This window comes from Martes martes (genome assembly GCF_963455335.1).
Source record: "Martes martes genome assembly, chromosome: 18".
Lineage (NCBI taxonomy): Eukaryota > Metazoa > Chordata > Mammalia > Carnivora > Mustelidae > Martes > Martes martes.
This window is the reverse complement of record NC_137906.1, coordinates 40342957-40464852: the sequence shown is the minus strand read 5'-3', so window position 1 is coordinate 40464852 and position 121896 is coordinate 40342957. Positions and strand designations below refer to the sequence as shown.

The 121896-nt window shown below is 62.2% G+C and overlaps 2 protein-coding genes across 3 annotated transcripts; one reads left to right on the top strand and one right to left on the bottom strand.

The window, feature by feature from the left end:
* Nucleotides 1–230: 230 nt before the first annotated feature.
* LMF1 (lipase maturation factor 1) lies at nt 231–84672 on the bottom strand. 2 transcript variants are annotated; one of them, XM_080831084.1, is made up of 10 exons: nt 84432–84672; nt 70868–71191; nt 37213–37361; nt 21146–21211; nt 12859–13026; nt 2173–2356; nt 1902–2055; nt 1604–1787; nt 848–960; nt 232–547 (listed from the first exon to the last, which is right to left on the bottom strand). In XM_080831084.1, the coding sequence occupies exons 3-10, from the start codon at nt 37222–37224 to the stop codon at nt 373–375; spliced, it is 1056 nt and encodes a 351-aa protein (XP_080687210.1). In that variant the 5' UTR covers nt 37225–37361; nt 70868–71191; nt 84432–84672; the 3' UTR covers nt 232–372. The 2 variants fall into 2 exon arrangements, with proteins under 2 accessions (XP_080687211.1, XP_080687210.1); XM_080831085.1 differs by lacking the exon at nt 21146–21211 and having other exon boundaries at nt 231–547; nt 84432–84641.
* A 10369-nt stretch (nt 84673–95041) lies between these two features.
* On the top strand, nt 95042–98529 carry SOX8 (SRY-box transcription factor 8; the record flags this gene model as incomplete). Its single annotated transcript, XM_080830661.1, has 3 exons — nt 95042–95463; nt 96837–97066; nt 97793–98529. 3 exons carry the CDS (start codon nt 95042–95044, stop codon nt 98527–98529), a joined length of 1389 nt encoding a protein of 462 aa, XP_080686787.1.
* Nucleotides 98530–121896: the final 23367 nt, after the last annotated feature.

The window sequence follows — 121896 nt, the reverse complement described above, 5'->3', positions numbered from 1 at the left end:
TCCCTTTCCCAGGCCTATCCTGGATGTGGGGGGACAGCCACGGGGGCTGAGAGCACAGGGAGTGGCAGCTTCCTTGGGGCCACACCAGGCCGCAAATGGGGCTCAGCTGTCTGGGCGGAAGGACCTGACTGGGGACCAGCCGTCCCTCGTGCGGCGGGTGCTGGTGGACACCACAGGGTCAGGGGCTTTACGGGGCCTCCGTGTAACGAACTCAGGAGGAAAGGAGGGGACACGCTGGCCCGGGGAGCCCCTCGTCTCTGAGCCTGCTTTCCAAGAGGTCAGGACGCAGGGCAGCGGGGCCCGGGCACACGAGCCTTCACTCCAGCAGCCAGGCTCCCGCTTTATTGGTCCGCGCGCAGGCCGGGGCCGCTCCTACGGCAGTTCGGGGTACGGCCACTCCCGCGCCTGGAAGTAGTCCTTCAGGTCTCGGAGGCTCACCGGGGGGAAGTAGGGCCCGAGCCTCCTGCGGACCCACCACTTGCCTGCGGCGGCGTGCCGGCCCCCGGGGCGGCTGAACTTGTACCTGTAGTGCTCTCCCCGGACCCACCTGCAAGGGGAGACCCCGCGTCAGGCGGCCCGTCCCCCTGCCTGCAGAGCTGCCACTCCTCGGAGTGGCACATGGACCCGGCCCAGGGACCGTGGGGGCCCAGGTGACAGCTGCTAAAGGGCGCTCAGCCCCAGAGCCCGCGGGCACCGAGGACCGGCCGCGGCTGCTGGAGGTCCCGGCGTGGGGGCCCTGCGCCCGTGGGCGCGCTTGCGGGGGTTCCGAGCTGGCTGCGGGCGCCTCTGGAGGAGGGGCCCCGAGAGGCTGCAGCGGACAAGGTCCCGTGCGGGAGGGGGGTCCTACCTGGGGGGCGCCCTGTTCTCGAAAGGGTTGAGGGCCAGTAGGGACAGAGCCGTGGCGTCGTTGGCCAGGAGCTTGCCTGCCAGGTGCAGGATCCACTCGTGGTGCTCGTAGGTCTGGGGCGAGAAGGGGAGAGGGTGCTGGCTCCAGGCAGAGCCGGGGACGCAGGGAGCCCTCTGGGGGGAGGCAACCCAGCTGTGGGCCCAGGGCCCTCAGCCCCCCGCCTGCTCCCCCTCAGGTGTGGCGGCGGGTAGCCCTCCTGGCTGGCGGGCCCACGCTCGCGCCCTGCTCTGGCTCACTGGGCAGCTGTCAGCAGATGGCTCCTCTCGGCGGGACGGGGGCTCCTGCAGCGGCCCCCTTCTCGGGGGGAGAGGTGGTGGCCTCTCAGTGTTGCCGCCTGCCGGCCCTGGGGGTCTCACGTGAGCGACAGTCTGCACAGGCAGACGGGACCGGGACAGCCCTGCCAGGCTTGTCCCACCATCGCTGAGAGCGACGCCGTGGCCCTCCGCATCCTAGACCCTCGTGCCAGGGGGTCCGGGCGGTGCGGAGACCCCCACCTGGGGAGGGCACTGCTGCGCAGAGGCAGGACCTGTGCTTGCAGAGAACACCAAGGGAAAGACCCAGAAGGAAGATGCGGGCTGGGGGGTGGTCACACGAGGGAGTGACCGCACCGCCCCCGGCCACACTTGGGGCGTCCCCACCGTGGGGGCTGCAGCCTCGGGAACACAGCCGGTAGGGGAGGACAGCAGAGGCCCTTACCTGGAAGGCCGCGAACCACATGAGCCAGTCCAGGCGGTGGTGGTAGGGGGAGATGAGGCACGGCCGCCGCCCTGGGTCACCGGGCTTGCACTTGAACTCATAGTCCTCCCACACGGCGTCCGGCGTGCTGGCGTTGAGGCTGGCCGTGCCCTGCAGGATGACCTCTGTGCGCTCCTTGGTGATGCTGTGGGGAGACCGAGGAGGGGGTCTGGCACACGGAGGGTCGGGGGGCTCCCTCAGGGCCCCGGGTCCCGCGTGTGCGCGCAGGGGACGGGGCAAGGAGCTGCCGCGCCTGTACCTTCCGAAGGCGCCGTACGTGTTGACGATCCTGAGGGGGTTGAAGGACGTGTTCATGACCTGCGTGGGACTCAGCAGGTTGATGACCACGGGGACACTGAGCCAGGCCACCAGGACGCCCAGGGCCACATGCACCGCCCGCCGCACCATGCAGCCTGGTCGGGGGCAGAGGGGGACGGTGGGTTGAGCTCTGCTCCGCGGCTCGGACCCTCGGTGGCCCCTCACTCCCAAGCCGGGACTCTCGCTCGCTTGTGGCTCGGCTGTCCACTCACCGTAGCTCCGGGGGGGCCGGAGCCCTCGGGCGGCCTCCTCCTGCAGCTTCAGGACTCGGTCCTTGAGGCCGCCGGGCCCGGAGGGAAACAGGAACCCCAAGGTGGCGTCATCGAAGCAGGCCACGCTGGGCACCATGGTCAGCCAGTTCAGGAAGCTCAGGTTCCCGCTGATGACGAGGACCACCTGGAGGGGACGGGGCGGTGCCTGAGCCCAGGCCCACGGCGGACTCTGTGGAGGACGTGGCGGCTGCCGTGCGGGTGTGGTGGGGGGGGGCTGGAGGGCCGGGCCCCGCGCGTGTCCACACCGCTGCTGATCGGAGGCGGTTCTCACTAGAGCCCCGGGGGGCCCCAACCTGTGGACACCTCTGTTCCGGCCTCTGGGGCTGCCCGACGCCTACCCACAGACCTGGGAGCAGGCGGCTTTGTGCGGCCTGGTGCTGGAGTTGGTGTGTGGGGCCATCGCGATGGTGACCTTGCGTGGCCATCGCGTGGGTGTCCTCAGTCCTGCGGGAGGTGGACGGGGCTCTCTCTGTGCACCCGGAAGTCAGGGGTGAGGGGGCCCCTGTCTGGCCGCCCCGTCTTCCACATCTAGCAGCCCCCCAGCCATGTCCCCAGTGACCGTGCGTGAGGCCAGCCTGGACCTGGGCACGTGCTGGGACAGGCGTGGCTGACCTTCCCTTCTGTGCGGCTTCGTGGAGCCTGATGATCTCCACTTTCTGGGCACCGTGAGCTGGGGCAGGCCACCGTCCCCTCAGAGGCCTGGAGCAGCCCCGGCTGGTGCCGCCGCAGCGTCTGGGGTGACACGGGGTCTAGACGTCCAGCGGGCCTCCCTGTGTCCCAGTCCCGCTGGGCTCTTACTTGGTACTAACTGCGGACTTGGTACTAACCGGGTGGTGGCAGTGTCCCCGTGGGGCTCACCCTAGAGACGACTAGCCTTTTGGTCTTAAGAACCAAGGTCGCAAAGTCTCTGGTCGGAGCGCGACGGCCGGGGCCATCCTGCGCGCTCAGCCCACTGCCCGGTGAGCTGCTGGCCGGCGGGGGGCTGCGCCTGAAGCCGCCTCGCAGCCGGGACTTCTGGAGCGTCCTCCTAGCAGCTGCGCACGTTACAGGTGGTTTAGTGACTTAAAAATAACATTTTCGGCCTGATCATGACACTGTCGTTGGGTACTGGAGGGCGACGAGGGGAGGCTGCCGCGCCCATGCCCTGCCCGCGGGCACCAGGCTCTACGAGCCCAGGCAGCCCTCAGAGGCCACGGCTGCCGAGGGGGGCCCCTGGGAAGGAGGCGTCTGGGTGGGAACAGGCGGCCCCGCAGCGGCACGGGCTCGGGAGCCCGTCGGGAGCCGCGCGTCCCCGGCCACTTGGCGCTCTTCCCTCCTGGTCTCCCGGACACGCGTGGGAGGTCATGTGCCTCTGAAGCACCCAGTGCGAAGGCTTTTCCCAGATGCTGACTCTTGTGCAAACCACCGTAAAATCCAGAATGTTCCATCCCAGACAGCCCCCAACCCGCACCCTACGACCTGTGAACTGACCGCCGCCGCCTGTCACTCTGCTTGTTCCCGAACTTGCTGGGCTCCAGGCTCTGCGGCCCCGCCTCGGGGACCCCGCGTAGCCGGCCGGGGGCCCCGTGCACCTGCTGGCCCGGCCGTGGCCCGTGTGAGGCGCGTAGGTGGCCAGTGACAGCATCTCTAGAAGGGGAGGAGTTTGCTTTTCACGAGGTTCCGAGTTACCCGTCTCGGACCCGGGCTGTGCCCGCGTCCCGGGCAGCGCTGGCTTCCTCCGGGCTTCCAAGGACGACGAGGGACTCTGGCTGGGACGTGCCGCTGCGAATCCGCTTTCTGCGCGCTGCGAGGCCGAGGGCTCTTCCTCACGTGGACTTGGTTGTAGGGCTGCAGCGGGGCCTCTGCGCGTTCCAGAACCGTCCCAGGGGGAGTCCCGGGAAGGGTGGAGGCGGCCCCAGGACGGGGCAGGAGAGGAAGCCCTTAACAGCGCTCACCAGCCACCGCCTGCGGCCCCAGGAGCAGCAAAGACGCGAGCTGGGCAGTGGCCGGACGTGCTTCCACGGCGACTTCGAAAAACGGCGAGACCAGAACACCTCACAGTTGCCCCAGAGGCTGGAGGAGAAGGGCCAGAGCTGACCCGCACGCGTGACCAAACAGACGTATTTCTGCGACAAGCGTGACCTTCAGAAGCCCACGGCCGTCCACCGAGCAGAGCAGGCTGTCCCCTCGCACGGGTGACCGGACAGGCAAGGCCCGGCGTGGGCGGGGGTGTCGAGGAGCCGGGCTCCCACTCGTCCTCCCCGGCGGGCCTGTCAGCGCCGGGCGCCGGTCTGCCTCAGCTGTCCCCTGCAGGAGGCGACCTACGGCTGACAGCCGGCCCTGCGTCTCGGCCGGGTCCTGATCTCGGCCATTGGGGACGAATGGGAGGTCACAGACGCCAGCCTAATGAGGGTCTGGCAGGAGGAGCCGTGCTTTCGATGGGTCGTGTCAGTTTTATGGATGACGACGGCGTTTTACGAGGTGTGACCTGAGATGTGTGGATTCACGGCTCTCCCAGGATTAATTTGGAAACCCAGTGTTCTTGGTTCTGAGCCCCCAAATCAATGATTTCTCATTCTTCACTGTCTGCAACGCTAACAGCCTCTGGGCCACAGTCTCTCCCCCAGGCGGGGCCCCAGGGCTCCTGCCCGAGCCGCCTGCGTGCCACATCCCTGTGCCTCCTCCCCGGGGGCCTGACTTCCCAACTCGTCTCCCCGGGCCAGCGGGCCCCTCACACTCCTCTCAGCTCCCCAGTCTCTCCTTGCTGCACGAGCAGGTGACCGGGCGGGCAGGTGTCTCCGAAGCTCGGCTCTGCCTCCTCCTCTCAGGAGTCCGGGCCGCTCTCTGGCCGCGTCTGGCAGCTCCCCGCGCGCTCACGGAAACGTCCTGTTTGTCGGGATCCCCGTCAAGACGCCGACGGCTGGCGGTCTCGGTGCAGCTCTCTGGGGCCACGGGGGAAGGTGGCGGCGGTAGCTCCCTCCACTGCTCTGTACGGCCCGATGGCTGCTGAGACGGTGACCTTTCCTCCGTCCCCCACAGCCCGAAGCCCGTGCTTGTGCCGGGTGGGGCGCCAGGCAGGCGGGGAGCCCTCACGCCTGCCCCTCAGAGCCCCTCTTGCGCTGCTGGCCACCAGCACCCACCTCTAGCCACGAAGGGCCCATCTGGGCAAACCCTCACGGCGACCGTCAGACCGCCCGGACACAACGGCCACTGTCACCACCAGAAAGCCCAGCAGCGGCGTGGCCAGGGGCCAACCTCTCCAGGCGCGACGAGCCCAGCGGGCAGCCGCGCTGAGACACGGTCTCACCCCCCCCCCGGCCCCTCGCGGCCATGCTGAGAGCCCACAGCAACCCAGGCCCAAAGCCGCCGGTCTGAGCGGACGCTCCTGCGGAGTGTGCTCGCTGCCCGCGCTCCCGTGTGTCGCAGCTGAGCCCCGGAAGGACCTGGCGCGGGGCGGATGGGACCGCCGTGCCGGAAGGTGCGTCTGAGAAACCCTGAGGGAGGGCAGACCCGCCGACCAGCCCCAGGGGCTTCCCGACAGCCCTTACGCAGGAGGCCCCAGTGGAGTGACCTGCCCACTCACAGGGTCCCTCGTGTCCTGGGATGAAGTAGACGTTAAGACCGTGTAAGCATTTAGACTGAAAGACGGAAGGCGCGGGGTGAGTCGCCCGTGGACGCCAGGCCTCGGACGTGAGGGCATTTCCACCACGTTGCGGGGCTGCCCTTGCGCGGGGTCGCCTGCTCATCCTTCTGGAACAAAGCCCGGCTTGGGCGCAGACGGTCACGTGGTGTGGGCACGGCAGGTGTCGTCCGGAGAGAGCAGCGCGCAGCCGCGGGGTCTGGTTCCCCCGAGAACGGGGCAGAGCCCCGGAGCCCTGTCTGCCCAGGTGCCGGGCCTCCCTGAGTTCCGTGTGCAACCCCCCAGCAGTGAGGACGGGGACAGAGGAGAGCCCAGGGAGCCTGTATGAGGCGCCCCGTTTCGTCTAGCATCTCCGCCCTGTCTGTGTCCCTGGAACGATCCGATCCCACACTCAGGCACACCCTTCCTGCCACTTCCGCCGAGGAGAGCCCAGCAGGCATGAACTTGGGAGTTTCTCAAGACTCCCGCAGAGCCATCGGTCGCTGGCGGGCCACCACTGACCAGGCCCTTTCGTCCTCGAGAAGTGGAGTGAGCCCCTGCGGCCCAAAGCCATGACCCTTGGGCGCCATCACTCAGTGGCCCCAGGAACACTCTGACTTTGCATCCAGGGCAACTGGCTTCTCAAGGCTCGAGGGCCTGGAAGGAGGGAGCAGTGCTGGAGCCGGACGGGGGACAGGGCCGGTGACGCTTGAGCCCAGGCAGCCACACAGACCCACGCCAGTCTCTGCTCTCCCTGGAGGCATTTAGCGGGCCTCGGCCCAGGGAAGGAACCCTCGAAGGGCAGAGTTCGATGCCGGGGAGGTCAAGGCGGCGGGCCGGCACTGTGCTGGAAGGAGGACGCAGGCTAGTAGGCGCAGGGACGGCCGGGTGCCCTCGCGCCTGCCAGCCACGGTGTCCCAGGCACGTGGAATCTCCCCGAGGACGTGGGTGGAGACCTAGGGGAAAGCCAGGCACACAGCAGAGACCCCGCGAGGCCCAGCCCCAAGGAAGGCTAAGCCAGCCCTGCCTCGGAGGCTCCGTCAGACCCACCAGGTACGGTGAGACGGACCCGCGAGCAGGAGAGGTGCTCAGCAGGGCGGGATTCGGCACCGAGAAGGACACGGCGTCCCCACCCTCACCCACGGTGGCCGGCGTCCCGTCGGGGCCTGAAGACCCGCGAGCCGAGGAGAAAAGCTCAGGAGAACAGAATCGGAGGCGGGAGGAAACCCGGAACCGGTGCATAAGCGTGTCCGAGCGGCCTCTGCGAAGGAGAGGAGGGACTCACGAGACGCTGTCGCAAGCGGGAGAAATGCAGAAGGTGTGAAAAGAACCACACGCACTGGGCGGGCGGCAAAGGGCCCGTGAGCTACGGAGCGGCTCCTGCCCGGACGTGAGGCGAGCGGACGCGGGGACGGCAGGGTCCGGAGGCGAGGCACCCTCTGAGCCACAGTACAGACCGCGGCCGGACGGGAGGCCCGGCAGACACACCGGGCGCCACGTCCCGGAAAGGGAGGGTGGCAGAGAAAGTACCCAGAGATCGGGTCGCAGAGTTCTGATTTGATGACGGTGACGAACAGATCGGAGACGCCTACGAAGCCATCGGCGGGGTAGGGGCAGAGTCACACGGTGAGCGCAGGGGAGCGTGGCGGGGCCCCGCGCAGACGGCACAGCCGTGCTTCGAGGGCGCCGTCCGACTCCGAGCCACGGGGGTAAAAGTGTCGGGAGGGCGGGGACTGGAGGACGCCTGCCAGCGGCCTCTCCCCATGAGCAGCCGCCGCACGGTCCCCCGGGGCGACTCTGGGCTGTGCGCAGGGGCGCCGAGTCGGGAACGGCACATCTGCGTGTGAATAAGTTCCGAACGTCTTATCAGTTCCCTGACAGCGTAGGCGTCCCAGGGGACGCACGTGCTCACGGGCAACTTTCTGTGTCCTGGGACCCCAGCTCTGGGCATGTGGCTCAGGAGCCAGGGGAGGTAGCGCTCTCTGCCTGTCGCCCTGGTGACGGCCCTCACCGTGACCCGATCCTGACTCCGGCCAAAGTCAGAGAGGGTGGACGGAGCAGGACGTGGTGGGAGGCGGGTCTCTGCCCCAACCAGGAGCCACCTGCCTCTGAGCACCTGGTCCCACTAGGGGGGCGCCCGCTCCTGTCCCTTACAGAGGCTGCTCCTGCCAGGGTCCCTCCCTCAGACTGGAGGCTTAACGTCACAAGGCGGGGGGCGTCTGGGACCGGGCAGTTCAGCTCTCCATCGAGTCTCACGTGCACCTCTCCAAGCAGACAGCAGCCCCGTGGCCTCGCAGAACCCTCCGGAACAGCTGTGTAAACCGAGCGTAGGAGGAGAGGAGCATGTCCGCATCCTCAGCCCTCCCCCAGGGGAATGAGCGGAAACAACAGATCCGGAGGTGTCCCTCGGGCTGTCGGGTGCAGGAGCAGAAGCGCGGCCCCCACGCCGTGCACTGCTCCCCACAGTGACCGGCCCCTGGCACAGCGCGGGGATCCCTGAGAGCTAAGCTCCGGCCGTGAGGCTGTGCCCTGCAGCCCCCATGCTGGAGCCCCAGACTGCCTGGGACGGCGGCGGACCAGCTCTCCGGCCGTCCTCTCTGCCCTGGAGAGCCGGGCAGCGCACTGGACCCCAGAGAGCCGCAGTGCTACCGTGGCTCTGGTGAGGACTCCTGGGACGTGCCTGGACCAGGGGCTCCCCAGGTCTCTGGGGGACGGAAGGCAAATGCGTGGGCTGGTCTTCTGGAATAACGTCCGGAGCTGCGGGTCCGCAAGGTCCAGCTCGGGCCCCGCCCTGCGCTCCTGTGGCGCCCGCTGTCCACCGTTACCGTTACCCACGCGGGCAGCAGACCCCAGAGCTGGGTCAGGGCCCAACCCCGAGGCTGCTCCTGGCCGAGCCATCCACGCTTGAGCCCTGAGCCCCTCCACGTGCTGTGGGGACACTGGTGGCCTGGGCTGGGGTTCGGACTTGCCGCCGAGCTGGGTCCAGCGAGCCAGTTGCCGGCCTGGAACAGGACTCCCGCCACGTGCTCTGTGGACAAGGGCGTCCCAGGTCGGAGGCTGGAGTCTGCCCCGGGGTTGCAAACCTCCTTCACTTACTTTTTTTTTTTTTTTTAAGATTTTATTTATTTATTTGACAGACAAAGATCATGTGTAGGCAGAGAGGCAGCCAGAGAGAGAGGGGAAGCAGGCTCCCCGCTGAGCAGAGAGCCCGATGCGGGACTCGATCCCAGGACCCTGAGATCATGATCTGAGCCGAAGGCAAAGGCTTAACACACTGAGCCACCCAGGCACCCCTGCTTACTCTTTCAAGTGACAGGCCAACTGGCTTCTCCTTGGTACTCGTCAAAGCCGGCCGTCAGGTTTTGGGGAGAGAAAGCGGGAGGTGAACACTGCTTCCCCCAGGCCCAGGCAGGTTTCGAGCCTGGAGAGGGTCTCCAGCAGTCCGCAGCCTGGAAAAGCAGCCAAGGTGGGCAGGGGGCTGACAAGTGCCCCACAGTCCCCTCCCCAGGCAGTTGTCTCTGGCCATGGCGACCACAAAGCCACGCAGAGCCCCACTCCCGGCACGGCTGTGCCGGGCCGGATCGTCTGAGTCACCTTGCAGTTGGGACAGCAGGAGAGGGTCTGGCACGAGGTGGTGCCCACACGGGCGGACCCTGTCAGGGGCGCTCGAGCCGGCCCGGAGTCACCTTCTGCTGGCTTGGGACCGTGGGAGCACGGGGCGCAGGACGGGCGCAGCAGCATGCGGCCCCTGCCTACCGGGGGGGGGGCTTATCTGGGGGGGGGCGGGGTGCTGCCCTCAAGCCAAGTCTGGTTGGCTGATGTGTGAACTGTGGCGCGCCCAGACCGCAGAGGGTTACTCCGCGGTGAAAGTGAGCGCTTCAGCCGGGAAAACGAGGACCCCCGAGCGTGCGCTGCTAAGTGAGGGGACGTCTGGAGAGCGAGTCTCCCGGACGCCCACAGCCACGGGACGCCCCGGAGAAGGCTGAGCTACGGCGACAGCCAAGTGTCAGGGGCTGCCCTGGGCTGGAGGCGGGGAGGGGTCCGGGAGCACAGAAGGCTCTCAGGGCGGTGGGGGGACTCTGTGACCGACAGTTCGACGGACGCCTGTCACTAGACGTGTCCGAACCCAGAGGATGCACAGCGCCGGTGACCCTGCAGCTAAGTCTCGTAATCCCGCTGGTGATCAGGTGTCCATCTGGGCTCCTAAGTTGACGTGTCACATGACACGGATATGGGGATCCTCTACCAACGTGTCACTTGACACACCGACGTGCGGACCCTCTACCGCCGTGTCACGTGACAGTGACATCGGGACCGTCCACGCTCTGCGCTGCGTCTTTCTGCAGATCCGTGACCGTCCACAACAGGGGCATTACTCCAACAGCGGCTGAAGCACTGGGGGGGGCGACAGCAGGTGGCAGGCCTGGGCCTGAGCTCTCGGGGGGCCGCGGGCCGCACGGGGGTGAAATTTGGGCGTGGAGTCTGTGCGGGGAGCACTCGTTCACCCGCAGGAAGCCACGTGTGTGACCGATGAGTCAGAAAAGACGCTGAGAATGACGAAAGGAACATGAGGGAACGCAGAGATGTGAAAGTCCGAAGATGCCGGCTGAGACAGCTGCTCTGTTAAGGAAGCTGCCCTGCTGTGCCACGCGGCCCCGTTCCCAGGGCGACATCTGCCGCGCCCGCCTTCAGAAGAAACGGGGGCGCGGCCCGACCACCAGCCCCAGGGGCCAAGTCCTCGTCCCCTGGCAGCCCCGCCTCTGTCCTGCTTGCCGGGAGCACAGCCGGGCAGGTCACCGCCACCACCGCACGGCCTGCAGCGACGGCCACGCCTGGTGCACGCCCACGCCAGCCAGGCAGACCCCCAGGACGCATCACAGTAAGCAGGGTGACCGAAGAAGCGTTTGTCCTGGGAGGTGAACCGTGATGGATTGCGTTGGCCACTCAGGAGCGTGAAGTGACCTTCTCACAGCGGGTGCAGAGAGAACCATGTGTTTAATTCGGTGACTAAAAATAGCCCAAGGAAACCAGAAACAGACGGGACTTGGGGAAGGTGGCCCATGCCGGCATTCCCCGCTGGGGCCCTCGAGAGCACGCGGGAACCCGGCGCTGGCTGCCCGAGCACCGGGACGGGGGGGCAGGGCCCGGACCGCCTGAGCCCCAGGGAGCAGATGCGCGGAGCTCGACTTGCCGGCGCGGGGCGAGCACACGGCCGACCGGGACTGACCGGCGCAGAGGCCGGCGCACGCGACGGCAGTGTCCATGGCATGGGCACACTCGGGCAGCACGGAGGAAGACGTCTCAGTTAAAGACTGCGTTTACAGCGTCAAAAAAACGAGGTGCCTCGTACGAACGCACCCCAGTGCGGACGAGAGCTCCTGCGCCCATCACACAGCCACCACGGGGACCAGCCTTGTGGTCGAGGACAGGAAGTCAGTCCCGTGACACCGCCGGGGCTTCCCGCCGGATCCCGCGTGCCACCGCCCGCCGTCAGGCCCTTGGCCACACGACAGCCGACAGGACCAAAGGACAAAGGTGGACACGCAGCACAGTCGGGGAGGAGGTGAAGCGAGTGGGGGTCGGGGGCTGGAGGGCAGGGGACGGTGAGACCCCTAGGAAACGCACTAAGTGTACGTCACGGCGCGTTTACAAGTCATGGGCATTTCGTAACACATCGCGTCCCTACGCCCGTGTCATTGCAACCTTAAGAAACTGCAAGATGCCGCAGACCTAGTGATTTCGGGGAAGGCACCCCCGCCCTGAATGCCTGCTTAACCCCGCGCGTTTGCGTCTGTATTGCAGTGGGCCGTTTCTAGAAACTGGCAACAGGACGTGGTTAATGATTTCATACGTCTACCCCTAAGCGTATTCGGGGCTGCGAGATTTTAGAGCGCATAAGCCCCCTCGCAGCCGCCGACTCCCCCCCCGCCCCGCCGACTTTTTAATAAATTTGGCCTCCTGAATGTGCTGTCCGTCTGCACAACTCGCTGCTCTAGATAGGACAGCGGTACCACGGCAGTCATGCCCGCCTGGACACAAGCCTCCCTTCACACACATGCCCCCCCCCCCCCCCCGCAGCCTTATCTGTTACCACAAAGACTTGGAAACACCCGGAAATTCCACCGATGGAACAACAGATCAGCCGACTCCGGGACCCAGGGAGGGGGCACAGCCCGAGGCGGAGGCCCCTCCCCGGCCCACGGCCCGCAGCTCTCCCCGTGGGCAGGCGAGGCAGGGCACGCGCTTCCCAGAACACGCACGCTCTGTGCCCTTCTCTGCGAGCTGTCCCCCAAGGACAGCAGCTGCGACAGAGCAATCAGAATCCGTGAGTTTTGGACACTACGTCTCCAAAGCTAATGATGACCTCCAGGCCGGCCGCCTGAATTTAAATTACAAGGAAACAGGACGCCTGGGTGGCTCAGTTGTTAGGTGTCTGCCTTCAGCTCGGGTCCTGATCCCGGGGTTCTGGGATCGAGTCCCACGTCAGGCTCCCTGCTCAGTGGGGAGCCTGCTTCTGCCTCTTTCACTCCCCCGTTTGTTTTCCGTCTCACTGTCTCTGTCAAATACAATCTTAAAAAATAAATAAATAAATTACAAGGAATTCACAAGTCCCGATAGAGTTGTTCTTGGGAATCAACAAGCAGATGCCCCCCCCCCAGTTGAGGGGAAGGAGAGGCCCAGAAAGTGGAGGCCCCAGATGGCGGCTGTGGAGGCGCTGCTCACGGGGGAGTGTGCTTGGTGCCACTGACGGCCGGTGGGGCAGGGAACGGGCAGGGCGGCGGGCTGAGGGCTCAGGACCATTGTCCACGTGAACATAAAGCAGCACCAGCCTCTGCCTCAGAGCCCGACTGACGAGGGCTGGACGGCTAACCCAGGAGAGGGATGACCCCGTGGGAGGACACCCCTAGAACCCACCACGGACGGCTTCCTGGACGCAAGGGAGGAGCACGTCCCGGGCCATCTGCCTGTCCTCCCGGTGGAGACTCCTCTCGGGATGCAGTTACAGGATGACGCAGGTGTGGGCTCACCTGGAACAGGATCTGTAAGGCCCCGTGGAGGGTGCACATCCGCCGTCCGAAGAAGAGGAAGAAAGGCACCACGAGCTCGAGGAAGTGGTTGCTGAGTGTCTCGAAGCGGTGGACCCACCATGGGGACTGGTGCAGGAAGTAGGCCACAGGGTTGGGCACTGGCTGCGTCTGGGGGACAGAAGGAGGCCCGTGAGCCAAGCCTGGAGCTCCACCCCGCAGGGGACCTCTGCCCGCCCCCTCCCCCCGGCCCTGCCCACCCTGTGCCCACTGGCTGTCCCAGGAGAGTGTCCCGGCTGGGAAAGGCTCAGGGGAGGCCGGTCCCGTGGACCTTGCTCCGGCGGCTCTGATGCCCGTGGCCGAGATGCCAGACCTGGAACCGAGTGTGTCAGCCTCAGGGTGTGAATCACGGGCGCCCTCCCCCTGTCTGGTCTCCTTTAATTCTGATGCTGACCCCCGGGGGCACCCCGAGTGTCCTGGGGACCCAGGAGCAAAGGGATGGGCACTAGGGGAACCCAGGTCTCAGGTCAGCGCTCGCGCGCGGGGTTTCCGCTTGGAGGCCGGTGGAAGCTGGGGGTTCCGGCCTCGCGTGTGTTCCCGGGAACAGCCCCCGGGCATGTGTGAGGGGGCGGGGTGGAGCGTCCCGGGGGGCCTGCGTGTTGACTCAGCCGTGGTGCCGGCCGCCCCAGGACCCAGCCGACAGGCCCTGTGCCTCTGACCGCAGTGGCCCTGTCTTCCCCCAGACCCCCGGCGGCAGCCGAGGCTGGGAGCCTCCCACCCAAGCCGGATGCCCGGGTGGGGACACGCGGCCATCAGCGAGAAGACCACCACCCAGAGCGCTCCGATTCCAGGACCCACGTGCGGCCCGGCTCACCCACCACCCCACCCGGGTCTGGGACCCAGGGCATCCAAAAGCAGGTGTGGGGGGGCCCAGCCCAGGGGCGTGGTCTCGTTCCTCTCCTCGCCACTGTGGGTTCTGAACACAAGCCCCTCGTGTGCCCCATTCTCCCCCCCGGTGACTTCTCTCCACGCCCCCCCAGCGTGGCCATGACGTCGCCATCTGAGTGAGGGGAGTGCTGGGGCCACAGGGACAACGGGCAATAGTGGTTGGGCTGACCTGGTTCCAGTTTTGAAACTCAAACGTGTTTCTGGTACAAAATGGCTTCTACTTGTCACGGGTGGTTCAGCCCCTGCCCCTGCAGCCCCGCGCCGGCCGCACCCGGCTCCCCAGCTCGGCCGGCTGCGGGCTCTGCTACCCCTACCCTGGGCGTGCTCCCCCCCCACCCCGGACACAAGGAGGTGCCTGTGCCGCGGGTCCATGTGCGCCGGCCCTGTGCTGCCCCCGGGGCACGGAGCCTCCTGCCCGCACACGCGGGCGGCGGGATCGGGTAAGAGGCCGCGGGAGGAAGTCGCGCGCACGGCAGCCCTCGGCTGACCGCCCCCGCCCGCCACTCAGGGCCGGAGATGGCCCCAGGAAGGACGGCCGCCAAGGGCCACTGTCCCGTCCAGTTCCTTCCCTTGCTAACTTTTCATTCGGACACAATTTCTGACTCAGAGGAAAGTCAGAACAGGAAAGAAAACCCCCGAATGGCACACTCCGCGTCCACGCTCTCCCACTCGCCACCGCAGGAGCGGGCGGCTCAGCCCCGCGGCACCTGAGCGTGAAGGGCGAGCGCTCCCGCGGGCCTGACCGGTGTAAGAGCGGCCCCAGGCCATGTCGCCTGCAGTCCCGCAGCTCGCCAGCCTCTCATCTGAACGTCAGGACACAGCCAAGCTCACGTGCCCCGTGTCCCTCAGGGCGGGTCTGGGGCACATGCTCTTGGCAGGAGGCCCGCAGGGGTGACGGGGCTGTCCCGGGGACCCAGGGTGGCATGGTGGTCTGCGCCTAGACTTCTCGGTTGGGGGGTGTCCGTCGGGCCCCACCCGGCACTGTGACGTGGACAGAAGCAGCCTCCCGTGTTCCAGCATCCGGTGACGGTTCTCACCAGAATCTGGGGTTCCCTTGGCCACTGAGTGGTGACTTCGGGTCCACTGTTCCTTCTGCCTTCGTTAGCTGGCTTTCCACCGCAAGGTCAAGTGTGCCTCCGGCCCGTTTATCAGCGCTCAGGGGGCCACGTGGGCTTTCTTCACGGCCACTTCTGACGTGTCCATGGCCCTTACAGAGACTCCCCACTTTCTGGCCCTAAAGATGTTCCAGGGTCACCAGAACCCCTTGCTGCCACCGCCCCTTGGTGCCTCTCTTTCCCCGAGGAGCCCTGGTCTCTGCAAGGGGAGGCCGGGAGCAGGCGCTCAGCCTGGCCGTGAGGGTCACTGTCTCTGGGCTCCTCCGTGGGCGGAAGTAGAGAGAAAGGGGAGTGGCCGCGCCCCCCACTGCCGCGCCCGCGCTGTCTCGCTCACGGGGCTGAGCGCCCCCCGCGCTCTGAGCGGATTTCTGCAGCACAGGGAGGCAGACACGTCTCTCCCCGTCTACCCCAGGGGCTCTCGGCCACCGACACCTGTTCCCACCCGTGAGCACGAAGGGCCCCCCTGCCATGCGGCCTCTGAGCCCTCTTTGCTCCCTCCTGAGGCTTCTGCCACACCAAGTCCCCAGCTGAGCAACCCAGGAACGACGTGCAGCTGACACTTGGTGGACGGGACACGTGGCGGCCACTGCCCCTGGGCGGGTAAGTGCAGCGCGTGTCCCTGTGATGCGGCCTTCCCGTTCACTGGCCCACAGGGTCTCCAGACAGGCAGCCGCGTGTGCTCTGCCCTCCAGCGCGGACGGCCCACAAATAGCCGAAAAGGACAAAGGTCTTGGTGCCAGTTCTGCGAAGTCTTTGGCGGGCTCGCTTCTGTAAAGCCACTTGAGGCACATGACTGTCGAGGCCACCGTGGTGACAGGATGCACACGTGAGGGGAACGAGCACAGATGCAGGGAGAGGACGTGTTTCCCTTTGCCTTCGGAGCAGTCACCCCCCTAGAAGTCCCCGCACCGCTGGGTCACATCTGCGTCTCTGGAGGTGTGGGGCCGTCCCGCACCCAGGAAGGGCCCTAGCGACGGCCGTTCACCTTCTAGGACTCCTCAGGGACGGCAGGCCTGGCTGAGGGCAGGATGCGTGTATAAAGAGAAAGAAACAGAACTCGCCGCGCTTGCTTGGAGCCTGGGGAGGGAAGCCACACTTCGCTGGATCCGGGAGAAGCTGCCGCCGGGCCTCCTCCTGCGACCGTTCCTCCCCACGGAGGGCGCCCGGCCAGGGTGCGGGCGGCGACGAGGCAGAGTGCACGACTTGCTTCAGCATCTGCCGGAAGAAACACACTGTCTGGGTCAGGGAGTGCGGCAGAGCGGCCCCTGAGGCCTCTGGGCACCGGCCCCACCTTTGGGCAGCAAGGCTCCGTCCACCAGGGCGGGCTCACGGCGTCCTCTGCAGGCTGGCCGCTGGGATCAGGGATGAGGAGGGGACCCGGCTGGTGGGGCACCTGCCGTAGCCTCCAGGTCATGGCTGCAGCGGCGGGAGCCCAGACGGAGAGCACTGCGGGGGCAGGTCAGGGTTCGGAGAAGGGCTCCAGCCCAAGCGTATCCCCTCTGTGGGGCAGCGGCTGCCAGTTCTGCTCCGCGCACGCCTGGGGAGTGCCGAGAAGCCATGCTCGGCGGAAGTGTCCCCACCAGCACAGCCAGGGAGCAGCTGCACGGCTGGGGTCGGCAGGTGTGAGCCCAGAGCGGCCGGGCCCCCCTGTGCTGCGGAAATGCCAGCCGATGCCTGGGGATGGACGCTAGCCGCGGCGTGGAATTCCTTCCAGGGACGGCTCTGTCTTCCAGCGCCTGCACTGCCTGGGACTGGGCTCCTCCTGTGGGTTTACGACCTGCTGGGCGGGGGCGTGTCGGCTCTACCTGCCCTCGCGGCACGGCCGGGGAGGGTCTCGAGGCCTCCCTGCTCCTGCAAGCTTGGGACAGTTTTATTTTTGTTTGCACCGTAGCTGGGAAAAACCCCGCTGTTGTAGAATCTGGCTGTAAACCCTGGAAACGGCGTCTGGAACGTCGCACCCCATAAAGCGGGGGAAGGGGTGCCCGGTGCTGCCTCTGGCGGGAAGCGCGGCCACGCTCACCCCTGCGGCCACATGGCCCGAGTGCCGTGCAGCCTGGATGCTGGCGGCCGGCCAGCCCTGACCCCGGGAACACTTCACAGCTGGTTCCCTCAAGAAGAGACACTTTCAAAAAAGAAAAACACCAAGGGTGATAAAAACAGTTGTAGGGTTTGGGGAAAGCGACGTTCCTTCATGCGTGTTCCCACACCTTCCTTTCCAGGCCCTCAGGGGTGAGTCCGAGACACAGAAATGGCTTTTTCAGCCATTTTGCCATTTCGAAGGCTGTGAATGACGTGTTTGAGGCTTTAGTCAGGAAGGGTGTACGTGTAATTCTTGTCTGAAGAACAAACTTCTGAAAATCCTCAAGCCGCCTGCGTTCTGTTCCATCAGGAGACTCTGAGTCGCGAGCCCTCCGCCTGCCCAGGCCCCCTGCCCCTCGCGGAGCCCGGGGCCGAGGTATCCACAGAAAGGCCGCTGGGAAGTCTGAGTCCCCGTATGTTTGTGGGGTGGGGGGCCTCCCCCGTCCACTAGAGGCGTCCGCCTGCTGGTGGCCCCCAGACGGCAGGAGGGGAGACTGCTGGCACCTGGCCGGTGAGGGTCTCAAGATAAAACCCAGAGATGGACGGTGTCTGCGCAGGGCTGCCGGCTGGCTCCCCACGGGCCTTGGGACGGGTGGGGCCCCAGATGTCAGGGCTGAAGGCTCCGTCCCGAGTGAGGCCAAGGCAGAGCCAGCGGTGGCCGCGTGGGTGCTCATCTCGGGGGCTCGGGCCACCAGATGGCTGCCGCCCCCGCCCACCCAGATGATGGGCGATGCAGGAGGAACGAGCTATGAACGTGACGGGGTGCCCCAGGGCCCACGGGACAGGAGCAGTCACAGCGCCGTGGGGCAGGACTGGACACCGGGATGAGCTGCGGTGAGCTTGGCACCCCCAAGAGCTGCCGCCCACCACCCCTCTTTGCGGGGGCTCTTCCTGCCCAACTGTGGGGAGAGGCTGGGTCCCAGCCTTGTTTTCGAGGGACAGGTGGCAGTCTGCCCCCGCACGCTGTACCTGTCGCACACCGCCCAGGCAGGCGGGAGAGAGGCCTTCAGAGCGGAGCCCGCCTGCAGCGATCCCGCACGCAAAGTGAGGGGCGTCCGGCAGGCGGGGTGGGGACGGCGGGCCGGGTCCGATCGGCACAGAGTGGGCAGCCCTGGAAGTGGCAAGTACGTGGACGAACACAGGAGCACCGTGGCACGCGGTTTCTGGGACAGGGACTGTGTGACCACAGCCATGGGGGGCCAGGAGGGAGAGTGAAAGGGCATCGCGGCCACAGCTCTGCCAGTCCCCACGGCTCACGGGAGCAGCGCGTCACTCAGAGGCTTGCGGTGACGCACCCGAGATGCGCCGTGAACCCTGACATCCGCGCTCGCGAGCCAAAAGCCAAGGATCCATGGCGAGAACGGAGCGACCCAAGAGAAGCCGCAGGCGATGCGGAAGGACGGACGGGAGAAGGAGCCAGCGACGGTGTCGGAAACCAGGTCGAAGCGCAGCTTGGTGCGGCCGGCCCAAATGCACCGCGAGGCAGAAGCTGGGGCTGCCCGGGCGGTTCGTCGTGACCTCAGAGACCTGGGTTCGGGCCCTGCGGCCGGCTCCCCGCTCCGCTGCCCCTCCCCCCTCTTGCTCACGCTCTAATAAAATCTTTTTTTTTTTTTTTGTTAAAGATTTTATTTATTCGACAGACAGAGATCACAAGTATGCAGGGGGGCAGGCAGAGAGAGGGGGGAAGCAGGCTCCCCGCTGAGCAGAGAGCCTGATGCGGGGCTCGATCCCAGGACCCTGGGATCAGGACCTGAGCCGGAGGCAGAGGCTTGACCCACTGAGCCACCCAGGTGCCCCGCATTAATAAAATTAAAAAAAAAAAAAAAAAAGGCTGAATTTGTCAGACCCCCTTAGACAAGACCCGGCACAGCAGCCTGTGAGAGGCGAGGGTGCTCGGGGGCGGCCGTCAGAAGCACAGAGACCAGGGACGGAAGGTGGTTTCTTAAGGCCACTGAGGATCACCAGGAGGCCACAGGGCGCCGATACTTAGGCGCCTTGTACCAGAGCTTCTAGGCCCACCGCGCAGGCGGCAGACACCACAGCTGGGGCCCACGCGCCCACAGTCACTGCTGCACGTTTCGGGCCCTTCTCTGAAGCGTACTAGGATGAGCGGACGGCGGGGCGGGAGACCGGGGGCGCGGAGCCCGCGGCCCGACTTCGTGAGCACTCGTGCAGCGCCGGACGTTCCTGCGGTTTGCTCAGAGGCAGCGCTCACTGAGGCCACGCTCTGGGCCACGACACAGGTCTGAAATCGACTGTGACACACACCATCTCTGAAAATGGTCAACTAAATCAGAAAGGAGTAACCGAAAACCACATGCAAAGCCCCCACCCGTTTGGGAACTCGGTCGCGCCGACGGACCAGCTTCCCCGAGCGCACGCTCTAGTACATGGGCCACGAATCTGACCACAACCTCGGGGCTGTTACTCACGTGGGGGAAACGGAGTCAAGCTGTGAGGTCGCTTCCTTAGGAGCATGTGAGCCAGTGTGGCCGCGGGAGGACGGGCAGCAAGGGTCTGTATGAAGAGCAGGGAGTGGCACGGACCGGGCTCAAATATGAGAACTTGCAGCGGTGACCGTCACTGACCCTGACGCCCTGTCCCTGCATCTCATAGACTTGGCCTTGGTCTGGCGGGGCTTGCCCTTCCCGGTGACCCCAGGGCGTGGGCTGCACCAGGAGCACACGCCAGACTGCGTTCCCCTCCGGGCCCCAGCGCCGACTCACCCAGTCCCCAGGACACACACAAAAACATACTCTTCCTATAACATCAGTAAAACCACCGGGGCACAGAGCCCAGAGGCCCCTAGCCCCGCTCCCCCGCCCCGCTGGAGGTAACCGAGTCACGGCTTCTGCCAAGTGAACATCCATAGCTTTCACGATAACGTCAACCTTGATTCAAATTACTTCCAGGTTACCAGACCCTCCCCCAGTTACGGGACAAAACAGCTGGTAACCGTGTCCCAGGGGTGCGGTTAAAGGTCGGACCCACCAGCCGGAGAGACAATAGAAGCCTCCGGTGCTGGGGCTGGTGTGGGAACGCGAGAGGAAGGTTCCGCTGTGCTTGGTGGGGGCCGTGGCTCAGCAGCCCCAGCTGTGCCCTCGGTTGCACCCAAGGCCACGGGCATAGCACACAGGGGAGGGACTCACGGGCCCTTGGGCAGGAGGGGAGGGGAGTCTGGTGGGAGGGGGAGAGATCTCCAGTCGGATCTCCCCAGTCTGATCTCCCTGCCAAACACACCCCTGTGGGACGTCCCTGCTGCCAGGCTGGGTAACAGGTGACAGCCACAGACGCACCCAGGACTCGGGAGGCAGCAGCTCTGACACACGGAGGACTGAAGAGCCGCAGGAGGCGTGGGGCGGTCCCAGCAGCGTTTACAGGACAGCCGCTGCGTCACCGTGAGGAGACAGGGAGCAAGTGTCCCATCTGAAGGTGGCGCTCCAGGCGCCAGTGTTTTTGTGGCCGACAAGGGGCAGAGGACACCGTGACAGGCATTTGCTGTGTCCACGGACAAGTGGATGAGGTCGCTCTGACCCAAGCGCCCTCGGGTTAATTCATTCATGGGGAGACACGGTCCCAGCCCCCCACAGACATGTGAGCGGGCAGCAGGGACAGGAACGTCTGGAGGGGCTTGGACCTGGGTGGGGTCCCAGGGAGTGGGGGGCGGGGAAGACGACTGCCTAAAACTGGGGGTCGAGGTGGGGGAGGGGGCCATGGGCCTCTGAGGACAGCAGGACTTGCACCTCCCCCCCGCGTCCGTGTGCCCTGATGTGGGGAGCAGGGCGTGTGGCAGAGCAGCTCCCCACTGTGTACTCCTGCTGGAGGCGTGTGTGGCAGCCCCGATGGCAGGAGCGGGGGGTACCTGGGCAGGACCATGCGCAGCGGTGGAGGGACCAGTGCCCACAGCCAGAAAGGACCCCTGGACCACAGCCGCGGGGGCCAGGAACCCCCCCGCCAGCCCAGCACATGGGACGTCCTGCAGGCCCCCGGGTGACCTGCCTGTGCCCTGACGAGGGAGCAAGCAGGAGGGGCCTCCGGGAACTGAGCTGGGGCCTCCGAGAGGCTTGTGCCTGTGGTATGGGGGCCGGTGCCCCTGGATGGGGCGGGCGGGGACAGGAAGCTGGATCGGTGGCCGCCGTGCAGCTTACCTCATAGTGGAAGTCCATGCAGGTGAGGTCCCGCCAGCACCGGTCCCCCCGGATCTTGATCAGGCCCTGCCAAGGCAAGACAGACAGAAGGGTGAGCCGCTCCCGAGGCTGCCAGTGGTCCCGGGGACGTGCAAACTGGCCACAGGTGCAGCCCAAGAGGCTTCAGGGCAGCGGCGGGAGGGCGTCTCCTGCCTGAGATGCGCAACAGGAGAGACGTAAGCGGCCACAGCAACGGCACGGCCAGGCCCTCGACGGCCAAGTCCAACGTGCGCGTGATGCGTCCAGCTACCGGCTTTCTCGGGTAAACGCGGTACCCTCTGTGCCTCCCTGAAACTCCGGTTCTCTGAGTGTCATCGCAGGAACGCACTTCGGAGGCTCTGAAGCGGACAGTCAGGCAAAGCTACGGCTGGACGGACGCCGGAGGCCGAGGGAGCCAGGAACGGGGCTGCGTGTCTCAGGAGGGCGGCGAGCGACTCGGAAGCTCAGAACCTGCAGATCCTCTCCCGGCGGCCCGAGCGCTCACTTCCCTGCAGCGCGTGGGGAAAGCGGGTGCCCGCGCCCCCGAGCGTCCAGGGAACGGGAGGGTCCTGAATGATCCGCGGCCGAGCTCCCCGGCACCGTGCCTGCTCCCCACTTCCTCTCGGGAACTCACGGCTCCCTTCCTGAGTCGGAGGCTGTCCCCGCCAGCACCGGAAGCTCCGCTGGGGCCCAGACGTGGACTCGTGGTTCCGAGAAGGCGAGGAGGCACGCGGCCGGTGAAGCCAGCATGGGACGGGGCCGGGCTCGCCCGTGATGCCGGTTTTTACAGCCGCCGCTGCTCCGGCCGAGGCCCACCAGCTTTGCCCGCCCGCCCCGTCGGCAGACTCCGCCGCAGAGGCCCAGCCCGGCACGGGAGCGGGCCTGCCTTGGTCGGGCCAGCGTGGGCAGAGGAGAGGCGCCGGGCTCCTCGGCAGGAGGGCGGGCAGCCACGGAGGAGCGGGACGAGCTGGAGGAGGAGTGCGGAGCACTGCATGGACGCGCCAGGCAGCGGGGGTGAGGGATGCCGAGGACTGGCGTGTCCGGAGCGGAGAAGACCAGGAAAGGCTGTGGTGGACGATGCCCATGGTCACTGGGGCCACCATGTCAGTGTGGTTTGGGGAGGGATGGAGCTGGCCAGGGCTGAGGTCAGGGCTGAGGCCGAGAGGGTGGCCGCCAGAGCCTCAGCTCTGCTTTCTCAGGGACACCCCGTGACGGTGGGCTGTAGTCCCGTGGGCTCACGGCAATGCCGAGCTGAGTGGATGCAGACCTGGGTGGTGGCCCCGCCGCCGACACGTAAAATGGGACTTCGACGCAGGGAAGGACCCTGGGGTGGTGAGGGCTCTGAGCAGGGACAGGACGGTCCTGTGTCAGCTCTGTGGCTGTCCAGGCAGAACCCAGGAGTTGGGACGCAGAGCCCACAGGATGTGCTGGGGGGCAACACGGGTGCTGAGTGGGGAGCGGCATGGACACAGCAACACTCAAAGTGGCAGGGACAAGATGTGACAAGAAGTCCCAGGGACATGTGGCAGGCCCTGGGGCCTCCAAAGCCCGAGAAATGACGCTCCGGCCACGCACAGGGGCTCGGCAGGAGCTCAACATGCAGCCAAAGGCCGGATCACAAACCTACGTCCCAGAGCTCCGAGAACCCCGGTGTCCCGAGCCCTGACCATCGGCTGCTCGGACCAGGTCGTGTACTCGCTGTGCTCGGCCGCCCCCGCCAGCCGGCCCCTCGGGGGGCCCGTGCGCCCCCAGAGAGAGCTGCAGCCGCCAGGCACCTGGGTGGCCCTCTGTGGGCCACGCAGGAAGACCTGCGCGCCTGTGGTCCAGACCCGAGTGCGTCCTTCCTCCCGGGGCGGGAGAGCAGCTGCTGTCACGCGACAGCCCCGTGAGCGAGGCTCTGCTCCCCGCACCCCTCGGAATCCAAGAGTGGGTTTCTTTAGAGACTCAAACCAGGCAGAGAAGAAAAAAACAAAATAATTAAAACGTCATTCAAGTTCTAAGCTGATGCGAGACACTTAAAGATCTGAGACATTCTTCCGGGAGCGGAGAGTAATTATATTCCTCCCCATCCGCTGACTTCTCCCTGTAGTGCACATGTCAGATTTTCCACGGATTTTTCCTTCCTGAGTGAGCGTCAAAGGAACAAAGACTTCTGTCAGCCTTTTTCAGCCCAAAATTAGTTCTGAAAAAATGGCTCAGACGAGCCAGTACCAGGCCAGACCCAGAGAGAGCCACGTGACCACAGCTGTCCATGCCTGCTCTCTGGGGAAGGGAGGGTGCGAGGTCCTGGAACATTCCAGGCTTGCCGGGGCAGCCTCAGGCCTGGGAGCAGTGAGGGGGAGGCAGGAGCACGAAGGCAGCCGCCCAGGGACGTGGACGGGCCTCTCCAGATGCTCACGGGTCCGAGGACATGCTTCTGACACCCCCATTTGGACACAGGCAGCCCAAGGCCCTGGCGCAGGAAGGGCCTCTGTTTCTCTGTGCTGCCGGGCCTGGGGGGGCACCAGACGCGGGAGCCGTCTGCAGCAGCCCCATCCTGAGTGCACACGGCATCCCGCTGTCCCACGGGCAGCCCTGCCTCCTCCCTCTGCAAACACGGGGGCTGGGCCACGCTGGGGCTTCTCCCCTCCGAGTTCCAGAAGGCTCGATGACCCTGGGCTGCGCACACTAACGGGGTCGTGGGCTGAGAAGGGTATGCCACTCTTCCCGTAGGCAGGCCTGGCAGTCTGGGACGCCACTCGGGCTTCCCGCCATCTCTCTTCTCTGGGGGCTGAGCAGGCGAGTGGGGGGACCTCTACGTCTTGGGTGCATGTGAGGGTCAGGGTCACGGGCTATTGTTTGGCACTGGGGTCACAGGACCGCTTGGGCTCCTCTCCGGACCGAGCTGTCCCGCCGCACCCCGCCCCTCCAGACTCCCGCCGTGGCAGGTGCTGGCAGCACTCTCCCGGCCCAGGGACAGCGGTGCAGAAGCCACCCCGGGGTCCAGCGCGCAGGGCGCACAGTCAGCACTGCCGGCAGGTGCCGGGAACACGGCGTCGTGTGTGTGTGGGGGTGACTGACGGTGCCGTGTCGTCTCCTCCTGCCCCGGCCCGTGAGGGGCTGCCAGCAGCTGGGGGGAGCACCGCACGCGCTCACGAGCCACGAGGCCTCGCTGCCCATTTAGGCCCACGCTGTTCTGAGGAAGAGAGGAGCCGAGGGACCGAGCGTGGGGCCGTGGGCAGGGGCTGAAGCTGAGGCCAGAGGTCACAGCACCACCAACTGTTCTTTCCAGAACCACCCCCCCCCCGAGCACCCCCAACCTGGAGTGTGGTCCGGCCTCCCGCGCGCTCTCGTGGGAAAGCCCCTCGCTTTGCTGTCCGCGTGAACGCGACGAAGCAGGTCGGAGGACGCGCGCTCCTCTCAGAGTGGGGATCCCGGGACGGCAAGGACCCGGTGACAGCCACACGGGGCTGGCCTTCATGGGGGCATGCGACACTTACTTCATTACGTTTGACGCAGTTTTATGGAGGAGTGTGAGTCCGAGGAAGGGTCCTGACTTCTCCCCCTGGTCAGAAGCTCGAGGAGGCTGGCAGCACCTCTCTTGTCCCCTCAGTGCCGGCCGGGACCCAGACCCTCAGGAGGGGGGCACCCAGACACGGAACTGCTTCCCAGAGAGCTCCGGTTACTCACCCGAGGCAGCCACTGCGCCTCCCAAGGAAAGAGCCGACCCAGGTGCAGCTGGGGGCCTTCGCCGCCACAGCCCCTTCTCCCTCTCACGGAAGTGGGGCGAGTCCCCCAAGGGGTACGGCTTGGACACTGAGGGAGCAGACCGCTTCAGTGAGGAGCAGACGTGGGGGCCCACATTCCACGTGTGCCCGGAAACACTCTGTCCCGCTGCCAGCCAGCATCAGAGCCTCGAGGGGCCCCGGCCCAAATGCATGGGTCAGGCTAAAGAGAGAAGCGCGCCGCCTGCCCCGGAGCCCGCGCCCCACACGCGGCGTCTGCCGGGCGTCGGTGGTCTCCGGGCCGGGGTCCCCCAGGGCTGGGGCTGCCTTTGCCAGCAAGTCCTGTGTGGGAGAAGAAAACCCACGACACGCTCTGAATGACAGGCTCAAGGACCACGTGAAACAGAACATCCATCGTGAGTGTCCCGTGGGTCCCGACAACCGCATACAGTCAGGTGTCCGTCGCCCATGCAGGATGCAGCCACTCCTCCCGCAGAACGTTCTCGGGGACCCCTTCCCAGGTGTGCCCAGGCCCTGCTGGGCGGGAGGCAGCTGCAGCCGGCACCAGCTCTGCCTGTCCCCGGACGTCCACACACAGCCTCTTATGAACGCGCCCCCGGTACCACCATTTACGCCGTGTCGCCGGACCCATGGTTGTCCCGAGGTCTGCCTGTTGTGAACAGACGTGCGGGAGCGTGCCAGCCCTCGTGCGGACGCAGGCTCTCCTTTCTGCCGGCAAACCCGCAGGAGTGCAAGGCCAGCTCACAGGGGGGCTGGCCGACCGCCCTTCCTGGGGCTGCATCCCGTCCCCGAGCCAGCGTCGTGCCCCCCGAGGCGCCCACCCATGGGACGTGCTGGTCGCAGCCCGGACTCCTCAGGTGTCCGTCCTCCACGTGTGCTTGAGCCCGGCGCCCGCCCTCCTCCCGCGGTGTGCTCCGGACGCCAGTCTTTGGTTGGGTCTGGGCCCTGTTTGTCTCTCTTCTCAGTGCTGTGTTTCGATCGGAGAAACGTTAGTATCAATGCAGTATGGGCGGCAACGCTTTTTTCCTAACAGTTACTGCTCCTTGTGTTCTGTCGGAGAGTCTCTGCCTACCCCAAGGTAAGTGCAAGTGCGTTCTCTTCGGGAACCTTTATTTCCTGGCGTTTGTGTGTGTCCGCCAAACCCCAGCGTGTGACCTCACGCCTCGGCTGGACACGGACGGACTCGCTGTGAGGGGCGCTTCCGCGAGGCGCTCTCCCGAGCCTTCTAGAGGTGGAGTGGCTTCTGCGCTTCCGTCCAGTCCATCTCGTACGAGAGTTGGTGTGGATGGAACCGCGCCCGAGCATCCTTGCTTGCAGACTCCCCATCACCTCGGCTCCGTCGCGAAGACGGGCTTTCCTCTTTCCGCTGACTTGACTTGGGACCCTTGGCTGAGTGTCCGCTGGCAGGAGAGATGGGATCCACTTCTCTAGCTGAGGTCAATGCCACACAAGTTTTCAGTGAAGCTGTAAAACCAGGAGGTATGTCTCCCAGCTTCGTTCTTTTCCAAAATTCTGTTTCCCCGTGTACACTTGACAGTCAGCATGTTGACTTCTCCAGAAAGCCCGCTGGTACTGTGACAGGAACGGCCTCAAATCTGCACGCGCGTGCGGACACAACACATGGCAGCGACAGCGTCTTCCTGCCTGTGAGGCCAGGCGTGCGTCCCGGTGTCGGCCGCCCATGCGCCCCGGACAGCCGCGGACAGGCGCCCTCGCGGCCTCGGTGGCCCTCGTGGCGGCTGGAGGCGGTACTTCCTAGATCTTCTCTTGGAATGACCCCTTCACGGCACACCAAGTACAGCTTGGCTTCAAGCTGACCTTGTGTCCTGCAGCCTTGCCAAGTTCACACACTCGTTTCACGGCCTGGTTTTCAGAGGCCACCGGGTTTTCTGCTTCTCTGATCACACGTGTGAACAACAGTGTCATTATTTTTCTTCCAAGCTTTACGCGTTGTCTGTCTTTCTCCTGGTTCCCTGCACCACGACTTCTAACAGCGCTGACTGCGGGCAAGGACAGACAGTGGCCCAGTCTGCTGGCTGTGAGCGCTCCTATCCCCAGCGGCCAGGACGGGCCGGCCGGGCTTTCAGATGTGTCTGGAGGACATCCCCCGCCATCACGGTGGGGTGTCGAACTGTATCGCGCGCTTGTCTTGGACTTCTGTTACCGGAGTGAGCTGCACTCACTGATTTTCAAACGTTAAACCAGCCTTGCATTCCCGAGATAGACCGCGCCTTTCTTTGGTGCTAGGTTTGATTTGCTGGTGTTTTACTAAGGGTTTCTGTGCTTTGCTCCTGGGGGAGGGGGATGCTGGTCTCTTTCTGCTCTGTAATGACTGCCGCGAGTCTGGTTTCACAGTCATGGAACGATGACCTGGCAAGTGTTCCAGCACAGTCTGGGTAGGAGTACGACCGTTCCCTCCTCCAGCGTCTGGTAGATTCTGCTTGAGAAGCCGTCTGGCCCACACTTCTCTCTCTGGAAGGGGTTCTGATTACAGATTCAATGTATTTAACAGACACGGAGCGGTTTAGGTTTCCTGTTTCCTCCTCGGTTTTGGGAAGTGCATGTGTGACGGAACGTGTCCGTTTCCTCTAGGCTGTCGGGCTGCAGACAGCGGCCTCTCGCAGCAAGGGCCTCAGACGCACCCGCCTGTGGGCTGAGGACAGCACCTTCTCCTGGGGCTGTGGCCACAGCCCAGCCGGGGCTCCTGCCTCTGCCAAATACCGACCTGAAAAATGTAGGTGCGGAGGCCTCGCTCTTTTCCTCCTCTCGTGGTTGCAGGACAGTCTGCACACACGGAGCAGTGGGAGGGCCCCACGGTGGGCGCTGCAACTGGCGCGAGCACACAGCCGTGAGCACGAGCGGCACGGGCGCTCAGCGGTCACCCCGTGACGGAGCCGCGTGGAGAACACACCGGCATCTCTTCCCTGCAGGCCACCTGGGGCCTGTATGGGACAGGGAGGCTCACGCCTTGTCAGCTTCCGGCAGGCGTCTGGGAGCTCTGGCACCTGCCCCCCACCCCCCGCCATCGCACTCTCCATTCACCGTATATGCAGGCGACCTGCTCCGGCCACCGCAGAATGCGCAGCTCCTGAAGCAAATGGCTTATTTCAGCAGTGACCTGGTCATTAAGAATTCAGGATATTAATTTTTTTGGAGGGGTGGAGGGGCAAAGAGCGAGGGAGAGCGGGAGAGAGAATCTCCAGCAGACTCCCTGCAGAGCGTGAGCCTGACGCGGGGCTCGAGCTCACGACCGAGACCTCCATGAGCTGAGCCGCAACCAAGAGCCGGACACTAAACTGATGGCGCCCCCCCAGGGGCCCCGAGGGTTTCATTTCTTGGCTAATGTAAAGCAAGAGTAAAAATAATGCACAGTCAGGAGAAGCGCTGCGTGCCGTGTCGGAAGAACTGCAGAGCAGAAACACGGAAGCCGCACGGACCAACGGAGCCCGAGCCCAGACGCGGCTGCACCCCCAGAAGGGCGATCTCGCCCCCACAAGGGTGATCTCACGGTGCCCTGACTGCCCTTATCGGCCCGCGCTGGGGCGTGTTGCAGCGCTCCTCCCCTGCCCCGGCCTGGTCTGCACACGCTCCTCGTGGGCCAGCGAGCCCGCCGCAGGGTTCTCACGGGAGGAACCCCTGAGCGCCCGCCTGTGGCCTGCAAACCGAGGCCATGTGCACAGCCAGATGGGCGCTGAGCGGAAGGCGGGCCACGAAGAAGATGGTCTTGGCTGTCCAAACAGAAACCAAGTCCTGCCTCCCCTCGCTGCCGTCCCGCTCACTTGCCAGGACTCCAGCAACTGAGGGCTCAGCCCTCGCCACAGCACAGGGCCAGGACAGCGGTGACTCTGAAGCCACGTGAGAAGCCCGCGGCCTGGTCTGACTCGGGGCACGAAGGCACCATATGCAAAGTGCTCGGGCTTTGGACGCCGGCTGCACACATGACCGCCTGCCCCGGCTGAAACCGGCCAGTCCCAACAGAGCTACAAACACGGACGCATTTCTGTCTTGACAAAAGCAGAGATTTGAGAACAAAGTGAAAACCTTTTTAAGGCATAATTAAGGGCAAACTATTACCTTAAATACGGTGAGTCAGACACCCACGCTCTTTGCCATTTTCTGCAAGTGAAAAAGATTCTTCACGCTAATATGGTTGAAATCTATGCATCTAAAAGAGAAAATTGAGCTGAAACGGGCAAGAAAGGTTCCAGAGCTTTTCCAGAGACGCACCTGGGACGCGTCTGCCCCATTCCAGCGGGAGGGCACAGGGGAGCACGTGGAGTGCACCTGCGCCGTGGCTCCGAGGGAGGGGGCCCGGGGGTCGCCTGCACCACACGGCCGCCCTCCAGCTCGGCAGTGCGAAGGAGCCCCGCTCCCCGGAGAAGCCCCCAGCAGGCCGGCTCGCAGCCACATGGAGGGAGCTGCCGGAGTCTAGCTCGTCAACAGGAGGGGAGGGTTTGGGGCGTCACGGAACCTCTCTGTCGGCAGCGCCAAGGGCAGGAGACGAACGAAGCGAGGCATCCCACCCCATACCGCCCGTGCCTGCAGTCGTGCCCAGAGTTGGCCAGGAAGCCGGTCCTGTGGTCCTATCTCGAGCTGAAGTTTCCAGCTGGGCTGGTGGTCCTTCAGGGGTGGAGGACACACGTTTCTCTCTGGCACTCAGCGGAGGCACGCCAAGGAGAACCTGCCGCTTTGTCTCCAGCCCTGCCCTCAAAGACAGAGGTCTCTGCTCGACATGGGGGCCCACCGGCCGTCTACCCCGAGGCTGCCCCCCAGCTGTTCACCTCCTTAGGTTTCAAAAAATGATTTCTGTCCCACCAGGAAGCCTGTGGCTCCCCCACCCCATCAGCAGAGGAGACTCTGAGTGCCCCCCCCAGCAGTCCCCACCCCAAACCCTGGAGAAGTGTAACATCTTCTAACATAATAGAAACATTTCCCAGAACACTGGCCGTGGCCACGGGCTGGCCCTGCCGTTCTGGAAGGCCCTGCACAAGGGCCTGGATGGTGCGTCTGGCTTCTCTGCCCTAGCATGCCACCTGTGAGATGGCTCGGTCCTCTGCGTTCCGTTCTGGGGAGCCAGCGAGGTCGGTCCCCATCCTTCCGCTCATGGGCCAAGCTTGGTTTCCGGCTCCTGGTGCCGGGGGAGGCTATAGGGAGCGTGTTTCCGGCTCCCCTGGCTCCGTCCCCTGGGGCGGGAACACCAACAGCGAAGAGGAGGCCAACTTTGTAGGTAACGGCTCAGCTGCTCCCACCCACTCGGGTCGCCCCTCACGCCTGCAGGAGAGCAGCGCGGGGCGCGTCCTGCTGCTCCCTGCCCTGCCGCTAAGGGCCTGCCGTCCGCGCCCTCCCCAGTCTGCAGGCTGAAGCCCTGGCCCCCGCGCGGCCATACTTGGACTGAAGAAACAGCTAAGTGTCAACGAGGCCAGAGGCTGCGATCCTGGCCTAACGGGACCGGCGCACACAGAGACACGGGGGCCTGCCTCTTGGCCAGCGGAAGACACGGCGGAGAGCCGCCGTCCACGAGCCAGGAAGCGTCCCCATGGGGGACGGAAGGCCCCAGAACATCGGTCTTTGGCTGCCAGCCTCCAGAGGCCCGAGAAACCCGTGCTGTTGAAGCCACTCAGCCGGTGGTGGTTGCGGTGGCCCGAGCGGGGACGCTTGCCGTCTGTCCGTCCAGGTCTTCCCGCGGCGGCCGGTGAGGCTGAGCGGGGTTTCAGGTGCCGGCAGCGACCATCTATGGGTCTTGGTAAACTACCCGCTAAAACCGTCCCCTTTTCCTGCCGAGTCGTCCTTTTCACTGGGTTTTATGTGCTCTTCACCGACCCGCCACACACTCTCCTGGTCTGCCACTGGCATCTGCCGGGAGCAGAGGGTTTTCATCCTAACGGAGTCCCACTTACCCGTTTTTGTCTTTTATGCGAACGTCCTCCGTGTTCTAAGAAACCCGGGCCCATCGCAAACTGCAGACACACCCTGTTACCTTCAGGACGTGTGACTTCAGGGTACCGTTCGCAGGGCCTCTCCGACGCGTGCCTGTGCGCAGCTCGCTCGCCCTCTGCAGGGAGCCACACGCCCCGGCACCTCGGTGAAGACGCCGGTCTTTCTCGGTCCGGGGGACTCGGTCCTTTGTCAAAAAGTATGTGCCGGTGATTTCCGTGTGGGACTATTTTCAGACACATGGACTGTCCCCAGTTCAGCTGTCTGTCCTCATGCCCTCACCGCCCCTGGTCAGTCTCGCGGACCATGACCTCTGGAAAGTCCTGGAACCAGGGACAAGTCTCCTACAACTTATTCAAGATTTTCTGGCTCTTCTTGGCCTGTGGCATTTCCGTCCAAATCTGAGTCAGTTCACCAACTTTTTTTTTTTTTTTAATTTTTTTAAAAAGATTTTATTTACTTGTTTGACAGAGATCACAAGTAGAGAGAGAGATGGGGCAGAGAGAGAGAGGGGGAAGCAGGCTCCCTGCGGAGCAGAGAGCCCGATGCGGGGCTCGATCCCAGGACCCTGAGATCATGACCAGAGCTGAAGGCAGAGGCTCAACCCACTGAGCCACCCAGGTGCCCCTGTTCACTAACTTCTAAAACAAAGATCCTTCTAGGGTTACGTCTGGGCTGCAGGAAATCTATGGATGGGTTTGGGGACAGCTGTGGGGGGCTGTGACGATTCTGGGATCTCTTTTTTTTTAAGTTTGTATTTATTTGAGGGGGAGAGAGTAAGAGAGAGCCGAGAGGGGAGGTCAGAGGGGAAGCAGATTCCCCGCGGAGCAGGGAGCCCCATGCAGAATTCGATCCCGAGACTCCAGGATCACGACCTGAGCCGAAGGCAGACGCTTTACCGACGGAGCCCACCGGGCACCCAGTTCTGGGACTCTGACCCACACGTGTGTATCTGTCTGTTGAAGCCTGTCATTTCTCTGAGCAACGTCTAGTAGCTTTCAGGGTACAGAGCATCAGACTTGTTAAAATTTCCTGATTTTGGATGTTATTAATGATGTAGTTAAAATTTTGTTTAAAAGAACACTCAATATGCTTATTTAATACATTCATCACAAGGGCTCAACCATAGACTCAATTTAGGAACCAGGAACAAAACAGAAGTGACATCACAGATCACAGATCGTAGACAGAAACGAAAGAAGGGACAGATCACTGCAGGAGAGAGTAAGAAGCACCGGGAGAGAGGCTTCAAGGTTAGGGGGCCGGCCGGGGGCCTGCTTTCAGCGCCTTCTTTGCAAAGTCTTCTTGAAGGCCCCAGAGCTCAGCAGCGCATGTCTTCAAAGGGCCTTCAATGCTGCCTTCTCCTTGCGGGCCTGGACAGACAGCGCGGTGGTCCCGACGGCACCGAGGGCAGACCCCTTGTCCGTCAGGATGTCCAGGCAGATGTGACCCCGAGTGTCAGCGCTGGGGTGCTGGCAGGGTGCGCTGCAGGGGGACGGCTGGGGAGCTCCGGGGAGCACTGACACCTCAGATCTTCATCTACTTTGCAGGCTGCAGGGTGGTCCCCCTGTTTGAAAAGGTCTGATTCAGGAAAGGCAGAAATTCCCTCATCGCCAGACACCATGGGGGCCACTGCTCCTTCTGTAGCCTCTTGTGCCCGGGGCAGCATTCCCGCTGGGCCCGGATCCTCTGCGGCAGCAGTGGCACTGGCAGCAGCCGGGTCGCAGCTCCGGGAGCCGCCCGGGTGGTGTGGGCAGGGAGACAGGACCTTGGGCGAGCACGACTGCACCTGCCTAACGTTTCATTTCCTGAGAGCTTCTGCCCGCGTGGGGAGATAGCACTGACGTCTGCGCAGGGTCTGTGGTTTGTGCCCTGGGTGACCGCGTGCGTCCCCCCCGAGGAGCTCGTGACCGTCCACATGCGTGGTCTCCTTCCCCGCGAAGACAGGTGCTGCTTCCCCTATTCGGGGCTTTCGTTGTGTTCTCTGGCTTTTCTGCAGAAGCCACGCTCTCCAGCCTGATGCCCAGCAGGTGTGACGACGGTGCGTGCTCTGCGCCGCGTGGCAGGAGAGTGCAAGCCCCCGGGCAGGAACGGGGTCGCCATTGTGTTGTGTCAGCCGGAAGAAACCTCCTGTTCCTCGTGAGCCGGAGGTGGTTTCGTTACCTCCGGGGTTAACAAACGCTCTCCCTCCGTTGGCTGAGATGACCTCCCCGCACCCGGTCACTGGCTGAACCGCAGCGGTGCGTTCCCGCCCGCCCAGCCCCGTGTCCCGGGAAAAGGCCGCTCAGCGTCCGCGCCTCACGCCACTCAGGCGCTGCGGGCTCCATTTGCTAACGGGTCAAAACGTTGGTGCTCCTGAAGATTAGTGCTCTGGAACCTTCTTTTCTTGAAACATCCTTGTCCTCTGCGTCTCACAAACCTGAGGGGAAGGCTTTCCTCTCCGCTCTCTGGACGCACGGCACTGAGTTCGCAGGCTTCCTGCTGTAAATGCTTAGAGAACGCATCAGCGACGGCTTCTGGGCCTGGAGTTACACAGTTGGAAAGGTGCTCGGTTCCTGACACTTCGCCGAGTTTTTGTTTCTTCTGTCCATGTTGGTAAGTCATGTCTGAAAGAGCGGAGCATCTCCTCAGACTGTCTTCTCCGTACAGGACCAGTACGTAAGCTGTTTACATTTTACTTCGAGAACACCCAGCGCCCGGGAAAGCTGCGCACACGGCATGGAGGCCCTGCGCACCTGTCACGTTCAGTCCACGCCAGAACCTCCCCACGCTGCCTGATGCTACCAGCTCCCCCCGAAGTCGTCCCCGTGCCAGGACCATCCAGGACGCTGGCTGAGTGGCTGTGCTCCCCGGGCGGAGCCATGCCCTGCACTCCATGACCTCAGCCCTGCAGAGTGCTGGGGAGTGACTCTGAAGACTGTCCTCGGGTCAGGGTTTGTACAGCCTTGGGTTCTCCCGGTCAAATCAGAGCTGGGCACTGTCGCAGGTCTCCAACAGCAACGGGCCGTGTTCTCCTTGGGGCTCCTTCTGTGCCCAGCGCCCTCCTTCCGGTACCTTGCCCCCAAAGTCCAGCAGGATGTGAGGTGGAGTGGAGCCAGCGCCGGCCGTGTTACCCCAGGCCCCACTGTCTGCTGTCCGGTTTGACGAGGGCCACACAATGCCCTGGGTCGTTTCCAGCTGTGCAGGGAAAGCCGGGCAGCCCGCTGCCGCCGCTCCTCCACGGCCCCACGCAGCATGAACACGTGGGAGCCCTGAGGACGGGAGGCCGTGCCGCCCCACCGCGGGAGGCCCGAGCTCTCGGCACAGCAGAGGCGCCACAGATGACAGCACCACCGCGGCCTCCGTGTCTGAGGCTCCAGGTCGGAGCCGGTTAGGGCCCGGGGCTCCCAGCTGCAGGCAGCCCCATCCTCGGCGGCCTCCACAGCCCCGTCACCTCGTAAGCGGCAGGCGCTGTGCCGGCTGCTGCTCTCCCTTCCCGCACGCTCTCTACGTCCGTGCTCCAGCGAAGGAGGACGAGAACCAGCGCGCCGACAGACGCACGTAATGGGCACCTCTTCCTGGTAACTCCTGCACAGCTGGGGCGAGCCATCGGTCACGATGCCACTGAAGGCGCTTGGGGGCGCCGGCAGGCCCCGTAGGGGCCGCTCCCCTCCCAGCATCACGAGCCCTGCACCCAGCACCCTGACAGCTCTGCTGCCCCGTGCCCCAACCCTGGCTGTGCTCCCATGGGGCCCTCGGCTTCCTGCCCCCACCTGATGAAACTGCTGCCCCAGGCGGGTCCCCTGCGGCGACGGAAACTCTGCGCATGCTGTCACCTTTTTTTTTTTTTTTTTTAAGATTTTTTATTTATTTATTTGACAGAGATCACAAGTAGGCAGAGAGAGAGAGGAGGAAGCAGGCTCCCCGCTGAGCAGAGAGCCCGATGTGGGGCTCGATCCCAGGACCCTGGGATCATGACCTGAGCCGAAGGCAGAGGCTTTAACCCACTGAGCCACCCAGGCACCCCCCACGCTATCATCTTTAAAGGCAGCCGAGCAGAAAATCAAAATGAGGTGGGAGATGGACACGGAGCCTCAGGCCACTACTAACTGTGTCCTACGAGATACAGCTGGGAACTTCCACGGTGGTGGAAAAGGAACGGTGAAGAGGAGGCTGGCCGTCCTGGTAACGACGCGGACGCGGAGTCTGGAGAACGCACCCTTCGTGGCTGGCTCCACACAGCTGCTGCCGCGCATGCCTGCCCACGGTCAGGCACCTCCCGGCCACACCGTAGCCGGACACGTGCTCCTGCGGCTTCCCGCACGGGCACCCACGTCCCAGGCGGAGTGCCCCCCTTCTGTACTCTGGCCGCTTCGGGAGAGCCCCGGGTGCAGCATCAGCAGACCGCAGGCGGCCACCACACCAGCACGAAGCTGCTTCAGCATCCAGGAGGATGTCCGAAACACGTAAACACGGGCTCCTGGCGGTCCCACAAGCGGCCGGGGCCCTCTGTGCCCACAGACACCCGTGCTGCTCAGGAACCACCCATCACCAGCCAAGAGTGGGCCCTGCTCAGTATTTAAGGGCAATGCGGCAGTAAGACAGGCTCCTGCTGGCCACGCAGACCTGGGGAGCGAGGGCATCCAATGACTGGCAGTCGAAGAGGGGTGTACGGGCACTGGGCGGAGAGCAGAGGGGAGGCGGACACACTCCCACATACAGAGCGTCTGTCGAGGGCAGCCACAGAATCCCACGGGAGTCCACCACACCACACTCACCAAGTACACAGTGGGGGAGAAGGCAGCTTCTTGGAGAACTGGCTGGGCCTGCCTGAGTCAGAGACGGGATGCACAGACCCTGCCCCGGACTGACAGTGAGAGGCCGCCTACTGGGGACGCAGGGCACACAGCCAGCCAGCGTCAGTTGTGGGGGACAAGGGAGACTGTGGGCCATCTGGACTGCAGGGGACACGGGCGGGGGAGCTGCCGTTTTGGGCACAGCAGAAGCAAGCTGTCTGTGAGCACGTGCTGACCCCTGGTCCCGGCCCCTAGGGAGACTTCAAGCAAACAGGTACGTCCCAGACCTGAACGACAAGGTGTCCGGTATGAAAGACGTTAGTGTTACAGGATAAAAACCCAGACCTCGTTACCAAAGGAGAGAACCGCTAGAACGAGTGAACACACTGCCTGGTCAGTTGGGAGCCAGAAGGAAGCAGGTCGCTCCTGATTCCACAGTTCAGAGAGCGCTTCCGAAAATGGGAAAAGTGACGGGAGGCGGACACGCGCAGCTGCAAGGGCTCCGAGAAGGTGGGTGGCGGGGGTGTCCGGGTCCGGGGCCCGGTGAGGGCGGGAGTCGAGAATCCGCGGTGGGCAGCACGCGCGCCATGCGCCGAGCAGCCACGGCGGGTGGACAGCGTTGCCCGCTCGCCTGGCCTTTGGGACATGCTCCCCGAAGAGCGGTGCGTCCGCGGAGCGCGCGGCAGGCGGGGACGGAAGGAAGCCGGCATGGCTGCTCGGGGGTGACGGGCACTGTGAACCCTGTTGTTGGGAGCTCATCGGACACGTACGTCGTCAGGACCAGAGGCCCCAACGTGAAGCCAAGGAGCCCGGCCGGCTGAGACGAAAGCGCACTAGCATCCGTTTGATCGCTTACATGAGACACAAAAGCATGCTGTCTATAGCCTCTGCAGGGGGGGCTTTCGCAGGACGTCCCGAACAAAGCAGTGACCCATAAAACACTGGCCACTATCACTTAGCCTCCAAATGTCCGGTCCTAAGAGCACCACCACGTGAACAGTAACAGACAGGCAGACGAGTACGTGATCAGAGCCCCGACCGACACACCTTAGTGGCCAACCCACGGGTCCAGTCTCAGGAGGCTTATGAGAGCTCCTCGAGAGAGTTTATAAAACCCCCACGTCGGAAGCTCACAGAGCACCCCTCTCAGGCCCGGCCCCTGCCCTCTCTAGGAGCTTTACACTCTTGCTCAAGAATGTGGCTTTGCTACCCACCACTCTGGGTCTGGTCGACCTCTTTGTTCCCTGAGGCGATGGGACCAAGAACCACGCCCCGACGGACACGAATCCTCTAGCACGTTCGCCTTGTCGCTGTCCTTACTGGCTTAAACCAGTCCCAGGAACCAGCAGGAGGGCTGGTGGGGAGAGGGGCGGCTGCCGGGGGACTCTTCCTGGGAGTCTCCTTGTGTAGCAGGCTCAGCGTGGGGACGCGTTCACAGAGAGTGCTCATGCAAAGGGCCGGCGGCCGGGGGCATCTCAAGGGCTCACGGATAGGCCGGAGAGCACGGAGAGCAGCAGGAGGGGCCCAGCAGGCGCAGCCCAGCCAAGAGGGCAGCGAGGGACGGCTCCTTTGCGACGCATTCCTCCGAAACATAGTAAATAAGAGTTCTACTTACTGCGCCAAGCATGATTCTGAAAATCAGCCACCGAAAGCCCCACAGCACAATCTGGGATGGGGGAGTCCCCGTGGGCAGTCGAGACAGACTCCAAAGAGGGCACAGGAAGATCCCCAGGAATCCTGTTTCCAGAAGCTGGGACTCCCATCCTGCGACAAGGACAGAAAGAACACCAGGGGCCACGTTAGCACCAGCCATTCTCCAAAGCAGCAAGTCATCAAGCTCCGTTCAACTCACACGGTCCCTACACCACACAGGTGGCGTGACGACGTGTAGGGCCAGACGACCTGACGGGAGGGTCTGCCCGGTTTACGCTAGGGGAGGGGGAAGCCAGAGGGAGACACGGGTCCGGCGTCAGGGGCCCCAGCTCCACCTCGGGAAGCGAGGGTGCAAGCCGGAAGCCCTGCCAAGAAACGCAGCGACCGGTGTGCACACGGTGGTGGCGGCGGCTCCATGTTCTCACGGGCACGCCTGGAGCTGGGACCTGAAGCAGATCTCTGGCTGCCATCCCTTGGCCTTTCTGCACGCTGCCCATGTCCCTTTGGAGCTCATTTTGCTCAAAAACCTCATGCAGCATGAAAGCTACTTTACACAAGGGTCCATGCACTACGGTCCCATTCATAGAATGCTCTAGAATGAGCAAAACTGATACAGGAGAAACGGAAACCTAGCCTCCAGGGTGACACGCGGCGGGGGTGCCTGGGCCAAGACTCATCAGAGACCGCTGAAGGTCTGTGCATTTCACTGTAAATTTCTTCCTAAAACAAAACAAAACCGCCAACAGACAAACTTAACTGAGTTCTGAACCTGAGTTTTATGGCTGGATGAACAGCTCTTGGGGTCTGCATCTTGGGTTGACACACACGGAAGGTTAGGGCGAGGGACAGGGTGACATCTGCAGAGCGGATGCCCAGTGCGGCCCTGGTGGTGGGTTTACAGGTCTCACTGTGCCCCTCTTTGAAACGCTGTAGTTTGACACTTTTCATAATAAAGTAGGGGGGAACCCATTTACTCTCATGTCTCTGGGGATTTCTGAAGTCCCAGTTCCAAACCCGCTCCTCTACGGGAGAGGTCGGCTTGCTGTGAGGCAGTGCCCCGGGACCTGTGCTGGGGACGCTGGGGCCGCCAGCACGCACCCTGCCTCCATCCAGAGGGGCTTCCAGAAGCAGGCAGAAGCCTGGGCAGTGCTGGGGGGGTGCCCTCAGGAGCGGGGATGTGAGATGGGGACTGCAGCCAGGAAGGGGGCACTCATGCCCCGCTCCGTGGAGACCCAGTGAGTGGCGTCCACCTGCCCTGACGGAGCACCGGGAGGCCTGACTCCTGTCCGAGCTCCGAGAGGGAAAAAGCAGGAAGCCCCAGCACTTAGTCTGTTTTGGGGATTCCGCACGCAGAGCACCCGCGGTCAAGGTTCTGTTCTTCACGTCGCTGGAAGACCTTGCTTTACAACTTGCTTCAAACTCCCTTTCTTGTCTCAAGCAGGAAGAAACGGACTTTGTTCCTTGTGATGGTTTCTCCAGTCTCGTCTTGAGAGAGGGCTGTCGTCAACTTTGGGCTCGCTTCACGCGGACTGTGTTTCCCAAGCCGTGTGCCCTCCTGCCCCGGGGACGCCACAGAAGGCAGAAGTGACCGGGCGCCGCGGCGTGCTTCCCCGGGGGCGCCTCTGCTCGCTGAGACACCTCTCGGGCCCGCCGCCGAGAGCGCGAGGGAGCCGAGAGGCCACGCAGCACGGGGCAGCGGCGCGGCGAGCAGGCAGGCGCGGGGCCTTCTGGGCACAACCTGGCAAACCACAGAGATAGGCAGGTGGGTGTCCGCCCGGGGGCGCGCTTGCTCGGCCCCCCAGTGCAAGGCTGGTCCTGCCCGCGCTCACGGGAAAGCCCTCGTAGACTCGGAGCCGCTCGCGCGCGTGCGGAGCATTCCCCAGAGCACAGGCCCGCCTTCTCTAATTGCCGCCGCACTTCACGCTGATGTGCTGAGCAGAATTTTAACACGCTGTTTGAGTGACACCAGTCAAAGTGATGTGCAAATGGCGGAGCCCAGAGACTCACTAAAGTGCTGGTAAGCGGGTGACGGGGCGGGCGAGGGACACACGGCCACCTCAGGGACTCACGTGGACTGGCAGGGGTCAGCCGCCCTCCTGCTTCCTGTGAACCTGCTGGAACCTTCCTCACCCTGCTGGCGTGTTCAGGGACAGCGGAGACACCTAAGCCCCTCGCCACCCCCTCCCATCTGGCTGGAGCCACCAGGTCACTGGCCGCCAGCCCCTGGGCCATGAGCGCTCGCTGACACCGCTGGGGTGGAAAATGTCGCTGGCAGAGCCCCCTGCTTCTGTGGATCCTGTCAAGTCCGAGCAGACTGGGCTGCGGCACAAGGAGCAGCACTGTTCTCGCCCAGGGCAGTGGGCAGGCATCCCCAGAAGCCAGATGCCCAGACGGCTGGCTTCCCGCAGCCCCGTGGCTGGGTGCAGATGATGGCCTGGCCCATGCTTGCTGGGGCCCCACGACGTGGTGCTCCCTGCCGCAAGCGCTGAATGCCACCCGCAGACCCCACGGCGGCCTCGCTGCAGCTCCAAGCCCCCCGGGAGGGCGCCTGAGCCTCCTCCACCTGTACTCACACCCTTTTCCGGACGGGAGACCGCAGACCGGCTCCTGCACTGCTGTGCCAACGCCCGCTTACGGGGCTCAGTCGGCCGGGCGTCTGACTCGACTTCCGCTCACGTTACAAGCTCAGGGTCGTGGGATGGAGCCGGCACCGAGTCCGTCTGGGATTCTGTCTTCCTCTGCACCCCCCCAACTCTCTCTTTCTCTCTCTCACAAATAAATAAAATCTTTAAGAAAAACATTTTGCTTCCACGGTGACCCTAGAAGGCTGCGACCCCTTGGGTGTCTGTCAGGGATGCTGCCGACGTGCGGTCCCGCACGGCTCTGGGGGCATGGCTGGCTGATGTCCTCTAGGAAGCCACAAAGCCTGAGGTCCAGGCAGCTGCCTGTTTCTGGAACGGCCACTTCCAGAAACCTACTGGCTTATTTGCAATAGTGTAGCCAAGCGGCGACCAGGCCACACTTGGGAGGTTTCCACGTGAACTGAGGGGAAGTCCTCCAGGTCAGAGATGCGGGGTCGGCACTCTGGACCCTGACACTTGGACAGCGGCCGCCGGAGCAGCTGTCAGCCAGCGGGCAGCTCCCAAGCTATGTTAGCCCTTCAGCCATGTCCCCAGATAGGCAGTGGGACCAGGGCTGGGCCACACTCAGAGAGGCTGCAGGGCCAAGCCCCCAGTGCTGCTGCTGGGACCGTGAACCCCGATGCAGCTCTGCCCAGAGCTCGGGGCCGACCACCACTGTTCACGTCCTCCGGGTCAGAGGGCGGCCACAGCCCAGAGCCCTGCAGTCTGTGGGCGGCTTGTGGGGCCGGGCCTGGGTGGGGCGGCACTCCTGGCTGGGGCCGCCTAGCTAGCATTCCACACTGTGGGGCACACGGCCCTTGTCTGCTAGGCCGCTGCGGGGAGCCTGAGGAAAGACCCCACGGAACGTGCTGAATGCGGACCCTCAGCAGACTTAGAGGCACGGGGCCTCGCTCTGTGGGCCCCGCGTCTTACGCCTCTGGCTCAGCTCAGGGACCTGCTCTCGAATTAAACCAGCATACCAGTGGTGCTGAGCTTTCTGCCCTACGTGGGGACGCGAGAGTGACGGCGCTCTTCTGTTAAACACCCAGACAGCCCAGCGCCCACAGGCCCGACCCGTGCCTGCTGACCGGGGAGCAGCCAAGGGCACGGCGCCTTGAGGCCAACGGCACGGGGGTGGGGGGCCCTGGCCGCCTCTCCAGGGTCTGCCCGCTCGCGGCGGGAAGCAGACAGGCTCTGGCCGGCGAGGGGCCCGCGGGGCCAGGGCAGCTCGGAGGCCTGCACTGGGCCTCTGAGGAGGTCGCCCAGAGTCGAGGTCCCACATGGCACAAGCGCAGCCGCTTCTGAGCCCGGAGAAAGACCTGGTCAGGGCGCAAGCTGCAGGCGGCCGCTCGGGAGAGCTGGTACTGAGCGAGGGCTCGTCACCTTCCCGAAAATTATTACAGTTACTTAGAATACTGAAGTGTGGCACCTACGGATCCTTCCAGAGTGACAGCCGCCATCCACAGGAGGGGCAGGAAACCCATTAGCTTCGGGTTAGAAACCGGGAAGAGGCAGAGAGATGCCTCCCCTCTGACGGGCTGTCACTCCAGCACGGCCCCCCCCCCCCCCCGCCACGGCCGCCCGGGGCTCCCAGCGGCACCTGGAGAGCACGCGCAGCTCTTGCACGCCGCTTTCTCCACCTTCTAGGTCCTCCGCCAGGGTGGGGAGTGATGAAGCAGCCCTCCAGTCTGCTGTGCACGGTCTGGCTGTGGCACCAGAGGGCTGCAGGCCACAGCGACGCAAGGGGCCCTTGCCATGGTGTGGGGGTGACAGAGTGCCCCACACGGTTCTGGGGTTACCGTGCCCCTCACGGGTACCAACGCCTTTCACCCCCCACAAACCTTACCACCCCTGCAAACATCCCCCTGCCTCGGCAACCAGCCACAGCCAGCATGTGTCACATGTGTCTGCCGGAAAGGACACCGTTTGAGGGGCCTGGCCTCGGCGACCCCTTTAGGCCAATGGAATGGCTTGTAGACCTGACCGACCTTGCCCTAAGGGCACAGACAGGGGACAGTCCTCCGTCCTCAGGCTGGGTGGTACTGATGCCAGCCTCACCCCAGAGATAGGCCCACACTCTTGCCTGCCCCCAGCCCTGGCCCGGTTGGAGCTGGGTCTCCCCAAGAATCCCCCAGAACCAGCATGAACCGAATAGAGGAATGTGGCCTGAGAGGCTCTGCTCCGGCTGTTAGTCCAGGAGACAAAGCCTGGTTTCTGAAAGGAGAGGCAAGCCAGGGACTCCACATTTCGGAGGCAAGATTTAAGTCCAGTCATGAACAGATCGCGAACAGGAGTGAATTTTCTAGCAAGTGGATACTTTTGGAAGAATCAGTTAAAGGCTTCATGCTTTAAATAAAATCATTTTAAACTGCATGCTCCCAATTATGAATCGTTTAGAAAATTGTTAATCTGTGTTGTGAGGATGTCCTTGGGCGCTGCAGGGAACAGGAAGTGGCCTCTAACCTGCTCACCTGCTCACCCACACAGCGACCCTCCGTCCGCTGCACTTTGTCACGGTGCTGGTTAACACTCAGTTACCACGGCAACCAGACTTCCTAGCCCCAGGTGTCCCCTGGCGCTCAGGTCTGTGCAGGTGTCACCAGCTAGCCCGAAAACAAAACTCAGTAATGACCTTGACTAGCTTTACTGGTTTTGGATAAATATGAAAATGCTTCCTGTCCACGGAAATTAGATCTAGCAACAGAGACTTCTCAGGATTAATATATTCCAAATAGCTAACGTACATCAGGCTGGAGGGCGCGATGCATTTCCATTTCTTTGTCTTTTGTTTCCTTCCTGTGCTGGGAAACTAGCCGGAGCCTGTCTCAGAGCAGCCTGTCAGGATCCTGAAGACGCACGGGTCACGCCATCCGGGGCTGCCGCCGCAGGGATGCTCCGGGTCTCCTGTGCCCCAGGAGGTGCGTCCGCGGGGAGACACCCCGTGTCCACAGGTCCCACACGGCACGGCCTCGTGCAGCGGAAGGAGTGCCCGCCGGCACGCACACCGGGCCCCCGCGCCCCCGGAGGCGGGCCACTCGTCCCACACCCTCTGCGGCATGACCCACTCCACCCCTCGCTGTTCCCGATCTTCCACGTGCTCAGTGCATATGGTTTCTGGGCGTCCCCGAAGCCGCCGAGGGGCGCGCCCTCGTCACCGAAGGAGGGCAGGCCTGGCGGGTGCGCGCGGCTGGCATGTCCAGTTACTGTATGAACACGTGAACTTGTCGGGAGCCACGCGAGGGTCAGCTCTTCTGAACAGCAGAAAGACGTACGCACGTCTCCAGCCGGTGCGTGCCCAGGTCCAAGGTCGGGCGGCACTGCAGCCTCAGCACCCCAGACACAGTCTCCCCTGGGGTCACTGCACTGGGCACAGCGGCGCTCCCCCTTCCCACACGCAGCAGGACCGGCCTCACTCCCCTTTGAGAGGGAGAGGTTTCCGGCAGCTCCGGGTCTGGAAGCCGGGACGGCCACCGAGGCTCGGCCCACCCCACAGACCCCACTCTGGGCAGCGTGTACGTTCCACGGGGCCACGGAGAGGAAAAGCGGGCGTCAGGCACAGAACGAGGACCCCCGCGGGCACTGCCGGCAGCCAGTGTTGCTCCTAGGTTGTGCGCAGAGAAGCCTGGGGGCGGTCTGGTGAGGGGAAGGGCCAGTGATGTCCTCGGGCACCACGTCCCCGAGGCAGTCAGGGCAGGTTTCCAGAAATGCTTTTTGTTTTTGGAAGGGTCAGTGTACAACGGAGGAGGGGCTTCAGCTAAGTCAGCTGACGTGAATCACCGGAGGAAAACAGCACACGAGTGACCCAAAGGCCCCGGCAGGGAGAGGGCGAAGCTCACCGGCGCCCCACGGACGGCCCCCCCACCCCTCCGCTCCAGCCCGGCTCTCCTCCCTCGCTGGAGGCCAGGCCCACCTTAGGTCTCTGCCCCCAGTGCCCATGCCTGGCCCCTCTGGTCAAGTCTCTGCTGAGATGCTGCCTTCTCAGGACGTAAAATTACGGGCCTCAGCGTGTCCCAGCATGGCCTCCTGACCGACGCGTTCACCGTGCCCCGACGGCACGTCACGCACCTCCCGTCTCCACTCACCCCACGCCCCGCAAGCAAGCTCCGCAAGACGCGGCGGGCACGAGGCTAAGAGTCTTCCGGGCGCGAAGGGAAACACGCCCGTGAGGCATGGACAGACGTGGAAACTGCACAGGAACAGAACTACAAGATAACAACCCGACGAATTCTAGAACTGGAAAAGAAAATATCTGAAATTAAAATTTTACTAGATGAATGCAGTCAACAGCCGAGAGGCCAGGGAGCAAAAAGGTACTGACCATGAAAATAGCACAACTGAAGTTATTCAACTTGAATAACAGATCTTTTTTTTCTTTCCTAAGATTTATTTTAGCACACGAGCAGGGAGGGGCAGGCTCCCCACTGAGCAGGGAGCCCTACACGGGGCTCGATCCTTGGACCCTGAGATCACGACCTGAGCTGAAGCCAAGAGTAGGACGCTGAACCGACTGACCACCCAGGCGCCCCTAGATTTTTTTTTTAAAAGATTGAGTAACAAAAGAACAGACCTTCAGGAAGTGGGGGAACACCATCAAACGGTCCTACCTACACATAATTGGAACCTTGGAGAGAAAAGGGCAGAAAAAACCCTGAAAATATGTTGGCAAAAGTTACTCAAATTTGGTAAAAGACATAAAAGTTTCAGTTTCAGGAGCCTCAGAGAATCACAAGACAGTGTCCACAAAATGCCACACAGAGTCTGACCGCCGTCAACCAGAGACAAACCCTCCCCCGCAGTCGCAGAAAAACACGGCGCTATATCTGGAGGAGGGACCCGGTGAGTGACAGCGGCCTTCTTGTCAGACAATGGAGGCGAGCCGACCGCGGACCGAATGCAGACCCTTCTACCTCCTGCAACTGTGTTCCAAGACCAGAACCGAGAACCCGCACGCTTTCACACGGCAAGGACCCAAACCGTCTGCAGAGACAGAATGCTGAGACAGTCAAGGATTTTCGGAGGACAGGAAGCACTCGAGCAGCCCAGCACAAGTAAGAGAAGGCACTCGAGTCCCTCGGAGGACAGATCAGCTGCCTGGGAGCACAGGACACAATCTTACAAAAACGTCACTACGAAGAACACCGCAGCCTACAAGAAAGCAGGAGACGGTTCCCCACTGTCAGCATTTGGGTCTTTTTTATTTCATTTCTCAGACATTCCCTGTTAACGATGGCCCTTCCCCACAGGCCACCAAAATCAAGGATCCCAGTGGGGCACGGATAGGCACACTGTCTGCAGAGAGGTACCGGCTGAGCAGGAGCTCTGGAAAGCAGGCCGAGAACCCAGGCACAAAGCAGACCTTCGCTCCTCGTGGAGAGCAAGGGCGCAGACAGACCCACCTCACGACAGACAGGGTCCTCCCTCCACATATGCAGGAGTGACGGGAATTTTCTACATGCTGACGGCAAGTTACACAGGTGTATGCATTTGCCAAACTCTAAAACTGTGTACTTAGGATCTGCGCGTCTCACGGCGTGTGAACTCTTTGTCGGGGACAACGCTCCGGTCTAGCTGACGACCAGCGTGCTGAAGTTAATCATCAGGGCAAGTGCGTGGATCGTATGACACGGACTTTGAAACATATTGAAACAGATTGTGGATTGACAGATGGACAGAGAGATGAAGAGACCAGCCAAATAAAGGAAAAAAGCTAGTAAAATGTAAACTATAGAAGCTAGATGGGCCATATATGGGTTTTTACCACACAATCCTTTAAGCTCTTTTGGCGTGTATGAAACTTTTCATGACATGATTTAAAACGTCCTATGTAACACTTATTCTTAGCCACTGTAAAAATAAGAAAAAAGTTCTAAGACTTGACATAGAAAAAAATATGATTGCCTACACAGAAAGTTAAAAAAAATCTACAGAAAATGAGCTCAACTATCAAGAGGCACTGGCAGCGACCGCAGATGACATGAAAAGGAACCCTATAGGGCACTTAGGGACCAGCGATTCTCCTGAAAGTTGACAAGGGAAGATGAAGTGTTCTATCTTGAGTTTTCCAGAGAAGCTGGGTTTCAAGCGACCAAGGAGTTGAAGAAGGAAAGTTGATTCAATTAAAAAAAAAAAACGCAGAGAAATGCAAGCAGAATGACAGAATGAGAGCGTGTGCCCCGGGCAGGCCCTGGGGGGGCCGAGTCCAGACACTCGGCACCACCTTGGCTGGGCCTTCCAGTGCTGCTGATGGAGAACTTTCTGGGAATGGGTCGGGTTGGTAACAGCTGGCCCCTCGCTGATCTCACCATCGCAGAGAGTGAGGGAAGGTAGCCTGTGCTTTCTGACCGACAGCAAGAGAAGTCCCCGCACCCGCGAGGCACCCGCTCTGATGCCGCCTGGAGCCAGTGGCTAGCCCACCAGCGACGGGCAGGGGATGGCAGGGCTGGAGGCAGTCATCTGCTCACGGAATCCTGTCTGAGTGCCTGGAGGCCGCGGGGGAGGCCTCGACGGCTATGGGAACACACCGCGGCCTCCTCCTGACACAGTAACCGCACACAAAGCATTTATTCACGAGGCGGCCGGCAATGCTGGAACCCGCTGGAACCCCCGCGACATTTCCGAGGTGCTGCTGTAGGGGGCTGCGCTGGGGGTGCGTCCCTGAGCAGCGCGGCCTGCGGTCCGCTCCAGCCGGTGCGGCAGACCCTTGCTACACACTCCCGGAGTCATGTAACCCTAAGTTCAGTGAGCAGGGCCTTCTCCCAGCTGCCGGGACATCTAGAACTGACTGCCAGCATGTCCACAAATCCTACCAGCCTGTGAAATGCAGGGTTTTAAAATGCCGTTTGTTCTAGAAGCCAAGCTTACAGTGAGTATGGGAATAAGTCTTTTAAAAAGATATTCAGAAGGAAAGCCATTAAACTTTATAGAGACACACAAGATTTTTAAAAATGCCAGCAGAGCGTGCGTGCGTTTTCCAGAAGAGGACAGCAGCAGAGCAGCTGAAAGCCAGGGCTCCGGGAGCGTGGCGAGGCTAGCCGAATGCGTCAGGCGAAGCTCTAACAGCGCTTTCGTCTCCCCATCCTCTGTCCGGTGGCCGGCTTCCCGAAGGAGGTGAGGAGCTGGAGGCGGACGGGGGCCGGAGGGCCGGCGGCCACGGCGTGCTGACGGGGAGAGCGCCGCCTGCGGAAGCCCACGGACTGCGGCCACGACGCCCGCACACGCCAGCGTACAGGGCCCGAGGGAAGGGGAGGGACGATCCAGGGTCCTGGCGTCCGGCAGCCACGTTCGCTAAGACTGAGGGTTCTGTTCCCCTTTGGTGACCGTGTAAGAGGGGGCGTCCTGCTCCCAAACCATCAAGCTCGTATGGGCACAGAAGCCCCCTGCCGCTCATACCCACTCCAGGCCGTGCCCCCGTCACTATTTTCCTTGGGGATTAGGACTATACTTGCTGATTTGGGCACCATCAAAAGGGAAAAAAGGAAGAGAACTGTCCATTTATGGACGCTTAGCTGACGGTCTCAATCCGGGTCTTGAAGCCAAATGACTGAATGGCGGGCGCGAGGGCTGCATGAGGGTATCTGTTCTAAGTGGCGGGTGCTGACCTTGCCACGCTGTGGGAACGGGTACTGTGCCCAGGCAGGCTGGGCCCAGACACCAAGTGAGAGCCTGAGTCAACACAACCACATACATGCTTAGAATTCAGGAAGGGGCCGAGCTGTGAGGAGTCCAGAAGCTTCTGAGGCCCGGAGAGCCACTCGGCGTGGTGAGAATCACAGCTTCCTGCCTCCCGAGTCACAGCTTTCATCCCCAAGCCCTGGGCGGTTCTTGAGGCAGATCACACAGCTCTACTCAGATGGAAGGGGGTTTCTTGCCATCAAAACCCACAAAATCAGAAACACAGCACAGACGGAGCGGACAGGAGAGCCGTAAAGTCACCAGGCCCGACGAAGCACCAAGGGCCACACTGAGCACGGCCCCTGTTCCGTGGACTGCCCTTGCAGATCCCAGGCACCAAATCCTTTCCTCAGGCTCACGCCCACTGCTGGGCTCCCTCAGTGGCTCCAGCAGACCATCTCCCTGTCTTACCAGCCCCTCCCACGCTAACCTAGATTCCGCTTCCTAGATGACCACTCTTTGGACCCTCAGCTCTCTCCACGCACAACCCGGAGAGGGAGCGCTCCCACACACCACCTGCAGGGCACCTGGGGGGTTCTCTCCACACACCACCTGCGGGGGACCTCTGGGCTCTCTCCACGCACCACCTGGGGGGGCTCTCTCCATGGACCCCTGAGGGACCCTTCTACGTCCCACCTGCAGGGCACCTGTGGGCTGTCTCCATGTACAGGGTGGGTGTGTCTCTCTACACACCACCTGGGGGCGTTCTCTCCATGCACCACCTGTGGGGCACCTGCGGGCTCTCTCCACACACCCTCTGGGGGGACCCGATCCACATACCACCTGTGGGGCTCCTGTGGGCTCTCTCCACACACCCTCTGGGGGGACCCTCTCCACATACCACCTGCAGGGCACCTGTGGGGCTCTCTTCACGCACCACCTCACGAGGGGCTCTCTCCACATACCGCCTGAGGAGCACCTGGGGGCTCTCTCCATGCCTCTCCTGGGGGGACCCTCTCTACACACCACCGGGGGGATGTCTCCACACACCACCTGCGGGCCACCTGGGGTGGTCTCCCCACATACCACCTGCGGGGGTACCTGGGGAGCTCTCTCCACGCACCTCCTTGGGGGGGCTCTCTCCATGCACCACCGGGAGGGGGAGGTCTCCACGCACCACCTGGGGGGTTCTCTCCATGCACCGCCTGGGGGCAGCTCCCTCAATGCATCACCTTGGGGGGGGGCGCGCTCCACACACCAACTTGGGGGGGCTCTCTCCATGCACCACCTGTAGGACACCTGCGAGGCTCTCTCCACGCACTGTCTGCGGGGCACCTGCGGGGCTCTGTCCACGCACCACCTGGGGGGCTCCCTAAACGCATGACCTGGCGGGGGGTTCTCTCCATGCACCACCTGCGGGGCACCTGGGGGGGCCCTCTCCATGCACCACCTGGGGGGGTTCTCTCCACGTACCTCCTGGGGGCGACTCCCTAAATGCACCACTTGGTGGGGGCTCTCTCCACACACCACCTGGGGGCACCTGGGTGGCTTTCTTCATGCACCGCTTCTGGGGGGGCCCCTCTCCACACACCACCTGGGGGGCACCTGGGTAGTTCTCTTCATGTACCGCTTCTGGGGGGGAAGCTCCTCTCCACGCACCACCTGGGGGGGGGGCTTTCTCCATGCACCACCGGGGCAGGGGACGTCTTCACGCACCACCTGGGAGAGCCTCTCTCCATGCGCCACAGAGGGGGGGGGATGTCTCCTCACACCACCTGTGGGGCACCTAGAGGGGCTCTTTCCATACGACACCTGTGAGGGCTCTCTCCATGCACCACCAAGAGGGCCTAGACAGACTGTGTCCAATCCTGCCAGGAGCAACACGGAGCAGGGGCCAACCTCGGACTGGCCAACAGGAGAGAGAAATCAGAGTCTGTTCCTAGTCTGAACGCCCCGCCATCCTCTGAAGGCCTCCACTCCTCCCAAACCCCCAGGAGGGGCAGGCCCCCATCGCCCCCACACTCAGAACAGGCCCCTGAACCTGTCCATATCTCGCCTCTAGCCATAAACACCATGAAGCCCCCAGTCCCAGAAAAGGAAGGGACTTTCCACCAAGCCAAAGGCCCCTAGCTGGGAGTGGGCCTCCCTGCAGCCCTCGGCTGAGGGTCGGCGGCTCCCCTCCCTTGCCCTTCCTGTGCCAAGCCGGACCCCTCGCGGCCTTCTGGGAGCGCTCACCCCTCTGCTGTGCGCGTTCCCATTGTTCACCTCCGTCCGACGCTGATCACGTTTTACTACAACCAACTTATTAAAACTAATGCTACCAAGTTTACTAATTCCTAATGGAAAGCAAACGTGCTCTGTTAAAGTGGAACTAAGAAGAAAAGTGACCTGATCACCTAGAGATAAGTCTAATTCCCTGACCATGTACCTCAAAATCATTTTAAAGGATCTCTCAGAAGCAGCGAGGGAACAGAGGACGTGTAGTTTAAAACTCACTTTCATATATTTTAAGTATATTTTTGCATCATTAAATCTTATCATTTAGTAATCCACAGAGATGTCATTTTAACTCATTCTCCGTGGCTGAACCTTTCGGGCTGTTTCCATTTCCTCCTGCCGCACACACAGTGGCGAAGCCCTCGCAGTCTTTCCGCACACCCCCAGCCCTGCCGGAGAAAACCGTCACGCGGGGCGCGTGACCCAGAGGCTCACACACTCGGAAGAGGCCAAGCCATACCCGCGTGGCCACGCTGTCCTCGAGAGGTGGCGCGGAGTCGTGGGCTCGCGCTGGGACCCGGCTGCCCGGCCACCCCGGGGCTGCCGCAGACAGTCCTCCCCGGCGCCCGGCACCCCCGCTCGTTGCTGGTTTAACGACCGCCTCCCGCAACTCCCCGCCGAATCGCTCACGGGCTCTCAGGCCCGAAAACCGCTCAGCGAAGGGCTCGCTGTTCCGGCGCGTTTGCAGCTTGTCTCGTAAACGCCTCCGCAGAGGACAGCGTCCTGGGACACCGAGGTCCCCTGGCGCGGGCGCACAGTGGAAACGCCGTCCGCGAGCCCGCGGCGCGCTGCGAGCAGACACGTGGGCGGCCCGGGGAACGCGCCCCGAGCTCCGGACCGCACCGCAGGAGCGCACAGGCGCTCGCCGACGGCTTCTGCTTGCCTTGCCTGCACACCCTGCTTGCTTTTCCCGAGACTGACAGATGCTGCGATGGCCTCTTCGGCCGTACTGCTCCGTGTTCAGCGTTTGGAGCAGTCGCCGGCTCACAGCGCGCCGAGGAGCAGTGCGGAGCCCCACGGGACCCCCCGCCCGGGTTCCGCGACGCAGGCACAGGTGTGGACTTGAGAAGCCCCGTCGGCGCCCACACAGCCGGCTCCCCGGCATCACGGCGCGGGCGCCAGCACAGTGGGCAGCTCTCCCGCAGCCCGGGGCCTCGGAGGGGCATCCGGGTCCGAGGGGCCGCTCCCAGCCTGTGGGTGCTGGGCTCTAAGTGCTCGTACACTTCCTGGCTCCGTCCACCGTGGGGTGGAGCGGCCGTGCCACCCCGCGGGCGACGAGCACACCCGGCACCCAGGCTGTGGCACCTAACGCTGTTCTCTGTGATAGGGAACCGGGCCCTGGGGAGAAAGAGCTGACGGGACGCTGCACAAGGGGCGTCATGACTGTGTGACTGTAATGCATAGCCACACATTGTTTGACACCCGTCTTCTGGAACAGTGTGGGACATAACCCGGAGCCCCACTCGACCTGAGCCCTGGTGAAGACGTGGGGAGCAGACACGAGCCTTCCTCACGAGCGATTCCCAGTGACGCGGGGAGATGCCCTCCGGGGCTGGAGCGGAGTCCTCCCCACCCTGGGGCGCGGGCCGGGCCCAGTGAGCGGCTTCCAGGGGACGGGGAACCGGCGGGAGGAGACACCTGGAAACACACCTTCACCAGGTGATCCAGGCCCGCGGCGAGTCCTGTGGACTCGGGCACCCGATCGGTGACAAGGGCACCTCGCCTCTGTGACCCGTCTCGTCCCAGAAACACCAGACAAACCCAGTGTGGGGGCATCGGAGCAAATACGGGACCAGAACTGCCCAGAATGACCAAGCTCACGAAGAGCCAAGGAGGTCCTGCAGACTGCCACAGACCAGAGGGGCCCAAGGAGACGCGGCGACAGAGTGCAGTGTGGCCCCGGGAGGGGCCCCGGGGCGGGAAGGGGCACCGGTGGGGAAGGTGGAGAAGCCCAACCATGGTCTGGTTCAGTCGACAGACCTGCCAGCACCGATGTCTCAGTCTGACCACAGTTACGTGCCACCTGCAGGGACGCACGGTTAAGGCTGATGCGGCCTCTGCACGTCTCTCTGCAACATTTCTGTGAGTCAGAAACTAGGTCCAGATCATCGTTTACAAATGCTGCTGACACCGTTCCTCCAGGTACAAGCTACAGCCTCAGGTCGGCAGTGGGCTCGCGAGGCCTTGCCCCTGGACAGGATACCGGAGGCTCTGCCCCGGACAAGAGCCACGTCTCGCCTTGCAACCTGGGAACAAAGCGTGGCTGTGTCACTGTTAACCCTGAATTCACCCCGGCTGGTGCTGAGGAGCACAGACCTCACACGGGACCTCACGTGGTGCCTCCTGCTCTGTGGCTGGTTTTCCATTTTGCGCTTTGCCTCTGGTCGGGTCTAATCGGTGCACCGTGGACATCTTGCTCAGTGCATCTCTTGTGTGCAGCTCACAGCACCGAGGAGGAAGAGGTGTCGCATTCCCACCCGAGGCTGTCACGCCACGGAGGCCGGTGGAGTCCCCAGGAACGGCTGTGTGCGCGTCAACGCAGCCATGTCCCACACACCAGAACGCGTGGTGCAGCTGTGCCCGTGGTCTGAGTTCAAGAGCCACGGCACTGGGGACATCAAACGCCCTGATCAGTTTTCTCCGTGAACACGTCAGGCACCACCCAAGCAGGGCTCCCGAGCCGCCGGTGGTCCAGAGAATGATACTGTAAGAATGTGTAGCCACGTCTACTGACCCAGACCACTGCCTCCTTGTGGCATCTGAGCGCGGCCCCATGTGCAGGCTCACCGTGGCCAGCCGCGCTGTGATCCGGCTCCCCCGTCCTGTGTGCCAAGGTGATGCTGGGGGACCCGTGAAGCCCCAGCCCTCATGGGCTGACTCTCTCGGGGAGGAGGACAGGCAGATAAATAATCAACCGACATACACATACAAACCCACGTCGGGGCGGGGGGAGTTGGAGACAAACAGAGGTGGGCTTGGGGCCAGGGAGCACCTGCTGTCCTGGGGGCCGTGTCCCACGGCGGGAGCAGCCAGTCTGGAGGCCAAGTCAGTGTGAATGGATGTGGCACAGAAGCGTATCACAGTCCTGTCTGCAGGTAAGTCTCCTGAATGCTCAAAAGCTGCTCGCCGAGGCTAAAGCCAAGTGGAAAACCAGCGGCGCTCCACCCTATCCCAGAAATTTAGATCTGAGACCCGCCAGCACGCCCACAGTAAGCACAGGGACCTCCTCTGAAAGAGCTGTGAAGTCCCCCGCAGGAAAAGGACACCAGCCGCCGAGAAGAGATGTGTTCTGCACACTTAGGAACTATTAAGGGCACCGAAACAGCCCCGGTATCAGGACCTCCATTCAACGAGTCCACGCACACAAGGGCTGCTATTGTAACAGCAACAAAGCACGGCCTCCTTGCTTAAAATTTCTGTTTTAAAATATCAAAGCATTTGCAAAAGAAACGGGCACACAGCTGCTACTCCGGGCTAACCTAACAATGCCTCTCCCTGTTACTGGTGCTGGCAAAGGTCAGGCTCGCCGACGCTGGGTTCCTCTTGCATCCAACAATGGGGCCTTGGAGCCAGGAAGCTTCAGGGACACACACCAGATTCTGGGGGTTCCAGGCCGGCCAGTGGCTGCAGCGGAGTCTGAAGACCGAAGCCCGTGTCTGGCCTCTCAGCTGCCCACGGTGGTTCAGGACGCGTTAGTGTTTACCCGGCAGGGAAAGAGCGTGGGGGCGATGGTTCCTCTCGCCTCAGAAAGGCAACTGCTAGTGCTGGAGAAGGAGAGGGAAGGACTTGTCTCCCCCGCTGCTTGTAGCGGTCTTTCTACAACGTGATCAAGACGAGCGCTTCAAAAGGACCCTTCCTAAGAACGACGCTCTAGAAGATACACGGGGAAGAAGGCCGTGGCGTGGCTGTGTCTCTGAGCCTTTCCCCTAGCACCACTGGGACCGCTCTCTTTGAACCATAAGGGTCTCTAGGATGGGAGGAAGGACAGATAAGTCAGCGGTCTCCAATCTCACAAGGAGTGAACCTGCCTCACAACCTCCAAATCCGGAGGCCTAGAAAGCATCCACTCCAGGGGGCTACAGTTCCCGAGCAGAAATCTCTATGAAGGGGAAAGGAAGTGATAGATTATTTAACATGTGTGAGTCAGTAAAAACAGTACTGGGAGAGGTCAAGCGGTCGTGTTGGTGAATTTGGAATGGAATGGTGAAGCATGATCAGAGATGGAAAAGCAAACCAAAAAAGAGGAGGCAACTATTAACTCCAGGAAAAACAAAGAGTTATTAGAAACAATGGAGCACAATTCACTGCCGGCTCAGCAGCTGATGTTGACACAATATAAAGAGTGAACGTGAGTTTCATAAATTATATTTGTGACATAGCCCTACTGAGATGGTAAGGGAAAGAGAATGAGAGATAGGAGAAAGTAATCCTTATCATTCATAATAAGAAGGATATCAAGTCTAGAAGCATACACCAAGATAACCTACAAACCGTATTATTCAGAAATATGGAGGCAAATACCGGCAGCGGTAGGAGGAGTAAAGGAGTCGCTCTGGGGAGCAGAAGGGGCTGAGCAGAGGTAAAAGAAGGTACTTTCCGATGTTGTCGTTAGAAGCTGCGTGATACAATTTCTTTCTAACCCATACACATCTATTTTTTTTTTAATAATTGAAAGAACAACCTTTAGGCCCACTTATCTGCTCACTATGTACTAAAATCAGAAATTGATCAACAAAAGATCGCCTATAACACTCTGAAGGGCTTGGGATTTTTGAAGCTCTTCTCTGAACAGCACTTGGACCAAATAAGTATCAGCACTGATGATTATAAAACTACAGTATGTGGGATGCCCAGGCGGCTGAGTTGGTTAAGTGTCTGCCTTCGGCTCAGGTCATGATCCCAGGATCCTGGGATGGAGCCCGGCATTGGGCTCCCCGCTCAGGGGGAAGCCTGCTTCTCCTCCCCCTACTTGTGCTCCCTCTCTCAAATAAATACAAGCTTAAAAAAAACCCCAAAACCTACACTATGTGCCACTGTCAGGAAGACACTAGAATGTCACCTGACAGGGTGGGTGGGCCAGGGACACAGTCAGAAGAGAGCGGCGACCTGTCCGCGCGCTTTCATTAGCAGCCAAGAAAAGATGGAAAATTAATGAGTAAAACAATCAACTCGAAATCTTAGAAAATAATAAACCCCTTCCTCCCAGAAAGAGGAAACACATAAAAACTACAAATTAATGAACTGGAACACAATTTTTAAAAAATCAGATAAAACCACTTATGTGAAAAGACCCATGATAGTTTTAACCACAGGAACAAGGAGGGAACGGACGAGCACTCAGCACTGCCCAGCTGAGCTAGAACTACGACTGGGCGTGGGGTTGGGAGGGCCACTCCTAGCGGCACGAAGCCATGACAGCAACAGTGGGACAGCGGAAAGGAGAGCGTGTACCAGTCAGACAGACCTGGCCACAGGGACTTGCACCAAGTCTCCAGAAAATGGGGTGGGACAAAACCATGTTTTTCAACCCCGAGGGCGCCAGCACCCAGGAGGCAACGTTCATCAACCGTGTTGTGACTGTGGTTACTGCGACTGACAAGAAATGCTGTATTAACTCCAAAGCACATTCTTTGCCATACTTAGTCTGTAGTGACTTTCCTGTTTGAAAGTCTTGTTAATGCGGCGCCTGGGTGGCTCAGTGGGTTGGGCCTCTGCCTTGGGCTCAGGTCATGTTCTCAGGGTCCTGGGATCGAGCCCCAGCATCGGACTCTCTGCTCCGCGGGGAGCCTGCTCCCCCCTCCCCCGCCTGCCTCTCACTCTCTGTCAAATAAATAGATAAAATCTTTAAAAAAAAGTTGTATTAAGTTGGATACAAATCATTTTTCACATTTATGTTTCAAGTTATTGGAAATAAATCCAAAAGCCAAAAAAGCAAGTGTTAGTCAAGCATCCACACCTGTACAATTTAGCAAAAGGTAATTTAGAAGTATCTCAGACAAAAGCTGCCCAAATCGATTCAGAACGAGAAGTATGAATTAAAGCAACAAAGTGCTTCTTCACTATTCTAGAATCATGCATATTAAAGAGATAAGCAAGTTTTAGAACTGGAAATGGGTAGCTAAATGTGATGGGAAAAATTGAGAAAAAATGTTACTGATCGTGTAAGGAAAAAAGATCTTTAAAATATATTTTCTTGGGACGCCTGAGTGGCTCAGGTCGCGATCCCAGGCTCCTGGGCTCAAGCCCCGCATCGGGCTCCTTGCTCAGCAGGGAGCCTGCTTCTCTGCCTCTGCCTGCCGCTTTGCCTGCTTGTGCGTGCTCTCTCTCTGACAAATAAATAAATCTTAAAAAAAAAGATTTTAAATTAAAAAAATATACGTATATATATTTTCTCGTAGGTCCAACCAAAGAACTTTCACCAGACAGTCCTGAGTGAAAACAGAATGGCAGACACGCACGTAGCACAGCCCTACTCGGGGGTACAGTGGTCTTACCCTGAGTGCGTGTGCGCCCACGTGTGCACACAGCTCTGAGGAGGCATGAGGGTCAAAGAGGGTATAAGGCAGGGGGTTGACACGAGAGGGAGGAGCAAACATTACATGAGAAAGGCAAGACTGAAAATCAGGCAGCATGTTCAGTGCTCACACGCGCGAGGACGGAGAACCCAGTACTGTGCGAGACGTCCCCTAAGGGCCCTAGCACCCCAGACCTGACTTTGCCCCTTCCGCATGCTAGTCCCCTGGGGACGACTGTGCCAAGTGGGACACAGCCAGGAGCGCCGGCTGCTCCTCGTGGGGAGCGTGCCTTGGGTGACCCCCAGGCCCCAGCCCCTCACTGCTCGCTCCTTCTCTCCGGCAGCAGGAAGTCTCCGTGCGCTGGTGTTCTGGGGAGCAGAGGAGGGAACTATGGTGTGCAGACAGAGACGGCTGGGCAAAGAGAGGACGGCGACAGGGGCGGGGAGGGGGGGATGGAGGCAAGAATACTCCCCCCGGATTGGGACCAACCCCAAGACCCTGGTTGAGAAAACACCTGAAATTTCAGACACGACAGGCGGATGGCAGCCGGGCTCCGGGCCCCTCTCAGGCTGTCCCGGCCAACCAGGGCGGCTCCCGCCCGGCGCACACACGCTTCAGGACCGTTTCCTCCCTTTGGACTGCGCAGCTCTGCTGGCGGTGCCCGGTCACAGCCCACACGGGTCACGTGGTGGCTCTGGGAATCACTGGACAGCTTCTCTGTCCTTTCAGGACACGAGCGGATGAGAGACCAGACGTCAACGGTGCCGAGAGGCCCCTCTCATCCCCACGTGGCGGGGAGGAAGGGCGCGCTGAGACCTGCAGGGCTGTGCTAGGAGAGTGGCCGCGTCGAGCCCGAGCACCCAGGAAACAGCGGGGAGCCTCCCCTGAAAGGGTGCACCGCCAGGAAAGCTCACGAGACGGCAGGCCGGGCTGCCTCTGATTACCGCAATAATGTGATTAAAAGAAACTGCTTGCTTGGACGTGGGGGCTGGGAAGGGAATTAGACGAACCATACATTAAAGCAGAGGATATGAGAACCAGGCAAAGCGCAGTGCGGGGGCCACGAGGGTCTGGAAACGGTTTGCTGGACCTGCTGCAGCCGCGTCGGCCTGGAACTCCGGGGCCGGCTAATCGCTTCCTGTAGGCAGGCTCCGCTCCAGCACTAATAGGTTTTAATAAAAAATTCCAATTGGACCAGTAAACCCCTCATTAAGCTGTTTTTAAAGCATGAATTTAAGAGCAGCAAAGGTAAGGGGTCACAGGGAATGCTTAATTCACAGCGGCTGGCGGGAGGCGCTGCTGGGACTGACCCGGAGCTCAAGAGTCCAGGCCACGTTACCATCGACGCCGGCACTGGACCTGCGTGAAAATCAGACTTCATAAGGCACCAGCCGAAGCCTCGCTCTGGACAGGAGGCACGGCCCAGCACCCAAAGGGGCTGCTTCTCCCCTGCATCTCCAAGCACAGACACAGCAGGCCTGGACGAGGCCCTGCAGCGAGGCACCTGCCCTAAGTGCCCGGCCCAGCGGGTGTGGGCGCCCCCCTGCAACCCCGCTCCCGCCAGACACCGACCACGCAGGAGCAGCACCAGCACGCCCAGCCCCTCAGCTCTCCCCTCTGCTGCTATCCTGCCCTCCACGCCCCCGTGAGAGCACGGTCAGCCCCCATCTCCTCCAGCGTCCTGCTCCCCGACTCAGCGGTTTGAGGCCGGGCCTCCGGACACCGCCGGCCTGAGGAACAGCGGACACCCGGCCTTGAGCACATCAGCATAAAACAGTAGTTCACGGAGCTTCTTACTGAAACCAACGGTCCCTAGAGCAGCGGTACCCCGCCAGATGGGCCTGCGGTGAAAACAGAATGCTCTTTTCCCACAGAGGAATGTCCCCCGGCACGGAGCCCCCCAGAATCCATCAGATGCTTCACGCCCCAGGGACCAGGAAGGGGTGCCCAGGCTCCCTGTCTAACCAAGGAGGACCTGTGTTTCGTCACTTCCCATGTTCAGGAGCCGCGTGACGGTTCAATCTGTCGGCCCTGTTAGAGAAAAACCAAAGCAGACATGGCCCCGAGGCTCCCTCCGGCCCTGCCAACGCGAACGTCCCAGGCACACGCGGGGAGCACACCTCGGTCGGTGCTTGCCTGCCGTTCCCCCCACTCAGCAGGGCGGCCAGGCCTCAGAAGGGGCCGGATTTAATGACCTCCCGGCAAAGGACCTTCAGAACCACGATGGCACGACCAACGAAGCCCACGCAGCGGCGGCGGTGGTGATGAAACCGATGGAGACACCAGTTCACGAAGGAGCACTCCTGAGCTCGAGCCGGACGCACTCACGAGGCACCCTGAGCCCTCCTGAACAGCAAAGTTCCAGAGACTCCTGACAGAAGATCGGGGTTGGGAAGACCGACCTGGGACCTGCCTAGGAGAGCACCTGGGGGCAACACCTGCACGCACTCGAGCTAAAATCACAGTCGCAGTTACGGGATCCTTTTAGGACTGGAAACACTCCAGAAGCCTCAGGGGCCTTGAACGCCACAGGAGGCCTCAGCCAAGCACCCATCCTCCTCGTATGTGGGAAGGGGCACAAGGGCCCCTGTGATGGCTTGGCTCCTCGGCGTGGGGACCGTCCCCACTGCGGCCGCCGGCCAGCCTCGCCTCGAGGTCTCAACCACGCCAGGCCTCGGGGCCTGCCTCTGTAGAAGCAGCTGGGGCTAAGTTGCCGGACTCAGCCCCAAGAAAGGACTGCGGGGCCCTCTGTGGGTCCCAACCTTGCCAAACAGCACTTGAGCAACGGCGGGCAGCCTCGGGCTAAGAGCAGCCCCTTCTGGGCACAAGGGACGAGAAGCAGCAGCTGGGCGGGGCCTGTTGGTTCCTGGGCTGCCTTCAAGGACAGAGCGATGTCGGACAAGTCCCCCGCCCTGAGCACACATTCCCAGGGGAGCAGGAAACAGCACTTAGACCCATCTTTGCAGTAAAAGTTCCCAAACCAGGGCCTTCCAGGCGCGGCCGCACGAAAGCTTCCGCACAGACGCGGCTGGCAAACAACTTCCTAACACGCCGGGCGCTTCCCCGTGACCCGGAGCAAACAGCCCCATTCCCGTGCCCGGCCCCTCCCGCAGGCCCACCGGCGGCAAACGGGCACTCACGACCCCGGGTCCCAGAGCCACTCACACTGCAGAGGGGACCCTTACGACAGCAGAAACGGTCCCAGAAACCCAGACACCCCGAGAAACGCGACGTCCTTCTGAACAAGGGAACGGTGCCTGGAAAGAGGCCTGGTGGCGCAGCCCTCGTCCCAAACTGGAGGAGGCGACACTTCACCCACCGCGTTCTTCAAGGTCAGGGAAGGCAGCTGCTTGCGTCCGTGCCCCTGGAGTGCCCGCCAGCGAGTCCACAGGACATCCCGAGGCAGCGGGCTGTGACATGCGGGCCGACGTGGCTATTGAGCACCGGCCACGGCGCAGGTGTGGCTAAGGGGCCGCACCTGCTCCCACCTGGACCTCGTTGACCCGCGCCCCCGTGGCCGCCGATGCCAGTGCGGGGGGGGGAGCGGCTCCAGCGGCCCGCTAGGGGGGCCGGGCAGCCTGGCCATCAGCAGGGGATCCACCGGGCGGCTCCCCTTCATCCGAGCCCACGGTGCGAAACGAAGACACCACCCACAGACGAACACGCAAGAGCAGGTGCGCGTGGGCCCAGACGACCTGCTCGTGGCAGGAAACGGGCTGTCCCAGGCGGTCCCAGAGGGGAAACGGCCCCATGGCCTCTGTCCTCCTCGTGTGCTGGTTGGGGGCCCGGCACGCAGGTCACACCTCAGCCGCTGGCGTGGCCTCTGCGACGAGTGAAGGGGAAAGCGTCCGGAGCCGGCGGCGGCAGTCAACAGCGCTCTGATGCGGGTGGGCGGGCGGCCCGCAGGAGGCCACCCCCACCCCCGGCGTCTCGGGCTCCTCGAGACACAGCTGAGGCTCGTGAATGCCAGGACGACGCCCACAATGCACAGATGGCGCGCGGCCTGCCTGAACGCCGAGCAAAACAGTGGCTGTTCGCCGGCTCTTCCGACAGCAACGCTCCCGCCCTGGATGCCGCCCTGGTCTCGCAGCCACGCACAAAGTCCATGTGCTGCCGACTGCGGGGCCCCGAGGGGCCGGGCCCTGGACTCGGCCTCGCATGTCCTGATCTGACGCCCATTCATCGTCACTGCCCCGAATGCACGGCTCTGGACACGGGGCCTCGGCCACCCTGAAATGGGGTGAGGGTCTGATGGTTGCTCGGTCATGACACTGTTACAGATTCACATAAAGCCCCAGATTTTAGCAAGATTTTAGCAAGACAGGGAGAAGGCAGGTTTCTTGGAGAAGGATCTTGAGGTCACATGAACTGAAGCATGGGAGCGGCATGCTCTCGCTCAGCACGAACGTCCGTCCCGACCCCAAGGCCGGTCCTTCCCTTGTCGCAGGCGCACGGAGCACGGCCTAGACCGTGCCACCGCACTGGCGAGCGGGACGCGAGAGCGGATCCTGAGATCTGTGCATCGCCTGCCTCTTGCTTCAGACAAAAGCACAAACCCCAGCAGGAAGACCACCTGTGGGCAGGGCTGGCGGGGGAAGGCGCCGGCAGCGCTGGACGCCGAGGGGGCCCCCTGCTCCGGGGCGGCTGTGTCCAGCCGGCTAAGAAGTCCGTGAGGGACACAGGCTCACATGAATGAATAGCTTCACTTGCAACTTCAAACTTAGATGCTCGCTTGCTCTCCTATCTCTGCAGGTGGCCAGAGGCTCCCCTCCTCCGCACGGACTGCCATCCTCCTCCTCTCGCTGAGTTGATGCAACTTCCGCAGACATCGGGCCCCCCTTGCCGGAAGGCCCCGTCAGCTCTGCGGGCGGGCCACGGAGGGGAGGCGGGCGCGCCTTCTCGGGGAAGGCCTCGTGCGGGCCGGCGGAGGGGTCTTCCCTCCGCTCTGGCGCCGAGGCCAGATTTTATCATCCCGCTGGTCTTTACCCTTGCACGTGCGCAGGGGGGGTGTGGGGTAGTATCCGGAAGTCCTGGACCTGTGACCTGTGCCTTTCATTCATCCTCACAAAGTTCTTGGCTTTTACCCTTTAAACCTTCCTCCACCTCTTGTCTCTCCACCAGCCTCCAACGCTCCGCGCTTTCCTCCCCCCAGCAAGGAGGCCCTGGCCCCGGCACCTCCTTCTGGCCATCCTCCTCGCTCCTCTGGGGCTGGGGCTGCACACAGATGCCTCCCTGGATTTCAGAGCCCACACCTGGCAGTTCCAACAGGAGTTGGAACCTCGTGACAACCCACTGTCAGCAAGTACTTTTTTTCCACGGGTGTATGTCTGGGAGTTGTTCTGTCAAATGTTGTGTAAGAAACGGTAGCTCTTGGGGCGCCTGGGTGGCTCAGTGGGTTAAAGCCTCTGCCTTGGGCTCAGGTCATGATCCCAGGGTCCTGGGATTGAGCCCCGCATCGGGCTCTCTGCTCGGCGGGGAGCCTGCTTCCTCCTCTCTCTGCCTGGCTCTCTGCCTACTTGTGATCTCTCTCTCTGTCAAATAAATAAATAAAATATTTAAAAAAAAAAAAAAAGAGGAAACCGTAGCTCCTGAAGGGAACATAACCCCCCCCAGACAAGCACTTGCAGAGAGGCTGCAGTCAGGTGGGGCGGGGACCTGGGGATAGGGCCGCAAGCTGAGAAACAGGCTGTGCTTGGGTCTGTGGCTGCCATCAGTGCCCGCCATGACCGTGACCATGACCATGACTGCACGCTGCTGTGTTAGCACGCTGGTTGGAAACAGGTTCGCACCGGCACACCCTGCCTCTCCTTGCCCTCTTGGCCCCGGGGCTTAGCCCAGGGTGAAAGGTGGAACCAGTCATGGCCCCGCCCTTCGGAGCCAGCACCGGGGATGCAGACCCTGCGGCTGCCCCATGGAGTCGCTTGCCGGCAAGCTGCCCTGCTCCGTCAGGCGGGAGAGAGGGCTTGCGGGGAATGGAACCCCACATGATGGGGTCCCTTCTCAGTGTCATGCCTGTTAATGGTCAGGACATGGCTGCTGTGCCTTGGGGTGTCCCCACACCTGGGATAAGACGGTCACCCCTCACCGGCTCCTGAGCCAGGGCCCGGGCAGCGCCGCGCAGACGATCCTCGCCTGTCCCCCTTCTCCGTCCCACTGCTGTACCCCCAGGGGTCAGTGTTTCCCTGTGATCCCATCATGCTCTCCCATCTCCGCTCTCAGCTCGGAGTGCCTTCCCAACTGCTCCGACACGACCCAGTGCAGCTGGGGCATCACCTGTCTCCTGGCACACCCTCCGCACCCCCGTGACTCTCCTTCACCGTGTGCGGCTTTGCGGGCAGCCTGGGTGGCCTGTTTCAGCTCAGGCCCCCATCTTAGGGTCCTGGGGTCGAGGCCTGTGTCAGGCTATGTGCTGCGGGGGACCTGCTTCAGGATTCCCTCTCTCCCTCCGCCCCTCCCCGCCCTGCATGCGTCCACACACACACTCCCTCTCTCTCATATAAATAATGTATTTTTGTAAAAGTTGTGCAGCTTCCCATAACGCATGGAAACCCGAGACCATGTGGGCCCTCCACCGCGTGCCCTCAGCCTGTCGCGTGTGTCTGCTCTGGGGGGCACTGTCCATCTCAGGGCAAACAATGTACTCTGCTTTAAATGATCAGGTGTGTGTAAAGAAAGAGAGGGAGCGGAGGCGTTCACGCTGCCCGGCAGAGTCCCGCTCTCCGTGCTCGGCACTCCTCCCGGACGCCCAGCTTACCCTTCCATCCCTCCTGTCCCTCCCGCGTGACCTGGAACCCCACACTGGCACCCCAAGTCTGCCCCTGGACCCTGAGTTTTCTCACTCCCCGGATCTGAAGCCTCCGTCCCCAGACAGGGTCCCGGTTCCCATGTCAGCACCAAAGTGCAGGGCCCACTGCTCCCGAGCTCTCAGGGCCGTGTCCCCTTTCTCCTACCGCTTTCAACACGCTCCCTTTCCCTGGTTTTCAGCAGCGTGTGGATGACCTGGAGGCAGAGCCTCCTCCCGTTCATGCCGTGCGGGATTCACGGGGCTCTCTGGGCTGGGCATCTGTGTGTTGTTCCACATCTGGAAACTTCGGCCACCTAGCCCGGCGCCCCAGGGCTCCATACACACGCCACCAACCTCTGAGCTCTCCCCATGGCGCCTGAGCTCTGCTGGGCCTGGTGGCCTCTGGGACCCCTCCGTCCCCTGCTGTCACCCACACCCTGCCAGCCAGCCCGTCCAGGGAGTCTTTCGTTTCAAATACTGTATTTTCCACCTGGTTCTTTTCTCATCTAATCAGTTCCTCTCCTGAGAGCTCTTGTTTTCGTGCATTAGGGCCTCGCACCCAGTCACGACAGTGGCACTAGACCCTGGGGATTCTTCATGTGGTCAGGGATTCTGCCTGGGCGCCAGGGGTGCTGTGTGGTGGGGCGCGTGGGCTGGCACGGCGCTGGAGCGAGCGGACGTCTCTGTGATGCCGGCACGCGACGTGGCCCGGCCCGGAGGGAAGCAGGGGCCTGTCCTCTGCTCACCCCACCAGCAGCCTCGTGCCCACTGCCCCTCATTTCTGAACAAATCCTACGCCACAGGCTCGCTCTGGGCGCAGCACTCCCCACACAGCACGGGCTGCGGGATCCGGAAGTCCTCCCCTCAGCAAAGCAAACAGGTACTTGACCACTTCTGGGGGCCCGCCAGTGTTAGCCCCGAGTCGACCCCTCCACAAGCGTGTGTCCTCTAGGAACTTGGCATAGCCTAGAGTGGGGAGGGGCTGGCCTGCAGGATGGCACGACCTCCACCCGTGACTGGAACTGACCCCATGACAGCGCCGCGTGGTCACTGCCGTGGGACAGCTCATCCCAGCTGGGTGGTGATGGAGACCACCATCGACACCAAGACGCCTGAACATCCCTGCCTCCCTGCTTGCCCTGGTCCACCGCTGTGGGCACGGAGGCCAGTGTGGGCCACGATTGCAGACTAGACGGCGGACCTCAGACAACACAGACACCTGCCAAGCCGGCGACAGCGGCTCAGGCAAGGAGACGAGCGGGAAGAGCGCGGGCATACATACCCCACCACCGACGCTAAACTCCCACGGAGGACTTTCTGACTTCACTTACCAAATGAATACCTAAAAAACAAAAGGAGAGAAAGGTATTAAAATTCTGCCTTGCTGGGCACCTGGGTGGCTCAGTCGGTTATACATCTGCCTTCAGCTCAGGTCACAATCCCGGGGTCCTGGGATCGAGTCTCGCGTCGGGCTCCCTGCTCGGCGGGAAGCCTGCTCTTCCCTCTCCCTCTGCCCCCCCACCCCAATCGTGCTGGCTTTCTGCCTCTCTCTCAAATAAATAAAATCTCAAAAAATTTGTTTTGCCTTGCTTTGTCAAAAAATTTGGTTTCATGCTACCCAACTAGGTAAAGCCCAACTCAGTGACCCCAGGACACAGTGGGTCAGGTCACAGACCCCATGGACGTTAAATGTGGTGGGAGAAGGTGGGGGAGGAGAGACCTGCCCTCAGGTGTTCTGTGCGGGGCCCACCCGCTGCCCAGGCCCCTACCCCACCTAGGGGTCTAAGGCCATGCCCACCCAGGCCAATCAAGAAGTCTTTTCAGAAAAAGCAAACCTAACAGTGGAAATCTGGCAGTAAATAATTTCTGTAAGTAATCAAACTTCAGGAAAATGTCCTACCCTAGAACTTGAAAGTTTCAAGGTTGCCCAGAACCCCGAGCACAGATGATCGCAAAGGGGACCCTAAATGAAAGGCGTCTGGTCTCCACGCCTGGGGCTGAGGAAGGGCTGTCCCAGAGTGGGGTGCGATGCAAACACAGGGTCCTCGGCAGCACGCAGGCACTGAGTGCGTGAGGCCAGTGCTCCCACAGAGGCGGAAACGGCCCCACTCTGCTCCCCGAACCTCGCGGAACTGAAGCGGGAGTTCACGTCTATGCATCAACTCCGTCTGCAGTCCGTACTCAGTGGACACAACATCTGGGCTCCGGGAAAGGTCCACGGCAGAGCTGTGGGCAGCGGGCCGGGGCCGGGCAGTGGCGCGGGGCCTCGGAGCGCTAGTGTGTTTCAGACAAAACGAGGTTCTTACTGTCGACAGTCAGAAGGGAGCAGCCCGGCAGCGCACCCCATGGCACTGACCCTGACCCCTGCAGCCCCCCGCGGCCCTCTGGCATCTGCTCTCGGCGCTCTTTGAAGTGCGAGCTCTGTCCGCTCTCTCAGAGGGACGTGGCAAAGGCGGCTTCCTCCACAGGAAGGGACCCCCTGAGCCTCCCCGACCTCCGTCCAAGTTTCTGGAGATAATCCTTTCTTCTTTTGGGGGGCCAGGAAGGTGGGGAAGAGAAAAGGCAGCCACACAGCCGTCCTCGCTAGCAACAAAGGAGCCCTTTAGGAGCACTGCCAAAGTAAAGCACAGATAAAAGGATCAGAAACCAGCATTCTGGAAAACTGATGCTAAGTGGGGCAGCCAGAGCAAAGGCACAGTTCTAGGGCCTCCGGTGTTCTTCCACGTTCCCCCATCGGAGGACAGGACTGGTGCGGCGAGACTCTTCTGTAAACTCACTTAAACTCCCTGCGGTCACGGCTACTGAACTTTCGTTCTCTCTTCCAATGTCACCGGTCCCCAAGACAGTTAAGGCCCTAGAGCAAGAGGACAGACGCCCGAAGCCTCACAATGACTTGATGTGACTGACACAGGGCCAGGAAACCCGACTCCCCTGCAGAAGCGTCCCAGTCCCCAGCGCCCCGCCCTGACACAGGGCAGATGGGACCTCGGCCGGCAGCGGAGGGGCAGCAGCGGCGCAGGCGAGTCACGTCGGCGTCACCCACCCTGACAAGCCACGCTGTGACGAGGAGGGTGCGTGGGCTCAGTGGCCTTCTCCCCAAACCCACGGCCCAGTCCAGTCATGAGAAGAGCATCAACCAAGTCCCCGCGCAGGGACGTTCCACGCATCCCTGACCGGTCCTCCTCAAAGCCAGAGAGTCAGAGACGCTGTCCCAGCCCAGAGGAGCCTGAGGGGACGTGACGCCCAAACGTCCCGGAGAGGAGCCAGGGACGGAAGAGGTCAGCGTTAGCTCTTTAAATCGGACGAGGAGGAGGCAGACGATACAAGAAGCGGGGTGTGGGTACACAGCAGTTCTCTGTACTGTCTCTGCAATGAACCTCTAAGCCCACAACTATTCCAAAAAGGAGGTTTATTCAATTAAAAGGAGGGGGAGGTAGCTAGGCAGCAACAGAATCTCTGCCTGGGGGGAGAAGCGCTCCGGCCTGCGGGGTCCCCGCCAGCCACCCGACCTGCCTGTGGCGCCCGCGCAGGCCAGGCCCAAGCTTCCTTCCACAGAACGAAACCTCTGGGGCTCTGGGCAACGTGCAAGGCAGACAAAGTCAAGTCCTCACCAAGAACAGCACCCGTGCACAGTGCGCGCAGACGTGTGCGCGCTGCCCACTGCGTCTGAAGACGAGGACGCGTGGGCTCAGCCACGGGGGGCCGCCTGCCAGCCGTGCGCCCCGAGCCCCTTCTTGCTCGACCCAGTCCCTGGTCGCCTCCTCCCCGTGTGCGACCGGCAGACGGTGCCGCACCCCTTCTAACAAGGCTTCCTTTGCTAAGCAAGAGGAACCACTGGCGGTCATCTCTCTGCCCCAACCGCACGGCCTCGGGGATGGACACCCTTGTGATGCTCCTGCCCCGTAGACCAGGCAACGAAAACCCAACCCATTCCAACCACACTAGAGAGCTGATGATGGAAAGGGGGCGACTGCAAAAGCAGCTGGGTGAAAGCCACTCAGCACCCCTGCACGGGCGCCCCCTGCATCGGGGCCCCAACTGCTGGCTCGCAGCGGCCTCCAGGAAGAAGCCCTGTAGGACGTGGGGCGCCCGGTGCCAAGCCCCGTCCGTACTTCCTGCCCGCTCACTTCTCTTGCATGAGCAAGGCCCGCGTGGCATCTCCTGCGTCCCTCCCTCTACTCAGCCGAGACAGAGGAAAGCCCGAGTCTACGGCGACACCGCAGGGGAAAGGACCCCGCTCCTCCCCCACCCTCCTGCACACAGCACAGCCCCCGGCGGTCCCGGGACGCGCGCCCCTGCCCCAGCTACTTCCTGCAGCAGACGGGCCCCTCCCCTGGGGTGTGGGGCTCCCATTCCCCGACAGGGGCCACAAGTCCCAGCGGTCAGGGCCCAAGAAACCAACACCGTGTCTGCCCTGGTCTTTAGCACGAGGCTGGCGGGGAGGGCGGCGGCCGGAGTACCTGGAGAAATCGTGATTCTTCACCTTAGAACTGCCCAACGTATGGAAACAGTGTGTCTTCACTGCCCGTAACTAGAATGACAGAAACCCAGAATGAAGCTGGCCCGTGCCCGTGACAAAACAACGCCGTGTGGGAAGCAGAGCTGAAAGCTGTCATGAATGTGGGGCCACACCGGGTGCTGACAGCAGAGGAAGGTTCTGGAACCACTTGCTGGGTAAAATCAGGAGGATGTGGAGTCTGGGGAAACACGGGGGACGCGGGGAGAGTCAGCGTCCCGGCTTCCCCTGGCTCCCACTGATGACTATGGAACTGCAGGCACGGGGGCTTGCGGGACAGACAGGGTGGCCCCGCAGGGGGCTGAGCGCCCAGCCTGGCAGCGCTCCCTCACAGTCCGCGGTCGCCCCACGCCCGACCACAGGCCACCCACACTGCTGCCGGCCCTGCAGCTCTGGGACAGGGCCTGCCGGGGTGCAGCTGCCCGGGGCACCGTCCCCAGCCCGCCCCGGGCCTCAGTCCCTCATGCTGGCCCCCGTGTCCCCAGGCTCCCTCCGGCTGTGCCTCCTGCAGCCCCAGCAAGGACTTCAGAGCATCAGCGCCCCGTCCCCCGATTCCAAGGGCCACCACAGGCCGTCACGGTGCAGAGCGCTCACTGCCTGGGCGGGAGCCGCTCTTCCCACGATGAGATCCCTGGTCCCTGCCGTCACGAAGTGGCTTTGTGAGTTCCCACCCGCCATGCAGCGTCAGGAACGAGTCAGGAGAGTGGGCGAAGGGTGGTCGTGGTTCTGGAAGGGGCAGGGTGCTGTGTAAGGCCACCTGCCTGCGCCCCACGGCATCTGCCTCGGACACTCACGGTGCCCCCGAGCGCGAGGTTCACCTGCCCCCTGGGGCAGCCGCGCAGGCTTCTCACTGCCCTGGAACACGTGTGTGAGATGCCGGGTCCTGGGCAGGGGCACTAGTCTGAGCCGGGAAGAAGCTCAGCGGACGCCCCCAGACGGACAGGAGACGCGGAGGGCCTAGCGAAGCAACGGCCACCGCACACACGCAGCGACGGCGGGCGGACGCAGGGTCATCCCCACAGGACCCCAGACCGAGGCGGCAGTGCCCTCAGAGAAGCGCCCTGTGCCCCGGCCCGGCAGCTGGACAACACCTGAAAGACGTCTGTCAACAGTGCCCATTATTTGACATCTCACCCCATTCTTTTTTTTCAACTTTAAATAAATGGGACAGGTGAGGAACAGTCTGTGCCTCTCACTTTGGGGTGCCAGGAAAAAGCAAGCCTGCTCTCCACAGGAGTGTCCTCACTTGTAAGTGTTCGATGTCACTCTGACCCTGAAGCTGCCGTCCGTCCGGGAAACCCGCGTCAAGGGCAGGGCTGGACAGACGATGGAGGCAGAGGCTCGGAGCCCGACCCCGCGGCCCCACCTCAGCACGAGACCAGCGGCGAGCAGCTCGGCTGGGAATGAGCGCGTCCGCAGCACGGGCGCGATGAAGAGACCGCTGGTCTCCATGACAGGTTTTGTTTTCTTTCTTATTTTCCGATAGTTTCTGAGAAGATGTACCTTTATTCTGTTTTGCTTTAGTGAGCTTAACCTAATTTGAATCACATTTTTCTTTTTTACGTATCCAAGGGAGGGGAGCGGAGTATCTTTTCCAGTGGAAACAATACAAGACTATCTTGGCCATGCGCACCCAAACTGGTTTTCAGAAATTTAAACATGGGGTTACTCTTTCCTGACCATACCCTACACGTGACTAGAAAATACTCCTTACAGTCAAGTCAGAATGATCTCTCTGGCTGCTAGACACAGTAAGGCGTGACCCAAGCCACGTGCCATGCAGGAAGCAAGCCACCCTGGCCATCCACAGAGTCGGGTGAACTCGCCGCGTGTGCCCAGAGCTCTCCCTGGTCCGGCGTGGACTAAAACCACGTGTCTCAAAACCCAGCAACCTCTTTAGCACCACAGAAATACCCAGTCAGAGTCTCTTTATGGGACCAAGAGCCTAGGGGCAGAAGGGACAGCACCTCGGGCGTCTGACCTCCAGGAATTCCACGAGGGAAGGAGCAGGTGGGGGTCAAGGGGGCATCAGACCTCACAGCCGCTTGATGAGGAGGCACACGGGACTGTCACCCAGACCCCACCCGAGGTGCCCTAGCCCATTTGCACCCCCATGGCCAACAGTAACACACTGACAGGAGGGCCCCAGGCGTGGGCACAGCAAGGGGCTCCCACGGTGTCCGGGATACCCAGCCTTCCTGGCCACAGACCAGATCTGCAGGACGGGCCTCCTGCATGGGAGTGTCCTCCACACCCGGCCTCCCCAGTGTGGCACGAACCGGGGCTTCCCACGGCCAGGAAGAGGCCAGAGCCCAGCCCCGACGCCTCTCCGAGTGGCGCACACCTGCCCGCAGGGACCAGGGCGCAGCTGCCGGGCCGCAGCCCCGACGGACCACGCAAAACAGACCTGCCAGATGGGACTGCAGCTCAGCTCCACAGGCCCAGGTGGAGATGGTCCGGTTCAGAGCCCACATTCTGGGAAGACTGCACAGGCCTCCCCACCCCGGGCCAGCGCTGGAGGAGCCGTCGGGACACCGGACTTACACCCGTCCTCCGGAAAACAGATGACCCCGCAGTCAGCGCCCACCCCCTCCGCACGTGCACAGCTGCAGATGCCCACATCTGCTTCCTCCGCATCTTCACAGACACCAACCCCCATCCCAGAGCTTCTCCCCAAACCGTGCCTTTTCTTAGAGTCCTCCGTGCTTCCTCTGGAGCCCGTGACAGGAAGGAGCGCCAGCCCTCGGCTCAGGCACACCGTAGCACCCCGGGGCTGCTGGGCTTTCGTCGGGGCCCCTGGAGGGTGGGCCACCCTGGCACACTCCCCTGGCTCCCCGTAGGACTCCTCCAGCTGCCCTGGCTCTGTGGAGCCCCAAGCGGGCCCAACCTGATCTGTGACCCCTGGCCTTGCTGGTAGCGGTTCCTCCTGAACGAGGAAGGAGCCTGAGCGGGGACGAGCAGAAGAAACAGGCCTCCAAATCCAGCCCCCACCCCCAGAGCACTCCCAGAAGCCCATGGAGGGACCCTACGTCCACCTCATAGATTCCAGCCCCAGGAGGCTGACTGCAGACTCTCAGGGGTGGCCACGCCACACTGAACAGAATCGTGGTTCTTCCCAAGGAACAAAGTCCCTTGGATTTTGGTCGACTGGCAACCAGCAGACTCTCCTACCGCCCGAGCGACATGGCGGTACCCCTCGGGCTAGCGTAAGCAGAGAGCTTGCTCCGTACCCCCAGCTGCCAGGAGGCTACCAGGCCACGGAGCACCAGCCTGCCTGGACCCCAGCACTCCACGTCCTTCTGCTTACCAGATCTGTCCCACGTTGACCAGGGACATGTAGAGAACCCAGAGAGTGGCCATGAGCACCATGTTGGCACAGCCGGTGAGCAGGACGAAAGACGAGACGCCCAGCCCGAGCAGCGCGAGGGCGTCCAGGTTGGAGTCCATGTGTGACCAGTCCAGCAGCCAGAGCACGGTGGGCGCGTAGCTCACGGCGTCCCAGCCGACCGGGCCCCGGAAATACTGCTGTACACTCTTCAGGTACGTGCGGCACGGCAGCAGGCCGCGGTCTCCGATCAGCTGCTTGTTCTGGTGGAAAGCCACCAGGAACGCCACGGCTGGAAGAAACAGACAGGAGGACCGTGAGCAGAAGCACAGCCGTCTGTGGACACCTACAGGAGGGGGCACGGTGGGGTGAGGAGATGAGGGGGTGTCTGAGCCGTGGTTTGGAATCAAAGCAGGGATCCAAGAGGTCCAAGTTCCAAAATCCTGGGGAAAATACTGGAAGACCCAATCGGGGGAGGTTAGGCTGTGTTGCACACATACACCAACTGACACCGGTCGTGTCCAATTACGTGTGTCATGTATGTGTATGTGACACAGATGCAGGCGTCCCACGTGACCACAAGGGAAGGGCACTCAGCATCTGTCATGACAACACACGTCTGCACGGCCCATGGGCCAGGTCCACAGTGGCCCTCCCGGACGGGCTACAGCTCACGTATCAGTCACGATCACCCGCATTCAGGCCGAGGGCTTCCCTCAAGCCCCGCCCCTGCAACAGCGCGCCAGCATGGTCTAGGGTTGGGTATGCACACAGACGTGTCTGCACAGGGATGCCGCAGCTGGGGAGCGAGGGCACACGCTCTCCTCCACGAATGTGAAGGGCAGGGCGACTCCACGCCCACCAAGGGGAAAGAGGAAGGCAAGAGGCCATCTCGGGCAGCGCCGCACGCGCGGCAGGGAGGCCCGCCCCGGGGACACAGCCGCACGCTGGAGGGCCGGGCAGCTGCACCACGGGGCGGGATGGGGTACAGGGAGAGAAGGGAGCATGGCTGTAGCTCAGATTCTAGTTCCACAAACACTGGTCTGGGCTCGCAGAGTGATGCTGACTGGCGGAAACGTGTGCCACCCCTCGTCTAAAGCAAAACCGATCATAGTCGCCTAAAGCATACGAAGGGCCCAATACGAAAAAACACCACCAAGGCCAGAGGGAGACGCTGGAAGCCACACTTCGAAGGACCTGACGCCACACAGGAAGTCGCAGGCTCAGATTAATTTAAGATGTTTACCGGAAGTCCTATGGGAGAGCAAATAAAAATTTAAGTGACTCTAAATAATTAATACAGGTACAAAAAGGGAATCACAGAAAATCCTAAACTAACCAAAGAGAAGGTAGGAAAAGAAAAAAAAAAGGAACAGAAGAAACAAAAAGAAAACAACTAGCAATATGACAGATTTTAATCTGATGCTTTATATGAGGATGTTCTAAACCCACCAGTAAAGACAGAAATTGTCAGAATGGGGGGCGCCTGGGTGGCTCAGTGGGTTAAAGCCTCTGCTTTCAGCTCAGGTCATGATCCCAGGGTCCTGGGATCGAGCCCCGCATCGGGCTCTCTGCTCAGCGGGGAGCCTGCTTCCTCCTCTCCCTCTGCCCCTGCTCATGCTCTCTCTTGCTCACACTCAAATTAAAAAAAAAAAAAAAAAAAGGACTCAAATCTGTGGTGTTTACAAGAAATTCATTCAAAATATAAACACACAGGTAGATTAAAAGCAAAAGCACAGAAAAACACATATCATACAAACCTTAACCAAAAGAAAGCTGATGACTATATGAATATCAGACAAAAGAAATAAAAACAAGGAACAACATGAGGGATAAAAAAGGACATTGCATAATGATAAGGAATCAACAAATAGACATGAGAACATTAAATGCATGAGTCTAGCAAAAAAACTTACGTATATTAAATCACCTCAGCTAATACACATGTATATGCTATGCGTACGTTAACTGACTTGACCTGACAGTTAGTGACTGTCATACGGTATAAAAGAGCAAGACATGGCACTGTGACATCCGTAGAACACCCTACCCAACAGCTAAACAGATACGATTTTCAACTATGCGAACGTCCGCCAGGACACTCCACGCTGTGACTGTACGGCAAATACCAACATACAGAAAAGAACTGGAATCGAAAAAAATGTGTGTCCTGAACAAAGAGAATTAACCTAGCAGTCAGCCACAGGACGTTATCTGGAAACATACCCAAGTCTTTGGAAATTACACCCACTCTTCTAAATAAACCATATATATGTGATGAATACTTGTGTTAAATGTGATGAATATGAATTGAAAAAATACACGCACAAACACACACATATATACATATATTTTAAACCACAACAAGGGGCACCTGGGCAGCTCAGTCGGTGAAGCATCTGCCTTCAGCTCAGGTCATGATCTCAGGGTCCTGGGATCGAGTCCCACATCGGGCTCCCTGCTCAACGGGAAGCCTGCTTCTTCCTCTGTTCCTCCTCCCTGTTTATGCTCTTTCTCAAATAAACAAAATCTTAAAAAATAAAGCACAAGCAAAATTATAAGGTATTTTTCAACTGAATGAAAACTAGAAACACAATATATCAAAAAAATGCAGGATGCTGTTGAAGCAGCACTTAAAGGGAAATTTACAGTAAAGTGCTCACGTTAGAAAGATAGGGCTCAAGTCTAAACTTCTACTTTAAGAAATCAGAAAAAAACAGCAATGATACACAAAACAAGCAGGAGGAGAGAAACCTTTAAAAACTTAAGAGTGGAGATGAATGAAATTGAAAACAAGAAAAAAAATGGAGAAAATCAAGAAAATCAAAAGTTGGTTCTTCCAAAAGATAACCAACAGACCTCTAGCCAGAGTAATCAAGAAAAAGAGAGAGCAGTCTCAAGAACAGAGAAGGGAGCGTTGCTACTGGCCCCACAGACATTAAAAAGATCGAAAAGGATACCCCAGATCTCTCAGCAGCTCAGATGAAACAAATTCCTTGAAAGACACAAACTACCAAAACTCACGAAACAAGAAATACAGGGGACAAATCACAACCCACTGCAGGCCAGGGGCGCAAGGCTGGTTCAATCCTCACAAATCACAGTGATTTACCAACGACCAGACTGAGAAAGGAAACCAATACTATCAGACCAGCAGACGCATGACAGAGCGGTGACAGCATTCAGCAGCTGCTCAGGGTAAAAACTTCCAGCACGCTGGGAACAGAAGGGAATTTCCATCAGCCCACAAGGGCGGCTATGCACAACCGACAGCCAACACCAGACCTCAGTCCTTTCCCGAGATCTGGGACAAAGCAAGGACATCTCACCAGCCTACTGAGCGGTGTATGGAAGTCCTGACTCACACGGTGAGGCCGGCAAGAGAAGTAAAAGACACATGGACTGGAAAGAAAGAAATCAAACTGTCTTTATTAATAGATGATATGAGGGTCTGAGTAGAAGATCTCAAAAAAATACCAAAAAAACCCCTCTTGGACCAAATAAATGAGTTGATCAAAGGCAGAGAATACAAGATCAATACTTAAAAGTTAATTGTATTCATATGTATCAGCAGTGAACTGTAATCTGATTTTTTAAAAAAATTTTTATTTATTTATTTGACAGACAAAAATCACAAGTAGGCAGAGAGGCAGGCAGAGAGAGAGAGAGGAGGAAACAGGCTCCCTGCTCAGCGGGAGGGAGCAGGGAGCTCCCAATGTGGAGCTCGATCCCAGGACCCTGAGATCATGACCTGAGCCGAAGGCAGAGGCTTTAACCCACGGAGCCACCCAGGTGCCCCTGTAATCTGAAATTTTTAATTACAATAAATAGCAACCCCCAAAATACATTAGTAAAACTCTTACAAAATACCCACAGAGTCTGTATGTGGAAAACAGAAAAGCGCTGACAAAGGAAGACCTAAATAAGCGGGGGGTACCTGACGTTTGTGGACCGGGGGATTCAGCGTCACGAGGACGTCCGTTCTCCCCAGTCTGACCTATAGACTCAGTCTCCATCTGAGCACCCAGAAAGCTCCACCATTGGTATGGAAAAGCTGGTTCTAAAACAGATGCGGAAAAGCAAAGGAACTAGAGCCGCGAGAGTGACCCTGAGAAAGAACGATGCCAGAGGAGCCGTATTACCTAACGTCAAGAGTTACTACAAAGCACGGCGATCGAGGCAGCGTGGCACTGGCAGAAGGAGGGACCCGGACAGCGCGGCACAGGGCACGGAGCCCAGGAACAAAGGTACACGAGTACGGCCAACTGATTTCTGACAAAGGGGCACAGACGGGTCAACGGAGAAAGGTGATCCCGAACAATGGGCGACCAGAAGCAGACGGACGGGCCCACATGCGTCTCACACCTTACCCCAAAATTTACTCAAAAAGGACCGCAGATCTCCACGTGAAGTGTAAAAGTAGGGAGCTTCTACAAGAAAATCTGTGGCTTGGGTGTGGCAACAGCAGAAGTGTGACACAAGACAGAGAAAGGCCGACAGACGGCGCTTCATCAGACAAAAACCTCCTGCTCTGTAAGCGAGGCTGAAAAGACAAAGCACGGACTGGGGGAAAACACTCACAGACCACATCAATGACCTGATCGGGCACTTGCGTCCAGAATATTTAAGTGCCAGAATCCTGTGTTCGCAGGATACTAAGTGCCTTCCAGAAAGTCAGGAACAAGGAACAAGCAGCCCAACGGTTAAGCTGGGCAGAGCACCCGGACGCCACACAAGTAAGACACACAGATGTCACATACACACAGAAAAGACGCTCAGTAGCATTTACTGGGGAAACGCCAGTTAAGGCCCAAATGCACCACCACCTATCACATCAGGCAAAATCCCAAACGCCGGGAACACCGAGCGCCCCCGAGGTCTGGAGCCACAGACGCTCACCGCTGGCAGGAGGGCACGGGCTGCGGCCGCCGTGGACGAGGCGCTGGCCGTTTCTTCTAAAGCGGAACCCGGGTTACCGCAGATAGCCCAGAAGTCCGACGCTTAGGTATTTGCCCGCATGAACTGAAAACTCCCATTTCCGCAAAAGCCGGTGTGCAAATGCAGCAAACAGGGGCTTGGTTCACAACCGCTAATGTGGGAAACAACACAGAGGTCCCCGCGTGTGGGGGGCGAACATCCACAGGTGGTAGCTGCCTACAGTGGGGGGACGGTGGGGACAGTGGAGAGAAGCTACACGAGCCGCTGAGTCACACAACAGCGTGGCAGGACCATGAATGCCCATTTCCAACGAACAGAATGGGACCCAAAGGCTACATACTCTAGGGTTCCATTCACACTAGAAAAGGCAAAGCCGTGCCGGGGCTGGGGCGGGGGGAGGTGACGACATGCACAGGGGAGTCTGGGGGAGGATATGGCTACCCTGTATAGCACCAGCGTGATGGAGAAGCATGCATTTGTCAATATCCACAGAACTGTAGGTCACCAGCAATGAACTTCAGTGTTTACGAACCATCAAAACAAGCCGGACTGGAAGTCAGAGGAAGCCAGGACGAAATGCAGACTGTGACCCCTGAACGCCACTCTATGGCAGATATCTAACGCGATCGCACTGTGCCCAAGGGGGAAGGGAGGGCTGGCCTAAGGGACTCCGGAAAATGCTTCGCGTGAACAGTGTCAGGACAAAGACCAAAGGAATGGCTGAGAAACCCCGGAGTCCGGCTGGTTTTTCTCAGGGCGTGAGCGCAACAGTCTGAAGCCGTGTGCACGTGCGGGGGGTGGGGCAAGGGTCCCAGCAGGACACAAGGAGGCTCCAGAAAAGCGAGGAAGGGAGGGGCGCACCCACCCTGTGTCCTGGATCAGGACTGGAGAGGCCAGTGTGAATTCACGTTAACCCTGGCAGACATTCCAACGGATGCGAGTGACCACGCGCGACAGCAGGCACTGCCGGCACGCAGATCCGGGCTCCGAACGCTCCCCGGGGAAGAAACTACGGCCAGACAAACCGCCCATGTTAGGGATGGGAAAGGCGGGCGAGGCGAGCAGCGGAGGAAGGAAGGGGAGACGGCAGGGCCGGGCGGGGCAAGAGGAGCACAGAGCGCAGCCTGGAGCCGGACAGTCTGGAGCCCCAGTAAGGAACAGTGTGGGACGTAACCCGGAGCCCCACTTGACGTGAGCCCTGGGGAAGACGTGGGGAGCAGACACGAGCCTTCCTCACGAGGGATTCCCAGTGACGCGGGGAGATGCCCTCCGGGGATGGAGCCGAGTCCTCCCCGCCCTGGGGCGCAGGCCGGGCCCAGTGAGCGGCTTCCAGGGGAAGGGGAACCGGCGGGAGGAGACACCTGGAAACACACCTTCACCAGGTGATCCAGGCCCGCGGCGCACCCGATCGGTGACAAGGGCACCTCGCCTCTGTGACCCGTCTCGTCCCAGAAACACCAGACAAACCCAGTGTGGGGGCATCGGAGCAAATACGGGACCAGAACTGCCCAGAATGACCAAGCTCACGAAGAGCCAAGGAGGTCCTACAGACTGCCACAGACCAGAGGGGCCCAAGGAGACGCGGCGACAGAGTGCAGTGTGGCCCCGGGAGAGGCCCCGGGGCGGGAAGGGGCACCTGTGGGAAATCCCAATGAAGTCTGGGGTTTTCTTAACAGGTTGGTCTTTTTCTTCCAAGTGTCCACGATATGAAGTTCAGAGCAGCGGAGATAGAGAAGTGAGGCCTGACCCTCCCGTGACCACGGGAGGCCAAGGGAAGGGACAGCGGGTGGGAGTCACCTGAGGACGAAATCCCCCCACCCAGCCACAGAGGGTCAGTGGGAAGGCAGCGGAGCTCCAGCAAACATCCTTCTCCCTCACCTGCCTCCGCCTCGGGCAGAAGCCGATCGAGTCCACATGCCACTGACCTTTGAGGCCACAGTGCGGCGGCCCCAGATGGAGCCCAGCCTGTCTCCTCCCTCACTGAGGCTACCCTGGCCCATTCCAGAACCCTGGGGCTCACCCACTCAGGGACCTGATGAGCGTTGACGGAAGAGAGGCACGTCTTTTCTCCCTACAACCATGATTCACACTCCGTTGCCAGGGAAGGAAAACGAGATTTAGTCTGACCGATCCGTTCGAGGACTTCTCTCTCTCTCTCTTTTTGAAGTAATCTTTATGCCCAACGTGGGGCTCAGGCCCACAACCCCAAGATCAAGAGCCGGACGCTTCACCGACTCAGCTGCCAGGGACCCCTGGTCTCACCAATTAGTTCTTTCTAAAAAAAAATTTTTATTTATTTGACAGAGAGCGAGCGAGCACACACACGAGTGGGGGGGAGGGAGGCACAGGGAGAGGGAGAAGCAGGCTCCCTGCTGAGCCCCAGCAGCGGCTCGATCCCAGGACCCGGAATCAAAACCAGAGCTAAAGGCAGCTGCTCAACTGACCGAGCCACCCAGATGTCCCTCACCAATTAGTTTTAAAAAGTGATTCTAAGGCAAGAAGCCTAGGAAATATCCTATCTTATCAGGAAGCCACGAACAAAGCTTGGGTTAAAATTTCAGGAAAGAAAACCTATTTAAATTTCCACTCCTGTTACAGAAATGCCTGAGTAGAAAGAAGTGAAAATGTCAAAATATCATAGCATCCAAAAGCTCAACCAACCAATTGAACCTCCAAGCCTTAGCACCCCTGCCCCGCCACCCCACCCGAGGCAGGCAGGAGTCTGCCCCACCCCAGCCCTTGAAGGCAGGAGGCTGGGGGAGCGGGGTGCGGGGTAACCCAGACGCTGATCTAGGAGAGGTGAGCAGATTCCCTAAATATCCATTACCAAGGACGTCTGCAGATACTTTCTTTAGAAACCAAAAATTGAGTTTTCTCTCCAATTCAGATGAATGTCTATAAAACTGAAACGGAATCATCCCCAAATGCCATTCTGGGCAGGAGTTTTACTGAGCACGGCTAAGCCCCGGCCTTGGCACGGCGGCGCCCAGGGCTCGCTCTTTGGAGGCGCACGCTGCGGACCGCTCTGAAGCGGGCAGTGGCACCTGTTTTTAAACCACCTGGCAGTGCTTTACAGCGAACCCTGTAAAAGCCAGCAGAGCACCTCCAAGGGCCCGCAGCACAGACAAGAAAGAGCTGACCTCCACGAGCTCTCGGAGCGGGAAGCCTCACCACCGCATGCAAGGAAGCAGGATTTCTTTTGGCTCCATGTTTCCCTCAAACTTTCCACGGAGCAGCTAGGAGTTCCGCAAGTCCAGCGCCCACCGGGCCCGGGCTCTACGGTGTGTGCGGCAAGCACCCCCCTCCGGGCCCCTGGGGTGGCAGCGAGGGAGGGGACAGCAGAGCCCTGATGGGAGGTCAACCAGCTTCTGCTTCTAGAAAGTGCAGTTCTGACTCCCCTCGAAGAGCAGCCGCTGGTCGGGTCGGAGCCCACGGAACTGGAACGAGGAGAGCCGCCAGAGCCGCCGCACAAACACTCCCGTAAAGCAAAACCAAGAATCAGCGTCCGGCCACAGCTAGCCCCGAGACCTTTCAGAGACAAGATTTTCAAAGAAATGCGATTCCAGGGACTCCGAGGTAACAGAGGGAAGCCGGATACGCAATCTGCTTACGCAGCCCCGTCCTCTGCGGCGTGGGAAACAAATGCAGCAGAGAAACGCTCACATTTCCGTGACGACCTAAGCCCGCTGACGGGTCCTTGGAACAGGCAGTGACCCTCCTTTAGGGACTCAACTGTCCCGATGTGGACAGTTTGCTAAGGACAAAAGGCAGTCCTAGCCCGACCCTGTATGTCTACTTGAACATAAAAAAACTCCTTCGGAAACTCCCTTTTCTCTACCCGCCAAGATGCGTGTTAGCAATCACCCCCCGAGCATGTGGCCCACCGATTTACATCTGAGGGGTCTCATGACTGAGTTTTTACTAAACGGCAAGAATGGCCTTTTAATGATAATAGCTAGCACCCTCGGGATCCCGAAAACCTTGTTTCCAGAATTCCTGGGAGACTCACACTGTCCCTAACCCTCCCCAGACTTGAAGGTACGTAACGGGCCACTCCCCATGACCTCGGCGCGGCTCCTTCTGCCCACAGGCCGCCTGTGCCCGTGCTTTAATTAAATGACTTTTTTACACCAAAGACATCTCAAGAACTCCTTACTGGCCATCGGCTTCGAACCCTAATGTCTCTGCCCCCAGTGCTCAGAGTCCCCTCTGGAGGCCCCCACATCACCACTCGTGGACACTCAGCAGACCGGGCCGTCACCGCAGCAGGGTCCACAGGGCCTGGGAGGGGCCATCTTCTCCGACAGACCCTCATTTAGCTCTGGGAAGTGGCTTCTCAGACCGGCTCCCACCAACCTGGGAGGCTTGATGGGGAGAAGTCTGCTAATGGGGCACATGTGGGACCCACTGTGGTGTTCGGACACACAGGGACCTAGTGGCAGCAGACGGGGCACGGTCAGAGAAGCTGTCCAGAGAAGCTCAGGCAGGAGTCCCGAGAAAGAATGAGGAAGGGACCCTCACGTCGACATGCCATTAAATAACAAGGACCCAGAATAAGACGGCACAGCAGCAGAAAGCCTCCAGACGTAAACACAGGTCACTGTGGTGTCGCCACCTACGAAGAAGCAAAGAACCAGAACCGTTTCTGCGCTCCTCGTCCCTGCTCCTGGGAGTTCGCTGAGCAGCGGGGCCAAGAGGAGCAGCTGCGGGGGCCCCTGACCAGCCCCGGTCCGCCTCACCGGGCTTCACACCACCCAGGGGACTCGTGCAGCTTGGGGGCTGGTGGCCCAGGGCCTAGACGTGTGATTACAAGGCTGGAGACCAAGCCCATCACCCACGACCGCCGAGCCCATCAGCCCCAAGCCCCCCTAAGAACCCGAAATGAAGGGGTGCGGGAGCCTCCGGGCACATGGGGGCGCCGGCAGGGGACGGGTGGCCCCCGGGCAGGGGGCAGGGCCTGGAAGCCCCGTGCTCCTTCCACACGCCCGCCCGCCCTGTGGGTGTCTTCCTTCGGCTGTTCCCGAGTCCTGTCCTTGACAACGAACCAGTAACCGGGAGTAAGGTGTTTCCCTGAGTTCCGCGAGCCGTTGTAGCAAATTATGGCTGGACAAGGGGGTCTGGAGCCCTGACTTACAGCTGGTGACAGCCTGGACGTGGGGGCGGTCTCGTGGGACCCGGCCCTCAGCTGCACTCATGCCGGACAGATAGCGTCAGAACTGCTTGTGAGGAAAAAAACCCCACATTTGGTGCCAAGAGTGTGTCAGCAGAAAAATGAAAGTGTTGGGGCGTCTGGGTGGCTCGGTTAGTTAAGCATCTACCTTCCGCTCAGGTCATGATCCTGGGAGGAAACGGCACTGGGCTCCCTGCTCAGCAGGGAGTCTGCTTCTCCTTCTGCCTCTCCCCCAACTCATGCTGCCTCTCTCTCAAGTAAATAAATAAAATCTTCAAAAAAAGGAAAGGAAAGGGAAAGCGCTTCTACTTAGGTGTCTGGGAAGAGCGTGAAGACTTCTCATCATCAACCCCAGAAGCTCTGAGAAACCTGCTCTGACTGAGAACGGAAGACCCACGCAGATCGCTGAGTCCCACGGGTGCAAGAAAACCAGAGGAAGTTCACCTTCGAGTTCTTTCTTAAAAAGTTGTTTGGGGGGGGGGGCGCCTGGGTGGCTCCGTGGGTTAAAGCCTCTGCCTTCGGCTCAGGTCATGATCCCAGGGTCCTGGGATCGAGCCCCACATTGGGCTCCGTGCTCAGCAGGAAGCCTGATTCCCCCTCTCTCTCTCTGCCTGCCTCTCTGCCTACTTGTGATCTCTGTCTGTCAAATAAATAAATAAAATCTTAAAAAAAAAAAGTTGTTTGGGGATAAATCCCAGAAAAAGAGAGAGTAAAAGAATGAAAGACAAAGAGACGGCGATGTGAGATCTGAAGACCCACGACCACAACCCAGAGGGGGGCAGGGGCTCTCGGGCAGGCGGTCTGGGTCCCGAGTGTCCGGGTCCCGAGTGTCCACAGCAAGCGGCCAGGAGTGGGGGGTGGGGAGGAAAGGGGGACACAGGTGGGAAAGTACCCTGTGGGGTCGAAGAGTACTGACAAAGACTATGCAAGAAGTCAAGGAAATTTTCTGAAGCAGGAGATGCCGCTAGGAGATGGAGGACAGAAGTGTGAGGAAGAGCCCATCCCGGCCGCAGGCTCGCGGGTGGAGGAGCAGGGATGCTCGAGACGGGACTGTAAGAACTCTCTTAAACTCTCTTAAACGCGCAGAGAACGAAGCGCAGGGCAGGGGTTCATTATGCAGCCTTGGGGTGGGGTCAGGAGTCCACAGGGACAACTATAACATTCAACATCAAGTGAAATGTGCGGACGGCCCCTATGGCATCATGGAAAACACTGGGACTTCAGAAACTGAGGTAGTGCAGGCTACCAGAAAGATCCGGAACTTTCCAGAAAGGGACCAATGCAAGATGCATGGCCACTTGCCCAGGCTCATCTGTCAGAGAACCTCATCCCTGGAAGATGGGAAACAAGTTCCTTCATACAGCTGAAAAACACTGATTCTACCCCAAATGTAGAGAAAAGACAGGAAAAAAATGCATGTCTCAAAGCAAGTGGTTCTGTGCTCAGCACAGGGCTCAAATTGTCCACTCGACCCAGCAGCTCAGAACAATCTCTTTGGGACTGGGACAGAGAAGCCCGCAGAGATCAAAGGCAGCCCCGCTCCCCAGGAAGCCTGGGCTGGCGTTAGCAGGCGGTGCCGCGGGCCAGCTCCAGGCTCCCCTGGTAACAGTCTCTGAAGCCTCCTCGGGGACCTCTGTCTCGCCCCGTCTCTTGCTAAGTGACAGCTCAAACACTCCCGACGACTATTCCACACTGTGGAGCATGAGGCAGCGCTGGCGAGAACTATGTTTACGGTAACAAAAGAGAGGGAGGCATTGCGGAAAGCCCACCGGGGGACCCCATGCTCCGCGGAATCGCTCCAGAAAGCCGGGTCTCCCCTGTGCACCAGGAGACGCAAAAGCCCGGCGTCCTCCTAGGGTGCAGCCCACGGTTCCGTGATTCTGGAAGGACAGTGCTGCTTCCTCGGAGGAGGAAAGAGCTGAGAAACGGAGCTGAGATGTTCGGTGCCCCCCGCACGGTGGAGACCGACAATGCCAGGGACCAGCACCCTCTGGATCCCCCCAGCAGAGACCACCGGCTCGCCGCGGCCATCTCAGTCTGCTCCCCAGGCCGGCTGGAGAACCTGAGTTTGAGCTCCACGGCTGGAGGGCTCAGGGCTCTTGTGCCCTTGTGGATGCAGGGGCTGGGGCCTGGAGGTGGGTTCAGTGCCCGCAGGCCTCACCCTCTGGGGCCAGGGCTGCTGTGGGCTCTGCACCACGGAGGGCCCAGGGACTCCTGGCCGGTCAAAGGAGGGCTGAGGCTCAAGCTTCACCTACCACAGGACGGAGAAGGCTGCTCAGAAGCCTCCGAACAGCGGTGAGGCTTGGGGCCAGGCCGGCCTCCACAGGCTCCCGGGCTGTGCAAGGGGCTGCCCGCGGCCCAGGTGCCGCTGCTGAGTCGGGGGCACGGGGGGCTAACCGACAAGGCTCTAGCGACAGGGGCTCTGAGGCCCCCACCCACGCCCGGGCGGAATGCGGCATCTGGCCCCCGGAAGTGCTCAAGTCGGGGCAGGTGCAGCCGCCTTTGAGCACCTTCACCTCCAACCTTCACCAGACCTGGGGGGCACGACCGCGCAGGGAGCGGGGGCTCTGCGGTGCACCTGTCCGAAGGCTGAAGGGGAGCCTGTGGGGGGGGGGGTTGGCGGAAGAGCCTCCAGGGAGAGGAGCACCCAGGGAGCTGGGTGGGGGGAGCATGGGGGAGGGAGTAGCGCTTGGGGGTCGCCCTGGGGCCAGGGAGCGTTTTTTTCGGGGGAAAGCGATCCAGACGGGAGCTTCGGGGGAGGGGGGTGTGTGTGTCCCGGAGGAGGGGCGTCGTGGAGGGGAGGGACACGAGTGGGGGGAGGAGCACGGGGGAACGTGGTGGGGGAGGCGATGTGGGAGAGGGGAGTCGGGGGGATGCGCGTCGAGGGAGAGCGTCCTGTGGGGAGGGTCGTCCCAGGGGAAGGGGGGCCCTGGAGGGGTGGGGCACGTCTGCGGGGGAGGGGGTCGGGGGACGTGCCGGGGAGAGGGGTGTGGGGTGGGGGGATAAGCCTCCTGTGGGGAGAGACGCCCCCAGGAGAAGGGGCGTCCCTGGGAGAGCGTCGCGGGGTGAGGGGCGCCCCGGAGAGGAGGGGCACGTCTGGGGGGGCGTCGGGGGAGCGCCCCTAGCGGGGAAGAGTCCGGGGAAGGGGGCCCTGGAGGGGTGGGGCACGTGCCGGGGGAGGGGCGTCGGGGGAGCGCCCTGGGGGGAAGGGACGCCCGGGGGGGAGGGGCGCCCTGAGGGGAGGAGAGGGGCACGTGCCGGGGGAGGGGCGTCGGGGGCGCTGCGGGGCCGTCCCGGGGGGGGAAGAGTGCGGGGAGAGCGCTGTCTTGGGCGAGGGGCTGTCCCGGCGTCGGGGACGGTCTGGGGGACGAGGGCGCGTGCGAAGGGGCCACAGTGACGGGAGCCCCGGGCCCCGCGGACTCACAGTAAACGAAAGCGAGGGCCCTCAGGAGCACGATCCTGGTCAGCCAGAAAGTGCCCGCTCGGAGACGGGCATTAGAGCCCGTGGGGTCGCGCCCCGGCCCCCGTCCCGGCGGAGACGCAAGTTCGGCGCCCGCATTCCCGGCCTTCCTCCTCCTCAGGGATTCCGCGGGGGCCGCCATCGCGCGGCCGCCAGTGCGCATGCGCGTGAGGCGCCGAGCGCCGGGACGCCCCGCCCAGAAAGGGAGGCCGCTCCCTCCCGGGCTGGCCACGCCCATGGGCGGGGAGCGCGCTCCAGCTCCGGGGGCGCGCGCGCCCCCCACAGGCCGCACGGCGTGCTGCAGCAGTGAGGGCAAGACGGGGCGTACCTGGAGGACCGGCGTGCACTCCATCTGTAAAGCCGCGGACCCATTCCCTCGTTGGCGCTTCCATCAGCCAGTGTTGCAGAAGCCCCCGGTGCACTTTCTCACCCACGTGGCTGCCCTCCTGGACCCTCTCTCTACGGTTGTTGGACAGCTTGTGTCTGGACAGGACCAGGGTGGGCCTGGTCAGCGTCCGCGTGGGCAGCAGAGGACCCCCGTGGGTGCTGCACTCCCTCTGCGTGCCCCTGCGGTGTATGGAGTCGCGTTCCAGGAGAGGAAGGGTTGGAGGCGGCCACTGACAGCTCAGCGTGTGTGGCCAGGAGTCTACAGGTGCCCCTTCCCATGCCCTCATCTCCGCTGTCCTGGGAGGATGTTGGGGTGACAGTTACCCAGCTAGCAGGGAGAGCACAGTCAGCGGCTGGGTCCTGAAATCCAGCCAGATCCTTCAGCTCAGGTCAGCAAAGCCCCACTAGGCAGCACCCCTACAGGCTCTCAGGCACCGCCGGCCCCCTGGAAAGTGGCACCCTGAGGATTCAGAGGAAAGAACTTGCTGACCAATGTCCCAAGCAGAACCCTGGTGAGAACACCAGCAACTCCACGTTCTGAGCACAGAGCGGCCCGGGCACCGCTCAGGAGAGGTGTGCCACGTGCTCACAGGCGCTCCTTAGAAGAACACAGGGTGTGGGGGACGGCGTGGGCATTAGACCCTTAGTGGTTAGTGGGCACACTGCGAGATGCTTGGAAGCACATCACTGACGCAAGTGTGGGTTTTCCTTATTCTTCACAACTCTTTACATATTAAAGATCCTATTCTTGTGTGTACATTGCAAATGTTTGTCCTGGGTGTTTTGTTTTGACATCTTGTTCTGAGTGTTTTGATGTATAAATTATGTATACTTGTGGGACACCTGGGTGGCTCAGTTGGTTAAGCGACTGCCTTCGGCTCAGGTCATGATTCCAGCGTCCTGGGATCAAGTCCCACATCCGGCTCTCTGCTCGGTGGGGAGCCTGCTTCTCCCTCTGCTTCTGCCTGCCACTCTGTCTGCCTGTGCGCGCTCTCTCTCTCTAACCAATAAATAAATAAAATCTTTAAAAATAAATAAATAAATAATGTATACTTGTATGGCCAAATGATCAGTCTTGTTTGATTATATCTTTACTACCTGCCGTGTGAGTTCTGCGAGGGCAGGGACTGGCTTTGGACATAGGCTCCCCCAAATCTAGGACAGACCAGCAACTTCTGGAACCTTTCTTCAGCCCTCGGCTGTCCCCCACCTGCACTGCTAGAGTGATAACACACGTGCATCTTATAGTGTGAGTTTTTAAGCAGTGCCTTTCCCCCTTTTTTGCAGTGAAAAGTTCTCCCTTCAGAGCCCAACTGCAAAGTGGGGCATGTAAAAGATCGGCAGTCGGGGAGGAGGGGTGGGCACAAACATTTTCTGCATTCTTGTGAGCTCCCAGCAGGAAAGCATGTACCCAAGGGCTCCCAGCCTTGGGGATCTGGGGGACAGTTAGTCCCAGGCAAAGCTTCCAGGTCTTTCCTGCAAAGCTACGATCTGCACCTCCCCTGCAGGGTCTGGGTGCTGTGTTTGGGATGGGCTAGCACAGCTGTCTGGGGGAGAGCAGGGAGAATTCGGTCCCCCTCAGCCCAAGCCCACTCAAGCCTCCCTGCCTTCCCCCGGATGCAGGAGGTGTTCAAGGGACAGAAGGCAAGGAAGGATAGCTCTGCCATCAGGTGTGACCCAGGGTGCTGCTTTTCAGGTGGGGACAGTCCTCACAAAGGGCCCTTTGTCCTCAGCTTCCCCTGGCCCAAGTTGCATTGTTCTCCCCCAGAGAAGGGCACAATGGGGCATTGTGTAGAGCAGAAAAGGGCCCTTGTCCAGCATCCAGCTCGCTGGGCTCCAGGCTCCCTCTCCGGGTTTACCCAGGGTGGGCGAGGCCATCGGAGAGGATGGTGGGGAGCTCATGTCCTTCTGTTTCCTCCGGGACCTGCCTTCCTGGGAGCTGACTGCAGAGGTCCGGCGAGTCTGAGGTTCTAGAACGCACAAAGGAGCGGACCTGACAGAGCAGGGCTTGCCCTGAGGAGAGGCTGGCCAGCGGCTCAGGGCTGGTCTGTTTCCACCCCGATTTGATCAGAAGTGAGCTGGTCAATTACTGAGCCGGAGAGCGGAGAGAAATATTGACACCTGCTGCACCTCAAGCCCAGCGGGAGCAGCAGACGCACAGGCCACGTGTGGTACGGTTCCCTATATGTGACACGCCCGACACGTCCAGGATAAGCAGTCCGCAGAGACAGAAAGCAGACTGGTGCTTGTCTAGGGCTGGGGGCGGGGAGTGATGAAAGAGCCAGACAGAGGCGACGGCTGCGCAGCACGGGGAGCCCGCTGAAAGCCACCCAGCGCACACTTCCAAATGCTTACATGCTCCGCCCCGTGAATTTCACTGAAACGCCTGCAAGCCCCGGGAACGCGGGGGTCTATCCCTGGAGAGGCCTCTCCCCCACACCAGGAGCCCGGGGGTAGGGGTAGGGCTCTTAAACCTACATTTTCAAGCCAAAAACTGCTGGAGGAAAAAACCTGGTTCCGGAGGGACTGGTGCGGAGCCCCGCCTGGACAGAGAGAGTGAGAAAGAGCCTAGAAGACGAGAGGAGAGAAAGGGAGGCTTCCCCGAGACGACCCATTAGCTCAAGCCTGGGGCTGGTGTCACACAGACCCGCGGACAAGCCAGAGCCCCTGGGCCCGTCCCGGGGGGCCGTCCACAGCTCCCCCAGTGCCATCCCAGAGCGGAGGCACACACAGGCCCACGGGCTGGCGGTACTCCCAGCAGCTGCGGGAGGGCTTCACGGAGGAATGAGCCCCGTGTCGGCACCTTGTCCAACTGTCCCCAGGCACCCTGGCTTGGCAGCCCCCGCTGCCTCAGGGCAATTGTTCCTGCCGTGTGTCTGCAGCTGTCTCTGGCACCCACAAGACCCCAGCTTGGGCCCGACCTAATCGCCCACCCTTCATTTACCCCAATTTTTCATGTCTTGACATCTGTTGATGGGGGGACAGAACCCACGGGCGCTAACATCTGTCACTTTCTTCTGGGGGGGTGGTCAGTTTGGGCTGATCCCACCCTGACTGTCCGGTGGCCAAGACCCTGGGTAAGGCTGGCAGGTGCCGGTGGGGGTGGGTGAGCAGGTGCTGGGCCATTTGCTGGTTTGCGGGAACTGTGACTCACGGACGGCTGTTCTGCTTGGCTCACCCGTCTCCTCTCCTGGCACCCTCGCCTCTCCTCCCGTGCCTCCACCCCAGAAGGAGATGTGGTTCTGTGTGGCCAGGCAAGGCCGGTAAGCCACAACTGCAAGGCAGAGACGAAAGCAGAAAACCAGCGTGCTGTCACATTCCGTGGCTCTAGAGCCCGATGGGACACGAGTACGTGCTCTGGAGTCAGACTCTGTCCCAGAGGAAGATTTGGAAACTGCCCAGGCCGGGGGTCACAAACAGGAGGACTGCGGGCTGAATTCTGCTTGCAGACCTGTGTCAGTTACCAGTCACCATAACAATACTGTGTAACTAACGGCCTTCAAACCAAAAATCATGGTGTCGGCCACACCGCTACCCTCCGAGCTGGGCTCAGGCCGTGCGTCTGCAGTCGGCTGAGGTCTGGGGGCAGCTGGACGCGGGCTGGATGCCGGGCAGGCTGGGTCCTCTCTCCGGAGGCCTTACAGCCTGGCCCGTAGCAGCTCCACACTCCCCTCCCGACCGGGCTCCAGACAGCATCTGCATCCAAGACCCCTGACTTGGCCCAAACTGCTTATTTCGTGGGCTTGGGGAGCTTGTGCCCACCACCCTCCAGCATTGTGCCTCACTTTCCGAGGACTCCTGCCCCATGATTCCAGCAGACAATTCACTTCTGAAAAGAACAGGTGGCATTCCTAGGAGGTGTTCTCCGCGAGGGTGGAGATGGCCCCAGCAGTGCGGACGGGCTCTCCAAGGCGCTACTTGGACTGACGAGGAGGCCCAGAGCAGCAATGAACATCAGGTGGGGGCTCCTGGACGCCCAGCAGCCCACATCCACCAGCTCACACGGGCCCCACGGTGAGCCCCTGGAAGACAGGCATTCCGGACCCCCTGCTGCCCAGAGTAAGCCCGGACTCACCCAGAGTCAAAGGGCCACAGGGGACAGAGGCGTCACGTTCCCGTGACCTCGACGCCCTCTTCTGCAGAGCTTCAGCGCCTTCTCGGGGGACCCCTGCCACTCCTCCCTCCTGCCCCTTTCCACACCCTGAGGGCGGGAGGCGGGGGCAGGCGGCCGCTCTCGCGCTGAGCCTTCCTTATGGGCTCTCAAGAACCATGAGCTTTCTGCCCCTCTGCACAAGGCTCCCGCCTGAGGGGGTCTTAATTCGACCCTCCTTCGGCAAGTTTCGATAAATAAATCCCTGGGAGACGGCGGAAATCTTTCGACAGGGTGTGTTTTAATTTGCCTTTGGCACTGCCGCGTCTCTGGAACCTTCCGTGGGGGCAGAGCCAGCCCGGGCCCCTCACTCCGAAAGAGGACTTTTCCCTCCGAGAGTTTTATTTCAAGCTAACTTCTGTCTTTCTCGGTCGTAACGGATGTGGGGCTCCGCTCCCGAGGGCTTCCCACGTGTGCATCTTCAACAGGAAGCCTCGTTAAATCTGAAAGTTGAGTTCGGAAGGACAAGCACAGCTCCCGGAACCTATCTGGGCTCGGAAGCCGGTTTTCTGGACTAAGGGTTATCTTCCGACGTCCTGGCTCCCCTCCGGCAAGGGGGTTGGGAAAGCCTCTCCAGGCCCCGTTGCCTCTCAGAGGAGCCCAGTGACCAGAGCACAGAGGAGCTTGGTGCACGGGGACGAGGACCCAGCTGCTGGAGAAGGGCAGGGCTCCTGAGCTGGGGACTGGGGTCCAGGGGGCAAGCGCCCAGAGTAGCCGGAAAGCCCAGGGTCCAGAATGAGGGTGGGGTCTGGGGCCCAGGATTCTGGAGCCTGGTATTACACAAAGCCCGTGTGCTCAGGCAAGGAAGGGAACGTATTGGCTTATGGGATGGCAGATCCCAGGTCTCTAACACCTCAGCGGACTCGGTTTCCCCCTCGATATTGCTGGCACCCGGCCTGGACACCTCGTGTCCGAGGAAGGCTGTATTCGGAGACCCCTGGGACCCTGCCTGAGGACGGTTTTTTTTGGCTACAGAAAGAGCGTCTGCCTCCCGTCAAAGACACACACCAAAACCTGAATGTCGCTGGTGGAGTCAGCCCCCCAGGTCCAGGCCGGGGAGAGGAGAGATGGATAGGCACAGCTGGAGGCCGGGGCCAGTGGTGGGGGGGTGTCACTACCAGCAGGGGGTGACCGGAGGCCTGGGCAGAGACCACAGCTGTTCTCAACACATCTGTGTAGCACATGTCACTGGACAGGCCGTGTTCATTGGGGCTCAGCCCTCTGGGTTCAGCATCGCCCTCTCCCCAAACTTTTTCCAAGAACGGCCACACAGAGGGTCCCACTGGGCCATTAGCAGTCATCCCTGGGCAGGGTGGCTTTCCTCCCAGGAGGCTTCAGAGCTGGTGACAAGGTGCAGAGACAGAGCTGGGGCCACCCCTACCTAAAGGCTGGGCGGGGTCCTGAAGATACACGAGCTTGAGCGGGAGCCCCTCTCTGGAGCAAGCCGCTCAGCACCCCCCACAGGCTGGCCCGCAGCACGAAGGTCTGTGGCGGAGGGAGCAGAAGCCGGCGGGATCTTCCTTCTAGTGTCCTCCACACGCAGAGCAGAGAAGGCCCAGGAACAGACACAGCCAGCTCCCAAGTGGACATCAGCCCAACCAAGGGAGGGCTTTGACCCAAACCAGAATTTCCACGCCAGCTGGCAAACTAAGTCGGGGTGTCTGAACAAAAACCTTGGCCCAGAGCCCTGATGTTCTGTTACTGAGGGACACTGGACTCCTGGCGCCCCCAGGAGCCCCCTCTCCTCTCTCTCCGGAGACCCAGCGGGGCAGGACGAGGCTGTCTTTATGGAGCCGCTGCTCGGGGCTGATTGCTCATCTTTGTCTGGGACTTTCGGTTTCTGCAGACCAGCCAGTAATTAAAAGCACCAATTAATCTCTGAGACTGAGCCGGGGGTCCCAGGATGTGATGCCAACCGCCTCGGGCTGGCTCACGGAGAGGCCCAGGTCACGACTGCAGACACACAGGGGACATGCCGTCCCTGGGGCTCAAGAGCCCCTGTGGCCCGCCCCCAGTACCTTTCTCTGAAAGACCATACACACTACGGACACGGCCTCCCAGGGTGTCCAAGATTTGGGCTAGGCAGGGGGTGGGCAGAGACGTCTGGGCGCTTCGAGCAGTGAGAGCACAATGCTCACTTCCATGGCGGGCAGCCCTTCCTTCCCACTCAGCCTCTCCAGGGCCCACCACACACACACGCACACACACGCATGTGCACATGAGTACACACACGTACACATAGTGGCACACGCACATGGGCATGCCTGCACATTTACTTGGGCGAGCACACACATGCACACATACTGGCACACAGGCATGCACAACCCAGGTGAACACACACGTGCACACACAGGGCACGTGCACATGCACACATAGGGGCACATGCATGTGCACATGGGCATGCACACACACGCACAGACACAGGGGCACATGCACACGCACACAACCAGGCACACACACACGTGCTTGCACGGGGACGTGTATGCACACAGGCGCACACATGTGCACACATGGGGTGCACACATGTGGGCACGAGCTTTCTGAGCTTCCCTAGAAGCCAACAGGTGGGAGGGTTGGGGGTCTTCTGCCTGGAAAAGGTCTCCCTGGAACCCTCTGGGCCTGGACCAGCCCAGGCTTGTCGGCACAGCAGTGTTTGCCAGCCTGTACGCCCTTCTTCACGGGTGCCCTTGGGGCCCTGCCAAGGGTGTAGGTCTAGAATCCTCATCTGCATTGGCCTTCCTATGCCCCAGGGGCAGGGATATGGTTCACACCTGGCCTATCAGATCACATCCCTGAGACTGCAAAGGCCACCGGGTGAAGTTGGGGTGGGTGGGGGCAGGAAGGAACAGCCAGGAGGTGGACTGAGAGGAGGTTCAAAGAGCTGTCCCTCAAGTTTGAAATCACTGTAGCTTCACTCTTTCTCAGATACCCTATGCTCTCTGCTGCCTCAGGGCCTTTGCACATGTTGCCGCCCCCCAACCTCCTTGCCATTGAGGAGATGGTCTTTCCTCCTTCTTCCAGAAGTTGGAAGCTTCAGGTCTCAGCTGAATTTTGCCTCCTCAAAAGACCCCTTCCCAGACACACACACACACACACACACACCCCTCTGCCGTGGTGAGTGTCGCATCTCCTTGGTGTTTGCCCACTAAAGCTCCTGGCACAAAACAGATGCTTCATCATTACTGAGGAATACAGGAAGCAACCGCAGTCACCCCTTTCTCTGAACATTACACCCGCGTACCCGCTCAAGGCCTGCCTAGCCACTAAGGGCATGCACTGAGGTCAGCACTAATGGAAGAGGAGGCTGGATGGCACGCTGGTAAGTATACGGGCCTTCCAGAAGGCCAGGAGGCTGTGGAGTACGTCTGCGTGCCACCCTATGTGTCCATAGCCTGCGCTGGGCCGATGAGCTTACACCTGAATGCTGCCTTGTGGGGAAGGGCATACACACAGCCAGCCCAGTACGGGCCTGGCAGGATTTGCCCTCCCTAGCCATCCTGTAGGAGTCATGAGCCGTACATACATGACAGGCATGGCCCACCAGCCCTACCAATCCCCGGGGGCAGTCGCTGCAGCCCCGTGGAGCTGAGGGTGGGGCCTAGGACCTGTACGACCCGGGGCTGGGACTGCCCCTGCCTGGTGGTCACCTGCCCATGACCCTCTGGGCCAGTGGGGAGCAGGGAGAGGCTGCCTTACCTGACGCCTCCCATGCCGTCTGTGCTTCCTCTCTCTGCGCACAGCAGATCCGGTGCCCGGTGGTACACTGGATGCAGGGAGGGGTGGGACCTGTTTTCTCGGAGGTCCAGGTCTGCCAACCTCAACCCTTCTCCTGCCTGCATTTGCAACAGGTCCCCATGGGCCAGTAAGATGGATGCACACCCTCAGGCGATCCCCGTTTGGGCCTCCCTCAGTCCTCCAGCTGCAGAGTGCAGACCCCAGTTGGAGGGCAGGACCTCGAGGGGAGGCCGCTGCAGGCGAGCAGGTAAGGATGTTCCCCGGCAGGTGACAGAGCCAAGGGAGGCCGGCCACAGGACAGGAGACAAGAGCACAGGCCAAGCCCAGAGGCTTCAGCTCTGCCACCCTGGGGCCCTCCATCAGCGCTGTTCACCTTAGACAGCAACAGCGTCCCATCCCCGTGGCACTGGCCCATAACGCACAATATCAGGTTCCCTGATGTAGGGCAAGCAGCCGAGCCCATCCTGTGCCTTGGGGTCACTTGCAGGTGACAGGAAATCTGGGCTCCTCCCTCTTAGACTCTGAAGTGTCCCCACAGAGGGGCTGGCATGTTCCCATGCACAGCTGTGGGATCCCTGGGCATCCCCCAGAGTCCCTGAGGTGAAGGCTTCATCCCTAGACGGGCAGCCCAGGTGGACAGGGCTCCAAGGCCCAAGTGCGAGCTAAAGGATTGGCAACCCTGGTGGCGAGAGCAGGCCTGGGTGGGGCCAGGAGGCCTGCCCTGGGCAGTCCGGGGCTCGGTGGTGGACCCGGGATCGGTATATGAGCACTCGGAGACTCTTCCGCGGACCCACCGACTTTAAATTTGGAGTTTTCTGGTAGCACACCCACTCCGTTCCGGGCATCGCCCCTTCGCTGCAGCGGCCAGTGGCCCGGGCGTCCAAGACTCTGAGGAGGGGCGCGCGGCTGGGGAATCGGGCGCCCTTGTCTAGGGTCACCCAGGGCGCGCGAGCCACAGCTCGCAGCCGCACGTGTTCCCACTCGGCCACCCGAGGGCCTGTGGCGAAGCTCTGGGCGGCCGGTTCGTCGCCTCCCCGAGGGTTTGGCAAAAGAATCTGAACCGCCCCCGGGGACTGCCAGGCCCAAGGCCAACTCGCGGGGGCGGCCTCGGGCGGGGACTCGGAGCCGCGGCCCGGCTCTAGCCTCCGGAGAAATGTCCCCTCTCCGACCCGGCGCCCCAAGCCCCGCGGCACAGCCCGCCCCCTTCCCTCCAGGCTGGCGCGCCCACCTCCCCCACCGAAGGCGCCCCGGGGCGGCCATCACCTTCGCGGGACCACCCAGGGCCGCCCAGCCGGAGAGCCTCAGCACCCCCCCCCACACCGGGTCAGGCCCGGAAGGCCCTAGGCCCCCGCGTCCGGCCACGCCATCCGCCGGGCGGCCCCAGGGACTCCGCAAGTTGGGTCAGCTCAGTCCCTGCCCAGCGCTCCCGCCTCCCTCTGCTGCCCGGCTCCTGCGGCCGCTCCCCCGCCCGCGCTTTCCCCGCTCATACCCGGACTGGGCGGGGGACCTGGGGTCGTCCAGCTCCGGGCCGCGGCCCTCGGGCGCGCTTTACCTGGACGTGCGCGGCGCGCAAACCAAGGGCGCGGGGAGGGTCTTGCCCGGCGCGCTGGCCCTGCGGGCGGGGAGCCCGGGCTTTGAGGCCACACGGCCGAGCCAACCCTCCCCCGGGCTGCAGGCGGGCAGGAGTTGACCCCGGCGCCTCTGGGTTGCGGGCGAGACGTCGGGGCTCGGGACCGGCAGTGGGGGAGGCCCTGGAGGACCCGCCTCCAAGCGGAGCGGGCTTCTCCGGGCTTGGCGACCCGGCCGGGGGCGGCGCCCGCAGGAGCCGCGACGCGCCTCGCAGAGACACCCCGGAGCGCCCGCCGTCCCCGGTCCTCGACCCCTTTCCCTCCCCGACCCGACTGGAAAAGGGGCCCCAGGCGCGGGGCGGCGCGGGGCGGGGCGCGCGGGGGCGCAGGGGGAACCGCGGCACTTTCTTCGGGTGGGGGAGGGGCGGGCGCCACGCTCCGCCCCCGGGGGCAGCGGGGCGCGCGCCGGCCAATGAGGAGCCGGGGAGGGGGCGGGGCCTCGCGGCCGCCGCTTAAAGAAACTTGTTGCGGGTCCTCGGTCGGGACGGAGCTGCGGCGGCGGCGGCGGCGGCGGCGGCGGCGGCGGGAGGCCCGGGTCGGGCGGCGGCGGCGGCGGCGGCGGCGGGGACGCAGGTCGGGCCACGGCGCGGCGACCTCGGGTCCCGGAGCGGCCGCGGCGCAGCTGAGCAGCGGCCCCGCGGGTCCCGGTGCGCGCCCGTCCGCGCGCGGCCCCGATGCTGGACATGAGCGAGGCCCGCGCCCAGCCGCCCTGCAGCCCGTCCGGCACCGCCAGCTCCATGTCGCACGTGGAGGACTCGGACTCGGACGCGCCGCCGTCGCCTGCCGGCTCCGAGGGCCTGGGCCGCGCGGCGGGCGCGGGGGGCGGCGTCCGGGGCGACGCGGCCGAGGCGGCGGACGAGCGCTTCCCGGCCTGCATCCGCGACGCCGTGTCGCAGGTGCTCAAGGGCTACGACTGGAGCCTGGTGCCCATGCCGGTGCGCGGGGGCGGCGGCGGCGCGCTCAAGGCCAAGCCGCACGTGAAGCGGCCCATGAACGCCTTCATGGTGTGGGCGCAGGCGGCGCGCCGCAAGCTGGCGGACCAGTACCCGCACCTGCACAACGCCGAGCTCAGCAAGACGCTGGGCAAGCTGTGGCGGTGAGTGCGCGGTGCCCGGGTGTGTGTGCGCGCGTGTGCAGGGGCGGGCCCCGCAGCCGCGCGGGCGGGCTGCGAGCGGTTCTGGGGGAGGTGCGCAGGGGCCCTGGAGGTGGCCCCGCGCCCGGCCTCGGCTCTGCTCCCAGTGGCTGTTCCCAGGGCCAGTCCCAGTGGGAAATCCCTCTTTGACCGGAGAGTCGGCACCCGGGCTGCGCAGGTGGTCAGGGCCGCGGAGGGCTGCCGGGCAAGTGTGCAACCCCTAGCGCGCTCCCTCGGTCGCCAACAGCCTGCTGGAGGCTGGGATGGCACGCGGGGATTGGGGATCCCACGCGTGAGCGGCCCCACAGTCTGGAGGCCTGGCCCTCTCCAGGGGAAGGCGGCTTGTGTCTGGAAGCAGGACCCAGGAGCAGGCAGGGTAGTGCCCTCTGGAAGTGTCCCTCTTTGGAAAGGGCTCCCCTCCACTCTGACCACCATGTGGGGAAGTCGAGGCAGTTGGAGGGGTGCATGTCTGTTCAGCTGGGACGGTCCCCACAGCTTTTTCCTCCTTTCCCACCTCTGCACCCTGTGCATGGAAGGATGAGAGATACAGGAGGGGTCCAGCGCGGGCACGCTGTGCACGTACGTGGGGATGGCGAAGCTGGACATTTTTGCAGAAAGTAGGACAGCAGTGGTGCTGAGAACTGCCTATCCCCACCAAATGTGTTCTATTCTACTTGGGTTTAAAATGGGTGGCTGTGGGTTTGGGGCACTGGCTCCCCTTTCCTGCCCCTCTCCTTGGGAGTGGGCACTGGGAGTTGGGACGTCTGTCCTCTGCGTGCCTGTCTCTGTCTGCTCTGGGCACAGTGGACTCCGGCAGCCCTGCGGCCTGTCCCGTAGGCGGTTGGAGGTGAGTTTCTGGAAAGGTTTGAGAGGACTGTGTGTGTCCTGAGCCTCAGTGAGGATCACACGGGTTTTGCCAGTGTTCCTGGGGGTCTGGGAAGCCCAGATGCCCGTGGAATCCCTGCCTGTTCCCAGGAAGTCTCGCTTTGTCCCCGGTGTGTTCTCCGCTGGGTTCTGCCTCCTCCCCGCCTGCCTTAGAAAGCCCCAAAGGGAGGGGACTTACACAGGCTCTGAGCGAAGGGAAGTAAGACGATGATGGAGATGAAAAGGTTTGGGTCTTGTTGTAGCACGTTCCTGTGACCCTGGTGAGAACAGATCTCACCGGAACTCCTCGCTGGCCTGAGCGCCCTGTCTCCAGGGAGGGGAGAGCCTGCCCGGTACCTGCTGAGGTGCGGGGGCACGCACAGGCCTCCCTGTGAGTGTCGGGGTGGGTGAGTCCCTGCCCCCAGGGCAGCACGGGGACCCGGGCCATCCCACTTCTGCCCTCTGTGCGGCAGCTTGCTGAGCGAGAGTGAGAAGCGCCCCTTCGTGGAGGAGGCAGAGCGGCTGCGGGTCCAACACAAGAAGGACCACCCGGATTACAAGTACCAGCCGCGCCGCAGGAAGAGCGTGAAGACGGGCCAAGGCGACTCTGACTCCGGACCCGAGCTGGGCCCCCACCCCGGCAGCGCCGTGTACAAGGCCGATGCAGGCCTGGGTGACCCACACCACCACAGCGACCACACAGGTGGGCTCCTGGGGCCCCACAGCAGGTGCCTGCCCCAGCAGGAGAAGTGGGGGTCTCGGCATCTGCTGAGATGGGTAGTTGGGGTGGGAAGAGGGGCTCACTCCCAGGGCAGGTGGCTCTGAGATAATCCCAGGTTCCCTGATGCACACGGGTGGCCGGGGGTCTGCTTAGCTCCCGCCGAGCACTAAGGGCCTCGCAGCTTTGCTGTGGTCCGGCGCTGGGTGGTGTGGGTGTGTTCTGCTCTGCCTGAAGGCGTTTCTGCTTCCACTGGCCTTCCTGCTGGCGCTGACCCGGCACTCCTGCCCCTGGCGCGGCAGTCGGCTGCCCAGCTTTAACATCAGACAGACGAGGAGGATCCTGGCCAGCCGAGCAGTCTCGGTCAAGCCGGCCAAAGCTGTGAGCCTCGGGAGAACACGTTTTGTGTGGGTCCCGTCGTGGTCGTGGGCGGGGGGCCGGGCACTTCTTTTCCTTTCCCCCACCTTGGTCTTCACAGCGGGGCCTCTGCAGCCCCAGCTTTTGCCCTAGAACAGGGCTTGACGGAATTTGCTCGGCCAAGGAGTGAGGTCTGGGTCTGGCTGTGCTGGAATTTCTGGGAAACAGAAACAAAAAGCCGTTGATTTCTACCTGCGGCAGTCAGCGGGCTTGTGTTCCTCCGGGTGCGCGTCGCCGGCCTGGCCGGCCCCCCCCAGAAGAGGCATTCATCTCTGAAACGTGCTCTGTCCCCAGGGCAGACCCATGGGCCGCCCACCCCACCCACCACCCCCAAGACAGACCTGCACCACGGGGGCAAGCCGGAGCTGAAGCTGGAAAGCCGCCGCCTGGCGGACAGCGGGCGTCAGAACATCGACTTCAGCAACGTGGACATCTCGGAGCTGAGCAGCGAGGTCATCGGCAACATGGACACCTTCGACGTGCACGAGTTCGACCAGTACCTGCCCCTCAACGGCCACTCGGCCCTGCCCGCGGAGCCAGGCCAGCCCGCCGCCAGCTCCTACGGGGCTGCCTCCTACTCACACTCGGGGGCGGCAGGCATCGGGGCGTCCCCCGTGTGGGCCCACAAGGGGGCCCCGTCGGCCTCCGCGTCGCCCACCGAGGCGGGCCCCCCGCGGCCGCACATCAAGACGGAGCAGCTGAGCCCCAGCCACTACGGAGACCAGTCGCACGGCTCCCCGGGCCGCGCCGACTACGGCTCCTACAGCGGCCAGGCCAGCGTCACCACGGCCGCCCCCGCCGCGGCCGCCAGCTCCTTCACCAGCTCGCAGGGCGACTACACCGACCTGCAGGCCCCCAGCTACTACAGCCCGTACCCCGGCTGCCCGTCCAGCCTCTACCAGTGCCCCTACTTCCTCCCTTCTCGTCGGCCCTACTCCTCACCCCTGCTCAGCGGCCTGTCTGTGCCGCCTGCCCACAGCCCGCCCGGCAACTGGGACCAGCCCGTGTACACGACCCTGACCAGACCCTGAGGGCGCCGTGGCCCCAGGGAGGGGACTGGCGTCGGTGAGGGACAGCCTGGATCTCAGCAAGGACGGATGGAGCCTCCGGTCTCGCGGAGGGGTGCGCTAGCGAGGGCGGGCCGGGGGCGGCGGGCGCAGGCTGAAGTGTGCCGGGAAGCCTCGCTTCGTAACCGGCACGCGGGGCTTCCAGATCTCCGCGCTCCCTGTGGCCGACAGAGCCCCTTTCCCGCGCTCTCTTCGCCGTGGCTGGCCACTCTGGGACCAAGGACCGCCATCGGGCCCTCTTCCCTGCTGACACCAGCGCCTCGGTTTTGCCTCTCGGTGGACGGAGCAGCCACAGCACAGACCAGAAAGGAGGGAGGAGGCATGGGGTCTCGGGCCTCCTGCGCTCCAGGGTCCCCGCCCGCCTCACGTGCACGGACACCTCCAGGGGACCCCGCTGCAGGAGCCCCTCTGGGGACCGGCCCGTCAGCTCTGAGGTGCTGCCTGCCATCAAGGCTCTTCCTGGCAAGGTTTGGCTGCGACTAACACGTCTCTCTTTTTATTTTATTTTTTTAATTTTTATTTTTGAAGCTTAAATACATTCGATTTGTTTGGGAAGCTGTTGAAGTGTATTTATGTTTTGTATAATTTTATCTTTAATTAATGAAGTCATTCGTGCTGAGAGTAGAATAAAGACAAAACGGAGGCCGGCTGCTGAGGGCTGGGAGGACAGGCCACCCCACCCCCGAGCTCCAGGCCCCTCCAGGGACCCCCGCCCCCGCCCAGGGAGAAGGGATTTGCCTTGCGGTGTCTCTGACCTGGTTGGGGCGCCCCGGCCCTGGTGCCTCTGCCCGACGTTTGGCAGGCGGGGCTGTGGCTCCAGCTGGTCGCGGCCCAGGACGGGGATTTCCTGGGACGGGGCGGCTCGTTCGTCGGCGGGGCTCTTAGGAACCAGACGCCACCTACAAGCTGTGAAGCTAAAACCTTGTCCACTGAAGTATTTAGAGGCTTAGTCTTAGAGGAGTAGCCCCTGCTTCTGCTGTGTGCCGAGCACTGACCGCGCCTACTTCATGGAAACTTGTGCCTTTCAACTTTGTACATACAGAGACGTCTGAGAAGTCGCTTCTTTTTACTTTTTCTACTTTTTCCTACCTTTTTCTAGAAACAATTTTTTTCTTTTTTCTTTTTTCTTTTTTTTTTTTTTTTTGCCTGTCTCTTCCTGGGCGTGCGGGCAGGGAACTACGGCTCGTCCTCACGCCGACTCTGCCGCTCCGCGTGGCGTCTGGCCTTCCGCCGTCACTACCTGCTGTGTTCCGCTGCTTTCTGACCAAGCAACGCTAACTTTTGTACAGACCAGTTTGATAAAATTAAAAAAAAAAAAAAAGCTTTTTATCTACTTGGGCTGCGTTTTGTGTGTTGCTTTCTGTACGTCTGGGGTCTCGTGTGGGAGGGCCTCGGCTGAGGCAGGAGTGGGGTTCGCCCCTGGCCCTCCTGGGAGGATGTGGGCACCAGGAGCCCCACTAGGGCAGAGACAGTGCCCCAGCCCTGGGGCACAGCCAGGCACCCCCCCCCCCCTGCCTTCCAGGAGCTGCATCTGCCTCTGAGCAAGTCTCAGGCCCCAGGCTGCTGGCTGGCCAGCCAGAGTCTTCCTTCCCCGGCCCCCCACCCCTGCCCAAGGCCTATTCAGTAGGCAAATCGGGTCCAATCTGGGGCCATGGTTTCCTCCCGGGCAAATCCCAGAGTTGGGTTTCTGGGTGGCTGACGGCATTTTTCGGGCCCTGGCGCCCAGCCAAGCTGGGAGCTGGGTGAATGCTGCCCTGCAGGCGCCAGGCGGGGTTGTCCGGTTAGCTGACTGTTTTAAGAGAGAAATGCTTGTGGGGAGCTAGAGCAGGCAAGGGGCGGCCTCACCCCCTGCCGGGGCCGCCCCGGCACATGCAGCCGGCTTCAGGGCTTCACCAGGCTGGGTGCACCGCTGCCGGGCCCTGGGGATGCGTCTGGGGCCGAGATGAAGATCGTGCTTCTCACGAGGACCCAGATCCCTGAAACAACTGGCTCTGTGATTCCAACGGGGGAGGGGGGCGCCCAGCCCGTCTCCTTGTCTGCCAGCCGCCCGTGTGGCTGTGATCCAGGGCGCGGACCTCACCCTGCGCTGGAGAGCCTTGTCCCGGGCCTGCCAAGAGTAGTCTTGGGGAAGAGCTGCCTGGATTTACGAGGGTTCGTGAGGTCTGGGGTGTGCCAAGCCTCCTGGGCCAGGCGGGGTCTGCAGGGGGCTGCAAGCCAGGCTCAGGGATGCCTGTGTGGGGCCGGTCCAGCATGTCCTGGTGCAGCCGAGGGCTGTCCAGGTCCATATGGCCCTCCAGGCTCTCACATGGACACCCCAAAGCAAGGAAAGCACCCGCATCCAGCTCCCTGACAGAGGGAGAGAGGCCGCCCCTTCGCTGCTCTGGGATCCATCAGGCCATGCCAGGTTCCTGGGGGCGGGGGGCCCTGCCGGTTCAGTTTGCACTTGGAGGGGCTCCTGCGCATTGACTCCCGGGGGTGTGGCCCTTCCTCCTGCCAGCCTGCCTGGTGCAAAGGCCCCAACGGCCCTGGGTCCCAGCCCAGGCAAGCCTCCGGTGGGTTTCCTCCCTCTGAGCTCATGGAGTTCCAGGGAGAACGAGGACCGCCACCACCATTCTGGCAAAGCCGTGCCTCCCCCCGCCCCCCGCCCCCTGCCCTCCGGGGGCCAGGCCAGTGGGCTCCCTGTCTGCACGTTCTCAGGCATTGGAGTCCTGGGGGCGAACGCCGAATGCAGGGTCCCCAGTGACGTCGCCAGGAGGCAAGGTGGATCCCTCGGTGGGGGTGCGGGATCAGGGCCGCTGGGAGGGGTCCCAGGGGCTGCCCTGGTCCTCGGGCTTGGGAGGGTTTTTCCAGGGAGCTCCCAGCAGACAACATCATTCACAAGGCTGGCCTCGCCCCACCTTGCCCAAGGCCAGGGCGGCTGTTGCGCAGCTTGTCCAGGGCCGCGTCCTCAGGGAGAGCGTCCCCTCGGCCCATCCTGGGGATGAGCTGGCGGGAAAAGTTCCTCATTTTTCATTTCCTTCCCCAGAGCAGAGCACATTGCCTCTGATCTCAGCTGAACAGAATGCCCTATTCAGAGACAAAGGGGAAACAGCCTTATGACCCAGACCCTGCTCTGGTAGATTGGGAAAGCCCCCCACCCCCAACCCCGGGCCTGCTCACAATCGCTCTTCCTGGGATGATATCTGCTTTCAGGAGTGGATTTTCTGTTTGGATGTGAGTTCACGGCTGGCACGGCTGGCAGCTCAGGGGAGGGCCTGTGTCCTCGGAGCAGCTGCCGGGGGAGGCCCACGCCCCCCCACCCAGGCCTGTCCCTGGGGCACACTCCACCCCCACCCTGCCTGCTTTGACTTTTGGCCACATCTGGGGGACGGCAGCCAGGGCAAGTGTCACAGACTCAGGGACGTGCCTTGCTATGTGGACCCCTGTCCTCCCTCCCCAGCGTCTGGCCCAGGGCCTCCAGGCCGGCCCTGGATAAAGGATCTTCACGGACCTCGTCTGCGGCTGACCGGGTCTGCAGGGGCTGTGGGCCACACATCAGGGCTGGCGTGACGTGTTTGTGGGTGGTGACTGACGGCCACTGGACAGCCTCCTGGGACACTTTCCACCAGCCTTCAGGGGAAACCTGTGCTGGCCAGGACTGGTCTCAGGGCCATGGAGACAGTGGTGTGAGATCCCCTACTCCCACCCCTGGGGCCAGTGTAGACCCCAAAACAAGGGAGAGGGAGCTGCCGCCGCAGGCATGTGGGGAAGGAGACATTTCCCTGTGCCCTGAGCCTGGGCGTCTGCTTCTCCCTGCTGGGCACAGCCCTGCTGCCCCTCAGGCCCCGCCCCCCCCAGCCTGCCCTGCAGCTCCAACCCTGTCCGGAGGACAGCCGGGTGGCTGCCGGGAGCTGCAGGGACCCACCCCAGTCCCCTCGCTGCCTCCCGGAGAGAGGAAGTCAGGCAAAGAAGAGGAGCATCGTGGTTCTGTGTTCTGGAGACTTCACGTCCTCATGCCTCCCGCTGCTCTGTCGCCCTGGGCCACAGCCCGCCTGCTTGCGGGATCCCTGGATCCTGGAGGGAGCAGATGTGCAGACCAACCCCTCCCAGGATGGGCTGCGAGACCCGGGGTCCCTGAGGGGACGCCCCGGGAGCCTTCCAAGGAGAGAAGACTCGCATGGCTCTGCCCTCCTGGGAGGACCTTCCGGTGCTGAGAGCCCAGCCCAGCTCACCCCCAGCCCATTTGTCTCCAGGAAGAGAGGGAGCGGGGCTCTGAGGGGCTCCCCAGCTCCTGCCTTCCCTGCAGCCTCTGAGTTCCCAGCAGGAAGATGGGAACCGGGGGCTCTTGGTGAGATTAGGAGCCGGCTGTGGCTGCGACCCAGAGCTCCGCACAGAGGCCCTAGAGTGACTGTTAAGCACGTTACTACCTCTGATCACACACTTCTTTTTGCTCACCCGCACAGGAAGGTGGGTTAGTTGGTTAGAAAATTCAAAGTAAACCAGGCAGAGAATGTGGAATCAGAAGCCCGGGGGAGTGGGGGGCACCTCTCCCTCCTGCTGCACGGGGGTGTCTCACAACCCCCCACACCCCAGGCAGGCCAGGCCAGGGGTCCGGAGCTCTGTCCCTTGCCAGTCGTCTCTGTGTGCCTCTGCTTCCTCCCGTGACCGTGGGATGGTGACAGCCTCGCAGAGGGGCTCTGAGGATTGACCAGGCTTGGCACACGTGACAGACACACGTGACAGGTACCTTCCTGCCCTGTGCCGCTGGGGCCTTGACTCCCTTCCCAGGGCTCAGCTCAGCCTCCCTCCCTCCTGCACCCACGCTGGGCAGCCCGGAGCGGAGGTGGGGGGGGGCGCGGGGGGGGGTGCTGTCCTGTGTGTGGCAGACGCACCCCAGCAGCCCCAACCTTTGGGGGGGTGGTGCTGGGCTGGAATCCAGTGCCGCCGATGCCCCCGGTGGGAAAGTGCAGGACGCCGGGTGGGCATGGTGGCTACGAAGTCCGGTCTGGGCTCTTCCCCCGCCGCGCGTACGGGAGCCCCGCTCCCCAGCTCCCCTCAGGCCTGGATGCAACCAGGCCTGCGGGGCTGCAAAGGGTTAAGGGGTGCACGGCCCGGCGGGAGTGCGGGCGGGCAGGGCCTGCGGCGGGCAGAGCAGCCGGGCTGGTGCGGGGCCAAGCGCTGTGGCGAAGGCGCTGCATTTTAATGAATCATTATTGCCGGGGAGGTCTTTGTCTTTCTTTATCCGGTGCACAATAAAAGAATTAATTAGACAGAAAATGGCAGGGCAAGGAACTGACAAGTCATTAAGGGTTGCTGAATGACCGATGAGATGCGCGCCGGGCTGGGTTTCGGCTCCGGAATGATAATGGCCGGGCCGGGTGCTTTGTATGCGCGACCAGCCGGCCTCTGTGCGGGCTTTGTGGGCGCTGGCATTGTGGCCGGCCGGGCGGCGGGGGCAGGCCTGAGCCCCAAAGGCAAAGCGGGTAGTGGGAACCGCAGACAAAACTGGCGTATTAATTTTTGTGTGCAGACACGGCAGTAAATATTTGGATGCGAAGGGACTTGGGGATGGGCGTTCCGGCCCCTGGACTCTACTTCCCGCTGGGGGTGGGGTACAGAGGCTGGCATGGGGGCGCGTCCCCCACGGTGAGAGAGGCAGAAGGCAGGGGTGGGGGGAGGAGAAGGAGGGGAGAGGAAAGGGGGGAGACCCAGAAGCTCTTCCCAGAGCCAGGCTCCTCCTCCCTGAGCTGCTGTCATGCTCATCCAGACGTCACTAGGAAAAAAGTGCCACCCACAGATCCGGCTCTCCCACCCAGAAAATTTGAGCTCCTCGGGGGGCTGGGGTGCTAGAGTGGAGAGTCTGTGAAGGGGGGCTCATCAGGGGCCCCGCTGGCCGAGGTTCCTGGCCCACGGAGTGGGGGCTCAGTGCCTCTGTCCCCATGAGCCACGGCTCCCTGGGGGCTGGACGTGAAAACCAGCTGGACTCTGTACTTCGGTTTCCTGCTGCCCCTCTGGGTGCCTGTGGGACGGAGGGAGAGAAATTCCAGGTGGATGGGGAGAGGTCGCCCCTGCCCCAGAGATGATGAGAACGGCAGAGTAAAAGCAGTGTTTGTCAGTTAGTCAGTCAACAACATTTCCCTTGCCGGACGTTCAGGGACAAGGATACAACCAGGGCTGCCCGCACAGCCTCAGCATGCCGCTGGCGGGACTGTGCCAGCACCCTCTCCGTCGGCCCACTCGTGATTCTGGAGGGAACTCTAAGTGACCCGTGATGAGGGTGCTGAGCTGTGTCCCTTACTCCAGGACTTGAACCTGGGCTGTGTCCCCCAGCTGTCCCCACGTCCCTGAGACCAGAGGACAGCCTCTCACACAGACCAAGGGCGAGCCCTGGTTGTCTCTGGGTAGAGGGTCTCTACCCCGGTCAGGCGCCCTAAAGCAGAGGCCACACCTGTTTCCAGGTGACAAGTGTCTGTCAGGTGGTGGGGCGTCCAGACACTGCTGGGAAGTACCATCGATGTCTTCACAACTCACTGAGGGGTGTGTGTGTGTGTGTGTGTATGTCCCTCTCAAATGTGTGTGAGATTAAGGTGGGCCGTGACACCTGGGCATTAGCCCCGAAGAGGGGGAGCCTCCCCTTCTCCCCGCTTCCAGAGGTCACTCAAGTCCCCTTAGGAACTCGGTCGATAATGGGGGAGGGAGGGATGAAGGTGGCCAGAGGACCTGGGCAGCTCTGGCTCTAGGAACCCGAGTAGCGCACCCTTCCCCGAGCAGGGAGAGGGTGTCAAGACAGGGGCAGGGTCTACTCCGAGGCGTGGTGCCTGTGTCTGGAGCCTGGGCTTCCCAGGGTGCACAGCCCCTCTGGCCTCAGTGGGCCACTTGTGGCATGAGCGGAACAATACCCACCACCCCAGAGATGCCTCTCAGGAGTGCGGGGATGCCTGTGCGCGTGTGCTTAGTGAAGGATTTGGCTAGAAGTAGCCACTCAACACACACCGCCCAACATTGCTGAGCTGTAGTGACAGGGCTCACGCCTCAGGAGGGGCTTAGCCGGCCAGCCTGGGCGACCTGCTCTGTATCTATCCTTCCATCCATCCGTCTATCCCCTAAACGTCCATCCATCCGTCCATCCATCCATCCATCCGTCCACCCATCCGTCCATCCACCCAGTGACCATCATACAACAGGGACTGGGCTTTAAAGAAGAAGACTGATCTGGCCCTGGGCTCCCTTGGTCCATCAGTGAAGGGTCCCCTAGGACAAGTGCAGGGGACTGTAGGAACCCACGTAGGGACCCAGCCTGCCGCTGGGGAGGTTTCCTGGAAAAGCTGCATCCCCTCAGGTGTTTTCTACAGTCTCATCCCTAAACAGGAGCCTGTGACCTCAGCCCTCACCCAGGGTTGGTCGTGGGAAACAGCATCGCCTTTGTCCCTTATTCAGCCCCGGGAGCCCTTTTCTCTCTGGTCTTGAGTGAGCGGCAGCACTGAGGGCAGGTCTGAGCCATGCCCAAGGCAGGCAGGGCCGCTGGGCTGGGACCCAGGAGAGCCCCTCACAGCTCTGAGTCCCAGGGCTTGGGGCAGTGGGGTGCCCAGCTCACCCTCGTTTTCCTGGGTATTTCCCATTTTAGCACTGGAAATCCTGTGTCCCGGGAGCACCAGGAGGGCGGTCAACCTAGTAAACAGGTGTGGAACATTCTACCGTGCTCACGCCTGTCTGGTGTGGGTGGGGAGCAGGGGTGGAGGGCAGCCCCGTCCCAACATGGGCAGCACGCCCCGGGCAGCCTCACGAGCTCCACAGCGTCAAAGGCTGTGACCGTGCATGACTGTCACCCACGACTGGGCCACCCTGGACATGGCCAGAGGCTCTGTGAGCGTCTGCGGGACAAGCAAACCCGTGAGTGAATGAAGGTGCCCCGGGGCCTGTTTGCTCCAGAGGTGAAATATCTCTCCCCTTAAAGATCTAAAGCCGCGCGGACAGACGGAAGCTCAGGGGCACGTTGGACTTAAGACAGTGGCCAAGGAAGACGAACGTGACCTTCGGTCACCAAGCTGCGGGGGTGCGCCGAGCTCTCCGGCACAAGGTGTGGCACCTGTAGGGTCCCTGGAGAGCGTCATTAGCTGGAGAGCATGGGGGACAGGGAGTCCCACCGAAAACCGACATGAGGTGACCTAGGAGCGGGCAGGCCCCTTCCCTCCCAGGTGTGCGCACACCCAGCCCCAACACACGCTCGTGTTCCCCGTTCGACTAGGATGTTCCTGGCAGACTGCAGTCCAGGAACAGTCCTCGCGCCCTTGGTGAATCAATGAATTATGATCCTTCACACATCGGGAATCAGCTCGACGGTGAGAGGGAGTGGAGGCAACACGGAGCCACCCGCGGACAGAGGACATCCCATGAGACCCCATTCATGTAAAGTAGTTAGGGTTTGGTTTGGTTTTGATTTTCTCTTTTAAGGCAGAACAGTGAGAAACACATTTCTGGGAGATTTCTTCCAGAATCAGTCCAGAGTTATGCGGATCTGCCGTTTGGAAAGCCACATCTCTAGATGTCTCTCCCAGCCTTGGGGGTCTCCACATTCCAGAACATTCCTCCCGATTCAGCAGGTGGGAAGAAAACGTCCCGAAGCAGGGGAACGGCTCCAACGACAGCCTTTTGTACCTTCTCGGGCATCTGGAGCACTGTTCGTCCCCTGATGGAGAGGAGGGGACGGGGGACGGAGCCCACTCACAGCTGCCCCAAATCCCTGGGAGAGGAAACGTCCCTGGGAGAGGAAACGTCCCCCCCAGGGGAGCATGGGTAAAAAGAGGAAATCTCAGTGCCAGGTGGCCGATGCAGCCCAGGTCCTGGGGAAGTCGTCCAGTCATCAAGGGGCCCCTGAGCACCCCTGCCTCTGGGCTGGGGGCGGACGGGTGTGCCGCGGTGAGGGGGCAGCTGACGTCGATGCCATGCCCGGAAGGAGGGTGTCCCAGCCGGCTCCTTTTCAGCCAGTGCCCTCTCAGCAAGGCTCGGAGGCTTGCTGGCTGTCCCCGTCTGTGCCCAGTTTAATGCGTGAGGGGACAGGGCCTGACGGGTCAGTGCTTCCCGGCTTGGCTGGGACCCCAGGCCAAACCCTGGGAAGGGGACCAAGAGGGTCAGGGCCCCAGGTGGGGGGCACGAAGGGACGCTCAGGTCAGCTCTGAGCCCAGGAAGGACCCGCAGGCCCCCTGGGGAGCTGGCCCAAGTGGCAGGGTGGGGGGACGCCAAGACTGGCTCAGCTCCAGTCCCCGTGACCGCCAGGCCGGGGAGATGACCCCCGCAGGAAGCGCTGGCTGGAGTATTTCCTTCCCCGGCCCAGCCCCGGCCCCACCCACCCACCCGCCCGGGGAAATGGATGTCGCAGGCCCACCGGAGGCTGAGGGGGGTTCTCAGCCCTTCAGGAATGCACGCAGTGTGGAGCTGCGGGGAGGTGGGCGTCCTGCTCCCATCTGGCAGGAGAGTCATTTTCTTGCAAAGCAGGGACGCAGCTTTGGAAAGGAGGCAAAGTACATATGAATTTGCAACGGGGTCTCGGCCCGCGCCCCCGCCTCCTGCTTCGCACACCTCGGGTGTGAGATCGGAGGGCTCCCATCCCAGAGCAGGCGCCCGTCACCTGTTCCTCCCATTTGCGAGCTAATTCCGCAGGGGCTGTGGGCGGCGGCGGGCGCGGCAGATCCGGAGTGTGGGCGAGCCTGCTCCCTGCTTCGTTACAAAACAGCCCGTGTGGAGGCTCGTTTGCATGAAGCCCCCAGGCATCCCCGACCAAGTCATCCTTTATTTGGAGTTTCTGCAGCTCGGGTCTGCATGATGCACGGCCCATCCCGGACGCCGCGTCAGAGGGGTGGAGGGACCCCAGCTACCAGCAGCTTCCGAGGTCCCTGCTGGTTGCACGTCAGGGGAAGGCACAGACTCAGTTTACCCACCTGAGAAATGGGCACCCACGTGCTGCCTGCCTGGGGCCCTCGGAGAGCGGGGAAGCCAGCAGGGACGGAGGTCCTGGGCGGTGGCCAGGGGGTGGGCTTGAGTGAGGAGGCGCTTGGACCCAGACGAGCTCAAGGAAAGGGATTAGATTGCTGGATCTACAGCCGTGGGAGCAGAAGGCCGAGTGACGGGTGCCGGTGCCGGTGCCGGTGCCGGTGCCGGGCTGTGAGGCTGGTGCAGCCACGAAATGAAGGACACGTGTGCCCAACCGGGACTGCTGGAGACCCCGCCTCCCAGGCCCTGGGGGTTTGGGAGCAGGGTTCGCAGCAGGGACTGGCTCGCAGTGGGCGTCCAGGGAGCGCTGGTGCCTGGCCGTGCCCGTGGGGGAGAAGGTAGAGGAATGGGGCAGGCAGGGAGCCTGGAAGAGGACCCAGGCCCAGGACGGCTGAGGGCCCGAGGTCACCCCTTGCACTCAACACCTGGAAGGAAAGGACAGGAGGACCGCCCCGGCCGCGAGCCTCTCCGATTACGTCCCCCGCTGCTCAGGTCCCCACTGGCTACCGGCGCACCAGTCAGGACGTGCGGGTCCCAGTCACCCTGCCCATACTCCGTGCGGCCCAAGAGGGCAACAGTGGGGCCCGCTTGGGTCATGCCACGCCCCTGGAGCTGCCCCTCACAGCTGTGACCCTCTGAGGGCCTTCGGGGGACAGAGGCATGGAGGCTCCGCCCCCCTCACTGAGCCTGTGGCCTCTCAGCCTGGGCGGGGTCTTCCCCACTCTGGCGTCGGGCAACCAGGGGCTCCTGGGTCACGAGGCGTCAGACACCGGTGAGGCCTCCCGGGTTGTTCTCTGTCAACGTGGGGTGCGGGAGGTGTGCAGACCTCCAGGGACACCTAGGAGCAGGAGGGCCTTTACCCCATGACCCCAGACCTGGGAGGCTGGCCGGCCGCACCTGGGCTTCTGATGAGCCTGGCCTGGGACGGACAGCAGGAGCGCCCCTGGGGGCGCCTCGCCATGGCTTCTGGGCAGCCAGGCCCTCCCTGCCTGCGGGCTTGGGGTCCCCGGGTGGGCGTGACCCACGCCTCGGACCTCAGACAAGGCAAGACGTGTGCCCAAGGTGCTTACGAGAACGTCGCTTCCATCCACGTCCCTCCACACCATCTCACGGGCGGTCCCAGGCAGGAGGGGACCACGGACATCTGCCTGCCACCAGGCCGTGGGCGTTGAGAGAGGGGAGCTGTGCTGGCCTGGGTGGGCCCCGTGGGATCAAGTCTTTTCCCACCCAAGCTTCTCAGGACCTTGACAAGTGTCTGTCCACACTCTGGTGGCTGGCTCTCTGAGCTCTGAGCTCTTTCGGGTCCTGGCCTCAGAGAGAGCCGTGGCCTCGGACGGGAGCTCCAGGCCCCGGAGGGAGGCCACTCGTCGGTAAGCTCCGGCCCAGCTCTCTCTGCGACGCGCTCCGTGACGCGCTGTGTCTGGGGGAGAGTCTCGGAGACGGGCTCTCAGGCCACGTGGGCTAAGTTCGGGGGTCGGGGGTCTGCGCCTGCTCCACCAAATCAAAACCATATTTTCTCTCCTGGAGCTTCCCGAAGTGTTTTAAACCAGACTCAGAAAACTCATTTGGACAGATGCCCTTTCTACCCGGGAGGATTTGATTTTCCCTGGAACGCCGGCAGAAAAATCAGCTGGAAGTCGAGCGAGGGATAGCAGGGGGAGGGAAAGCAGAGACTGGGCTGGGACCCCGGGGTGGGTTGGGGGCCACGGCCTCCCGGGCTCTGGCATCTCCGTCCCGCCTCGGGCACCCCTCTAGGCCTGTCCGGGCCTCCGTGCGTCCCCTGCCGATGGGGCCCCGGAGCGATTCTGTGCGGGGCTGCGGGAGCGCCCTCACACCTGGCCCAGCGTGCTTCTGCCAGCAGATGTGGACTGACCTCCCTGACAGGAAATCAGTGTCTCCGGACAGCGCCCCAGGACCCTGACACCCTACACCTGGGCTGGTTAAAATTAACGAGATCCAAATTATCCTCAGGCAGCCCCGGGCCTTGGCTTTCCAGCGATGCCTCCAGAAGGAACCACGACAAAATCGTGGCCAAGTGTGGGCTGGGAAGTGCCCACTCGGTGTTGTGGGCAGGCAGACGGAGGCCCAGGACTCGGCCTCAGCCACCGAGAGCAGGGTGGGGGCAGGCCCTTGACCCCCAGGCAGGACCCTCAGCGAGAGAAGCCACTCACGAAAGGCCACGCTGTGTGACTGCACCTCTATGGACCGTCCAGACAGACAAAGTGGACGAGTGGCTGCGGGGGGCTGGGGGAGGGCTGGGAGGGTGGCTGAGGATGGGGGCAGGGTCTTGTTTTAGGGGGTGACCATGGTCTTGGAGCCTGATTGACCTGAGGGTCGCACGTGTTGGGGCAGCACGAAATGCCACAGAAGCTCACCTCCATGAAGAACATGAATTGAAGTACGAGGGTCCGTGGCAGCCAGGGTGACTCATCCAGACCGTTTGCATTGTGGCCACTTAACGACAAACCTGACCTTTTCCAGAATGCTGAAAAGCCCAAGTGAGGTCCCGGGGGCACGGAGGGCGGGAGGCAGTCTTCGTCCGGGACGGAGATGGACCAGAGGCTCTGGCCTCCCCTGTGCCAAGCCGTGGACGCAGGCTCGGCCCTCCCGGGTCAGGGACCGCTTTGGTTTTGGAGAAATGAAAGCCCTTGCCGGGGCCAGGCCGCTGCAGTCTGGGGTGCGGAGGGAGGAGCCGGGATGGGGAGGCACGGCCGGCGGCCGGCTCGCGTCCCGGGGACCCTGCCCAGAGCCGAGAACTCCGGCTCCAGAGAGGCGCTGAGGTCGGGCCGCAGCACCCTGCTCCCCTCACCCCTGGCCTCCGGCGCAGTGTGCAAACCCAGAGAGCACCACGGACAGCCCCCGTACTCATCCCCGCGGTCCCGTGTGGCCGAGGGGCTCGCTCGTCCCCCCCGAATCACACACCCCTCTGCGAGGAAGGGGCAGGCGTCGGCGGGACTTTGCTGGCTTCACAGACAGCCCCGCCGGTGGCCAGTCTGGGGCGGGGAGCCCAGACTTGGCCCCAGAGGGGGCTGCTGGAGCTGCTGTTCACCCCGAGCCCCACGTGCCGCACGGACCCCGGGCAGCAGCCCCTGGAGGCTGCCCGAGCCGACATCCCCAGAAAGCACCCCAGCATAATACCCCTTTCATTATTCCTGGGCCATCGGACCTCAGTAACCGGGATCGACTGCCCAGTGGCGTCTCCAAGGGCTGCCAGACTCTCAGGGAGAGTGGGGGGCCTCCTCTGGGAGCCCCAGGAGGCCATGGAGCCTCAGGCAGGTGTCCCGTGCCCAGGCCCCACCTTTGCCTGGGTGAGCACGTGGGACCAGGGGCCGGGCAGGCACAGGGTGACCCCTTGCAGGGGAGTGTGGGGGAGGAGGGTGCTGGGCGCTCAGGCCTGTCGCATGCTGCCCTTGGTGGGGGTGGGCTGTGTGCCCTCCGCTCGTCTTTGCTCCCTGGGCGTGAGTTCTCGATCCGTGACTTTGCTGGCAGTGACGACTGCTGGCACAGGAGGGACACAGTCTGCTCAGACACAGGCCCTTACGCGCGTGACCTCCAGGTGGGGAAACCGAGGCCCAGAGAGGCTCGGTTCCGGGAGTCTCGAGGGGTGGAGAGAGTCCGTTAACAATCGTCTCCCAGCCCCCCACCAGCACCCGCGTCCTGCATGTCGCCCAAGGTCCCTGGACAGCGAGGTTGTCCCTTGGTGCCTCCCGGGGGTACGAGCGCTGCGTCCCCACCTTGGGCCTGGGGCCAGGGGAGAAAATCAGGGCCCCTACCTGTGGGGGTGAAGGGGCAGCCGGGCCTGGAGGTGTTTGCAAACTGCAAAGCCCCGGATCATTGTCCCCACCTCCCCTGGGGCGATTGCCGGAGGAAGTTGCCTTACAGACCAGTGTGTCCCCCAGATCTCGTGGTTGAAGTCCTAACCCCCAGTTTCTCAGCTGGGACTGTGTTTGCAGACAGGGTTGATTAAGGTAAAATGAGGTCCTTAAGGGGGTCTCCCCCCCGGGGCCTGGTGTCTCCAGGAGGTGAGCACATAGACTCACTGGGGAGCCTCCCCCTCCGGCGTCACCGGAGGAGACGGCGTCTGGAAGCCAAGGCCTCTGGAGGGACCAGCCCTGCCCACACCTGGGTCTCGGACTCCCAGCCTGTAGGGTGGCTGTCGCACACACTCCCGTTTGAGCCCCCGTCTGTGGGGCCCGGTGTGGCCGCCTGGCTGACAGAAGCCACCAAGCATTCTACTGAAATATTTGCAGGCCAAGGACCGCGACTCGAGGCAGCCCACGGCCACGCTCTGGGATGGGTTCCGGAAGCTTCTGTGCCCCTTGCTGTGTAAACCAGCCCCACCCCCCTGCGTGGAGCACAGTGCAGACGCACACAGCCGGCCCTCCCCCGGCCGGACCTTGGCTGGGAGACCCCGCGCCAGGGGCCACGGCCAGGAGGAGCACCACGGAGAGGGCGCCCGGCTCTGCCTTTGGCTCCAAGCCTGCCCGGCCGCCAGGCGAGCACAACGGTGAGTTTCACGCTCCTGCAGGGTTGGATCCCAAGGCTCCTCTCCCCTCCAGAAGCCATGAATGGGCATTTCATGGACAAGAAGCCCTGTTATTTTTCCCGACATAAATGTAAGCGGCCTTCGGGGGCTCCGGGGTGGCTCATAACCCCCACAAACATGGCAGGGGCCCAGGGAGTGCGGCGGGCGCGTGTGCGAGCTGCGCTGCAGGCGCCCCGGGGCCACTGCCTGCCCCCCCCCCCACCGCCGCCCTCCTGCCCCCCCTCGGTCAACAGTGATGATGAGCAGAGGTGGTGCCGGGGACTGAGCCTTCTGGGCGACCCCGGGGCTGCTGCCAGGCTCGGAGACCCGGCTGGGCAGAGGGGAGGCAGGGTGAGCTGGGTGAGGGCGCCTGCTGCCCCACGCTAGGGAGAATGGTCCCACCGCGTTCTCCTAAGGCTGGGTTTATAGAGGCGGCTTTCAGGTTCGGGGCCGGGGACGCCCCCTCCCCTGCCCTCTGCTCTCCTCGGCCTACCCTGCAGCAACTCCCCCGACCCCGGGCGGACAGCTGTGGGGCCGTAGCCCCCTGGGGGATCTCACCCAGGCCCCAAGAGTGTGTTGGAGCCGAGAAATCGGTCGTGCGACCCCAAGGCCAGGGGTGGCCGGCTGGCCTTTCTTGGTGAGGCGCTGGGTCTTCAGGGTGGACCTGGGTGTCCACATGTCCCCTGGTCCCTGGGCTGTCTAGCACCTCCTTCCACATCTTGGCCGTTGGCAGGAAGAAGCAGACCGGCCTGGGGCCCCCAGGAGCATGTTCTCTCTGAGCAGGGGGTGGGGGCATTCCTGGAGAGACCCCAGGTTCTCCCAGCTCACCCTGCTCCCTGCAGCATCCCGAACCCGACATCTTCTCCTTGGTTACCTCTAGAGATGGAGGGCTCCCTTCCTGAGAAGGCGTCCCATGCTTGGTGGGATGACTTGACGTGAGCTCAAGTTTGTCCGTTCCTGCCTTCCTTCGGCCGTTCCTCCCGGTCCCTGAGGGCAATGGACCTGGGTGTGTTACGAAGGCCCCCTCTCCCCATCACCTGCCTCCGGTCTCAGGGTGGGCAGGTACTGGAGGCCGGGGCTGGGCAGTCCAGCAGCCACCACCCCTGGCTAGAGAGAGAAGTCGGCTGTGAATGAACGAGCGAGCGAATGAATGAATGAATGAATGGGTGTGCTGCAGAGACCCATGAGGTTTCAGAATTTTTCCTGGGAGGGGGCCAGCCCTCGCAGAAGCCCACCCCTGCGGCGGCTGCTATTGGCAGATTTTCTCCAGGCTCCAAAGTGGCCCTGCCAGGAGTTATAAAAACACATAAGAGCGCCAGGTCTCTCGGCGGCGCACTTGCTGCCTCGGGGTGAAAGGTTAAACAAATCCCGGCTCAGGGTTTACTGCACCGGCCCCTTCGGAGCAGGGCCTGCCGGGGCACCCGCAGGGGACGCAGATCACGCAGAAAGGCCTCCCCCAGGTGTCAGAGGGGGCCGGGGCCCAGCGCGCAGGAGGCGGCCTCCGGATTTTTATGTGAACAAAGGTAGCTATATAAACTCGCCAAAAACAAGTCTTTTACAGAAACCCGTTTGTAGGACTTACTTTCCAGTAACCAGTAAATCAGAAGGTAAATCAGTAAATCAGATGGGAATCGCACGTCAAAATGGGCAGTGATGCTTTTATTTTCTTGATTCTGTGCTGATTTGAATTTTTGGAAGAAGGCGTGGGGGAGGGAGGGGGTGGCACCAGTTGGGGGGGTCCGGACTCAGCTCTCTGCCCGGCGGGCCCCTGCTGACCTGCTTCCTCCTCCCCTTGTCTGGAATGTTCCACAGCACACATGATGGGTGGGGCCCTAGTTAGGTGTGGGGTCACCAGTGGTGTGGAGGGCTTGGCCTGGAGGGAGGCAGGGGAGCCCCTCCCTGCACCTACACCCAGCCCCTGGTGCCTACAGAGGGCCCGGGTCCACGGACCCCTGATGGGAATCTGCCCCCGCCCGAGCGACAGAGGTCCTTGGAGTTCTTCTTGTCCCCTGGGGCATGAGCGGCCGGCCTCCCCCAGCAGGAAACCATCGGCTCAGGAGGCGAGCTGCTCTCTCCCGTCCCCGTTCACACACAAACTGTCACCGAGGCTGTCCTGGCAACCCAGACTTGGGGTGGTGAACCCCCAAAGCTTCCTGGGCCCTTTGCTCAGTCACCAGTCATAAGGGGGCCCTGAGACCCCGGCCCAGAGCAGACGGCATGGACCAAGAGGGACGGGGGTGTGGACCCTGGAGGAGGGCTTGAGGACAGCATCGCAAGGGCGCTCTCCCTCTTCCGAGTGGGGACATGTCATGGCACCCGGGGCAGCAGCCTGGGGCTTGGGAGCCAGAAAGAGAGGTGGGTGGCTGAGCCATGACCAACCCCCGGGACTCCAGCGACCTTCCTGGCGGGGCCTCGTGCCTCGCGGGGAGCAGACGTGCAAAGACGCTTAGGTGGGGGATATGGGGGTGCTGCGGGGCTGGAGGAGGTCACCCAGGCCTGGCTCCCAGCGGGCTCTCTGTAGGGCCTGGCACAGGGGCCTCTTGCTGCGGGGGCTGGGGGAGCAGAGCTCTCGGGCTCCCTTGCACTGAGGCGGCCAGCGGCTCCACTAGGGCGTGAGTCACTGTGGCTGGCAGGGTCAGGGAGGCCTGGCAGAGAGGGCCTGGTGGGCGGGGCCGTGCCCCTGTCTGGCCAGACGGATCGAGTCTCCACCAGGCGCCTGAAATAACTCTTGGGGCGCCCAGCAGTGGTGGGGGGGTGTGGATGCCAGCAGGGGGACGCACCGGCAGCTGGGGGCCGCCCTGCCTGGCCAGGTAACCAGAGCCTGGCCCAGGGATACCCCTCTGGCCCAGGCGCAAAGCTGGGGGGCAGCCCCCCTGCCCAGAGGCTCCACATTCTCCTCCTACTGCGGCCGTACCTCCTGGGCCTTGACAGAAACCTGCCCCCTTCCCCATGGCCCTGGGGTGAGGGGTCCTGACGCTCTGCTGGGTCTCCGTCCGGGACCCCCCACCCCCATCCTGAGCCTGCAGACCCTCAGTGGGGACCTCCATCCTGGCCCCCACGGACCCTGTTTCCCCCTGGGCCCATCTCCAACTGCGGCTGGAAGGCGCTGGCTGGCGTCCCGCCCCTGGCCCCAGGGCTCATGGGAGGTTGGTGTCAGTGTCCTGGGGCCACTGTAGTCATTCCACATAAACGGGGGGGGGGGGGGGTCCGAGAACAGCCGCTAGGAGGCTTCCCTAGTAACAGAGGCTGTCTTCTCCCTGCTTGTGTCTCTCTTCCTACAAGGATACAAGGTGCTGGAGTAAAGCCTCCGTCCCAACCCAGGATGCCCTCATTCCTTCTGTGAGGACTATTTCCACATGAAGTCACATTCTGAGGTCCCGGGGACATGAATGGGGGGACACCATTAAACCCAGCGCAGCGCCCATCTGTGGCCTCTGACTTGAGGCTCATAGGGGAGGGCCAGAGAAGGGGGCTCCTGTGCACACAGCCAGGTCCACGGGGGCCGGTGGACAGGAGGGCCTCCCTGGGGGCCGAGGGGCACTGGCTGGTTGCAGCTTTGGCCAAGCACTGGACCGGGGCTGGCCAGATGGGGTAGGGGTACAGTGATGGGAGGTTCTGGTGGGCCAGACTGGACCGGCACGCCCAGAACCTTCCATCTCAGCCTCCCCCAGGGTGACGGCAGGCAGCCCTGCCCAGAGTCGGGGCTCTGAGAATGCCCAGGGGAAGGGAATGCCCACAGGAAGGGAATGCCCGCGGGAAGACGCTGGCATGAGTCTGGCGCAGGGCGGTCCCAGTGGCTGCTGCAGAGGTCTGAGCCCCTGCCTGGTGGAATCCCTTGGAGGTTACACAGTGGGGAGAACAAGGATGTGGCCCCTGTGGGGACCCTTGCAAGGACAGGCAGAGCAGGACGCCCATCAGGAGTCCCTGGGGTGTCGACAGAACAGAGGCGCCTCGGAGGGCTTTCTGCTGTACACGCAAGGTGCCGGGGTGGGGGACGGGGCCAGACAGAGGTAACTCTGTACTCATTACCCTGCCGGCCGGCAAGGTGGGCAGGGCGGTGACGCCGAAGCTGGGTGGCCTACAGCAATCCCAAGGGTGGGGCGGGACCCGGCGCACACCAGACGCGGGGGGATGGGGGGTGCGCGGGGGGGCGGGCGCGCTTGCGGGCTGCAGGCACCTGCAGAGGCTTGGCGAGGCCAAGGTGTCTCTGTGGGGTGACCGGCTATGGGCAGGGGAGAGGGACGCGTACCGGTGAGGCCGGCCTCCTCGGGCTCTGGTGGTTCATAGTCTCGCTGGCCTCTGGGCATCGAGGGAGGTGGCGCGAGCCCAGGGTGCTCCAGGCTGGCCCGGAAGCCGAACAGCCCGGGAGCACGGGGCGGTGAGCAGGCTCTGCCCCCGGGGCAGCAGTGGGCACGGCCCGAGGGGCTGGAGAGTGAGGACAGAGGCCTGAGGAGGCGGCCACGGGCTCAGGATCCCTGGAGCCCCGCTGCACTGGGTTGAGACCTTCCAGCCTCAGAACCTGGGGAGAGGATGCCGTCGTCATTCTAAGCCCCCGGCTGGGGTGGGTCCCGTGTTACTGGACCCTGTCCTGCGTTAGCTCTCCCCTGCCGTTCTCCCCAGCCATCCTGGCCCTTCTTGGCTGGTGGCCACGGGCCTCCCGTCCGCCCTCCAATGAGGACACCCTGATGGTGTCCACGCCATGCCCGTGGCCCATCCTGTTCCACGCGGGGTGGGGGTGTGGGAGGCTCTCAGGTGTGACTCTCCTGGGGTGGCGAGAGAAGCCGGTGAGAGCCGCATGTGGGGGCTCGGGGGGCCTGGAGGGAAGGAGCTAGTCACCGTGATGGGTCAGTGTCCGTGTGGCCAGGGGCATGACTCCATCCCCCACCGGCCAGCGGCCTTGCCCTCCTCCAGCCGTGGGTGGGATAACCCAGTGGCCTCACCAGCCCCGCCCGCCCGCCCTCCTCCGGTGCGATGGCAGCTCTGGGGCCACAGGGACCCCCGTGTTTTCCTCCTCTTGAACCCCCAGACCCGGCGGTATGGAGCTGGGTGCGCAGCAGAGCCTCTGAGCCCGACTGCTCCCGCGGGCGTGGGTGCCTGCCCTCCAGGCCGGTGTTCCGGCGCGGCTGTCTGTGCCCACGGCCGTCGGCACGACCGGACCCCGAGTTTTCTCTAGAAGGCGTCCCTCCCTGAGCTTCACGTCTGTTTTGCAAGTTTTCCTGCCGCAGGTTTTCGATGCCGGGGGTGGGAGGACACGGGGAGAGCACGGGCCGCCGGCAGGAAGGGCTCTCCTCCGGGGCTCCAAACCACCCGAGGACCTCTGTGGGCCTGTTTCGGGGCGCTGGGGACCACACTCACGTCCCCCCTCATCTTGACGCACAGCCAGGAGCCCCTTGCAGGTGGGTGGGAAGGGGACGATGAGGGCCACGCTGGGAGGAGCAGGGGAGGAGGTTACATCGGTGGAAAGTCAGTCTTCAGGGTTCTCCGGCGGCCGCCGTGGCCGCAGGAAGCTGAGGGCTGCCCCGCTCTGCCAGGCAGCATCTGTCCGCGCGTCCCAAGGCCATTCGATAGCGGAGCAGCGGCTCCGGAGTCACTCGTCAGGAAGGAGCAGGAAGGAGCCGCGTCTCTGTGGAGCTCGGGGCGGGGGAGGGGCGCCTGCTCCCGGCTCTGGGGCTTTGGGCCACGGACCTGATGCTGCTCGGGGATGGGCTGAGCGCGGCACCCCTCCTTGCCCCGGCCTGGCATGCCCTCACCACAGTCACAGAGCAGCACGCACACTGCCACGGGAGCGCCGCAGAGACACACGCTTGCACGCACATGCGCGTGCATACACACACGGGGACATGCACGTGGACGTGTGCACAGACACAGGGACGTGCACATGGACGTCCACACACTCATGGGGACGTGTACGTGGATGTGCGCACACACAGGGGGACGTGCATGTGGACTTGCGCACACTCTCGGGGACGTGCACATGGACGTGTGTGATGCCCACACACACACGTGGGCTGTAGAGCCAGCAGGCTTGGTTCACACCCGCCCTCTGCTAACCCACGTCCGAAGCAGGTGCTGGTCGCGGGCGGGCGCCGGGCCTTCCTGCTCAGAAAGCCACGGCCCGCGTCAGCCCTCAGCAGAGGCAGGGACCCATCCTGGGTGTCCCCGGCGCTCGCAGAAGCTCTCGGTTTCTCCCACATTTCCTGTCGTCTTCCCTCGTTCGCACGTGGTTCGCTTCCTTCAAGAACGACTTCTAGTTTTCTTTCTGGGATGTAACTCAGGCGCTCTCGGGTTTGCTGTTCTCAAGTGTGCGACTGCCATCTTCGCCTCGTCGGTTTTCCAGCATCTCCTTGTCCCTCCGGGCGAGCCGGCCCCTCGGGCAGCACACCCTCGCGCCTGGCCCCGGGTGACCACTGACCCCGCGTCTTCTCCGGTCTGCCTGCCCTGGACGTGTCACACAGCACGTGTCCTCATTTCATGGAGCGCACACGGTCGCGAGTGTCAGCGCTCCTCCCCTCTTTCTGGCCAGATCCTGTCCCGCTGTGTGGATGGACCGAGGGCCGTCCGTCCGCTCCTCTGTGGAGGGACATGGTGTCCACGTTGGGCTCCTGTGGGGGGAGCCAGGACACTAGCGTGCAGGCTTCCGTGGGGACGCGTGTGTTCAGGGGTCCGGAGGCTCGCCCAGGAGGGCAAGTGCTGGGTCACGCGGCAACTGTGTGCGCATAAGCTTGTGGGCAAACGCCCCACTGGCCCCCCCGGCTGCGCTGTGTCCACACCCGCCGGCCGCACCCGGGCCTCCGTGCCCCACGCCCTCGCCGACCCTCGCAAGCTTCTGGGGCCGCTAGGTTTGCCGACGGGCCTCAGCTCGCGTGCGGCGGTACCTCTCGCCCGGTGCCCGCGGTTCGTGACGTTGAACATCTCCCTGCGCGCTGACTGGCCGGCGTGGGTCTCCTTTGGAGAGGCGTCTGCTCACACTCTTTGCCCGGTTTTTACGACAAGGTGGTTCATGCTTTCCCGGTGAGTTGTAAGATTTCTTTACGTGTCCCGGACACGGGCCTTTTATCGGCTGTGTGGTTTGCAGACGCCTTCCCCGCTCCGCCGGCTGTGTCCCCGCCGTCCCGTGAAGGCGCCGAATGCTTCAGCTCCACTGGAGTCTCATTTGTCTGTTTTTCTGCTTCTGGAAACTTTATGCATTTTTATCCACCTGGAATGGGCGTGTGTTGCCCGATGCCTTCAGGAGCAGGGTGGTGAGAAGGTGGGCTGGCATGGGCACGGGCCACAGATGTCAGGGACGCTCAGGGGGGCCGAGGCAGTCAGGGAAGTCTTCCTGGTGTCAGAGCTGGCCCTGCACGCTGTGGGCCTGGGACTTTGCCCCTTCAGCCTGGCGGGGGCTCGCGGCGTGGGAGTGGACCCCAAAGCCCCTGCCCGTGTGGGCTGTCTTGGTCTCCCCCAGCCTGCCCTCCACGCCCTCCCTTCCGAGCCCAGCCGCCGGACAGCGAGCGGCGAGTGGCGGGACTCAGGACTGGACACACGGGGTAATTAATTTTGACTCACAGAAGCTGTATTAAATTGGATAGAAACTGCCGAAAATGGGATTAGGGGAGCAGCTTAGCCAAGGGCACGCAGAAGGAGAAAGCCGGGCCACGCTCTCGGAGGCGGGAGAGCTGGAGAAGGCGCTGGACATTTCTCGGCGATCACGTCCTGTCCGAGGCTCGGCCTCCCCACGCCCCCGGAGGGGCGGCCAGCTCGGGGCCGGGAAGACGGGAAGACGGCCTCTCCCCTCCCTGTGACCAGCTTATCTGCGCTGAGCTCACTCCAGTCGGAGGATTAATTTGGAAACAATTAAAATTCTGTGCGAAAGTAGCAGCAGGCCGGCAGGCACGGAGCGGTCTCAGCACTGAGGCCGAATCCAATTAGCGTGGATTAAGTCGGCCACAAACCAGCAAGCCGGGGACAGCTCCTGGGCGCCCGGCTCCGGGGCTGCTGCGCTGCCGGGGAGCCCCTCTAGTCCCAAGGCGGGAGGTGCGGGCAGGGTCAGGGCAGGCCGTGCCCGCCCAGGCTCCCTGCGCTCCCAGCTGCGTTCGGCTGGTGTAGCCCGTGCCCGGGCCTGGCCTCTGTCTCCACAACAGCTTGTTTGGGATTTCTGGAGATGCCATCACTTTGTGGGGTCACGGGGACACCCACGGCTGTCTGGCCAGTGTCTGGAGAGGCCAACGGGCGGCAGCGGGGACATAGGGTGAAAGGGGCGGGTCCTCAGGCTCACCTGTGTGAGGACCTGGTGGGCCGCCGCGAGGCCCAGTCCATGGGACCTTCTGGGCTCTGTTGAGGGCCCGTGTGCAGATGCAGAGGGAGGTGGATCCGCTGTCCTCGGCCAGGCCTCCAGGAGCCTCTGGGGGCCTCCAGGGGCAGCAGCCTCTCTTACATGTGGCCTGAGGTCTGGGGGAGAGCGGCCCTCTCCAGGGGGCTTGGACTCTGCAGGAGTTGGGGGCTGGGGGCGTGGGACTCTCTCCTCTCCGTGGAGGGGTTCCCCAAGCAGCCGTGTGCCTACCCTACTGGGAGGCTCCCCACCTGGGGCCGAAGCCCCCTCAGAGCTGCCTCTCTAACCTGCCAGGCCTCCGCACACCTTCTGGAGGTCCTCGGGCCCCGGGGACGGCTCTGTGTGCACTTGTCTCTGTCTGCCCATGGGGGTCTGAGAGCATCATCGCTGGGGGGGGGCTTTCCAGGCAAGGTGGGTACATGCAGAGGGCCTGGGGAGTCCCGACACCCCGTCCTCTCATCCTCTTTCTTGTCCCGCCCCCACTGCCCCCTGTAGGAGACCAGGAAGCCAGGGAAGGGCTCGTAGCCCT

What these genes read in the sequence shown, in the direction of transcription:
- LMF1 (XM_080831084.1), bottom strand. An exon ending in ACGTACGGCGCCTTCGGAAG is followed by an intron (nt 1,788 to 1,901) that starts GTACAGGCGCGG and finishes GTCTCCCCACAG; the next exon opens with CATCACCAAGGAGCGCACAG. An exon ending in GAGAACAGGGCGCCCCCCAG is followed by an intron (nt 548 to 847) that starts GTAGGACCCCCC and finishes CTCCCCTTGCAG; the next exon opens with GTGGGTCCGGGGAGAGCACT.